The sequence below is a fragment of the Amphiura filiformis genome, chromosome 11 (assembly GCF_039555335.1).
Source record: "Amphiura filiformis chromosome 11, Afil_fr2py, whole genome shotgun sequence".
NCBI lineage: Eukaryota > Metazoa > Echinodermata > Ophiuroidea > Amphilepidida > Amphiuridae > Amphiura > Amphiura filiformis.
The window spans coordinates 57,219,823-57,351,871 of NC_092638.1; the positions used below are offsets into that span (position 1 = coordinate 57,219,823).

Consider the following 132,049-nt stretch of genomic DNA (forward strand, 5'->3'; position numbering starts at 1 on the left):
AGGTAAATCAAAAAATTGTACCAATTCCAGCTGTGTCTTCCATACAGCTTTTGCTGAGGGTGAAATCTGGCTGTCCATTTCACCCCTACTTTTGGATGTGTCTAAATTGAAATATCAAAATTCCAGCAGGTAAATTTGTAAATTGCACAAATTCCGGTTTTGTCTTCCATGGGGTTTTGCTGAGGGGTGAATTCCGGTTGTCAATTTGACCCCAAATTCCAGAAGTGTCTTCCATAGGGGGGGTGCGGAATTCATCTGGAATAGCCCAATGACTTAGGCACTTTGGTTATGAGGGATCGTTAGGGTGAACTTTTAAGTTGTGAATCATATATTTCCATCAAGCATTGTCGAATGTTTATTAAGATAAATTAGCCAATAGAATGTGGTTATATTATTGGTCATCTAATAATTTTCTTACTTGTCAAGTGTTTTTCATGTACTTACATACAGTGGGCAGCTGTTATTATCCAGTCGGGCGCCACCAAAGATGCACCACAGATTCGCCTTCCATTAAAGTAGAGGGCGGCCTGCCATGGATATTCGCCCTCTTCTGCCGGCTGACCTCCAACGATTTGAGTTCCTGGTTCTTTTTCTACGGGTTGTAGACCACATTGAGGATCTTCTGTAAAACGTTAAACAGACCGACAAGTTAAACGAACTGATATGTGATGCGATCAAGCAAAATCAGTCGGAACTCGAAAATATTAAATATTCAGTTTTTTATAGGATATCTGTTTAATATGTACAACAACATTCAAAATTTAGAGTTAAAAAGACAAAACAACCGACGCTTCGGGAGCACAAAAACATCCCTTTTACAAGGTCCTCCCTCATTGTTTTTCTTTAATCTTTTGTTTGTTGCAAAATCGGACCACCTTGGTATCTCTGGTACCCCGCTGTATGGTCTGGGAGGCGGAGCCGACGCGTGGAGACGTTGGTACGTCCTGGGTGTCCCACACAGCGTCATCATCCCTATATCTTCGTGTCAAAAATTGCCGTGATAGTACGGCGAATCCTCTCGTTTTTCAATAGCTACGCAGGGCGATTTTGTTCGAGATAGGCCGAGCGACTCAGGCTAAGCATAGTACGACTATCATATGAGATACCATCAAATTCTATTTTACACATTATTACGATTTGCGCATGCTCTAGTATCCCATCTCTCTCTCTAAGGTCACATTGCATACACGTATGCAGGTGTGGTTCTTATGAGAGTATGCCATCGAATGCGGTCAGCGGCAGCCCTGGTAGCCTCAGTGATGCTCAGGCCTGTGATAATTTTGATGTCGTCAAACCAGCTCGCTGCAGGTCTGCCTCTCTTGCGTTTTCCCTCAACCATTCCTTGGACAATTGTTTTCTGAAGACAATGATGTCTGGTGATGTGGACAAAGTATGATAACTTTCTAGAAATGATATCGGCTCGCAAGGTCTTCTGAACTCCAAGCTCTTGAACCCACTCATTTGTTTTCTTCGCAGTCCATGGAATCCTCAGGATTCGTCGATAGCACCACAGCTCAAAAGAATCCAGCCTCTTCCTGTCAGATAGTTTCATCGTCCAGGATTCAGATCCATATGATGCCACACTTTTCCACAGTTTGGTCAGGTTTGAGACTACACCTCGAGCTATTGCCAATCTTCGTTTTATCTCCTAGGTGCAGTCACTTTTGGTGTTAATGATGGAACCCAGAAATTCAAAACTTTCCACCTCTTCAATGAAATCACCCTCTAAGGAAAAGTTTGCATCTGTGTCATTTCGTCCTGCGTCTACAATCATGACTTTCGTCTTCTTTGTGTTCAAGATGAGTCTCCTCTGTTCACTTGCCGATTTTATTGCTTTCAATAGATCCATCAATTCCTCTTTGCTACTGCAAACCAGGGTTGTGTCGTCTGCATATCTGAGATTTGTGATCCGCTGACCACCTATGGTAACACCTCCTCGAAAGTCTTCCAAAACGTCTCTCATGATGCTCTCAGCATAGATGTTGAAAAGCTGAGGAGACAAAATGCACCCTTGTCTCACACCTCTGCCAATTTGGAACCACTCTGAGTCACCTCTACTCGTCCTGACTGAAGATTCCTGATCCTGGTATAGCGTACTGATGAGCTTCACCGCGTAACCGGGGAATCCCATATCCCGCATGATGTTCCATAGGTCTTGATGGTTGACACAGTCAAATGCCTTGCTGTAATCGATGAAACAAAGGTAGAGTGGAATGGAATGTCCTCTGCATTTTTCAATGATATTTCGCATATTGACAATTTGATCCCTGGTGCCTCTTCCTGCTCTAAACCCGGCCTGTTCGTCTACTATCTCCGTCTCGAGCCTTTGTCTCATTCTGTTGTTGATGATCTTCAGAAGAATCTTGCTGGCGTGACTGATTAGGCTGATGGTTCGATGGTTTGAGCACTCTTTGATATTTCCTTTCTTTGGTATCGGGATAAATACGGCTCTCTTCCAGTCCTTAGGCCATTCCGCATCTCTCCAGATTTTGTCACATAGCTTCCACATGATGATTACACCTTGCTTACCAGATGCCTTCCACAATTCACCTGGAATCTCATCACAGCCTGGTGATTTCCCATTTTTTATCTCCTTCATTGATTTACGAACTTCATCCAGTAGGGGTGGTGGTTCAGTGTCAATTTCAACTGAATCAATGATGGTGGGTTCCTCCTCTGCTTTCTGTTCATAAAGCTCAGTGCAGTATTCTGCCCATCGGGTCTTGATGTCTTCGCTCTCTGTAAGTGTGGTGCCATTTCTATCATTTATGACATCAGATCTTGCTGAAGTTTTTTGAGTCAGTTCCTTTACCAAAGCAAACACCTTCTTGGAGTCGTTTCCTGCTTTTTCCATATCCTCACATTTCCTCTCAACAAAGTCTCGTTGATCAGCTCTGACTGCTTTTGTTACTTCTCTGTGTTGTTTCCTCCATTCTGACATACCTCCTCTTTTTCTGGCTTCCTGTCTCTTATCAGCAAGCTCTATTGTCTTCTTAGATATCCAGGGTTGCTTCTTTTTCTTCTTCTTTGTGATGTTTTCCTCTGCTGCACTTAGCACTGCTTCCTTCATTTCTTCCCACAATTCGTTTGGAGAGAGTTCTTCCTCATCCGTTCAAAGAAGCGCCTCAAATCGGTTCCCCACACTAACTGTGTATTGCTCTGGGATTTTGTCCACATCAAATCTCACTGGTGGTGTCACTCGTTTCTTTGCTTTGAGTTTCAGCTTCATCCGTGCGACAAGTAGCTGGTGGTCACTGCCGCAGTCTGCTCCTGGTCTGGTTCTTACACTGAACAATGAAGAGCGCCATCTTCTTTTAAGCAAAATATAATCAATCTGATTTTTCACATTTCCGCCAGGGCTCCTCCAAGTCCACAGTCTGCGAGGGTGCTGCTGAAAGAGAGTGTTTCCAACAATCAGGTCGTTTGCCTGACAAAACTCTTCCAAACTGTCTCCACGATCGTTTCTTTCTCCCAATCCAAACTTTCCAATTGACCTTGATTTGATGTCACACTTGCCAACTTTTGCGTTCCAGTCTCCCAAGATGATAAGCATATCTTTGCTTGGAATCTTATCCAGGACATCTTGGAGCTGACCATAAAAGTTTTCCATCGCTTCATCAGATGCAGTGGATGTTGGTGCATAAACCTGGACAATTGATATGTTGAAAGGGTGACCATGCAGTCTGAGAGAGATGATTCTGTGGCTGATTGGGTTGAAGCCCTGGAAGGATCTAGCTGTATTCCTGTCCAAGATGAAACCAACTCCGAACTCCCGCTTTCCTTCATCTTTGCCTGAATATATCACTGTGTATCCGTTGTCTGTAGTAAAACGTCCTTGGTTGAGCCACCATGTTTCCGAGATGCCCAGTACACAAATGTGTTGCTCTCCCATTCTTTTTGTAACGATCTCTAGCTTCCCAGCAGTCATACCTTGAACATTCCATGTTCCTACTCCTACTCCTTTCATGCTCAGGATTGTCGGCAGTACATTACAGCTGTGCCTAGTCGGAACAACATGCTCTTCTTCCCCAGTAGCCATTGACGCATCGTCTGGCCTGCGGGTCCCACCATTGGATGCCGGGTTTCTACATTGATTACGACCTCTCATATAAACTATCTTGGCCAAAAGTAAATGCAGTGGGTGGCCGGGTCCTTCTGCATTAATGGATTTGCTGAATGGCCGCCGTTGGCTCTCCAGAGCCGACGCCCTTAAGATGAATCTTTTATTTCGTTTCAACCGGGTGTTCAGCCACCCTCCTCACCAGTATCCAAAGGAAACTGGTGGGGGAGCCGGTTCAGTCGCCGACAGCTCGACCCTGAGCAGGTTGTACTGAGCAGGTTGTACTGGATACAGGTTTCCAGTAGCAGGTTTCCAGACCTGACCTGACAAAATGGAGCACCCATTGGGAAAAAACACCCATGGGAAACCCAGCACCAAACGGTGCTGGTAAGGGTAACTTTCAGCTCCTCGGCAGTGCTAGGCACTGCCTCCCCTTCCCATATGGTGTTGTTATTATAAGGAAATTCGATTTGTTTTGAGTTAAAACCAAGGTTAAAAATACACTCACTTGAAATTAAATACACTAATTAGCGTCCATCACTGTTTTCTCTGGATACATTTTTACTGCATTTTTGGAGTAACGATTTTTAAATCGAAAGTTAAAATTGTGATATATTTAATTTTGAGAATTACAATTATATAAAGGAACACATTTATGACCCAGGTGCTTGTATAATAGAAAATTCGATCACAATGTATATCACAATGCATATGTAAACTTTCTTTAACTGTGTCAACAATAGAATATTGATCACCAACGGAGTATGGAGCTTTATGAAAAAAATATTTATAATATAGCGTGTTGACACTGTGTCCCACCTAGGCGGGCTGTACAGTTTCGGGTATCGGATGGTACCAACAGTGGTCCATTTATATTTGTTAGGCCTGTGGCTTTTCAAAATTTCCCTTCCCTTTTATATATTGCTGTTTGTTCATCTTTTGACTAGAATGGCTGACCATAGATTTGCTTTTTCCCTTTTTGACCTGGTTAGCTTTTATACTTGCACATGTCTGTTTTTCTCACCTAATTGATTTTTCCCTTGTATGTTTTTTATTATTATTCTAATTTCTTTTCATTTTGTGCTTGTCACTTTCTTTTGTTGTCTTTCTCATTTAATATCTGGCAGTGCTAGTTACTAGTGCTACTTGTTTTGACCTTGTAAAAGGGATGTTTTTATGCTCCCGAAACGTCGGTTGTTTTGTCTTTTTAACCCTAAATTTTGGATGTTGTTGTACATATTAAACAGTTTTAACATTTATTTTCCTAGGTTATGTACACTACTTGAATCTTTTTAAGATCCATTCAAAGTTTCCCTGCTGGTCAGTTGGTACTGTTTTAGTTTGCTTTTTTGCTCTTATAGGATAGTAACAAGCATTTACAAAGCTGGATTTTGCAGAAAACCCCATTCAAATTGAACAACCAGTTCCAAAGATATGAGCAATTAAAGAGTTTCCAAAACAAGTGGAAACAAAAGAAAATAATTTGTTTGGCTATATCTCAAAATCAATATTTCCGAGTTCCGACTGATATTGCTTGATCGCATCACATATATTGTCGTGAGTTATTCCTGATTCTGATTCACTTCATCCAACCTTATCCAAATACCTAAACAACGAATTGTAAGTTTATATTTCCTATATTTTTTTACCAAAATTAATATTTTACCGAAAATCATAAATTTCATATGTATCTTGAATGCAGTTAATTTTAGTTGTACTTTTAAAAAGTATTTTAGTTGTACTTTTAAAAAGTAATCATGATGTGACTATTACATAAATTTTTCAGGCCTCAAGCCTTTCTTTTTGTGATCAATTCCCGTTAGATTAGACAAGTTGCTGTGCTTCACAATTCGCCCGTCAAAATCACCCGCATTTTATATTATATATTTATTATAAAAAGTATTGCTCCTAAGTGTATGACCATGTTGGAGTTTTATCTTAACAACTGACATGTTATTACCGTGATACAGCTTGCCTGATTTGACTCTCATTAACACTGGGCTCCCATCATCATTTTTAGGTTTTACTCACCCTGCCAAGCAGCTGTCAATTTGAAGATTATCACCAATAGAAACACTGTCAGCTTCGTGATTCCCATGATGCCTGTACAGAATCAACATTGATAACATTAGTATAAACCTGTTCCTACAAAAGCAGTAACATGGCAGCAAATCTAGCTGTGAGCTTTTGATTACGCTTTTAATTAAAGCAATAATGTGCAATTTGATTAAATAAATAATTCTCTTAAAGAGGAAGCCCTGCTAGAGCAGTTCTTCTGGGGTGAACCAAACCTGCCTGGTTATCAAATTAATCAGTGACAAAGTTATCTCTTAATTTGACAGGTACTAATTGATGTTTTAATGTCATTGCATCAATTAGCACCTGACAAATTCAGAGAAACTTTTAAACTGATTTATTTGATAACCAGGCAGGTTTGGTTCACCCCAGAAGAACTGCTCTGGTGGGGCTTCCTCTTTAATGGTAATGCCAACCACTGAAGGATCTATTTCTGGTGCGTTCTCCTTCTGTAAGTCCCATAATGCTACTTTCTCGATCTGACCAAACTTACAGCAGGATCCGTTGGAGGTGACACAAATGCAACTCGGGGTCAAAGTTCATGGAAAATTTATTCTGTGAAAAATACGATTTTTCACATAAATGCTTCTCCTTCAAAAAATGTCGCAGCACAATAACACTTGCCCACATGCATCGGTTATGACTGTTTAAAAATTTACAACAAATTTGGGTTAAAGGTCATTAGCTAAATGTTATTTCGGTACGAAACCAAATACCTTCAAAATCTTGAAGCCGTTACTGTCATGACTGTGAGCAACTCGCAAACTATTTGTGTTTTAGTAAAATTCTTATATTTCAAGAACACAGTGGTCAATTGAATATATGAATACAAAAGCCACCTAAGTCCATACTTAAACCAAATTGAGTTAAGCATGGGAAAGTGTTCCTTTACATAGGCCTGTCATATGTATGAAAGAACAACTCAAATTCATTCTCTGTGTCTATTGAGCATGTGAAAAATAGCATGTATGAAAGAATCACCCAATTCCATGATTTGAGTCTTGTAACACATTGATTAAAATCCAGTATGTATAAAAGTCCACTTGTAACACATTCATTGCTAGAGAGTGACTTTTGAAAAAAAAATGGGTTTAATAAAGGAAAGTGTGTGGTTTATATTACATGGCAGAATGCTTATCAACATTATACATACCTGTGCGCTTTATTTTGTATTATCTTACTAGTGGTTATCTCATTCTAACATTGTTGTCTTTGTATATGATTCAAAAAAACCACCTACGTCCAAAATTTAAAATGAACCCCACGAAGTCCCTAAAATGCTAATCGTCATACCTAATACAGGTTAATCCACTCATTTGTACGTAAAACTTACCATATTGACCAGGTAAATCTAACTGAAGGAATTAAAATGATACACAGGTTTTTCTCTCAAAATCACTTCCCATGGACTTAGGTGGCTTTTGTATTCATGTATTCAATTGTCAAAATTCCAAAAGTATGTGATAACTGTTTTAATCCTTAACCACGTCAACTATTTAGTTTCGGTTGGTTCGAAAAATACCCAAAAATTAATGTTTCCGAAGATACAGTTCTTTCAGGGACACCCTGTATATATGCGTAGAATGTGTTATGATTTTACTACCTTTTAGACACAATCAGGGCACATTATTTGTGGAGGTAATAGAATGTAGTTTATTATTTACTAAGAGTGGTCTTGTTCATAGACACATAATATGATTTCGGGTGTCATCTTTCAGGCCGTAGACGACCCCACGAGTATTGGAAACGCGTAACACACGACTTTTAAGGTACGCGTATGTTGCACGTTGTATGGTAGACCAAGACGTGATGATGTGAAGTTGTAAACAGGTTTGGCTCATTTTAGAATGGGGAGGGTTTATGATGGTAACTTAATTTTTCCCCAGTAACATAATATTTGCTCGATAAAATAGTTTATGGTTGGAATAGTTTTAACATATTTAAATTGACTAAGAATGAAAATAAACGATATGAATGTTTGCTTTTGATATCTTCTCCCTGTGGTAGACGACAGACAGGTTCATTATTTTATCGTTATTGATACTGGCTGTGACGGCATCGTTTAAAGTGCCCTCGCGTAATGGGTTTGGACAAATCGCAATGCGCGAATTTTGGATTACGGTCTGTAGAGGTAGGGCCTATCAGAATAATGTTATTGTATTAAAGAACCCTTGAATTGTCAAACTTCAAAGGTTTGTACAAAAGCTTACAAAAAGATTTTTTTGTTAATAATTTAAAATTAGACTTAAACACTACTTAAGTTGTTAATTGTCTAATTTTCTACTTTCTAATTTTAAATCATTCTCAATTTATTATTACTGATCGTGCCATGTTGATAGTATTTTGTAACATAAAAGTATACACATATTGCAAAAACATATTTTTAATCATGAAGGAAATTATTATTATGGTCGTCATAATTATTGTTATCTGGGCGAAGTCTGATATTTCCCATTTATCAAAGAGTGATTATCGCCTTGAGTAAACAAAATATTGAGTGAATTGTACACTTCCTTTGCAATTCATATAAAAACATATTAAAAGCTGCGCAAATACAACACCTGTTATAATTTTAATGTTAACAGTCCTGTATTCCTTATTTATCAATACAAATTTAAAAATTCTTGACAGAGAGAACTGGAGGTTGCTATTAAGTATTGTGGCTGGGCGCAAGTATGTACTGGAGAGTTGTCCTCTTTGCACATTGGGTACTTTTCAATGGTAAGGCAGTTGACTTCAGCAATTTGTCACTCAAAATTTGGTGTGTTTTACCGATTAAAAACTATTATGAAATGAATGGTGCTCGACAACTTTTTTAACGCTTTTCGATAACTTTTCTCTAAAATTAGTTAAGTTACAGGATCCCCCAATCTTCATTGTACCGGAGTGAATGCTTACCTAGGTACAACATGTTGTGTAATGGCTGCGCCCATATACCTCAGTGTGAATTTATAAATAAAGAATACAGGACTGGGTATCAGGCAGCTTTTAATAAAAAGAGGGGAAAAAGTTCAATTAGAGCTCGTTTTCAAGTTCAATTTCTTGCACGCCATACAGGAGTTATTGAGTTATTTCGCTATTTTCCCTCTCCCAGGAAACATCATACACATGGGCGAAAATAAAACCCACTACAATGAGCCTTTGGATCTCAGGTATTATCCATACCTTTCCATGTTAGTGTGGGCTTTAAAATAAATGCACACGCGCACACATGTAATATTGCCATATTTAAGAAACAAATCCAGTGGAAATCGTATGTTAAGATTTTAAAGCAGAAAACACAATTTTGGTCTTAATTTTGTGTCTAATTTCCAGTTGCGCGAAGACGTACTCACATTATTTGTCATAGCGACATTATGTGGGTATGTTTGTACTTATTTTGGTATTACTAGACAGTCCTAAAGAGTCCTAAAGTTATGTATAGCAGTATAGGGTATTTGATATAGAAAATCCTGGGGTTCCTACACTGTAGACATACACTGAACTAAATCGACCTACAGTGTATCCCAAAAAAAAAGAGGCCCCTCATTGCGCCCTCTTTTTCGCCTATTTCTGAAAAGTTGATCAAATATATTTTGGTATGTAAAGAAACCTTTAATTGTTAGCTTTAATAAACCAAAACAATTATTTCAATCGGCTCACAACCTTTGAAGATATGCCCTTTTAAAGACAAGTACCCGTTTTCACTCTGTCCACGGATAGCAAACAGAATGGTTGGGATGGGTCATGCTGTGGAGTGGCCTGCAAGATCACCAGACCTCACAACACTGGATTTCTTCATTTGTGGCAAAATCCAAGATCTTTGCAAGCGTATTACTGCTATATTCGCAAGTATCCGGCGCAAAAGGTTGATACGCAACGCAATTGATGCAATGAGGACTAGGGCTGAAACCTGTATTCGTCAAGGAGGCAACCAGTTAGAGGGCAGAGCAGCACAGTAAACTCACTTCAAAAGAACCAAAGACAAACTAAACAGCCCTTTTCAGGGCTACCTTTTATTCCAAAAAGAGAAATGACTTATGTTGTCAATAAAAAGAAAGCAAGAAACAATAAAGTAAGAAAGTAAGAAACATTATAAAACAAAAAGGCATAAAATAACCGAGAAAAACATAAATAATTACAAGTATAGCAAAAGAAGTCCCATCCCACATCAATTTCGCCCAAATTAATGACACTTAACAAAATCCATAACCCATAAGCCCATTGGTAAAGCCCATTCCCTAAAATAAACTTGTTATTTTATAAAGTTATCATCGAGGAATGTTTTATATTCATGCATGGTATATGCACTTTTCAATCTTTGAAGTAGCCAAACCTCTTCTGTGGACAGAGTGAAAAACGGATACATTTCTTTAAAAGGGCATATCTTCAAAAGTTATGAGCCGATTGAAATAATTGTTTCAGTTTATTAAAGCTAACGGGTAAAGGCTTCTTTACAAACCAAAATAATTATACTTGATCAACTTTTCTGAAATAGGAGAAAAAGGGGCGCAATGAGGGGCCTCTTTTTTGGGACACCCTGTATTTTGTCCAGCTTAGTATAGGATTCGTCTCTTATTCATTAATGGCAGTTTTGTGCGATTCGTCCAACTGAAACGTCGATATCTACACCGCGCAATAATATTTTCCATCATTTTTGGCGGAAATGAAAGATCACCTAAAACACTATCAAAAGCATACATTAATTATATTTCCTCAATATTCTCGATTCGACACTCTGCCGAATTCATAACGAATTATGAAAAGGAGCTGAGATGCATTGGTTTATCCCACATACCAAAGAGAAGGTACCAGCTCACTTCAAAGGTTAAAATTTATTCTAAATTTGAAAAAAGGAATTCCTTACCTTGCTGTTACGTCTGTATGTTGTATAGGTCCAAACAGCTTCTGTTAAAGATACTTTCACTATAACGTTATCTACATTGTAATGGCTTCGAGCGTATATTGATAGGCTTTCTTTGCAATATAAATGATAAAATGACCAAAGTCCAATTTTTTTGTTTCGCCTATTACAAATGAATTATGTTTTTGCATTCGTTTTGAATTTTCGCTCTCAAGTTTATCGCTCGATATAATGCTATTTTTATCATTATAGGACGGCCGCCACACAACCAACAAAGAAAGTCCAATTTAATTTCATTTATTTTCCAATTAAAAAAGTGAATAAATACTGAAGTAGTATTTAGCTGTATTACTTGAGCTCAGAGATTTAACTCCCAGTTTAAAAAAAAAAAGAATTATTTTCTTTTGACAGCTCAAAGCTTTGACGTCACTGCCACATCAGGGTGGAAAATGCTTTAGTTTTGGTAAATAATAGTATTTATATGGAGTGTGAGGATCAAATTACATCCAGCGTAAATATAATTCTCGCTATTCGCAATAAGGGCGCCGCCAGCGGTTTGCGATGTAATCGTGATGTATCATGGGAAAAGGTCGACATCAAGTCCGCGCAATACGAATATTACCATGCTATTACATAGGAACACGTGACAATATTTTTTAGTTTGTCAAAATAAAGGTGTTACACGCGAATCGATACTCAATAATACTTAATAATGTGATTTGAAATGTGCACAATTAATTTTTCTCTATCGATTTGCGTGTAATACCGTTATATTGACAAACTAAAAAATATTGTCACGTGTTTTTATGTAATAGCATGGTAATATTTGTATTGCGCGGACTTGGATGTCGACCTTTTCCCATGATACATCACGATTTTCCCAAGATACATCACGATTACATCGCAAACCGCTGGCGGCGCCCTTATTGCGAATAGCGAGAATTGACACACCTGTCAATAAATCAGATCTGATAGATATACGAACAATTCTATTCACGCATGCCATGTTGGGACTGGTTTCTGGGTGGGTGTGTGTGTGTGGGGGGGGTGGGTTCTGGTGTTAGGCCCTAGTATTAACTAATTAATTATAGCTGTACGTTGTACGTATATTAGCATGAATAGGACCTGTAATCTGGGTGCAAAAATAGGGCGGGATTTGTCGAAGAACTTGTCAAATAGGAAGCGTTGTAAGGTAAAAATAGTTTATGGTCAAAGATATCGCACTCCTGTACATGGAACCATATTACCTCTCTTCGTTGGTATTCGTAGCTCTTTATAAACATGATGCAATTAAAATCAATGTAATTTTGAAAGTCACAAAGCAGGGGCACGAGAATTGGTTCTTGCGGGACCCCACTTTCTCTTAGCTTCGACGTTATGCTCACAAATAGGTACAATGCATTTATGACAGACTCTTAGTAAGATGAAAAAAACAACTTCTCAGTGGTCTATAAATACACAGATACACAGCTCAGCATCCATGACATTAAATAAACGACGGTAGTAGTCATAAGCACATATAGTCATTTTATTGAGTATCAAATACACAACATTAAAATACAAATTTTGTAAAAACATACTTTTTACTTTGAATTTGAATTTTGAATTAAGTTTTTGGATCATCGTGTCTTTATTTCTTGAACGGTTTTAACTAATGAAGTCATAAGTAAGCTAAAAGATGCACCGATTGGCTAATAGTTCTAATTATAACCTATCTGTCTTTGTTTAGAATATACAAGAGTAAACAATACCTGATACCTTAATTGGTTTGCTGTCTGTATCTAAACTATTTGTGAAGATGGGGGGGGGGGTGACAAAGTTTTGTGCAAAGGGGGGGGGGCAAAGTTTTTGGCAAGTTTAGACTAGGATGGGGAAAGCAATTGTTGACAGGCCGAAGGTGTGGGCAAGTAATTGTTGGTACACCATTTGGCTATTTTACCCCCTGAGTACTCATGATTATTGCACAGCTCATAGGGAACGAACAAAACGTTCGATGATGTCCTATAAACGAAAGTCCGGGGGATGAGGGGGAAGGGTCAAAGGTCAGATTATGTTTGTAAAAATACTAAATGAAAAATCGGTCAAAGTTGTTCCTTCAGGTTGGAATTGTCAACATTTCACACTTAAGTTACAGGGAGGGAGGAGGGAGGGATGGAGGGAAGGAGAGAGGAGGGGGATAGGGCAGCCTGCTGATGTAAGAACTTTCGTTTATAGGACGTCATGAAACTTTTGGTTTGTTCCCTTAGGCAAATATTATATTATATATTAGGCTCAATGTCCCTTTAAATGTATGTTTACATTTTCAATGCTGCAACAAAAACGTCACACAAAATAATGACGTCTTATTTGCCGTAGCGACCATTTGCTATAGTCGCTGGTGATACAGCTGGATCCTTTATCTCATTACCAAAACATTGACCAGACTAATGCCGTCGCAGTGATCAAGACGGATGGTGTTAACACAGATGAATCTGTGAAAGTAAGATTGATAAATGTCAGTTTATAAGTAATTTCAATCAATCAATCATTTATTCAATCAATCGATCGATAAATCAATCCATCAATCAATCGATAAATTAATCCATCAATCAATCGATAAATCAATCCATCTATCAATCAATGACGAAAATTTATCACGAAATCGAGAAAATGATAAGTAGGTGAATTGTATTGGACATAGATTATAAATAAACCTGCCATTTACGTTGGGCAATTCATTTCCAAACAATTAAAATGTTGTAAAATCGTACTTCTCACTTGTTTAATAGCTTGCCAAAGTTATACGTCACTATGTGATAAGGATAATATTTCTCAACATACGTCACTATCAGGATAATGGATCCACTCGAATTTTCACATACGTCCCGGCAAAAATTTAGGTATGAGTCATGCCCATGAACATGCCAAGATCTTGCCATGAACATGCCAAGAACATGCCCTATTTTTGCTAGCAACGAGCATGGATTTTCATGAATTTGGGAATTTTTGATGGATTGTTCATGCTCACACATGAATATTCATGCCCTTGCATGCTTTTTTTTTGTCATGCGTTTAGTCAGAGCCTTGACATGTTCAGGGCATGTTCATGGGTAACTCATGGCATGAATCATGGTCAATGTCAAATATTTTCTACTTCAATGCCCATTAATTCTTTATTCAAGGGCGTCAATTACAATTTTAATGGGTTCAAAATTAACCACCCAGGAATCCTCGATAGAGGATTTTCATGCCATATACAAAACAAAAGAATCAGAATGTCTTCCCATGTTCATGCCATGTTCATGGCATGATTTGCATAGCAACCAGTAGCGAATTTTGGGAATACCCATGAATTTTTTTTGCCTCCGTACACCATAATGTATGTGATAACACCCACGAATCAATCAAACATCCGATTAGATTTGTTTTGTTTTGTTAACTTAATTTTTGTTTTCTTGATATTTTAATGGTTTCCTTTTTTTAATCGAGCCCTCTTTGGAGCAATTTGCGTGCCATCAGTCGAATTATGCAACTTGATCTCATATATTTCATGAAGTGAGACTAATTTTTACAATCAACATATCCTATTGGAAAGTGTATTATTTTGTTTGAGATTTATCAAGCATGTATACAAAATTTTAACGCCGTATGCTATTATATATCTCCTATTTACAAAAGATTATTTATTTTTTAACTATTTTAATCTACAGTAAGCCAAAAAATTAAGGTACCAGTTATGTTTACCCCTGTATATCCTAAACAAAGACAGATTTGTCATAATTGGAACCAGCAGCCAATAGCTGTATCTTTTAGCTCGAATTTAAGACCTCATTCGTTGAAATTGTTCAAGAAATAAAGACACGATGATCCAAAAACCAAGGAAGGTGCCAGTTTAAAAGTTGCAGTTTCTTCCATTGCATGCGCTATTGATTTGTACACAAAGCGTTCGCGAACAAGGGAACTAGTGCCTGCTTCCATTGATAGCACGTTAAAACTAGCGTCATGCTTTCATTGATTAGAACACAACAGTGCAACTTTTGATTTCGCCTCCTTCAGTCGGTTTTAGATCACCGTTTCTTTAATTCTCAATCAATTTCAACAAATAAGGTCTTGAATCAGAGCTAAAGAGTTTTAATTTTGACATATTTGTCTTTATTTAGGTATACAGGGGTGAACACAACTGGTACCTTAATTTTTTGGCTTACTGTATAGAAGTATCTATTAACCTATCTGCGGTAATCTACCCACCTACCCATCAGTGGCGTAACCAGTGGGGTGGCCAGGGGGGGCAAGCTGCCCCCAGGCACAAAAAAAACTGGGAAGAAGAGCAAAAAATTGGGAAGGGAAAAGGGGAGAAGGAGAGAAAAGAGGGAAGAGAAAGGGAAAGAAGAGAAAAAGAGGGAAGAAAAGGGGGAAAGAAGAAAAGAAAAAGAGGGAAGAAAAAGAAGAAGAGAAAGGGAAGGGGGAAGAAAAGGGAAAGAAAGAGGAAGAAGATCTATAGGGTCCTACTACTTTCATTGTGAAATTTGTTTTCTGAAACACTGATTTTTTAGCTTCTTATATGCCAAAAAACCGGAGCTTCAGGGGGCGGACCCCCGCCGGGGCTTTGCCCCTGGACCCCACCAGGGGCCCTAAGGCGGGCCCCTGGACCCCACCAGTTTAATGCTTCGCGGCAAGCCGCTCGCACATAAATACTACGATTTTTTTTCAGAAATTGGGAAATTTTACAATCTTGCCCCCCCCCCGGAAGGTCAGGTCTGGTTACGCCCCTGCTACCCATCTTCACTTACCACCAGAGCCAGGATTCTGTCCATCAAAGATTGGTTGCATCCAGTCATATATAGCGGGTGCGTATGTATAGACAGCTGGGTAGCCATCCTTAGCGCACCCATAACCCCATGAAGGAACGCCTACCACGTACCATTTAGATCCCACTTGACTCACTAGTGGCCCATCACCCTAGAAAGGAGATTGTTCAGAAAGGACGGTAAATCGCAAATAGATATTGATGGGTTGACAATATTACCTGCAGCATGCTGGCCACTTCTAGAGGACATATGATTTATATAAACCCTGTCCCCATTACCAATGATCCTATTACCCCCACGACCCATTATTCAAAATCGCGCACTGTGATTTGTTGAAACGCGTCACGTTAAAGACCATTAATTAGCAATAAAGTCGCCAGGGCAACAAACTTTTCTACAAACATCTACTATAAATTCAATTCTACTCACATGACATATCCCCTTGCCAGCATCTCCTCCAGCACACACCATATTGTCCGTCACGTCATATGGATCATATATCTGTCGACAGTAGGATTTAGATGCTATCTCAACTTGTACTTCATACAAATTTGGATTGTAGTTTGGATCTAATATTCAAATAAATAAGAAAAAACCCAATGATAGCAACGACTTGCAGATTTAGCCATGTCGTATCGTAGGTACCAGTAAACAGTCATGCACTCGTTTTAGGTGGAAGCGGTGCAATCTAACTTTAAAACCCATCAAATGCCTACCCAGCAAACATAAAACGTTTTACAGAAAACGTTTAATGTCTGGAATGGTATAAAACGTTTAATTTTGACAACAATTTTTAAATTGTTGTTGTGTTTTTCATATAGAATGTTTTAAAAGTGTGTCATTGAACAGCAAGCAGTGAATTGTCTCCATCACAGTCTTTGATGAATGCGTAGCATCGTATGAACTGTGTAGCTTCTAGCTGGAAAATGGGCCTCTGTAATTTCTTTTTGTCAAAACCTCAAGTGTTCCCTTCATCCAATCAGAATTTTTTTTATATCAAACGAAAGCTAACACTTCCCCCTAAAAACTCCCCCCTTTTCGTCACTAGGTCAACAGATAACACATTCAATTCAATGTTATAGCAAGGCGAATGTGGTAAATCTGTTGAAACTACCTATCCAACCACATTTTTTGACCAAAATTTAGGTTTTAAAAGTCAAAACCTCAAGTGTTCCTTACAGTATTTGTCAAATTTTATGTTATTAAATGCAAAAGCACACTTATATTGTCCATACACTAGCGTCACTAGAATGAGCAATGGCCAATTCTCTTTAAATTGGAAATCTTGTGTAAAAAGTTACTATTTTCGCCTGTTTTGTCATATGGTTGTAAATTCAATGAACTATAACTTACAAATTGATATGCTATACAAGTGTATCTTATTCAGAATAATTTTGAAAACAACATCCAGTTTGCTTTACACTCAGACGTCTATTCGCGTAGATATTTTGCGAGCAGTCGATGACAACAATGAGGTTGTCCCGATGTTTTCTCGATTTGTCCACAGCCTTCGACACCATTGATCACGCTGTTTTTGGATCAGTTTGATCAGTCTATGGTCTCGAAGGTAATGTACCCAACTGGATGGATTGTAACCATTATGTTACCAGTATGTTGTTGAGCATGTTTGACTTTTTCACGATATTCGCCATGTCCAATACAATCTACATAACCACGTTCAAAGCCCAACCACCGGTCGACAAGCGAGAGGACCTGGTTTCGATTGTTCGAAACGATAGAACGTAGTTAAACCGCCGGTTCTGCCAGGATGCCGGCGGTCGAACGGTGGTTGGGGTTTGACATCCCTTAGCAACATTTTACAGCCATACCATTTTCGTTCCTTGTTCCCCATCCAGTTGCCACACACGATCTTCCCGCCGAAAATGACATCCCTGAACTCGGGACGCACACTGTACGAACATAGTTTGTGATCATAAATGGGGCGCTTAGCTTTAACAATGCAACATTGTATTGCAAGGCGCCGTCCAATTTGGGGTGCACGAAGCGCTGGTTGACGGTGCGATATTGATGATTGGATGATGGACTGTCCCAATTGTTGGATCCCATGTAGACTCTTGTTGTTGATGAACTGAAAAGAGGTCATAATAATAGTTTAACAAAGTTGCACAATATTCAGGGATTCCTCCCTTTTATTCTGCTGCGAAGTAATTTGGAACCTTCGAAACGATGGTGTAACGAACGACCTTTGTTCAAAATAATACGCAAATATTATGAAGAAAATCATAGACTTTCTCAATCTATGAGGCTGCTTTTTCCTTACTTTTTACCTATGACCAGCAACGGGCCATGCTAGAACCCAACTTATATAGACCAAATAGACCATGGTAAGAGACACTTACGTCCATGCTATGTATGATCAGGCTGGCATTTTAAAACCCATTGTGGATCGCTCGAATGTGGATGGGCCAGAATCCCACCATAGGCGGAATCACATTATGAATCAATGCTGACAACGGGCACTTTCCGTCGAGCAGGTATAGACCACATAAAACTTACCTCTTACTTAGATAGTTTGTCTATACGTCTTCCTATTGTTCACTAATGATCATATCAGCGGGCCATGTTAGAAACCCGTTGTGGATGGACCAGAATCCCACCGTAAGGGGAATCACCATTATGATTATGAATCAAGACTGGCAACAGGCACTCTCCAATAGACCATCCCCCTGGCAAAATATTGGGGGAGATCCCCCCACCACCCAAATCCGGATCTACGCCTATGGCTCCAAAAACACACATATTGTTAAAAATGTCTTCAAAAATAATATTATAAAAATACCCCTTGGGCAATGTTTTTGACTCCTTCAGAGGAAAAATTCACAATTGAAAGGGTCAAAAAAATTTGAAAATACCCCTTCAGCAAAATACTTAAAGAAAACCCTGCTCTCCATCAGCTTCCATCATGAGTTGGCTTTATATAGACCATATGTGACACGATCTGGTCCATGGGGGCCAAAGGAGGCATTTTTGAAAATTGAGTTACTGTAATGATTACATTATACATACAATAGGCTATCATTTGCTGAAAACACCAAAGGTCTAGCATACTTGGTTCTTAAGTTATGAAGGTTTTTGATGTCTATTTTCTTATGTATTTTATTGTTTTTTACTCCATATTTTTGCCTTTATCTCAGTTTCAAATTTGCCGCCTTTGGCCCCCATGGAAAACACCACAATGCCTGTTGTTGACTTACCTATGATCCGCGGGCCATGTCAGAACCCATTGTGGATGGACCAGAATCCCACCGTAGGCAGAATCACCATTATGAATCAAGACTTGCCACGGCCATTCTCCTTCCTGAGCAGGTTGACCACCAACGATCTTTGTCTCCGAGTTCAATGGTGCAGTTTGTACGCCACATGCTAATTCAAGCAAATGTGAAAAGGAATATTAAGAATTGAGCTAAATATATATTTCTTGTCCCTCAATCTGGTCCATGTTCTTTCACAGCTGGTATTTGCACAAGCATACCCTAATAGCATTTGCAACCTGTGGTGGCGTATCAGGGACTCGAGGTAAAAATCTTGGTGGCCATTATTTTGACCCGGTTATTCCGGGACACTTACTCGCGAATCGCGCGTCTAATGCCAATTTTAAACAATTTCAACCCAACATCACGCCAGGTGAATTTTGTGTTTACAAGAGGTACACTACAATTTGCCATATCTCGAAACGAAGATTCACATGTTCTCGTCGATTTCTGCCCCATACACCAGTATGACCTACCAGTATATTTCCATAAAGAAGAAACACTAACCCTATGGGAACTATCTGCCGATTGGTCGAAATGAATATTGTATCCAATTTTGAACCAATATAGGAGGGTATTAATAAGATCATCTGCAAATGCAAGTTTGACCATAAATAGTTTAAAGCCTAGTCATAATTGGTTATTGAAATGAGCATTTCAAGATATCAACCAATCAGAAATGCTGTTATATGACAAGTAGTGGTCCAACCTACCTGTAGACACTGGTGGAGCGGGTGTTGGTGGCAATGGTGGATCTTCTCCGCGGAATATAGGCTCAATCCAATCGTATAGAACTGGCGCATATTGGTAAATAGCCGGGTAACCTTCCCGGGCACACCCGTAGCTGGCTAAAGGTATTCCTACAACATACCATTTTGAGTCAACTTTGGTCACCAGCGGACTGTCACCCTGATGCATGAATATAAAAGTAAAATGAAACGAAAGTAAAATAAGATTCAAATTTGATTATGGAATGAAAATTTAATAAGCATACATGAATTAGCCGTGAGGATGTCTGTGCTTGGTCCTTTATTATTGGTGGAACCACAATAGAGGTTATCCGTGTTCTATAAGCTGCATATCCTATCAGCGTCAGCTATACCTTGTTTAGGATTTTCAAAAGAAGTACCTGCATGTGCAACCATGACTGTTTCAAAATTGTCCGCCTAAGTCATGCAAGGCACTCTGAGGTCGCATGCATTGAATTCTCGCTATTCGCAATAAAGGGCGCCGCCAGCGCACGCGATGTAATCGTGATGTATCATGGGAAAAGGTCGACATCCAAGTCCGCGCAATACGAATATTACCATGCTATTACATAGGAACACGTGACAATATTTTTTTAGTTTGTCAAAATAAAGGTGTTACACGCGAATCGATACTCAATAATACTTAATAATGTGATTTGAAAAGTGCACAATTAATTTTTCTCTATCGATTTGCGTGTAATACCGTTATATTGACAAACTAAAAATATTGTCACGTGTTCCTATGTAATAGCATGGTAATATTCGTATTGCGCGGACTTGATGTCGACCTTTTCCCATGATACATCACGATTTTCCCATGATACATCATGATTACATCGCAAACCGCTGGCGGCGCCCTTATTGCGAATAGCGAGAATTGGTTTGAATGAGGAATACTACGGGAACCAGCGCCTTTTGTTAGAAGTCACACATGAGTAACGTGGATAACCTCTATTGATTTCGCGCAGTACATGCCCCGAGTTCGAGTTCCGGCCGATCCATGCAGATGGCTTTACATGCGTTTGGTTTCCAGTCTACTCGCAGGTTTTCTTCGAGTTCACCGGTTTCCTCCTGTATCTAAAAACTGAGTGTATGTATCTGCCTCGTCTCCCGCACAGTGTCATCGCCCTAATATCTTCATGGCAGAAATCGCCATGGTAGATTGAATCCACATCCACGCATGGTCATTTTGTTCCGACCGTTGAGACGCATAATGAGCCGAGGGACATCCGACTAAGGCTACTGACAATAGCCTGGTAATTGACCTCTCTGTGTGTGAGTGAGCATGTGTACGCCATGAGGTCAATCTGCTTTTAGACTGCCTCCACGAGTGAGTGCAGCTAGCCTACGCTGCGCTATAGTTCGGCACATATAAAATCAGAATTTTTGTCAGTTTTTGAGTTCAAGACGTACGGTTCTTTCTCAAGACGCAAGCTAACGACTATCATCATATCCGTTCAACACATATATTCAAGTGCAAGGAACAAAATATGGCTTCATTATACTAAATAAATTACGGGAGATATTCATCATTTTCTACCCCGGTATCCAAAAGATTTATCGTCTGAATATCAAATCGTGCATAGCACATTCACGTGTATCGATCTCGTGTATTCATTTCAGTCTCTCTGCTGTATAATCAGTCCAAGAGAGTGCTAAATATGGATCAGGAGTATTACATAATAATACCCTCCTATGACAATAGCTGCACTAGGTTAATCGTATAATCTCCTTTATGTGGTTAGCATGGCTGGGCCAGGAAATCCACAAGGTCAGCCAATGTATGTACATGTATTCGGTACATGTGCCATATCTTTTACAATGGGTGATAAATTTCTGGTTTGTTTTATTTCAAAACGCAACAGTCGATATTCTAAAGCTTGGTCCAAATCCAAGAGAAGAACCAACTCTAGTAATTTATGTGGTTTCAAATTATATCGGCCGTTGCCTTTTTGATAGAAATGGTGTTTGTTGATGTGCACAGTTTCCCATTAGATCATAACATGCTGTTGTACATCCAAGGTCAAAGGTCTTTTAATCCATATTTGGCGTTCTTCTGGGACTGATAATGTAGGGCCTAATTATTAACCGGGCGATGTCGGTGTGTCCCGTATTGAAACGTATTTCGTCATAGCAACAATAGCATCAATACAGAAAACTGGTAGTTCTTGACACGTCTGCATGTAAGGCAACACACCCAAATTTGTTCAATATTTGGATGGACCGTCGATGCTGCTTTGATGCTTCTAATTAATGAACTATCAAGTATTTAATCAAAATTAATGGCAAATTTATAATTGGTTAATATCAAAACAGGCAAAGATTCATATGTTATCACAAACAACAATAGTTAAATGATTGATTTCATATATAATAATAATCGACCAAGCATCGACGGTCGATCGAAGTATGGAACTAATTTGTTTCTATTCCCTAAGTGGAATTTTATTGGACTAGTTGTAGAAATTTGCATTTAGCAATCTGCTATAAACAGTCCTAATGATTATCATCAAGAAGTTATGCATGTTTACATTGGAATCAACAGGCCAAATTTGGGTTGGTTACAGGGGCGTTGCCATCGCCAGGGGGGAGCCGCAGGAAAATTGCCCCCTCTCCCCGGTTTTTCCCCCTCACATTGAAATCCTGGCTACGGTACTGGTCGGTTGATTCCTATTATACGACCAGACAGTGTGACAGTAGGTGTGCCGTCATGGTATCCTAGATTGGTTCCTCACTTCACCTAAAAAAATTGCCCAATCACTACAAAAAACATCTTTCCCCTGGTTTGACAGATTGGTTCTTAGTTAATGTCAATTTGGCGGTGCTGATTCCAAATTTCTATATGAACTTTCATAGAAGTGGCCGAAAGTCCTCAAATTTGACACTAAAATGTAAAACAGGGGTCAAATTCAGAAGGATTCGGAAAAAGAATAGTAACCTACTTGCGACATACCGTTCTCAAGTTATATAAGCGAGAAGTATCATGAGTAAAATGTAAAATTATGGGTCTTAAAATGCTCCGATTTCAACCAAATAGTCTCATATTGTTCGTCGTGTAAAAATAAAGTTAAAAAAGCGAGCTGTTCGAAACTGCTTATACAAAAAAACATGTTAAGTAAATTTTAGGGGCCTAAGCTTTCGATCCTAGCAGGATCTTTATCAAAGGCAAAGGCTTTGAAGATCCTGCTAGGATCGAAAGATCAGGCCCATCTAAAAATAATACAGAAAAAGAATAGTTTGCACTATCTAAAATGCTTCATTTCTGGTTATGGCCTATTTTGTAATGTTTCATCTATTAGATAACGAAGAATTCTAGACATTGCAAGCTATTTATTTTCTCCCTTATGAAACAATTAGACCAGTTTAGTTGAAATCGGAACACCTTTCGAAAACACAATTTGTTCTTACGTGACAAATCCCTTCTCCACCGACGCCTCCGGCACACACCATGTTATCCGTAACAATTCCATCATATATAAGATCACATGTAGACCTAGATGTGATATCGACGTTTACTTCATATAGGATCGGATTCACATAAGGGTCTATAGAACGTGATAGAAATGACACAATATAATTGTTTACAAAGTAACAGGTGTTTTTTTTAAGCCTTTTAAAGCAGTATTTCGTGATCTTATTCTCCCGGCTTATTCTCTTTTCATGACATTTTTCAGTAGATCCACGAAAAAAGCTTATTCCCAAAATTCAGTTAATTTCGATTTTGCATTTGCGAGTTATGCATGATTATGTGTATTACACTGCTCCATAGACAATGTGTTGTAATTGCGTTCTGGTTTACCAGAACGAAATTCAAATTTCACGATATCTTTGCTAAACGAACTAATCTGCAAGATATTTTTTGTACATAAACATTATGTAGCCAGAGGTTTCCAGTGAAATAAAAATCTCAACTTTTTTTGAGAAAAGTGAGGGGGATGATGCTCTGGATCACGAAATGCCCTTTTAATTAACAATAAATAAATGTAAGACTAGAACATATTTTAAGAATTTCACCGTCTGTGAAGCATTCTTGAGTAGAAGTTGGGAACCGACGTATCGTATACGTAATTTTGATGTGCTAAATTGAATTTTCCTGTTCCCTGTTGATAATTTCACTTCCATGTTTGTATATAATTTCATTTAACAATATATCATTAATTATCATATGCATTCGTAAACACTAGCTTTAAGAGTCAAAGTCCACCACACCTGATTGTTCGACCGAAGTTGTAACCATCGTATTCTCGCCAAAGTGCAAAAGTGGGCGAAAATCAGTAATTTTATTCCATGATTTATAAATTCGAATTTATAAATTGGAGAGATCACTGGAGGATGCCATTATCTTTATTATGATTATGGCTTGAAGACAGTATGTCTGGAGTTGACCCCTATCGCAGTGGGTGGCCTTTTACTGTACTTTTATATATCTTGTTGAATGAAGGTAAATCTGTGATTAACTTACCATATTCATTGCGCGATCCCCATCCCGCCGCTGTGCACGTCTTCCCCACGGCGAAGTCCATTTGTGCATTAGGAACACACGCAGTACGCACATAGTTTGTAATGGTGAAGGGTGTGGATAATTTCAGCAATGCAGCTGCAAAGTTTAAGCCATTGTCGTAAGATGGATGAATGAATCGCTGAGACACCGTTCTGGTTTGTGCGTTTGATGATGGATAATCGATGTTGTTGGTTCCCATTTGTACGTTTGTAAATGAGGATCTTTAAAAAAGCACATCAGGCCCAAATGAAGCTATAAAGCTGAATTTATACTCCATTGCTGAGCGACTAGCGATTAGTTTCTAGCCAATGAGGTAGCGCGCTTTTTATTGCGTTTGGAAAAGCGAGTTAACTAATTTGGTCAATACCAATCGCTCAGCGATGGAGTATACATTCAGTTTTAATTTTACATATAAATGGATTGCCAGTGATTTGCTGAACCAGAACACCCTAAAATTCATCAAAAGCCGGATTTTAGTGCATTTTTTGGAACAAAAGAACCCAACAAATAACAAAGCTGAATGCAATCAAACAGACAAAAGCTGTCATTCAAAATGATACTTTTTCGCGCGGAAAATTAGTCGCGCTGCATAAAAATATCGTCAACATATTTCCAGTAGTGAAAACTGCAAACTTGAGCAGCATCGTTGATGACAGCCTGGAAAAAGATGGGACCAGGTTTGGTACCTTGCGGGACACCAGCACACAAGGGGGCATAATCAGACATGGTTTGGTTATATCTCACACACTAAGTGCGATTATTGAGGAAACTGCACACCCAAGGAACGATAGCCCTCGGACCCCCAAAGCAATCAACTTTTCAACAGCTATATTGTGATTTACCAGGTCAAATGCCACGGAGAAGTCCGTGAGGACTACCGTTCCTACATCGTTGCGTTTGTATGAACCTTGGAAAAGTGTGTGCACAAGATTGATTAGGTAATGAGATGTTGATATACTCGACCACTGACATTCCCAAATTGATTGATATCTATATATGGTTCAATATCATACACTATCCATTTTGCCACAAACCCTTCAGCAACCTTAGCAAAAATATCAGTAAGTGATATAGGCCTCATTTTATCAATGCTGGGTGGGTGTTGCTTTGGAATGCGGACAACAATAGCAGATTTCCACTGGTGTGGCACAATTCCCTTCATAAAAGAACAATTCAACACATCTGTTAAAGGGCCACTCGGTTCCTTTATGATTTTGGAATGAATTCCATCTGGGCCACTTGATTTTGGAGTTGTAACTCTCTATACACATCCCATGGATAAAGAACGGGAGCAGGTTTCACAGCGGGCAAAAAGGTTGGAAGCTCAGAATGATCCAAGGGATTAACATGGGAGGATACTCTCACAAACTTGGAATTAATGGCATTAGCCATTGCCTTGTGGTTAGCCCTATCCACTCCTGGGATGTGCATGTCAAGATCAGAATTGCTGGAATTAAACATACACTTGATTTGTTGATACCATTTACGTGGTTCACTTATGATTAGTAACTGAAACCCGGGAACAACTATTGTAATATTTAGTCCCAATTTAGGAGCTTGCAGAGCTATTATACTCTGTTTCCAGGGACTTATGAAGGCATCAGAATTTCTATGGTAAATGACATACGTCGTAGTAAACTGGTTTGATATTTAAATAACGGTCATGATTTGCTTCGGTGAACTCACTGATTTTTACCGTCGTTTTATCTTTTCTGTTTCTGTTTCGGTTTCAGTTTTCGGTTTCGGATCTCATTGTTATTTTGAAGTGTTAGCATGGTACGTGTGAACAATCCTTTTATTCTAGTCTTATGTTGCCTACTGAAAAGTTGAACGAAGATCGTTTCTGGTTTCGGTTTCGGGAGTGATGTTAATTTCTGACATGAAAATGTGAGATGAGAGGGTTGATGCTTATCTAGACAAAAGAAGTGTCTAAATTTGACGGTCGTAAATTCGCGATAAATTGTACGGCTTCAATTTACTTGCGTTGGGTGTATAGGTTCTTCCGCCTAGGCGGGAGTGGCTCGTGAAAATAGCCAGCGTAGAAATATACATTAATCACTAGTAATCAGTGTTGCCAAGAATTACGTATACTTGTTCGTGCAATCGCGCAAAAATCGGTCATATGGTCATCCACCTCTATTGAAATAAGCTGATTGGTACTTCAAAGTTAACAATGAATACAAGTAACAGATCAACTCACATAATCCCTTGCGTTTTCGTTTCTGAACATTGAGCTCCCGAAACAGAAAAGATAAAACGACAGTTACTGTTTATGAAAGTGGGCGGCCTTCGACTGTACAGGTTGAGTGAACATGAATAGCCAGCTACGTAGTAACCAAAACGATGTGACAGGAAAAGGCCTTGGCTATCGCACGACTATAACGTGCGGACATTATATCAGGATTGTAGATTTTGGGAATGTAATGTGTGAAAATTTGAATTTTGAATGTCATTTGCAAACTCAGATCTTCGCTTACTCGTGTTCCGCTGGCCAAGTGAGAACCCACTGTGGATGTATCAATACGCCGCCGTAGCCACCGCCGCCATTCGTAATATGTGCCTGCCATGGCCACTCCCCTTCTTGAGCAGGTTTGCCACCAACAATATCTATCTCTGGTTGGAGAGGTGCGGTCTGCGTGCCACAATCTGAAGCAGGGAAGAAAACAATAGAGCGAAATTCTGCCTAATATCCAAAACATTTGGCTTTTGGGTGGTCAAAATCCGGGGTCAAAATATTTTAATGTCCAAAAATGGTATCAAATTAATACAGGACACGTGATCGATGCAGGAAAATGATTTTAAAGCGAGATCTGCCTTATAAAAAATGCCTAAATTTTTTTTTGGGGTGGCAGTATCAAAATTTTGAATGTCCAAAAATGGTGCCAATTACTCCAAGACACGTGATCGATGCAAGAAATTAATAACGAAGATACAAAAATTTGAATTGTTGAATGTCTGAAAATCATGAAAATGGTCTCAAATAACTTTAGGCCTATTTCATGAAATTGATTTAGTAGTTTTTACAACGAAATTCAGCGGAATATCGTTTAAATTTTCAATCGCTATTCTCCTGCCAACTTCACAGTGTTATTCAATCGAGCTGCTGTACAGTTAGCATAGCCAGCGGAGGGAGGGAAGGGCAGAGTTTCCCTCTGACAAACAATGAAAGAGAAAGGTGTCCCTCTGACAAAATAATTATGAAAGAGAAAGTCGGGAAGGCAGATGAAAAGAAAGGGGTAATAAAGAGCCCGTTTTCCAGCAAAATTGCGTGCGCACATTGTCCCAATAAATCCTTTTACATTAATTATAGTCTCTCTAAAGAAAAACACCGGTACACACCGACACCGCCTGGCTAATAATTATTTGGTGCAGCAGAGACACTAAAATGAATACACGGGATCGATACACGTGAATTAATAATAATAATAATAATAAAGACAGATTTAATATAGCGCCTAATGCAAATGCCTCTAGGCGCTTTACACAACCAGAAACATATTAAAATATCTTAAGCTACAAACAAAGAAAATTTAAGGGCCTAACAAATACAATTTTTTTTTCATTTTAAATAATAAACAAAATTTTAAACACAACAATATAAACAAAAAGAAAAGTCATAATCCACGCCGCTTCCCATGAGCCAAAAAAAAAAAAAAAGCAAGGAGGCACGACAAAAAGGCACATATGAAGCGACGAGGAGAATGACTTTAGAACATATTTCATAATATCAATAAGCACATAATAAGCAAATACAAATGTAAATATACACAGAGTTTAAAATAGAATTGCACTACAACCCAAAAACAGCATTTCGAGCACACCACCTCATAAAAACAATCAAAAAGCTGTGACCGGCACAGACGAAAAAAAAACAAAACATGGTAAAAGCCCTGGAGAGGAGAGGTTGCCAGCACATCACTCTCAGCAATATTTCAAATGTCTTGCTCCCTAAATAGAAATAACAAATGGGCAGGGTTTGACTAAATATACACAGAGCAATTATTATCACAAAATACAACATAGCAATATAAATTAAATATACAGATAATTATAACAATCAGAATAATACAATCAATCAAACAGAATTGCTATGCTCGATTTTGATATCAGACGAAAATCTTCGGATACCGGTTAGAAAATGATGAATATCTCCCGTAAATGAATTTTTCTCAAGAAACCAGATGTGGTCTCATACACTTGAAAATACGTGTTGAACAGATATGATGGTCACTAGAATGCGCTTTGAAAATTGGCCGTGCGCTTTGAACTCAAAATCGGACCAAAACTCTAATTTTATATTGCGTTGGTCCTGTATGGACTACATCGTGTAGTACAGCTGCACTCACTACTAGGCAGTATAAAAGTCGATGACCATTGACCTCAATGGGGTATACAAGCTTATTCACGCACAACCAAGATCAATTACCCAGCTATTGTGAGTAGCCTTAGTCATGTCCCTCGACTAATTATTCGTCTCAAAGAGCTTCAAAGGTCTGAACCAAATGGCCAATCGTGGCTGTGGATTCAACCTACCATGGCGATTTCTGCCATGAAGATATAGGGTCGATGACACTGTGCGGTATAGGCCTATGTTTTACATTTTTTCGTCTTTGCCCCCGAAATTTGTATTGCCCTCCCCGGGGTCCGCCTGCTGTAGTCCGACGCGAAGTGTAGGACCTGGTTTTTTCTTACCAACTATACATGTACTCGGACTCAAGAAAGTCCATTACACAGCAAAACCCACCAGTACTGGACCAAATCGGCCAAGTCCCCTGTGTAACCCCGGGGTGTAACCGCCTTGGGCTGCGTGGTCACTGGACTTTCGCGATTCATCAGTCTGTAGTACGCCATGTGAGATAGCTATCTTTAATATGAGTCGAATATGCACTCCGCAGGTAAGGCCTATGTCCATGGCAAAAATGGGGAACCTACAAGAGATATACTGTCAAATCTTGAAAAAAATATGAAAGCTCGTTTCGTTAATTTTTGGCCTTTTGAACATATATGCCCTGACAAATTCCTTGAAGATACGCGCAAATTGCAGTCATGCCATTTTTGAAATCTTCAAGGGTTGTGCAATTATAATTATGTGTACCCGGGGTGGTGAATTCTCAAAGTGGTCTGCCAAAAGTCGTCCCCCCCCCCACCTCCTTTGGCCGTGCCAAAAATTCGTTGCCCCCCCCCCCCTTTGACGATTTTGAAGATTTGGGGAAGCCGAATTTAAGGGGTACTACACCTCTGGCCAATTTGTGCCTATTTTGCATTTTCTCAAAATTATAGCACATTGGTGACAAGTAAGATATGTATATTATAGGGCAAGGACTACAACTACTGGTCTGAAAATTCAGCAACTCAAAGCAAGCAGTTATTGATTTATTGATCAAGTATTGATTTTCCCTCATTTTTGACTGTAACTCCACAACTGTTGTCTGTCCTGGAATAAAATTTCCAGTGCAGTAGTTGTAGTCCTTGCCCCTATAATATACATATCTTACTTGTCTCCAATGCGCTATAATTTTTGAGAAAAATGCAAAAATAGGCACAAAATTGGGCAGGGGTGTAGTACCCCCTTAAAACCTTAAATTGTCTTATCATAATTATAATGCGAGCGTAGCGAACAGGCAATTTTGCATATTTGAACGTTTTCCTACACCTTTTTAGGGTGTATAGAAACGGTGCCCAAAATAATATCTGTGCCAAAAACCACTTGCCCCCCCTTTCGCCCTGCAAAAAATCGCTTGATCCCCCCCCTTCGACCTGCCAACAAATTCTTGCCCCCCCCTATAATTTACCACCCTGGGGGTACACATAATTATTGCACCACCCTTTAGCATCACCTTCAACCTTCAGCTATGATATTTAAAATCGTTACCTTGACTCGATGCCAGAGCCGCCAGGAGCAACCCGTTGAAAAGAATTGCGTGCAGATGTGACAATTTCATTATTGTGGTGGGTTGAAAAGCAGAAACAGTTAAGAATCTGTAGATTAAAACAACTGGGTTTCGCGGTCTCGCCAAGCCTGGTGCGTTTCTGAATCTGCTGAAAAGTGGGTGCGTTCCCTGAAAGAAGTTTCCTCGTTATGATAAGTCAATGTCTGAGTTGATCGACAGATAGGCCGAGAATAAACTCTCGGGGATAGGGGACAAACTAAAAGATCGATGATACCTCGGGTGATGCTTAAAACATGTAACTAGTTTCGTTACAAAGCTGACAGCCCCCCACCCCCGAAACAAAATCAAAAGTGTGGGCCAAAACAACATCGGTAGGTTTTGAGAGTCCAGTGTTGAGATTAAACAAGGAAATTGATCCACATCAACCTAATTGCATTCCGAGCATCAACAATCCTGATCAAATGTCCGCACGTTATATTCGTGCGAGAGCCAAGGCCTGTCACATCATTGGTTACTACGAAGCTGGCTTTTCATGTTCACTTAACCTGTACAGTTGAAGGCCGTCCACTTATAGGTCTGTCACACTACACCGGATAGGTCTTCCGTACAAGAAACGGATGGCATTTTAGTAAATCCGTTGTTGTTCGTCAATGATCGTTTTATGTTCTTTTTATGTCCTGCTATCATCCGCCAAATGCGTTTCGTGTTAGGTGATAGGTCTGTCACACTACGACGGACTGGATCAACGTACATCACCGAATACAAAAATATTTTATTCGGTGGAAAAATCACCAGTCCGGCAGAAGATTCGGTGGGATTTTGGGTCCGATTCCCGTTCGTCTCTCTATGCGTTGTGGCCGCTAATAATCCTGCAGGCGTCTTATATCCGATCGTTCAACGTCCGACAAATGACCGGATTTGGGGGTCCGATTCCCGTTCGTTTCTATATGCGTTGTGGCCGCTAATAATCCTGCAGGCGTCTTATATTCGATCGTTCAACGTCCGACAAATGACCGGCGAATCCGTCGCATGTGGCACCAACAGGGACGTCCACCCTATCAGAAAAGTGGGGGAGGAGTGGGTGTTTGAGAGGTATTGACCCCTTAGAGGCAGTGACGTAGCAAGCACTTTTTCAGAGGGTGAACAAAGTGGGGAAAGACAACTTTTAAGGGGGTAAATTTGGACGAAAATGGTCAAATATTGGCTAATAAGTACAAAAGGGCTACAAATCTGATATATCAGGGCAAACAGCGTCCGGGGCAATAGAGGTGAGAAACCTTTGGACAATGAAGGCCCAATTGAAGTCATTTGTCATTTTTGGATCAATTTCAGCACTATTATTGGGTACTATTTTAGTTTGAATTCGTGAAACGAAAGCCTAATTGAAGTCATTGAAAAGTTGTCACCATTATTGTATAATATAAACAATTGTTTTAAAAATAACACGTGGATGTCCATAGCAGAAGTAAAAAGGAAGACTTGTCCATTTCTCAAAATGAAGGTCCAATTGAAGACATTTGCATGGGGACTGTAGGGCCTATTTACATTATTAGGCCTGGGCCTATTGTGTAAAAATTTAGTTTTATAAATGGAAAATTTGGAAAATTGTTTTTGGTGCATCATTGTTACACTATTATCAGTAATAGATCTAAGTCCGTCTTAAATACTGATTTTGGTGACAAAATGTCACGGGCCCTACATATCGACGGGCCGGCAGTAATTTTCACAGGCTTTTGGGCCAAGGAACGACATTTAAACACTGCCTATAATAATCACATGCCTATACTTAGACTTACTATATATTATCCTGGGCCTACTCAATAAACAATTTAACCTTTTCCATGTTTTCTCTTCTTTTTTCTTTCTTGTCAATCACTATAAAACTGGCAGGAATTTGATATTGCGTCCTCTACCCTTCAGAAAGTGCCCTCCCTCAATACTACTTACATGCATAGGCCTACTAAATTACGTGCAATTTAACTTTTCTCTTCTCTTCTCTCTTCAATTTTTCTCACTTTCTTTTCTTTTTCTCTCCTTTCCCCTTTTTTCTACTTGTCAGTCACTAAAGTACTGGGGGTAATATGATATTGCGTCACACACCCTTCAGAAAATCCCCCCCCCCATGATTGATCCACATGTTCGCCATAGGCCTACATCCGGCACAAGCGCCTGCGAAACCTTGCAAACACCTGCGGTATATAAACGAAAGAATAACGAACAAGCCCAGGGTATATATACAGAACTGTACGAACACACCTCGGACAACTTCCGAACATGTGGATTCGGCGCACTCCGTTTCAAGTTTTGTGCATGCACAAAACTTGAAACGTATTGTCGACGGACTAAACAAACATCACCTAACACGAAACGCATTTGGCGGATAATAGCAGGACATATGAAGAACATAAAACGAACATTGACGAACACTAACGGATTTGCTAAAATGCCATCCGTTTCTTATACGGAAGACCGATCCGGTGTAGTGTGACACTAACACGGTCTGGGTCAACGTACATCACCGAATGCAAAAATATGCTATCCGGTGGTGAAGGCCGCACAGGAACGTATTTTCAACGAACACGGGCCGAGTGCAACGAATAAAGAACGAACATGAACGAAAGGAGAGCGAAAAAACTCCGGCAATACGCAGCACCATACGAACACACATCGGATAAATACCGAACATGTGTATTCGGTACACTCCGTTTCAAGTTTTGTGCATGCCGACGGACTTAACGAACATCACCTAACACGAAACGCATTTGGCGGATGATAGCAGGACATAAAAAGAACATAAAACGATCATTGACGAACAACAACGGATTTACTAAAATACCATCCGTTTCTTGTACGGAAGACCTATCATCCGGCGTAGTGTGACAGAAGTGATGTTCGTTAAGTCCGTCGGCAAGTTTGTGCATGCACAAAACTTGAAACGGAGTGTACCGAATACACATGTTCGGTATTTATCCGATGTGTGTTCGTATGGTGCTGCATATTGCCGGAGTTTGTTCGCTCTCCTTTCGTTCATGTTCGTTCTTTGTTCGTTGCACTCGGCCCGTGTTCGTTGCAAATACGTTCCTGTGAGGCCTTCACCACCGGATAGCATATTTTTGCATTCGGTGATGTACGTTGACCCAGACCGTCTTAGTGTCACACTACACCGGATCGGTCTTCCGTATAAGAAACGGATGGTATTTTAGCAAATCCGTTAGTGTTCGTCAATGTTCGTTTTATGTTCTTCATATGTCCTGTTATTATCCGCCAAATGCGTTTCGTGTTAGGTGATGTTTGTTTAGTCCGTCGATAATACGTTTCAAGTTTTGTGCATGCACAAAACTTGAACGGAGTGTGCCGAATACACATGTTCGGAAGTTGTCCGATGTGTGTTCGTACTGTTCTGTATATATACCCTGGGTTTGTTCGTTATTCTTTCGTTTATATACCGCGGGTGTTTGCAAGGTTTCGCAGGCGCTTGTGCCGGATGTAGGCCTATGGCGAACATGTGCATCGATCATGGGGGGGGGCTTTCTGAAGGATGTGTGACGCAATATCATATTTCCCCCAGTACTTTAGTGACTGACAAGTAGAAAAAAGGGGGAAAGGAGAGAAAAAAGAAAAGAAAGTGAGAAAAATTGAAGAGAGAAGAGAAGAGAAAAAGTTAAATTGCACGTAATTTAGTAGGCCTATGCATGTAAGTAGTATTGAGGGAGGGGCACTTTCTGAAGGGTAGAGGACGCAATATCAAATTCCTACCAGTTTTAGTGATTGACAAGAAGGAAAAAAGAAGAGAAAACATGGAAAAGGTTAAATTGTATACGTTATTGAGTAGGCCCAGGATAGTAGTACTAGTTTAGCCTAAGTATAGGCCTCTGATATATTATAGACAGTGCTTAAAAGTGGTTCCTTGGCCCAAAAGCCTGTACAAATTACTGCCGGCCAGTCCATATGCAGGGTGATATTTTGTCACCAAAGTCAGTATTTTTAAGACGGACTTATAGGTCTATTCCTGACTTTAACATATCAATCCATGCATGCTTTACCTGAAATTACGAGTCTGAAGTTTTATATCTAAGTGTCAGTGGATCAGTGTAACATTTTAAATTTTGCAAATTCAAATCGGGCCTTCTTTGTTTTTTGTTAAAGGCAATAATAGTGTAAAAATGATGCACTAAAAACAATTTTCCAAATCTTCCATTTTTAAAACTAAATTTATACACAATAGGCCTAGGCCTAATAATGTAAATAGGCCCTACAGTCCCCATGCAAATGGCTTCAATTGACCTTCATTTTCAAAATGGACAAGTCTTCCTTTTGCTTCTGCTATGGACATCCACGTGTTATTTTTAAAACAATTGTTTATATCATTACTCGTTGACTGCCGATAAACGTCCCAATAAATCGGACTTAGTCACCGGTCAGTTCTCATGATAGATTTCCATGGCTAACGATGGTTAACTATGAAAACATGTTAAAGGACATCAAGAAAATTTTCTAAGTTATTTATTTTGAGCTCTTTCGAGTATCGACGAGTAATGGATATATTCTGTAGATTTAGGTTTTGTCTGTGACTGCTAATGTGAGGCCGTCGTAGGTCGTACGGGGCTCAAACTCGGTGGGTGGGTGTAGCTCTGTCCTGGCAAGAAGAAGTTTATGTTCGTTAAGTCATCCGACCCCGGGGCCCCCCCTCCCAGGGGTCATTTGAGGTCAAATGACTAAAGACTGTCATATGGGCATGAAACTAGGTCGTACGAGGCTCAAACTCGGTGGGTGGGTGTGGTTCTGTCCTGGCAAGAAGAAGTTTATGTTCGTTAAGTCATCCGACCCCGGGGCCCCTCCCAGGGGTCATTTGAGGTCAAATGACTAAAAACTGTCATATGGGCATGAAACTAGGTCGTACGGGACTCAAACTCGGTGGGTGGGTGACGTTCTGTCCTGGCAAGAAGATGTTTATGTTCGTTAAGTCGTCCGACCCGGGGCTCCCTCCCAGGGGTCATTTGAGGTCAAATGACTAAAAACTGTCATATGGGCATGAAACTAGGTCCTACGGGGCTCAAACTCAGTGGGTGGGTGTAGTTCTGTGCTGGCAAGAAGATGTTTATGTTCGTTAAGTCATCTGACCACGGGGTCCCCTCCCAGGGGTCATCTAAGGTCAAATTACTAAAAAGTGTCGTATGGGCATGAAACTTGGTAGGTACAGTCAACATTTAAAGCAGCATTTTTGAAGGTCATTTTGGGGTCATCCAAGGTCACCACGGGTCATCTGAGGTCAAATTAGTAAAAGCTCATATATGGGCATGAAACTTGGTAGGTACAGTCAACATTTAGAGTTATAAGTTTAGGTCATTTTGGGGTCATCCAATGTCACCCTGGGGTCATTTGAGGTCAAATTAGTAAAAATTGTCATATGGGCATGTCACCATCAGCCTGGTAATCGCGCCCAGCCGAGAACCGCCAAATATGGGTAACCGCCTAGTCTATTTTAAAACTGATGCATCAATGACTATGTTCATCATGTCATATAGAGGCCTTGCATGCGACGTATCATCCCGTAAATATGGCGGACTACTCAAATGCATTCCACAAAAGCATGATTGCAATCTACCGTGACAGTTCGTCTCACACACATAATCCTGCACTACGATCAAATAGGTTGATGACAACATTTGATTGAATGGACTGCACTCCGCCATAACTACGGTGAAGGACACCGGTTGAAAACCTTTGTTTGGAGCCAATCAATAATTTCATGCAGGGCCTCTATTGTATCATCTCACATAGATATAGAAATACTAAATTCGTTCACTATCTATATTTTTACTTCTAGTAGAGCTCCAATCTAAGGGTTAAAGTTATGTTTTAGGTTAGGTTAGGATTTTTTTAAAGTACCCAGTACAGTGAACCTTATGGTACAAATGCGCGCGAAAATTTTAGCATAGGCCTATTGAAACTAAACTGGTGAAATATGGGACAAAAGTGGAATAAATTCTCGCAAAGCGCTAAAAATGGCATTTTGTGGCTATAAAATGGCCAAATATGAGGTTAATTTCGACACAAACCAATACACAGGCGTCAATATTGGGGGTGATTATATTGACCATCCCCCTGGCAAAATATTGTGGCATTTATCCCCCCCCATCTACGCCTATGTAATTTAGAGCCCTGTGACTCCATCGGTCTCCCTCTCCCTCTCCCTCCTCCCCCCCCCCCTCCTTCCTTTTTTCTTCCTCCCCTTGGCGGAAACTCTATAGGCACAAAGGACCAATATGCGATACGTAATCTATTTCCTCTTCTTTCTATATCTAACCTCCTTGGGCCTACATATTAGTACTGATATATCATACGCTGGCGAAATTACGTAATTAATCGGATTAATTAACATACTGAGCAATAGGTGAAAACAATTTTGACAAAAGGAGTTGTCCTTGTCAATTTGTAGACATGTACTTTTGATTATTTACATAGCTTCTTCTCCAATCACTGTGTAAAACATCCATCCAAAAATCTGATTGCTATTATTATATGGATGAATGGACATATCACAAAAGGATTGCTTATCTCAATAGGGCATGTACATGTACTTAAGCATTTTTTTAAACTGACCGGCGTTATTGGGCGTTTTATCGGAGGTCACCGAGTAATGCCGAAGATCAAAATCGATTTTATGTATTGTGTATGTATCATAGGACGCTCGTATTAATTGTCTCTATGCGCTTGAGAATTCAACAATATAAATAATGGTAGCTCTATTATAATACACAGTAATGTTTTAAGCAGATAAAATTCCAAAATATAATACGTTTTCTGCCTTTGCTTGTCACGTGGTAGGCCTATGTTGAAGTTGCGATTATATTTTTAAATAAGTTTCAGATGAATAACAAGAAGACAAGTGGCCTAGTGGTCTAAGGCGCTAGGCCCATAGAGTACTAAGCGTTGCGCCGTGAGTTCGAACCCCGCCTCTGCCAAACTTTAAAAGAAGTAAATTAAAATTTGACTTTTTTAAATTTCATATTTGGGAAATGTGACTGGGAGAATTTATGTATGGTGTGGAGTGGTGTGATAGGGCATGTACTTTAACTGGCCGGCGCGGTCCGGTGACTAAGTCTTTATTGGGCGTTTTATCGGCAGTCAACGAGTAATGTTATACAATAATGGTGAAAACTTTTTAATGGCTTCAATTAGGCTTTCGTTTCTACAATTTGCGGCTGTTTCAAACTAAAATAGTACCCAATAATAGTGCTAAAATTGATCAAAAAATGACAAATTGCTTCAATTGGGCCTTCATTGTCCAAAGGTTTCTCACCTCTATTGCCCCCGGACGCTGGTTGCCCTGATATATCAGCTTTGTAGCCCTTTTGTACTTATTAGCCAATATTTGACCATTTTCGTCAAAATTTACCCCCTTAAAAGTTGTCTTTCCCCACTTTGTTCACCCTCTGAAAAAGTGCTTGCTACGTCACTAAGGGGTCAAAACCCCTCTCAAACACCCTCTCCTCCCCCACTTTTCTGATAGGGTGGACGTCCCTGTTGGTGCCACATGCGACGGATTCGCCGGTCATTTGTCGGACGTTGAACGATTGAATATAAAACGCCTGCAGGATTATTAGCGGCCACAACGCATAGAGAGACGAACGGGAATCGGACCCCCAAATCCGGACATTTGTCGGACGTTGACCCCCAAATCCGGCCATTTGTCGGACGTTGAACGATCGAAAATAAGACGCCTGCAGGATTATTAGCGGCCACAACGCATAGAGAAACGAACGGGAATCGGACCCCCAAATCCGGTCATTTGTAGGACGTTGAACGATCGGATATAAGACGGCTGCAGGATTATTAGCGGCCACAACGCATAGAGCGACGAACGGGAATCGGACCCAAAATCCCACCGAATCTTCTGCCGGACTGGTGATTTTTCCACCGAATAAAATATTTTTGTATTCGGTGATGTACGTTGATCCAGTCCGTCGTAGTGTGACAGACCTATAACATAAATAGTAAGAATCAGTGAGTTCACCGAAGAAAATCATGACCATGGTGACCGTTGGGGTCCGCCCATCTATTTAAATATCAAACCAGTTGTGTCATTTACCATAGAAATTCTAATAAGTCCCTGGCAACACAGAGTAGGCCTACAATAGGTCTGCAAGCTCCTAAAGTAGGACTAAATATCATAATAGTTGTTCATGGGATTCTCACATGTATGAGGGCCTCGGATCAGGCAATGTAAATTTTAGCTTAGGGTTTCATCGATATTACGTTTGGTTCCCTAATACTCATGGACTTTTAAGTCCATTTCATTTCATTATCAACCGGATCTTGATTTTTTATATTTGCTTAGTCTATAGCTATGATAAATATAGATAGTACGTCAATCATATTGATAAGAAATGTTATATTTCACCAACATGTTCTCATGTAATAGACAGGTTGATCCCAGCAAACACAAAACGTTTTCGACATCATTCGCAAAAGGTTATAAAAGGTTGTCAGAAAACGTTTAAATGTCGGGTTATATAAAGGGTATATTAAGAGTATAAAACGTTTTCATAACCTTAAAAAACATATTTTGATAATCTACTGCTCAGCAAACAAAAATGTTTTACAGAAAACGTTTAAATATCGGGTTATATAAAGGGTATAAAAACGTTTTAATAGCATTCCAAAAACATTCTTGAAAACTTGATACAAAACATTCTAAACAAAATGTTATTTTGGGGCTGAAAAAATATTTTGCGAAAAATGTTTGCCCAAAATATTTTCAATAACGTTTTAAAAACGTTTACATGACCTTTATATAACTCGACATTTAAATGTTATTAAACTGGTTTTGAAAAAAACATTTTAAGAACATTTCTGTGGTTGTTGGGTTCAAATATTTTAACGTAATGTTATTTAAGTATTGACACAATATTTGGCAAAAATGTTTGCAAAAATAGTTTACAATAACATTTTTTGAAAACATTTAAAAATATTGTTGTAGTGTGTTTTCATACAAAACGTTTAAAACTTTATCATGACTTTTATATAACCCGACATTTTAATGTTATTAAAATGTTCTTGCCTAAACCAAAAGCCAAAATATAACTTATTTAAAACGTTTTTAAAACGTTTTTGTGTTTGCTGGGATGAAATGCGACGTTTTTAATGGTGGGTAACCGACTGACAGCCTCATCCCACTACTTTACTCCATCCAAATGCAGATTTTGGTATCGGGTGAAAGCTCATAATTATTTTTCTCATTAACCCAGCATAGCAAACACAAAACGTTTTCGACATCATTCGCAAAAGGTTAAAAAATGTTGCCAGAAAACGTTTAAACGTTAAATGTCGGGTTATAATTATATAAAGGACATATAAAGGGTATAAAATGTTTTCATAATATAACATTAAAAAACATTTGTTGATAGCCTACTGCAAATATAAGTGTTAACAAAATATTTAGCAAAAAATGTTTGCAAGAAATATTTTACAATAACATTTTTAATACATTTCAGACCTAAAAAGGGTTCTGGAAAAGTCAGAAAGAACCATTTTAGACCTGAAATGTGTTCTGGAAAACAAAGGCCAAAAAGTGTTCAGTTCAGAGGGGCATCCTCTGAGTGGGTCCCTGTTAAATCGGGGGTCCCACAAGGGTCTGTGCTGGGTCCTCTTTTGTTTAATCTTTTTGTTTTAGATCTTCCTAATTTTGTTCAGTCTCCTCTTCCACAATATGCAGATGACACGCTCCTTTATAGGCCTCTATACTCGGAAGATGACGTCAATATCATTCAAAATGATTTAAATGAAATTGTTAGCTGGTGCAACAATAATAAGATGGCTTTAAACCCAGACAATATAAGGTCATGAGGTTATCCAGGAGAAATGTTGCTGGTCGACAGGTCCCATGTCATTCTTAATACGCCCATTGATGTAGTCCAAAGTTATAAATACCTTGGTGTTTTAATTTCCTCTAATATGAAATGGGGTGATCATGTCAAGTATGTTACTTCAAGAGCTTCAAGACTCTTTGGTGGCTGGTCCGTTGTAACGATCCAGATATTCTCGTCAGATTATTTTCCACCTTATGTAGACCCATTTTAGAATGGGGTGGCTCCCTTACCAAATTGGTCATTTAAAATCACTTGAAAAAACTCAAAAACTTCTGGCTCGTATTTGTGTTCTTGCTCCCTGGGGGGAGCTTAGTTACAATTTCAGATTAGAAATGCTTGGTTTATCTTCTATGCGTAACAGATATATAATATATATATTTACCTTGCTTTGTCTTTTGTTTCAAAATGTTTGTATGGGAGGTATGATATCAATCCCTTTAAGTTTATCTCAGTGAATCCCCGCCACAACCAAGACAACGAGAATTTAAAATTTAGTCACACCTATGCTCGCACAGATGGTTTTAAATTCACTGTTTTCAACAGATTTCCTGCTTTATTTGATCAACTTCCTCAAGATCTCCGTAATCAACTTCTTTTCAGTTTAAATGGGTTTTTTAACAAAATGCCTTTTTTAAAGGCACTATAGACTCTATTCTTATAATTGGCACCCTAGGCCCTTCCCGCCGTTTACCCGGCTAACTCCAACGGAACGCGGAACTTAAAGCCATGCATATTATAACATTTCTGTAAAAATGGATTAGTATTTATTTTCCATAAAATGTTAGCTTTTACTGTCAGATATGTCCCCTTTTAATTTTGAGCCGAACAAGTGAGGCAAAGCATAGAAAATTGGAATTTACTACTAGCGCCCATGCATGTTACTCCCGCGGTTGTAATACGGTACGATCCTCGGGGTGTGTGTGTATGTGTATCCCCGGCACGCCGTGTACGTACTGTGCATACGGGAGTACCAGTCAGAATTAATAGGTAAATTTTCACGGGAAAATTTTCTGGACACGTGACACCCATGGGCGCAGACATATTAGCATTATGGAATGTGACCCCGAGCACAGCGGGTGTTCTTCCAATGTATTTGAATAGGAAGAATTCGTCCTTTGATGCAAAATAAGTTACTTGTCGCAAGTTAATAATGTTATGGTAAGAGTTTCCGTAGATAAATATTTGTTTCCGTAGATAGATATGTTTGAAATTACGTTTTGATGATATTGTGAAAAAATTAAGGTAACATAATATTCAATAAATTTGCAATGCACAATTTTCTATCAAAATTGCGGTCAAAAATACTATTCCAATTCAAAATTTCTAAGACTTGAATAGGTCACCGCCGGGGGTCAGAGATCAGGCTCGAGGTTAAACTCACATTGATACGCATTGGTCACGTGTCCAGAAAATTTTCCCGTGAAAATTTACTTATTAATGTTGACTGAGTACGGTGGCCGAGCGGAACGGGCTACGACTCATAATCGGAAGGTTGCGGGTTCGAGCCCCGGCGACGTCATCTGGTTGTGCCCTTGAGTAAGGCACTTTATCTCGATTACTCCTCTCCACCCAGGTGTGAAATGGGAGCTGTTATGAATACTGTCCACTGAGCGCCGCCCAAAGGAATGAGCATGCCTTGGGCATTGTATGGCAGCTGACATTTCTAACGACGGCGGAATAAATGTAAAGCGCTTTGGTACATGTTCACATATGTGAAAGGCGCTGTATAAATACCAACATTTTATACGTGTTCGACCAGAGAAGATGATAAAAGAGGAGGTCGCTCGCTGCTCACATCAAATAAATAATGTGTGCATCCGCCTATTGATGGAAACAATGATCTAATCCGATTGATCAACTAATACGATAAGTGGCTTTGCGAGTCAAGACTGTATAGCTCTAAACGGCGCATGCCCGGATATCAATTTGTTACGTCAGTTGACCGCGAAATATAATTTCTGTATTGTTTGGCATGACCGGCTGCTAAGTTTGACCCGAGATCCCTGTGAAAAAGACCCTCATTTTGGATCCAAATAGCATTTTTGGACACGTTTGGACACAAAACGGGAGTATATGGAGAAACTGACACGAGTTTGAATTACTGATTACACTAGTTTTAAGTTTCCTTTGACCTTATATTAATTTTACTGGAAAATTAATTATGCTTGATCTTCCATAACTTAATAAAACTTTTGATTTTTTTAATGGGAGTTGCGATATATATTATGCTTTTTCACTCGTTTAAAAATCATGGTCACCCTGGTTAGCATTATATTTTTTAAAGAAAAAAACATGATTTGACTGCGAAATTGGGAATTAAACGATGTACTTCCGTGTGTGGAATATTTTCTCCACTACGAGAACTACCGAATCAGTCGAGCGTGTGGCGGCGGATGAACAGATCACCACAAAGGAAGTTTCAAGTGGTGTTTTAATTGACCCCAAACAAAGAAAAGTGAATGGAGGTTAACTGTGGGTCAGTAATCGGATTATATGTTCGAGCGATCTCCTCTTTTCTCATCTTCTCTGGTTCGACTAATATTTCCATCGTAATAATAAAACGCCGGTTCCATCGTTTTATTCAAAATCGGATTTTGACAAAACTACAGCGCCTAAAGTCTTGATTTTTGCAGAGTATCTTTAATGACTAAAGTACATTACAATCGTGTAAAACCAGAATTTAAAATGTTATAATATGGCTTGGATGGCGAGGCAGAGTATGCTATGGGAGTCAAAATATAAACCGGATTTCCTGATGAACATCGGATTAAGAAACAAATGACAAGTTGAGCGGAATTTTCACCCTACGTAACCTCAAACTCATCTTTTTTTTTTTTATTTCTTCTTCTTCTGTTTTTTTTTTTTTTGCGCGTTTCCGTAGTTTTTATTCTATAAACTGTACATTTATATTGAGATCGCCATTTAGGCCTACATATATTTTATATTTAATTCATGAGTTATTCCTTTCTTTTCATGATACAACATTTTTATAAAATTTCCTTACTCATTTTTCTGGTGTTTTATGGCAGTATAAAGAGGATCCCTAATTGTAATGCCAGGACTTTGGCCTAGTAAATAATTGCAAATTGGTCCAGTAAACACCAAATATCACCTTTGATTTTGGGTTGAATTTCAGACAGCAGTGATCCAAAGCATTTATGAACAAACCCTAAAAGCCCCGCTAAAAGCTCCCTAAAATTGGAAACTTGTTTTAATTCAATTTGAGTGGTATGCGTCCTGAATCGCACTAAGTAGGGTTGGTCGGTACTAAGTACGTGAATGTAAAAAACATCGTTATCGCCCATGACTACTTGAAAAAATGGATCGAGAAGAAGATTTTATGGGAAAATATCGCAATATTTCCAGTAAATTAAAAAAGTAAGGCATGATTTCTGTATTAATTTGTATTTTATAATTATCTTACAGTTGTTATATCGGTATGAGGTTTACGTAGATGGCTGTAAATAGTAATATTTGTGTCGAAGGCAAAATGGATGGAGAGGAATTCGGCACCCGAGGGTCAATTACTCACATGCAAAGCTATAATAAGTTAAAGTCTTAACCTTGAAGTTGATATGATGTATTGATCATTCCTTATTGATCTAAGTCATTTTCTGAACAATGATTCAAAAGTGGTGTTCTGTATGGATCCGGGTTGTCAGGGCCCGCCTCGGCGGGGCCGGGGGAGGGCCGGGCCCGGGCCGGGGACAGCCAATCAATGGCATGCAGCCAACACATAATTAATTGTCCAGAGCAGAGGCAGAGCTAGTGGGTGTATCCCCTGTTACTCTCCTATTTGGCGAGGATTACAATTTTGTCATTCTTGTCTGTCTGTTAACTGTTTATTGCTTGGGAAGTCTAGCCACGAATTTCCTTGAGCACCGAATTTGCTTCACATTCGATTCGAGGCTAGTAGTGTACTAGTAGAGACCATTGCATTTAAAATCTAATTGGATTTATTGATGCAAAACACTGTGTAAAGCAACAAAAGTTCAGAAGTCAACACAGCCGAACACGACGGGCGATCGGCGACATATTAAATCAAAAATGTTGCTACTTTGCATTTCAACAAAATTTTAGACTGTTCCAAATTGGCAAATTTTACTCAAAAGATACAGTTGATTGGTTCATCCAAATAACTTTCATCCAAATTTCAACATTAACAGAATAAATAACATCTATTGCAAAAAATGTCAATGCTGTCCGAGTGTCCGACCGAAAAACGATAGCAACATACTCTAGCATCCATTGGGATCATGTGCAAATTTGAAGCCAGAGTTCTCGAGAAAGTAGACAAAAGACCTGTCAAAACTGTTCCGGTTGTACAAACATTAAAATAGAGTGATTCACACAGCAAGGGGATTAAAAAGCTGTGAAGTGGCAGTCAAGTGGGACCACACATCGTCATCATCCCTATATCTTCGTGTTAAAAATTGCCGTGGTAGTACGATAAATCCTCACGTTTTTCAACAACTACGCATGGTGATTTTGTTCGAGATAGGCCGTGCGACTCAGGCTATGCATACAATTTGAGATTTTGAGAGCCGGCCACACTGTTTCTATTCTATGTTTTACGATTTTCGCATGATCAGTATATGGCTGGCCGTAACCGCCTAGCGTGGAGCTGCTACGCGTAGCTTACTTTTTCGCCAGCGGAGCTAAATTGACCAATCATGTTAGATCTTTTCATTACGCGGAGCCAGTTGATGCATCATCGTTCCAGAGAGAGAAAACTCTTGCCAAAATTAATGTTTACTATGTGGATTTTAAATGAATCGAATGTAAATAAACCACCAACAGTTGTACAGGATCAATACCATTGTTTGATTAGTGTAGGCCCTATAGTCAATGTTACCTTGCATGCATGTGCCATGCCCATGTGTGTGGCGTGTTTGTTTGTTTGTCTACTTTGTCAGGCCAGGATCACTGACACCCACGGTACTGATACTGTCATACTATCACGGTGATCATATTGTTGAATGTTGTTGACTTTAAAATAATCATGATGCAGTCATGTCTACAGTAGAATTCACCACGACCTTTGAAGGACTTAAACCACATTAAAAGCTATTAAACCAAGATAACACTCAATGAAAACAGCTCAACTATGTTACATCAGATCTTCTCTGGTTAAATACACACTGCACTTGTGTCTGTTTTACCTGTGCAATGAACAATGAGCTGGTATTATAGTTTCAGTTGGGTGAATGATTATAAAGCTGAACATAAGGTAACAATACTGTCTGGGCTTTTGTTTACGAAATGAGACAATAGTCTGCTTATTGTTAACCAGCGTTCTTGAAAATGAGAAGCATAATGGTTTGCAGACTTAACACGGTTTAGAAATAATTTGTTCATATTTTTTGGTGTTATCTGTCGTTTACATATCCTTCCTAAAACACAAAAGTACCAATATTTCCAAACACCTAAATTAGCTAAAAATTTAGGAAATGTTACAAAACTATATTTTCTAGAATTTCAGAGAATACTTTAAATATTGACTGGTTATTTTTTACACAGTGACGTCATATAGGCAATGGCATAATACTTCTAACATACACTAGGTCACGCGTCAATGGTGAGCGCACTGAGTATTGTGTATAGGAAAACGGGCAGTACCGTAACTACAGTATGTACATGTATGGCCTACTACTAGTAGGGATGCCCACTCTCAATACAGTTTCCACTAGAACGATTTTTCATTTACTGTGTGCGTGCACTCACACACGTATTGTCTATGGAGAAACTGATCGATACAAGAAATCCCAGGCCTGTTAAATGGCGTACATACTTGTTTTGATCCAAATGTAGGCCTATATCAGGGTGTTTCAAGAAATTCCTGATTCCACCAGAAAACATTAACCAAACTTTTTCCTGTTTGGTCAGTAAATAGAGAGGACCTTCCTGCATGAAGAGATCAACTTTTTTAATGAAAAATTTAATGAGATGAGAACTACAACAGGTTGAAGTGACACCATTCCGTGCATCATGTGTTCAAACGCAATTATCTCCGAATTTGGAGTGAATCAGACAAGCAAACTTACATACTCATAAAATTTAACTATTTATGAAGACAAAATGTGTAGGATGTTAAGAAATTTAAGAATGTTTAAGCCTACATGCCCATCTCAAATCATGCACTTCCCGTGCACTTCTCACTACCATGTCCATTTCATAGGGAGTATAAAACCGGGGACCATCATGGCTTCCATGCACACACAGTGTATTGCTCAATGTAGTAAAGATAACCTTTGAGTTGGAGCAAATTTCTCAAAATTGGTAGTGATTAATGTTACCAAACTTATGCCATGATGAAATATAATAATTTTTGAAGATAAAATGTGCTGACCTTAAAAGATTGAACAATGTTTAAGACTACGCTTTTCATTTGAAATAATGCACTTATTGTTCATCTCCTCTATGGAGATATTTTCCATAATGCCATCTATGATTATGCTTGAGGTTTCACCAAACAAACCATGGGTTTTGAGGTCTTATATTTTTTGTTGTATGTCAACAAAATCGATTAAATTTTCAGGATGATCTTATTTTCATGTTGTTATAAGCAAATATAATGTTCCAGATAAGATAGTTAATAAATACATTAAGAAAAAGTACCTTAAAGTTGCACTTTCTGTTAGTATTCCTTTTGGACTTTAACTTTTTAACATGTTCTAGCAGCCCTATATAAAACCGTGACACTCGAAAGGCCATATCTCTGGAATGAAACGTCCGATTAAGATTATTTAACGCCAAAATGTTTCTTTCATCAATTCCCATCCAATAAGTTAGGTCTGAATCAATTTAAAAATACTTCAATTTTTAGTGGACATGCCTACTACTAGTATATAAAGTAAATCCGAACTGGTTTGCTGAAGGTCGAATTCATGAGGCCACGCCGGCAAGATGTACAAATCAGCTCGGCGATACACTGCAGATCGCAGAATTGTGTGCATGGTTTACTGGCACCACTCTGCCTAGCTATATAGTTGTGTACAATACTGTATGAGTTTCTTGTGAGTGCATGTCCATCTTAATAATAAGTCGGTTCGTACTTTTCATAAATTACTTTTTGAATCATAACTATCGTGACCGAGGATATCTTGCAACTACGTGAAGCTCGTCTGGCAAATTCTTAATGACTAAATTCGCTTCACGTAATGAGTAAGTTGTACTTGATTGGTCAGTTTTACCTCCGAGTAATGAAAAACTCTAACATGATTGGTCAATTTGGCTCCACGGAACAAAAAGTCAGCTACGCGTAGCAGCTCCACGTTGTGGCGGTTGCGGCCTACCATATCAGTATCCCATATGATATTTCTATTGTAAGAAAATTTTATTTGTTGTCACGTAAATCACAGGTTTCGTTTAAATGTACTAACTGGAAATTAAATGTACTAATTAGTGAGGACCGGTATTTTGCTGTGGATATGTTTAACTGCAATTTTGATGTAAAACATTTGAAATCCGCTGTAAAATTTTGATAATATTTAACTCTTTGAGAAAATTATTTTATAAAGGAATGCTGGTAAAACCAGGTGCAATACAATGTACATTATTGACACACTATCACGCTCTTTATCTTCGTCAATAATAGAATAATCGATTTCAATCGAATTGAATGCATGAGTTTGTAGTTGACTACTGAGCGACCTAAGCGATCGATTGCTAGCCAATCAGATAGAACTCCTTTTCATGCGTTCAGAGAAATACCACTCGCCTGTCGCTCACTACCACTCGCCCGTCGCTCACCAACGGAGTATTAAATTTATATTTATCGTATAGGACGTCGACGGTGTGGACCATACATATTTTTTTGTCCAATTTGTTCTTCCTGGTTGAAGATAATTAATAATGAATATTAAATCTGTTCATCTGGACTTACTATTTTTGATAGCGACAGTATCACGTCTCATCCAAGACGCATCATCAGGCTGACTGATCAGGTGATGAACTCTGACTGTGAGGACTCATATATCTTTATAGGGGAGACTAAAGAACCCTTGCACAAACGCATATATATCAGCACCGTAGACCTAGTTCTACAGATTTGAATGATTCTGCAGTTTACACGCCCTCAAATTTGCCAATCATTCATTTGAGGATAAGGATGTGCTAGTGCTCAACAGAGAACATTTAAGTGGTTTGAAAGAGGAGTCAAGTAGGCAATACATGTCCGACGGGAGGAACCTTCGCTCAACAGAGGAGGGGGACTTTGCCACCTGTCAAGGACCTACGACTCATCAATCAGGAATCTACCCCGGCGACTCTCCTGTCACGTCATACCATCAAGTGTGTCACAGGTCAATGGTTCATCACCCGATCACATCATCAGTCAGCCTGATGATGCGTCTTGGATACTGTCGCTATCAAAAACAGTAAGTCCAGATGAACAGATTTAATATTCATTTTATTATGTTTATCTACCTGGATATATGACAGAATATTCACAAATTGCCTTGTTGAAGGTGTACGCGGATGTGCCATTGTATGGTATTGCTGATACATGTACATGTAGTAATTGATCTATGGAGATGCAAAAATGATGCATGTAGCTGGGAATGAAAAGGGCTCAAATTTACCATTGCGGATGATGAATTTGATAGCTTTTGAGCCCTTTTCATTCCAAGCATGCATCATGTTTGCCTAACAGTTGCTATCAGCAAAATATACCTTATTTTGGTATATATCGATGGGTGGGTTTTCAGTTAATCAGAAATCTATAATTTAGGTCACTCCATGGCCATGCCAAATCAACCAATCTGCTGGAAATCTTGGCAGGATAGCACCTCAGATTGTGCTGAAAATGATTTCTAGCATATACCTCTATAGGAATAATGAACACGAGAGAAACCGGCGGCATCGATGTACCGTCTGTATTATAAATACTGAATTTGGATGCAATTTTGCAATAATATTTCATTTTCCAAAATTTTATTTTCTGCATTTGTATTTTGTAATATAGGAGATTTCTTAGAAAGCCTAATGTAGCAGAAGCCAGCGATCAATTTGGTGAGTATTGTATTCTATAATTAGGGGGCGATCATTTTCTTCAGAAGGGTGGTCCCAAATTTACAAAAGGTCGGTGTCGATAAAATTGCGACCCCCCCTATTTCGGCAACAAACAAATTATGACCCCCCCCCCCACCACCACCGATACACCTTAACAGGCTAAAATTGTATTGAAATCAGTCTTTTTGAATAAAATAAACACACTATCTGTGGTCATCTTGTGACTCCCTACATTTTGGTCATCAAAAATGTTATGACCCCCTATTTTTCTTTCCAAAAATGTATGACCCCCCACTGGGCCCCCAGTATATTTGGGACACCCACTTCCAAAGAAAATGATTGCCCCTTACATTGAGATCGCAATTTCCCAGGAATAATAGTAAATTGAAAAAAGAAGGAAATACCAGTCATATAACCCTGTGCCCAAAACCAAGCAGAGTAAAGTATACAGTGCAAAAGGTCGTTAGTTCAAATCTGCCTCCAGAAGACATGATGTGTGCATTATAAAGCACTAGAATCCCCAGTTGAAGATATTGATTGATTCATTTGCTTTGTACTTGTTCCATGCATCATACCTTCTGGAGGCAGATTTGAACTAATGACCTTTCATGAAATTGCCCTACATGTATAGCAATTGAAATGGTGTCCATGATAAAGAACAGTTCCAAGATGACACCTGTTTAATTGTAAATCATGAGACAAATTTCACCATGGAAGCCTCCTTGAGAACAAAATTTGTTTAAATGAGGATGACTCTTGTCAAGTGATGTGGAATTGCATACCACATCAGTTGCTCACGCGCAGGGGTAATATAATATACCGTATTGTTTGTAATAACGCCTGGGCGTTGCATTTTTCCAAAAGGGAGCGTTTATTGGAAGTGAATTGTCAGTGAAAAATGCTTAAAAATTAGGTTCAATTTCCCGATGGTGCTCCTGTTAAAAGAAGGGATTTACGACTATACATGATGGCGGCGCCCACGGAAAATAATATTTTCATGGGAAATACAACAAAATTACACCTGTAAGTGCATGGAATTAGTGAAATTCTACCATAGGCAATGAAATGGATGGGAGTTGAGTCATAATAGGTTTTGTCCATGCAATTTAGTGATCGTGACTGACATGACTGATTCAAGTTTTAAGCTTATACCTACACGATATGGCATGGAAATGTTTAAAATTGTAATTGTTATTTAAGAGTGGCAAAGTTAATTTGATCGATGATTTACAAATTTATGGTTACATTCTTTCCCGCATTAAATTGACAGGTTCCTTAGCAAAAACACTTCAGAATCAGGAATGTGCACCATATGCTGCCCTGTGCTGCCTAGCAAAAGCAAGGTAAGAAGTATTTATACACCGCAACAAAGATTTGTATTGAAAAATGATTTAATTTGTGTACATCATGGAACATACTCTTTGCGTGGCTGTGCGTAGTAAGCTGTTGTATGCAGATAACCTCGCTAATATGGACGCGTAGAGTAGCGTTGTACGCTTGTGTATTAGCATGATTAGTCGCAGAGTAACAAGCGTAGTTCATAAGTTGAATGTTCCACGATGTACTCAAATTAAGTAATTTTTCTATAACTAGGGTACGTTTTTTTTGCAAACTTGTCCAAACACTAAAATTCTCTGTATAAACTTACCTTTTAAATGTAAGGTAGGGTCGAACTTGGGAAGTTTTCAAGTCGTACTCTTTTTCAGCATCTAAACACGTCCATGGTCTAGGAGTTCTAAGCATTAAAAATGGCACCATGTGTTGCTGAGTCCTTTTCAGCAATAGTCCTTGTGTAAGCATGTGACATCAAGTGCGTGCATAGGACTTTGTGCAAAATAATATGTGGTGGAAGGTTACTGTAGACAAAATATCTAATTCTCAATCATGAGAGCCAACAGATATTTGCATCAAGCGTATGGTGCAAGCACATCTTTTGAGAATTGACCAGTCACTGTCTTTTGTTGCCTGATCATGTTGTTCCATTAAAAGTACTCTGACGCAACGGTACGCAGAAGGTACATCCTCTCACGATCAAGAATTAGATATTTTGCATATATATTACACATAATTTCTAGGAATTTTTTCTCATCTTTCCTGCTACAGTATAGTAGTCTCAAAGACAAATTTACACCCTGGTGTTAACAGGGAGAGAGATTTTGCAAGTCATGATGAACTCTTAATATTATTTTAGTGAACATTTTGGGCTAAAAACCACAAAGATTGCTGTAATGCAAGCATGTACACATATGTAATTATTTAAACATGCACGCTGTCATGTACTTTTCTAGTGAAGACGCGTACGCTTTCAACGCTGTGAATTTATTTGTTTTGTTTTGGAGTTACAGTTCAGTGTTCAGCTATTTATCTGATGATCGCCGTTTTAGGCGTGAAACTCCGAGTAATAAATCATGCTGTTATAACATAATTGCGCTGTTTTATGTATTTTATGTAATTATTTATGTAGGTGTGAGCATACTCTAGCCAATTCTCCTGCGGAAGCACACGCTTTGACAGAAGCAGCACAATTATTCCTTGAAGCTGAGTGGAAGGATGCCAGTTTACAATGTCCAAGTTTTGAAGAACACCTCACAGCATCAATTAATTGTTATAATCATGCAGTCAAGGTATGTTTTGTTTAAATTCTTCTTGGGGACATGAGATATACATTGTTGGAACTACACGCTTTTCAAAGCATGCCCCTTTGAAATTTGAATAATCATGAAAAGGGTGTGGTTAAACTTTGTCAGTAAAACAGTTGGATTGATATAAAGTGTGGGAATAAAATAAAAAGTGTGATGGTTGTTTCAAGATAAAATTCCTTGTGATGCGTGTTTACCAGGGTTATAGCTAGGCAAATTTGAGTGCCGGGTGAAATTTATATGAAATGGTAAAAAAAATTGAAATTTTGATAAGAATTGCTATTTTTTATACTGATTGTTCATTGATTTTGAAACATTTGAGACTGGAGTGCCGGGTATTTTAGGCTCAAAATTAACTTGAGTGCCAGGTGGAAATTAAGAGTGCCGGGCGGGTCCGCCCGCCACCGCCCAGCGTAGCTACAACCCTGGTGTTTACACATTTCCAGCTCTTGATATTTCTGGGAAAATATCTCAAAACTTTTTATGTTGAAGCCTATGGCTAGCACGCAGAGCATTAAAGCTTGTATTAAATGCACATATTGAGTTAAGCTGAAACCCTTAAACAACAGCTTATAAATCGTGGTTACCAGGAAGACAACATTTCTAACCAAATCACAAAAGCTGCTTCAACCACGCGCGAGAATTCCCACAAAATCAAATCAAAATCCAAACGTGTCCCCCTCGTGGTTACATATCACCCCAGACTCCCACATTTGTCAGAGATCATCAGGAAACACTGGCACATGATCGAGACTAACCTCGCTTACACAAAGCCCTTCCGAAGTTCCCTCATTTCATACAAGAGACCACCCAACCTGAGAAAACATCTTGTTAAGGCCAAAGTTCACAAAAATTCCAATATACATGTAGATCCCAAGACTGATAATGGCTGCAAACCTTGTCAGAAACCACGATGCAAAAACTGCACCTTTATGCAAGTCACCAGCACTTTCAGTAACAAAAATCGGAGCAAATGCTACACCAAGACAAGAAGTCACTTGCAGTACCAATAATGTTGTTTATCTCATTGAATGCGCCAAATGCAACATTCAGTATGTGGGTGAAACTGGTAATAATATAAGAGAAAGAATGCGTAACCACAGATGTACCATCAAGCACCATGCCAAACACGTAGACAAGCCAGTTGCCGTGCACTTTTCCCTTCCAGATCATAGCATCGATGATGTCAAAGTCACGATCATGGAATCACTTGGTCGCCAATCCAAATTTAGACGTCAGCAGCGTGAGAAATTCTGGATCAACAAACTTCATTCCCTTCAACCCGAAGGCCTTAATCTTATTGAATAGGTCCCCCCCTCCCTTTTTTTTTCGCGCGTTTTATAGATGCGCCTTCACACTGCGTTGTTTTTAAGTCGCGATCTTTTCATACTTGTTTTTTTACGCGTTACGCATTAATTTTCTTGCTTGTTTTTAGATTGTTTTCTTGTGTCATTTCATATGTAATAAAGCCTGAAGAAGGTACGCCCAGTACCGAAAATTTGCTGTACAACTGTTTCCCGTCTTCGTTTGTTTTATTTTATTGAGTTATTTGTAATGGTACCTATGTGTTTGTTTAAATGTTCATATAACCCTCCTCGTATGTTCCGTTCTAGTGACAAATCGCTTCTCTGCGAACCCCGTTCAAAACATTCATGGGAGGATAGGGCTTTTTCAATTGCTTCACCATGTCTCTGGAATACTCTGCCAACCCACATTAAACTAAGTACATCTTTAACACAGTTTAAAAGTTCTTTAAAAACTCACTTAATGAAAGAAGCATTTTACTGATGTGCATCACCATATTTTGTTCACCTATTGATTGTTGTTCATGTGTAGATTAAGTTGTAATGAAAATTAATTTTTATTTTGTAGTTTAAGTTAATCTTTGTATCGCGCCTTGAGCGCCATTGATTTTGGTGGAGATGTGCGCATTAGAAATTCACATTATTATTTATTATTATTTTATTATTTTTCACAGGTTTACATTGACCAAAAGCAGCCTGCATTGGCAGCGACACTTTGCTTGCAACTTGCCAATGCATTAAAGGTGAGAGCTCAGTAGTAATTTGTTAAATTGTGACATGATCTGGTCCACGGAGGCCAAATGCGGCAGATTTGAAATTGAGATAAGGGCAAAAATATGGAGTAAAAAAACAATAAAATACAAACTCAATTATCAAAAATGCCTTCTTTGGCCTCCATGGACCAGATTGTGTCACAATTTTACTTTAAAAACTCCAGGGGGATACTTATATTGAAGTTTACAGGGATGTGCCGCCCCAAATGAGTCTTGTTTTTCACAGAAAAGCCTTAGACATGGGTCTATGTTTTGAAAAGTTGCCCTAAAAGAGCAACACTTAGTCCATTGTGAGCAGAAACTACCTTTAGAAATGGGGTGGGGTTTGATTTGATTTGTTCGAAAAGTCCGCATATTGTTTTTCTCATCCCAAAAGCCTCTTATTTGAAAGTGTCAGCCTTACACCTGTATCAGTTTCATATTGAAGTACCCCCATGCTTGGTCCATCATGATATGAGTCAATATAGTCATTAATTTCTGTAAATCAACATTGCTTAATGCTTGCCTGACATACAAATATTATATCAATTGAAAAAAGACATTGCTAACTGAACTACATTGATCACCATACATTTTGTACCTTCAATTATAATTTGTATTGTTAACAGAAGCTGCAGAAACCAGGTGAAGCCATGGGCCATTACCAGAGGGCTGCAGAGCTACAATATCAGGTAAGAAAACTCTATGGGCTATTCCAGTTGAAATCCATACACCCCCATATGGAATACATGACCCTAATCTTCCACACAGGGGGTATGAATTTCTAATAGAGTTACCTGAATGGGGTGACTCCATTTGAAATCTACACACCTCGTGGGGGATATTAAAGTCATGTTTAAGGGGGTGTATGGATTTCAACTGGAATAGCCCTCTGTGTCATCGTCAACATAATTTATATGTGCACAAATATTGGGACATGTCGATTAGATTGAGTAATGATGTTAAAAATAAAGTCCATGCCTTGTCATGCAAAAGATGCAAAGCAAAGTTCAACAAAACATGTATCAAAACAGATCTCATTGATGCAGTCTTTATATAGTGTAGGTACGCAATCTTTCTCATTCGCCATTGCTTGCCTAATTTGGTTTATTTTGTCTAATTTCTTCTTTTGCCTGGATTAATCTGTTGGTGAATCTTTTATCTGTGATGGCCCAGGGGTAATTTACAGCTGATTCTTGATATGTATGTTAAAGGCTTGATTGATATCAGTTTGTGATTTTGCACAATCTGTCTTTTACCAAGTTTTTCTTCTCTTCATTACAGAGTCCATTGGATTGTTTACATTCCCTTGGTCAAGTGGCTTCCTGTAAAATACAGATAGGTAAGTCGAAAGTGGATCTCATGAAAACAACAACAGAAAAAATATAATTCTGTTATAATATCTTGCTGTAAACTTTTGATGAATGCATACTATACCGTGATGTTGAAAAGTCAGAGCTAACAACACGCACGGCGTAAAGTTCATAAATTTCCACTCAGCAACAGCAGATCACGGTGTAATTCTGGTATACTCTGCGTCTGAGCACCCTGTGTTTTAGTGTTAGTGTTAGGTTAGGGTTATAATTAGGGTTAGGATTATGATTAGGGTGGGTTAGGATTAGGGTTATACTTATGCAGAGGGTATTCCAGAATTATTCCCACATCGATTTAAACCATAAGTTTTCTTTTGTTGCAGGTGACTATGATGGTGCTTTAACAATATTTACAGAGATGGCATACTTAGCACAGGAGAGGGGTACTACAACTCACGGGGGGAGACCAATAGGAGCTTTCTGTGATATCTTAGGCAATTGTGAAATCAACAGAGTATTACTTCTCATGTTATTACAGGTACGTCAAAATTCGCAAGAGAATTTCGTCATTGGGCAAGAAACAGGATGTTAGCCAGGATTCAGAAACTATTCATTGGGTCCAATATCGATCCTGTGTCAAGATCAATCACATGCAATTTGATTCAAAGTATACCGAATTCAGCAGAGCAGGTCTTAATTCCAATATTCCATTTGATGTATAACTATACACCACTATTGCTTTAAAAAGGAAAAAAAACACATTTTAATTTATCTTAGTACAAAAAACTAAAATCTCTTGCAAGCTGCTATCGCACATATTGTGTTAAGTGCTGATCTGGAAAACTAATTCCCCTGCATTGACCCCTTGACCTTGTTGACTATATAATGTCCCCAATTCTTACAATCCAGGGGTTTATAATTATTGAACAAGTCATTGCACTTCAACACAATTTATTTGGGTCAAGCAGTCATCAAGCAGCCACCGACCCTAGAAAGACTCAAGTATTTTAAATGTTAGAGTATTTTCATAGACATATAATATTATCATTATCAAAATGATATGAATAAAGGTGAAAATAATTGAACCTAAATTTTCCTGCCCGTCTTCTGGACAAGTTGATGATATTTCCACCCGTTTACTTTTGACTTCGCCCAAAGACGGGTGGACGGCTCACTGGCTAACACCATGGCAGGAAAACCTCCTATGTGTTTGTGGCCCTGAAAATGTATAAAACAAAACTGCCAATTGGTTACATGGGAGGTTTTGCTTTAAACATGTTCAGGGGCCAATGACACATAGAAGGTTTTTCCTGCCCAACGACGATTTGCGAATCAAAAAAAAGGTTTATGCTGATTTGAGCTGTTATTCAGAATGATATTGTTTGAGTTAGTACATAATTTTTTTTCTTCCTTTCGTTCATCCATCCATCCTTCCTTCCTCTTTTCTCTCGTCTCCTCTTCCCTCCTCTCCCTTCTCTCCCCCCTTCTCTCCCCCCTCCCTCCCCTCCCCTCCCTCCCTCCTCTCCTCTCCTCTCCTCTCCTCTCCTCCTCTCCTCTCCTCTCCTCTTTCCTCCTCTCCTCTTTCCTCCTCTCTCCTCTTTCCTCCTCTCTCCTCTTTCCTCCTCTCCTCTCCTCTCCTCTCCTCTCCTTTCTCCTGTTGCTTTCCTTCCTCCATTCCTTCTTGGCTTCCTTCTTGCTTCCCTGCTTCTGTAGAGCTTATATAACATTTTAAGTGATGCTAAATCATTTGTATGCCCGTTTAATTACAGCCAACACCTCAGAGAATAAGACCTGAGCATGCCCAGACATTAGAGAGGTATTCATGGGAATCAACGGAAGAAACAAACACAGGTAAAGTGATGAGGGTTGCATAAGTCATGAAAGCTTTACATGAAGGTTAATAACTGCACATCAGTTTGATGGGTATTGTGAAAAATCTTTAAAATGTTGCCTTTGGAACCGAGGAATATCCGGAGAGGCGTGCATACAATTTGATTGGGATACACATATGGCGTGATACAGGGTGTTATAGCTAGGATTTGACAAGTGCCCATCATTTTGATCAAAACTGTCTGTCCAAATTTTGACCCAGAAAACATAAACCAGACCTCTGCACCTTCTGGGGGTTCAGTAAATAGCTATTTACCTTGATTTATAAGTCTGGTTTTGTTTTGCAATTCACAGGACTTATTCAAACATTATTTTTAGAATTTATCATAATTATGTGGGCGAGAAGGCCGAGCGGTTAAGGCGTTGCGCTGCCGGCCGGGAGATACGATCGGCGAGGGTTCAAGCCTTGGGCTTGCCTTAGGTGAAAATTCTCTTCCCTCCCAAAAAGTTCCTATATGGTCAGGAATCCTTCAATTAAGTTAAGTTACATCACAGTATTTAATTGTAGAATTTCTTCTCACCCCCCTACACTGCTTAGCATGTGCAGATATAGGTAGTGTATGTGGGACGTCCGTGATTCGGAAGTCACCTAAAGCAGTTGGTCCCGTGTTCAGGAGGATTCATCCCTGTGCACATTAAAGTGTCAGCTATTTGAAATGAGAAGGGGCCATCCCCGGTTCTGATATCTGCACTGAACCCTCTAGGTTCAAGAGATCAAGATGGGCACGATACAACGTACAAGTTGTCTACCCATAAATCCAGTAGAACTTGAACTATGTCACAGGCATGATCTTGCCTATCCCAGGAGCAAACTGCCTGTCCAAAATGACAGGTGGACGGGTGGTTAGCTAACACCCTGGCATGATATGCACCAAAGGTTATGATTGCGATTTTAAAACCTGATAAGTAATCTAACAAAGACTTGTTTAGCCAATGATAATGAAATATACAGAAATTATGGACAAATATGTTGAGAGTCAAATATATATCTTAGGTGGATGATGGATGGATTTGCATGGATTTCCAAGTTTCTGGATGGTTTTATAATGAAAAATTCAAAGCTATATTGACAGTGTCTGCATTTGGCAATAGCTGTAACCAGCCCTCGAATTAAGGATCTGAAGGGGCATTGCAACTTTTTTAGTTTTTAGGGCAAGTTGGAAATTGCCTTGGATTTTCACTGAAAAGGCAATTGGCAGTTTGTAATATTTCAAGAGGGCATCGTGGCAACTGTTAAATATTTGAGAAGGGCACCAAGGCAATTTCTCAAAAGTGAAGAAAACACACACAAACATAGATAGATGATTTTATAAATGAAGGGGCAGGGCTGGGGCACCGACGGCAACTTCATTTAGAGGGCATGGCAAGTGACTGCCTTGGGTAAAGGACATATTTTGAGGGTATTACGGCAGTGGGGATGGGCACCCACGGCAAAATGCCATGGATGCCATGGGGTAATTCGAGGGCTGGCTGTAACATTGGAGGAAATACTAAATTGTTAAAGATTTTCAGAAACCGACACACTTGTATTTATTTATATTTCTCATTGCAATTAATACCACCAATTCATACACTCTTAGGTTGCGAGAACCAAAAATGTAAAACATGCATTGATTGTGTATACATGCATGGGCTCGCACTATAGTGCACTGCTTTCGGACTCGTTCATTTTTTCTTGTGGGTTGATGCATTTACATTTGCTTATATTTTCCAACATTTTTAGTTTCAATTTTGATATAAAGATAGCAAAAATCATGTATTTTTTATCATAGATTAATAAATGCGTATCACTTGTTGCTCGAGAAATTGTACAAAATAATGCACTTGTACTGAGATGTTGATACGTATAATGCACTCCATTTTCAGGGCTCGTGCATTAGATGCATCAACATCTCAGTACGTGTGCATTATTTGTACAATTTCACTCCCAACAAGTGATACACATTTAATAACCTATAATTCAGAGTCATACACAAACTCAATTGAATGTAGAGAGTGGAGAGCACGAAGCAAAGTACAAATACATGTAGCTTTGTTGTCAGCCACTTTCACACACAGACACTCTCTATAACTTGAGTAAAAAGCTGTGATAAATGATTTATTAAAACTCTTACGAATAAGTACATTAGTAAATAGTATAATTTATAGTTATTTATTTATATTATTATTATTATTTCTTGTTTGTCTCCAGTTGTTGAATGCCTAAGTGAAGAAGTATTCCTTCTTATGCAGTCATTAGTGGTAAGTTTTGTTCTGGACTTTTGCCCTCTATTCAGTGGCGTAACTAGGGGGCAGGGGGGCAACGTGCCCCGGGCGCCAAATTGACCAATTCAGCATCGATTCTGCGCCCCTCCAAGCGATGAAAGTCAATTTCGTGCGCTTCACACGCATTTCAGCACAAAGTCAATTGAAAGAACATTTTAAGACCAATATTCAACTTATAGTAATCAAGATTAATTAGTGGTAGGCCTTATTTGTCCAACATTTTGCGCGCAATTGTTTCAAGAATTGGGGGGCATTATGTATCCTTAGCCCTGGGCGCCACAACCCCTAGCTATGCGACTGCCTACATCTATAATATCCTCGGGTGGGGGTAGGGGTGTAAATTTTGTTTCTTGCCCGGGGCGCTACCAACCCTAGTTACGCCACTGCCTCTATTGCAAAAGATTGCTTATGCCATTGAGTTGGGCATATTTTGATCGGAAGAGAAAACAAAACATTCTTTATCATCATTTAGGGTTGAATAATAATTGAATACCTGAGCGGAAGGGCCCAACTCCATAAAAACCATTTTTGAGATATTAAGAAAAAACTCAATATTTGGAAAAGTTTTATAGACAGATTGTTTTCATCTTCAGGGGACCTTTAATACCTGAACATACAGTATTACATGCATTTGAAAATAAATATTATGTGCCCATGGCACAGGTCTTAATACGAACTGGAGTTGGGCCCTTCTGCAACTAATATACTGTTGTAAATAGCTACAGAAATTTAGTAATCACCATTAATTGCACAAGTAGAAGCATGTAATATGTTAGCAAGAATGTTTATTGTAGTGAAAAGCAGATTTCATGGATGAACAAAATTCCTCTTCAACCCAATATTTGTGGAAGAAAACCATGAAAACCATGATTAAGTGTAAGTGGAAGACTATTTTGAGAGTAGATTTTGGCTCAACTTTCACACAACAGTCTGCTGGCAATAAAATGCTGTGTCTAACTCATTTTTGTAAAAAAACGGAGTTGGGCCCTTCTTCCACTCAGGTATTCAATTATCTACTTTTAATTAGGACATAACTGCCTAAGGACTTCTTGGCAACCGGAAGGGAAAGAAGGAAGGAATAAAGAGAGAAAACAAAGAAGAGAAGAAGTTGTTTGCTCTGGGTGGGATTCAAACCCGAGACCCTCGCATGCCATGCACTGGGTCGGCGACACTTTGCCACGGGTGTTGGGCTTCGCTGGCCAGCAAATCCGTGCCTATATATCACCTAGAGCGATTGCATCATCACACCACGTGGGATGCACGAACGAACAGCGCATATATCAAGTAGTATTTTGTAGTACCCCCTCTTGTTAGGGTTAAGAATATCATTTTCGTCGCTTGTGAGTGAATTTTTCATGGAAAAATTTATTTTTGAATTTCCTAGTGTATCCAGATAATGCAATAATTCATTGATTTATCCTAGCTTGTGTATGATCATTCTTGTTTTTCCCCAGATGGCATGTCAGTCCAGAGATACTGAATCCTTAACAGCTCTTCAAGTAGATTTATGGTAAGTAGACATATAGCCACCACTCGCACATATGAGACACCCCCAGGATACACAAAACCTTTTTGGTAACATTTTCAAAGGGCCCCATAAAGGTTGCCATAAAAAAATAATTGTTGAGGTATACAAAGGACAAGGGTATAATATAGGGCTGGATTTACCTTTTTAAGGGCCCTGGGCCAGGCCAAAATTTGGAGCCCCCAAAGGCATGTGCACTCAAGTGGCCAAGTTTTGGTTTACAAATAGGGGGCCTACTATAAGATCGACAGTGGTGGCATAAGCATTACAATTTAGAGGTAGACAAGCATATCAGTTTTCTGACAATTCTGACATTTTTAGACAATTCTAGCCCCAAATGAAGGGGAATTTTGCTCTTTAAAGGGCCAATGCACACAAAGCAAAACAAAATTTTGCAATTTTACTACAAAACATTGTGTTTTCTGGCTAGAAAGGAACATGCAGAGGGCAGTTTTGTAATCCCCACAGGGAAATTTTGAGGGCCAATGGTAAATCTGGCCTTTAAAGTGTTTCAATAACATTTTTACAACATTTTAAATGTTGTCACATAACACTTTCAACTAATGTTATTAGAATGTTGACAATACAAACATATTTGCAAATATATTTGACAGTTAACATTTTGGTAGAAACTTTTGAAACAAAATGTTCAAAATGGTTTATTATATTTATATACATTTTTAGTATGTTCTAGCATCTTCTCTGGTTCTAGTCATTAAAACATTTTTGGATTGATTTTCTGGGAAAACGTTAATTGAAATGTTTTTAAAACACACTTGTGTTTGCCGGATCAGTATAGGAATATTTTGTTGCTGTCTTCGTCAGTGATGTGGTTAGGCCTGTCACATGTATATGAAAGATTATGGCTATGAAGGATCCTACGTTCCGGTAGTTATCATATGCAAGAAAATTGTAAAACTTTCAACAGAAACCAGAGGATGATTTAAGGAAGCCCCATCATGCACTGTGAAAGTGTTATCACTAGAGTTTCAACTGTCACTTTACTTTTCAAATCCCACTGAACTCTGTGCAAAAGATGTTGTTTTAAAATTGTGCGTGTGTCATTAGTACTTGGTCGATTTCAGAACAAAAGTGATGTGTGTTTAAAGGATAATTCAATTCACACCTTCTGTAGATAACATAAAATGTGAAATCGACCAGCATCTTCACAGTGTTTTTTATGTAAATATAACTGTACAAATTCAAATTTAACCATGCACTTCTATGCAGCATAGCAAAGCAGTGGTGTCATGTTACTCACACTGCTCGCCTGCTGCACAGTAAACCCAGTGGGGTGGTGGGTAGTACATATAATTAAATCATCCTCTGAACAGAAACTGAAGGCAAATGAATAAATATTTACCTGCTAATAATTTTGGTAACCTATCAAATAATGACTCGGATATAATGTCTGCCGATCATTCCAATTTAATTTATGTCCATTTTATTTGTTCATTTTTACTTCTTTGCAGGAAACATTTCTCATCAGAACAGAACCACTTGTTGCATTTAGTCATCAATCAATTATCACAGACTGGATTGGAGACTACATTCCACTGATTCAAGTAGACTTTAGCCAAAGCTTATGACATTCGAGTCTTAGGTAGACACCCATCCAGCTGTCATTATATACACAAGACTTAACTTATGACTACATTCAATTAGACTTTAGTCAAAGCTTATGCCACTCAAGTCTACGGTAGACACCCATCCAGCTGTCATTATTATATACAGAAGACTGAACTGAAGACTACGTTCAATTAGATTTTAGCCAAACTTATCCCGCTCAAGTCTTGTGTAGGCACCCATCTAGCTGTCAAGATCTACACAAGACTAGACTGGAGACTACATTCTATTTATTAGACTTTAGTCAAATCTTCTGTGACACATACATCTAATGGGCAAAATCAGAGAATGTTTTTAACAGGTGCTATTGTTATAATGCATGTAGTAGTCTCTGAAAAGATATGTGAACTTGGATCAGGTTACAGAAGTAAAGCTGTATTTGAAATCATGGAAATGTAGGTAATGGTTTCATGATCAAATTGAAGACGGATCATGTTACTTAAATGACGACCCTGGACAGTCGTTAATTGATCCTAAACTGGACTTGGCACTCCATTCTGCAGATGGTTAGTCTTTCAACTAAGCTTCACCATTACTTACAACTAGTACTTTATATAATCGTACTTTTATTACATTCTTTACAAATGAAGAGCTTGTTTCCAAACCATGTTAAGTCCACAACCACATGTTTCTCATTTACTTGTTAAGTTTAACATTAGCAACAATGAATTGTACGATCAACAAGCCATTATTTACCACTACGATGCTGCTTAACAAAATGCAGACTATTGTTCTCATTTGGGAACCAAAGGCCTAACACAGTATCGTTACTGTGCATCCATCCACTGTTTGCTTTGTAATGGTGCAGCCAACTGAAATTACTATACCTATAGCATCACAACCCATTGCAATATCGCACAGGTAAATCAGAAACATGTGTGGACTTAACATGGTTTGAAACCAAGCTCTTCAAAATACACATAACAGTCCTAGTGTACTTCAACAATTGCCAGTGAATTTGTACTTTCACATCAAAATTAAAATTTGTTCTTACCTGTATTGCACTATAATTTGGTTCACCTCAAGTCCGGTAGTGTATGTATGTGCGTATTTTGCTGGCCGCAATATTTTGAATCACACGCATAAAGATAATAGTTAATTAATTGGTTGGGTTCACATTAAAGTTGTTAAATTTTGTGATATCATCTAGTGAATAATACCTTATTTAGTAATAACCATCATACGGTATAGGAGAACTATTTAACCATGATGCAAAATGGTAACGGGGAAAAGAAACCTTAGTTTAGTTAGTTGGGAATTTTGCTTTTCTTTCTTTCTTTCTTTCTTTCTTTCTTTCTTTCTTTCTTTCTTTCTTTCTTTCTTTCTTTCTTTCTTTCTTTCTTTCTTTCTTTCTTTCTTTCTTTCTTTCTTTCTTTCTTTCTTTCTTTCTTTCTTTCCCAAATGACCCTAATAAATCACAAAATTCTGTTAAAAGTGGCTATTTTTGCCAAAAAACGGCTGATTTTACATGCATACACCAAAAGGGCAGGTCTCGGTTGGTTAGAACGTGGAGGTTTAGTTGTTTTTTGGTCGCCACATGCAAAATTCAGGCTTGATGCAAAAAATAGAGTCAAAAAGAAATAGATACAAGTGGGTTTGTTGTTATAGTGAAATATGGTATATTTTATTGTGCAAGTAATATATTATAAATGTGAAATAAATAAAATGTTATAGAAACCTTAATTATTATGTTCAAAATGTTTTTTTCTTTTTTGGCTCACTTCGCTTACCGTTAATGGTAATCATATGATTTTTCCAGCTCTCCCTCTGGGTGCATCCCCCCAAACTTGCAAGCAAAAGTGTCCACACAGGACTTACAATGTACTTGTAAGCCAACTCACAAGTATTAAAGCGTGACCTAAACTGGTAAATTATGCCATGATTTATATGCACAATCACAATAGGATTGGATCATCAAGGTCATACTTACAATCATGTGAGTTACTTGCAAGTCTTGCTCACACTAGCACTGGCCTTACATTCGAAAGTAGCTCACTACATGTAAGATATCATAATCTTACATGTCATTGAAATTAACTTGCATGTATAGCTACATGTGAGTGTGTTTAGACGGGTGTAAGAGCCCAATACGTAACAAAATCCCAGTACGTATCAATTTGATACGTATTGGGCTCAACCTCTTCTACCTAGAACAAAAAGTGGCAAAAATAATTCATCCCGCCCCATACGTAACAAAACTAAAATTTGATTAAAATTACTTTATTCATACTCCCTCCTCTGTAGTGGTTTTTGTTACGTATTGGGCTCTATACATTTTTTGTTACGTATTGGGCTCAGTTGATTTTCAAGCAAATTATGGATATTATGTGCATGTGTTTTTATAGAAGTACTTTATATTGACCCAGTAACTCATTTTGAGTATTTCTAGAACAAAATATTTGACAGTGTTTTATCTCTAGACTTGGAATTTATTTGTTACGTATTGGCCTCTGGTTATTTTAAAAGGACATTATCATGATTAGGTGCATGTTTTTGTTATAGAATTACTTTATATTGACTCAGTAAATCCTTTTGAGTCATTTTGAGTCTTTCTAGAAAAACAATTTTGACAGTGTTTGTTCTCTAGACTTAGAATTTTTGTTACGTATTGGGCTCTGGTTATTTTTAAAGCAAATTATAGGTTTTAGGTGCATGCTTTTGTTATAGAATTACTTTATATTGACTCAGTAAATCCTTTTGAGTCATTTTGAGTCTTTCTAGAAAAAAATTTTTACAGTGTTTTTTCTCTAGACTTTTTTGTTACGTATTGGTCTCTGGTTACTGTGGTGATTAGTTGCATTTTTTGTCGGAAAAGCTCTTTTATCCGGATTTTTTCGCATATATGGAAATGACTTGACCTCCGGTTAATATTTATCGAAGAAAGAAAACAATTCGAGTGGGTCTAATTTTTTGTTACGTATTGGGCTCTATACATTTTTTATGTGTTTTGCAGGTTACACTGTCGGTAAAGCTGTTTTATCCGGATTTTTTCGCATATATGGACATGAGCTGACCTCCAGTTAATATTTATCGAAGAAAGAAAACATATTTTTGTTACGTATTGGGCTCTTTACATTTTTTATGCGTTTTGGAGGTTACACGGTCGCAAAAGCTCTTCTATCCGGATTTTTTTGCATATATGGACATGACCTGACCTCCATTTAATATTTATCGAACAAAGAAAACAATTCGAGTGGGTCTAATTTTTTGTTACGTATTGGGCTCTATACATTCTTTATGCGTTACACTGTCGGTAAAGCTCCTTTATCCGGATTTTTTCGCATATATGGACATGACCTGACCTCCAGTTAATATTTATCGAAGAAAGAAAAAAAAATTGAGTGGGTTTAATTTTTTGTTACGTATTGGGCTCTTTGCATTTTTAGGCGTTTTGGAGGTTACACTGTCGGAAAACCTCTTTTATCCGGATTTTTACGCATAATGGACATGACTTGACCTCCGGTTAATATTTATCGAAGAAAGAAAACAATTCGAGTGGGTCTAATTTTTTGTTACGTATTGGGCTCTATACATTTTTATGTGTTTTGCAGGTTACACTGTCGGTAAAGCTGTTTTATCCAGATTTTTTCGCATATATGGACATGACCTGACCTCCAGTTAATATTTATCAAGAAAGAAAACATATTTTTTGTTACGTATTGGGCTCTTTACATTTTTTATGCGTTTTGGAGGTTACACTGTCGGAAAAGCTCTTTTATCCGGATTTTTTTTGCATATATGGACATGACCTGACCTCCATTTAATATTTATAGAAGAAAGAAAAAAATTCGAGTGAGTCTAATTTTTTGTTACGTATTGGGCTCTATACATTCTTTATGCCTTACACGGTCGGTAAAGCTCTTTTATCCGGATTTTTTCGCATATATGGACATGACCTGACCTCCAGTTAATATTTATCGAACAAAGAAAACAATTCGAGTGGGTCTAATTTTTTTTGTTACGTATTGGGCTCTATACATTCTTTATGTGTTACACTGTCGGTAAAGCTCCTTTATCCGGATTTTTTTCGCATATATGGACATGACCTGACCTCCAGTTAATATTTATCGAAGAAAAAAAAAAATTCGAGTGGGTTTAATTTTTTGTTACGTATTGGGCTCTTTGCATTTTTAGGCGTTTTGGAGGTTACACTGTTGGAAAACCTCTTTTATCCGGATTTTTACGCATAATGGACATGACTTGACCTCCGGTTAATATTTATCGAAGAAAGAAAACAATTCCAGTAGGTCTAATTTTTTGTTACGTATTGGGCTCTATACATTTTTTATGTGTTTTGGAGGTTACACTGTCGGTAAAGCTCTTTTATCCGGATTTTTTCGCATATATGGACATGAGCTGACCTCCAGTTAATATTTATCGAAGAAAGAAAAAAAAATCGAGTGGGTCTAATTTTTTGTTACGTATTGGGCTCTATACATTCTTTATGCGTTACACGGCGGTAAAGCTCTTTTATCCGGATGTTTTCGCATATATGGACATGACCTGACCTCCAGTTAATATTTATCGAACAAAGAAAAAAAATTCGAGTGGGTCTAATTTTTTGTTACGTATTTGGATCTTTACATTTTGTATGCGTTTTGGAGGTTACACTGTCGGAAAAGCTCTTTTATCCGGATTTTTTTGCATATATGGACATGACCTGACCTCCATTTAATATTTATCGAAGAAAAAAAAATTCGAGTGAGTCTAATTTTTTGTTACGTATTGGGCTCTATACATTCTTTATGCGTTACACGGTCGGTAAAGCTCTTTTATCCGGATTTTTTCGCATATATGGACATGACCTGACCTCCAGTTAATATTTATCGAACAAAGAAAACAATTCGAGTGGGTCTAATTTTTTGTTACGTATTGGGCTCTATACATTCTTTATGCGTTACACTGTCGGTAAAGCTCTTTTATCCGGATTTTTTCGCATATATGGAAATGACTTGACCTCCGGTTAATATTTATCGAAGAAAGAAAACAATTCGAGTGGGTCTAATTTTTTGTTACGTATTGGGCTCTATACATTTTTATGTGTTTTGGAGGTTACACTGTCGGTAAAGCTCTTTTATCCGGATTTTTTCGCATACATGGACATGAGCTGACCTCCAGTTAATATATATTTATCGAAGAAAGAAAAAAATTCGAGTGGGTCTAATTTTTTGTTACGTATTGGGCTCTTTACATTTTTTATGCGTTTTGGAGGTTACACTGTCGGAAAAGCTCTTTTATCCGGATTTTTTGCATATATGGACATGACTTGACCTCCATTTAATATTTATCGAAGAAAGAAAAAAATTCGAGTGAGTAATTTTTTGTTACGTATTGGGCTCTATACATTCTTTATGCGTTACACGGTCGGTAAAGCTCTTTTATCCGGATTTTTTCGCATATATGGACATGACCTGACCTCCAGTTAATATTTATCGAACAAAGAAAACAATTCGAGTGGGTCTAATTTTTTGTTACGCATTGGGCTCTATACATTCTTTATGCGTTAAACTGTCGGTAAAGCTCCTTTATCCGGATTTTTTCGCATATATGGACATGACCTGACCTCCAGTTAATATTTATCGAAGAAAGAAAAAAAATTCGAGTGGGTCTAATTTTTTGTTACGTATTGGGCTCTTTACATTTTTTATGCGTTTTGGAGGTTACACTGTCGGAAAAGCTCTTTTATCTGGATTTTTTTGCATATATGGACATGACTTGACCTCCATTTAATATTTATCGAAGAAAGAAAAAAATTCGAGTGAGTGTAATTTTTTGTTACGTATTGGGCTCTATACATTCTTTATGCGTTACACGGTCGGTAAAGCTCTTTTATCCGGATTTGTTCGCATATATGGACATGACCTGACCTCCGGTTAATATTTATCGAAGAAAGAAAAAAATTCGAGTGGGTCTAATTTTTTGTTACGTATTGGGCTCTATACATTCTTTATGGGTTACACTGTCGGTAAAGCTCCTTTATCCGGATTTTTTCGCATATATGGACATGACCTGACCTCCAGTTAATATTTATCGAAGAAAGAAAAAAATTCGAGAGGGTCTAATTTTTTGTTACGTATTGGGCTCTTTGCATTTTTTATGCGTTTTGGAGGTTACACTGTCGGAAAACCTCTTTTATCCGGATTTTTACGCATATATGGACATGACTTGACCTCCGGTTAATATTTATCGAAGAAAGAAAACAATTCCAGTAGGTCTAATTTTTTGTTACGTATTGGGCTCTATACATTCTTTATGCGTTACACGGCGGTAAAGCTCTTTTATCCGGATGTTTTCGCATATATGGACATGACCTGACCTCCAGTTAATATTTATCGAACAAAGAAAAAAAATTCGAGTGGGTCTAATTTTTTGTTACGTATTTGGATCTTTACATTTTGTATGCGTTTTGGAGGTTACACTGTCGGAAAAGCTCTTTTATCCGGATTTTTTTGCATATATGGACATGACCTGACCTCCATTTAATATTTATCGAAGAAAAAAAAATTCGAGTGAGTCTAATTTTTTGTTACGTATTGGGCTCTATACATTCTTTATGCGTTACACGGTCGGTACTGCTCTTTTATCTGGTTTTTTCGCATATATGGACATGACCTGACATCCAGTTAATATTTATCGAACAAAGAAAACAATTCGAGTGGGTCTAATTTTTTGTTACGTATTGGGCTCTATACATTCTTTATGCGTTACACTGTCGGTAAAGCTCTTTTATCCGGATTTTTTCGCATATATGGAAATGACTTGACCTCCGGTTAATATTTATCGAAGAAAGAAAACAATTCGAGTGGGTCTAATTTTTTGTTACGTATTGGGCTCTATACATTTTTTATGTGTTTTGGAGGTTACACTGTCGGTAAAGCTCTTTTATCCGGATTTTTTCGCATACATGGACATGAGCTGACCTCCAGTTAATATTTATCGAAGAAAGAAAAAATTCGAGTGGGTCTAATTTTTTGTTACGTATTGGGCTCTTTACATTTTTTATGCGTTTTGGAGGTTACACTGTCGGAAAAGCTCTTTTATCCGGATTTTTTTGCATATATGGACATGACTTGACCTCCATTTAATATTTATCGAAGAAAGAAAAAAATTCGAGTGAGTCTAATTTTTTGTTACGTATTGGGCTCTATACATTCTTTATGCGTTACACGGTCGGTAAAGCTCTTTTATTCGGATTTTTTCGCATATATGGACATGACCTGACCTCCAGTTAATATTTATCGAACAAAGAAAACAATTCGAGTGGGTCTAATTTTTTGTTACGTATTGGGCTCTATACATTCTTTATGCGTTACACTGTCGGTAAAGCTCCTTTATCCGGATTTTTTCGCATATATGGACATGACCTGACCTCCAGTTAATATTTATCGAAGAAAGAAAAAAAATTCGAGTGGGTCTAATTTTTTGTTACGTATTGGGCTCTTTACATTTTTTATGTGTTTTGGAGGTTACACTGTCGGAAAAGCTCTTTTATCCGGATTTTTTTGCATATATGGACATGACTTGACCTCCATTTAATATTTATCGAAGAAAGAAAAAAAATCGAGTGAGTCTAATTTTTTGTTACGTATTGGGCTCTATACATTCTTTATGCGTTACACGGTCGGTAAAGCTCTTTTATCCGGATTTTTTCGCATATATGGACAGGACCTGACCTCCAGTTAATATTTATCGAAGAAAGAAAAAAAATCGAGTTGGTCCAATTTTTTTTACGTTATGCGACTTGGAGGTTACACTGTCGGAAAAGCTCTTTTATCCGGATTTTTTCGCATATACCGTAAACGTTCGCCTAATGGCGCTATAGAGTTCATGGAAATGAGAGAGCGCCATCCCTGTAAAAGCCGACTATTATCACTGATCGTTAAGGGTACGTGTAGTTAAAGGGTGAAACCTATCGACACATACAATTATGAACAAGATCGAACAAACTTGTTCATGATAATGCGGTAATCATTCACCTGATGCGTTGTGGCCCAGTGAGCAGAGCATTAGACTATAGTGCGAGAATAAAGAGAACTTGTGGAGAAGATTGATGGTTCGAATCTCATGCAGTAATTTCTGACAGATTATGATGTCTGTCAATGTTTTTTTTCTGATATGAGGAAATTTTATTCGCTATTTTCTCGATTTTATCTTTAACCTTGTTTACATAATTTTATCTTGTATGTGTCTTTTTTCATGATTCTTTGTTTTTATCGTTTCATTTTAGAGTAACTTAATCCATTCAATCAAATGTTGTAATGAACCTATTTGATTGTATAGGCATTTGTTATGTGTGTGAGACGAACTGTCGCGTGCCTATGCATCAGTGGTCATAAGAGGTATATCATTTTATTCGAAGGGGGGGTCCCAAATATACGGGGGTCATAAAGTCTCGGAAAGAATAATAGGGGGTCATAAAATGTTTTATGACCAAACTGTAGGGAGTCACACGATGACCACAGAAAGTGTGTTATTTTATTCAAAATGACTGATTTCAATACAATTTTGGGGTTTGGGATCATAAAATTTTGTTGCCGAAATTAGGGGTGCGCAATTTTATTGACGCAGACTTTTTGTAAATTTGGGACAAAAAAAAAAAAAAAAATGATAGCCCTCTAAGAGGATTCAAAAGATAACCTCTGCCCCAATAATCCCTAGCTATGTTTGTTTGAAACTGTTCCACAGAGGATGTATCATAATAGGCTCAGTCTTCAAATGATATAAATAAAATTTGAATGAGTGAACGAACAAAATCATACAACGACCAACTGAATAGAGGCTGTGCATATGACGTATCATCCCGTAAATATGGAGGACTACTCAAATGCATTCAACAAAAGCATGATTGCATCTACCGCGACAGTTCGTCTCACACACATAACAAAATGCACTACGATCAAAGAGGTTGATGACAACATTTGATTGAATGGACTGCACTGCGCCATGATTACGGCGAAGAAACCGGTTCAAATCCTTTGTTTGGAGCCAATCGATAAACGCAAGGCCTCTATAGCTATCATTGAATACTGGCTAGGATTCCACAACACAATGAGAACATGTTATAAGGCGCTTTGGAAGGCACACAATACCCCAATATGGCTTTCCATATTATATGCACTCAACAACTATTCAGTATCGAAGCCCGGTATCGAAGTTACGTAATGTTACTATGTCAACGGGATCACGCGCTTAAGTAATGAACCACGATCGAAACAATCAGTACACAAAAAAGGCATGCCAAAATAGCGTGATCGTAATGATCGCCATACAAACAGTGCTTGGTTCCGATACCATCACGCGGAGTTACGTAACTACTTCGGGGTCTGATAGTTATATGATCAATGGTCTGATCTACTTGGGCTCCTTTTAAAAAAAAAAAAATAGCTGATCATTTATAATGCATAAATGAATAAAGTAGTGTAATTACACAATTTGAAACATTGAGGCCGTTCTATTTTTCAAAGGTCATTTAATTACTGTTAAATGTAGTGGAATATATCACGCATTGATAGGTAGCAGGTGGAGCAAATTTTGTCAGCGGTTTTTGTTGCCGTTTGTTCGCAGTGCCTATTTATCTTTAAAAAAAAGAAAATTAAAATTAAATCTAAAAAAAATTCACAATATTCGTTCGTAAAATGGGGACATAATCCAAAAACATTTCTTGACCCTTCTTCACAAAAAAGTGGGGGAAGAAATCAAGATTCGAACCAGTAACATTCACCATTCAAGGCGCACCCTCTACCGACTGAGCTAATGGGTCAGACAATAGAAGGGTGTAATTTTGAACTGAAGAATATTAAAAAAATATGAAGAAGTTACAATGTTATAAAAAGATTTACCAATATGAGTTAGGTATAACGTATGAATCGATTTACAAATTAAGTCCAATGGCACTTTGAGAAAGAATACCTGAAGAAACCCCAAAACATTTGCTGCTCTAGCAACTAAACTAGTGACCTAAAGTATTGGGTCATGTCACGATATTTTTTCTGAGGCATTATGTCCAGGTTGCTCAATTTAACATACACGTATCCTTAATGCTGTTGAGATTTTACAAGGATGGCGCTCTCACATTTCTAAGAATCCAAAAGCGCCATTAGGCGAACGTTTACGGTATGGACATGACTTGACCTCCGGTTAATATTTATCGAAGAGTTACCACAGTTACAAACTTCAAACTATTCTCTACCTTCACAAGAAATCAGAGGAACCCCAGATACCTCTATCGAATTGTATTAAAAAAACAGACATTTATTATGGTTCTTCCACACATGACACTTTAGTTTAGTGGTGCTTTGGTCAACTTCAAAGGACCTTTCTAGAGGGCGCAAACATGATTCAACATCGACAGATTCGGAAAAATGAACCCTTTTTATAATTCGGAATAGAGATCACGATGACTCATTTCGGATTAAAGAACCCTATTTAGATTTCGGAATGAAGATTTTTTTTTCGTATTCCGAATAGAGATTTTTTTTTCATATTCGGAGTAGAGAACACGGTGACTTGTTCGAAACAAAGAACCTTTATTCGATTTCGGAATAGAGAACCCATTTTTTTTTTTTTTTTTTAGAGAACTTATTTCATATTCGGAATAGAGAACGTTTTTGTTTTCGGAATAGAGAGCCTGTTTGTGTTTTGAGAATTTTCGGAATAGATAACCTTCGGAATAGAGAACCGTTTTTCCCGGAATAGCGAACCTTTCGTAACATTGTACACCCTTTGTCAGTACACCCGATCTACTTTCGCCCCCAAGCACCCTGACCCAAGCACCCTGACCCTGACCCAATTGTGAATTGTAGATCCCGATTTTATTTTTTCGCCAGGGCGCTCATGAATCTAAAAAGGGGTGTGTGTGTGTGTGTGGGGGGGGGGTAATTATCCAAATTTTTCCTCGATATTTTTTTTTTCATTATTAACTACTTTTACAATAACAATATTGTATAACAACAACTTCCGCACATTGTCTTTTGTAATCTGCCGACAATCCTATATGTTTTGCCGACAACCGTCACTTTTGCCGACAACATTAAGAATTGGTGGAGGGTGTCTCACCCCATACCACCCCACCCCATGCTAGCGGCAGCCCGCAAAGTTACGTTACCGCAATCAAAAAGGAATGACTCGGCACCATACTAGCATATATTCCTTCCTTCCTATAGTTTCATGTTTTTGTCCTTTTGGGGCGTCCTCTTTCATGATAGGCCTATATCTTTTAATTTTCTCTGTTTAATGATGAACGTAACATTTATATTAAAAACAATATACAGTTTATTGGTAAATGACCGATTTTGTTTGGAACAGAAATCGCATGTGCTCAAAATGGTTTGTGGCCGAATTGGCGTGGGACCGAATTGTTTTGGGTGCGAATCGACCTGGCCCTCAGGACGGGTATGGTCGAGGACTCATGGAAGGTAATATGGATTCTGCTTAAGGGGGTATAATACCATGATTTTGATCAGTATCCCTCTTTTTTTGTTTGTTGCAAATTTATGAAGTACATGTTTCATAACAAACCATAATTTATTTTCTTTAAGTAGAGTACATGAATAGAATACATTAAATCCTTTGTTATAGGCCTACTATCTATAGAAAACTTATTCAGCAATGTATGCTAAATAACACTGAATAAATTAAATAAACTTTTCCACAATGGATGCATAGTCAGTTTAATACTATGTACCTTCTATAATGTGTTGTTACGAAAAGAAATTTAAAAAGGCTATATGTCATCATAGGTCAGGTTATAGGTCACTTGGTTCAGGTCAAATTTAGGCATCCATTTTGAAAACTTGTGATAGTCTGTGATATCATAATGAGGCATCAATTTTGATATTTTGTCTTTTACTGGATGTAATATTGAAAATGTGTGAGGTGGATATACTAAAATACCTTGGGATGTAAATGGTGAGTATAATTTAGATTGCCTAGTTGAGATGGATTGGACACATAAATATAAAATAGTTACCAAAATCACAAAAGTGAAGCTTACGAAAAACTACCTAATATGGTGGTATAGGTGACAAGAAATACAATTTTACAATGTTACCTATGGCTTAATTAAGTTTCAGTGAAATAATGTAGCAAGTTAAAAAAATATAGCTGAAAATTGAAAATAGAAGCATTTTAACCAGTTTGTTTTTTGATAGGTGTGGAGCACCAAGTTCATGAAGTCATAAAAGAAATCAGGAACCGCTTATTCCCATTTTACATATCAACATTATTTCATTAATGTGTTAGCAACACATATCCAAAATTTTAACGAAATCCGTTGATAGTAAGCTTTCCAAAATGAAGTGAATTTAAAACACCAGTGATGTACCACCTTTTGGCGTCTACCTTTAAAAACATGTAAGTTACATTGATACCGATGCCACCAATAGAACGAGAAGATTTGCCCCTTCATTTTGCATACCACTTTGTCCAATTGTTTTTCTCATTTCTTCACAGTGCAAAAGTGCAAAAAAAATGCAATGGGTGTAGTACCCCCTTAAAAACACAATTAATGCACGATTTTTTTACAGATTTTTTTAAAACCTTTTTTGCAAATTTGTTGTATGTTTACACATGTGCCAAACTTACACTAAACTCATGTTAGACAAATTTGGTGTGATTGCAGGACAACATAATAGAAAATCTATGATTTTCACACATTTCATATTTTTGCAGTATTTAGGGAGCGGTCATTATTTACGCCAGCAAGGGGGGGGGTGGAGGATTACCATATTTTTTCTTGATTTTTTACGTTCCCCCTTTCAGGTTCCCCCACCAATCAGGTAAAAAAAAGCATTAAAATAACACCTGTTCTGGCCCACCAGGATAATAATTTATAATTTTTTCATAATTTCTCCATTTTTATAACGTGCGTCACCCAATAGGATTTGCACACACGTTTAAATAGCTTGTCAATATCAAATTATATCAGTGACATTAACAAATATCGTATATTGGGCATATTTTTCGTATAATTACTCACGATATTCGCCCATTGGCTTACTGAACAGAGCTAGATAATTATTATCTTGTGTAATAAAAATCGATGATCTAATATAACTTTTTCGCAAGGTACCGATACCAATATGAATATCCGATTCATAATAAATTGTAAGTATGGGATAATACTGGACACTTCACCCCGCACACTTTCACCACGCTTTCCACGCGGCCCGCACACTTTCATCCCAGCACACTCTCATCCCGTACGCATTCGCCTTCTAAATAACAAGCTATTCTATGTTCAAAATGGGAAGAATGGGCCGGTCGGTCCAGTCGATTTTTTTTTAAACCTTCAGCTTTTAAAAATCCTAACAAGTATTAAATACTGGTTCATCCATTAGGGACATTCTCAATTTTTACTACTGGATAGGCCTACTTGTTAGATAATCAATTAAGTCTAGTCTTTCAAAAAAAAAAAATTTTAAAAAGACATTTAGTTTCTATATCTGTACAAATTTTTTTCTTTCTTCGATAAATGTTGGAGGTCAAGACAAAATGCGAAAAAATCCGGATAAAAGAACTTTTCGGACAGTGTCGGAGCCAGAACGCTTAACGTAACAAAAAATTAGACCCTCTCGGTTTTGTTTCTTTCTTCGATAAATATTAACCATAGTCAAGTCAAGTGCATTTATGGGAAAAATCCGGAAAAAAGAACTTTTTCGACAGTATCGGAGCCAAAACTCCATTTATGCAAACAAATCCGGATTGAAGAACTTTTCTGAGAGTGTCGGAGTCAAAACGTATAACGTAACAAAACTTTTTAGAACCCCTTGATTTTTTTTTCTTTCTTCGATAAATATTAACCGGAGGTGAGGTCAAGTTCATACATGCGAAAAATTCCGCATAAAAGAACTTTTCCGACAGTGTAACTTCCAAAACGCATAACGTAACAAAAAATTAGATCCACTCGATTTTTTGTTCTTTCTTCGATATATATTAACCGGAGGTCAAGTCATCTCCATAAATTATGCGGATAAAAGAGGTTTTCCGACAGTGTAACCTCCAAAACGCATAAAAAATGTAAAAAGCCCAATACATAACAAAAAATTAGAACCACTCGAATGTTTTCTTTCTTCGATAAATATTAACCGGAGGTCAGGTCATGTCCATGTATGCGAAAATATCCGGATAAAATAGCTTTTCTGACAGTGTAAACTCCAAAACGCATAAAAATATATAGCGCCCAATACGTAACAAAACATTAGACCCACTCGAATTTTTTCTTTCTTCGATAAATATTAACTGGAGGTCAAGTCATGTCCATATATGCGAAAAAATCCGAATAAAAGAGCTTTTCCTTCAGTGTAACATCCAAAACGCATAACGTAACAAAAAATTAGACCCACTCGAATTTTTTTTTTTTCTTTCTTCGATAAATATTAACTGGAGGTCAGGTCATGTCCATATATGCGAACAAATCCCGATAAAAGAGCTTTTCCGACAGTGTAACCTCAAAAACGCATAAAACATATATAGAGCCCAATACGTAACAAAAAATTAGACCCACTCGAATTTTGTTCTTTCTTCGATAAATATTAACCGGAGGTCAAGTCATGTCCATATATGCGAAAAATTCCGGATAAAAGAGCTTTTCCGACAGTGTAACCTCCAAGTCGCATAACGTAACAAAAAATTGGACCCACTCGATTTTTTTTTTCTTTCTTTTATAAATATTAACCGGAGGTTAGGTCCTGTCCATATATGCGAAAAAATCCGGATAAAAGAGCTTTTCCGACAGTGTTACCTCAAAAACGCATAAAACATAATTATATAGAGCCCAATACGTAACAAAAAATTAGAACCACTCGAATTTTTTTCTTTCTTCGATAAATATTAACTGGAGGTGAGGTTATGTCCATATATTATGCGAAAAAAATTCGGATAAAAGAGCTCTTCCGACAGTGTAACCTCCAAAACGCATAAAAAATGTAAAGAGCCCAAAACGTAACAAAAAAATTAGACCCACTCGAATTTTTTTTTTTCTTCGATAAATATTAACCGGAGGTCAAGTCATGTCCATATATGCGAAAAAAATCCGGATAAAAGAGCTTTACCGACAGTGTAACCTCCAAAACGCATAAAAAATGTAAAGAGCCCAATACGTAACAAAAATTAGACCCACTCGAATATTTTTTCTTTCTTCGATAAATATTAACTGGAGTGACCATGTCCATATATGCGAAAAATTCCGGATAAAGGAGCTTTACCGACAGTGTAACGCATAAACAATGTATAGAGCCCAATACGTAACAAAAAATTAGACCCACTCGAATTTTAATCTTTCTTCGATAAATATTAACCGGAGATCAAGTCATGTCCATATAGGCGTAAAAATCCGGATTAAAGAGCTTTTCCGACAGTGTAACCTCCAAAACACATAAAAAATGTAAAGAGCCCAATACGTAACAAAAAATTAGACCCACTCGAATTTTTTTTCTTTCTTCGATAAAAAATAACTGGAGGTCAGGTCATGTCCATATATGCGAAAAATCCGGATAAAGGAGCTTTACCGACAGTGTAACGCATAAAGAATGTATAGAGCGAAAAAAAAACAAAAAAATTAGACCCACTCGAATTGTTTTCTTTGTTCGATAAATATTAAATGGAGGTCAGGTCATGTCCATATATGCGAAAAAATCCGAATAAAAGAGCTTTACCGACCGTGTAACGCATAAAGAATGTATAGAGCCCAATACGTAACAAAAAAAATTAGACTCACTCGAATTTTTTTCTTTCTTCGATAAATATTAAATGGAGGTCAAGTCATGTCCATATATGCAAAAAATCCGGATAAAAGAGCTTTTCCGACAGTGTAACCTCCAAAACGCATAAAAAATGTAAAGAGCCCAATACGTAACAAAAAATTAGACCCACTCGAATTTTTTCTTTCTTCGATAAATATTAACTGGAGGTCAGCTCATGTCCATGTATGCGAAAAAAATCCGGATAAAAGAGCTTTACCGACAGTGTAACCTCCAAAACACATAAAAAATGTATAGAGCCCAATACGTAACAAAAAATTAGACCCACTCGAATTGTTTTCTTTCTTCGATAAATATTAACCGGAGGTCAAGTCATTTCCATATATGCGAAAAATCCGGATAAAAGAGCTTTACCGACAGTGTAACGCATAAAGAATGTATAGAGCCCAATACGTAACAAAAAATTAGACCCACTCGAATTGTTTTCTTTGTTCGATAAATATTAACTGGATGTCAGGTCATGTCCATATATGCGAAAAAATCCGGATAAAAGAGCTTTACCGACCGTGTAACGCATAAAGAATGTATAGAGCCCAATACGTAACAAAAAATTAGACTCACTCGAATTTTTTTTTCTTCGAAAAATATTAAATGGAGGTCAGGTCATGTCCATATATGCAAAAAAATCCGGATAAAAGAGCTTTTCCGACAGTGTAACCTCCAATACGCATACAAAATGTAAAGATCCAAATACGTAACAAAAAATTAGACCCAGTCGAATTTTTTTCTTTGTTCGATAAATATTAACTGGAGGTCAGGTCATGTCCATATATGCGAAAACATCCGGATAAAAGAGCTTTACCGCCGTGTAACGCATAAAGAATGTATAGAGCCCAATACGTAACAAAAAATTAGACCCACTCGAATTTTTTTTCTTTCTTCGATAAATATTAACTGGAGGTCAGCTCATGTCCATGTATGCGAAAAAAATCCGGATAAAAGAGCTTTACCGACAGAGTAACCTCCAAAACACATAAAAAATGTATAGAGCCCAATACGTAACAAAAAATTAGACCCACTCGAATTGTTTTCTTTCTTCGATAAATATTAACCGGAGGTCAAGTCATTTCCATATATGCGAAAAAATCCGGATAAAAAGGCTTTACCGACAGTGTAACGCATAAAGAATGTATAGAGCCCAATACGTAACAAAAAATTAGACCCACTCGAATTGTTTTCTTTGTTCGATAAATATTAACTGGATGTCAGGTCATGTCCATATATGCGAAAAAATCCGGATAAAAGAGCTTTACCGACCGTGTAACGCATAAAGAATGTATAGAGCCCAATACGTAACAAAAAATTAGACTCACTCGAATTTTTTTCTTTCTTCGATAAATATTAAATGGAGGTCAGGTCATGTCCATATATGCGAAAAAATCCGGATAAAAGAGCTTTTCCGACAGTGTAACCTCCAAACGCATAAAGAATGTATAGAGCCAAATACGTAACAAAAAAATTAGACCCACTCGAATTTTTTTTCTTTCTTCGATAAATATTAACTGGAGGTCAGGTCATGTCCATATATGCGAAAACATCCGGATAAAAGAGCTTTACCGCCGTGTAACGCATAAAGAATGTATAGAGCCCAATACGTAACAAAAAATTAGACCCACTCGATTTTTTTTTTTTCTTTCTTCGATAAATATTAACTGGAGGTCAGCTCATGTCCATATATGCGAAAAAATCCGGATAAAAGAGCTTTACCGACAGTGTAACCTCCAAAACACATAAAAAATGTATAGAGCCCAATACGTAACAAAAAATTAGACCTACTGGAATTGTTTTCTTTCTTCGATAAATATTAACCGGAGGTCAAGTCATGTCCATATATGCGTAAAAATCCGGATAAAAGAGGTTTTCCAACAGTGTAACCTCCAAAACGCATAAAAAATAACGTAACAAAAAGTTAGACCCACTCGAATCTTTTTTCTTTCTTCGATAAATATTAACTGGAGGTCAGGTCATGTCCATATATGCGAAAAAATCCGGATAAAGGAGCTTTACCGACAGTGTAACGCATAAAGAATGTATAGAGCCCAATACGTAACAAAAAATTAGACCCACTCGAATTGTTTTCTTTGTTCGATAAATATTAACTGGAGGTCAGGTCATGTCCATATATGCGAAAAAATCCGGATAAAAGAGCTTTACCGACCGTGTAACGCATAAAGAATGTATAGAGCCCAATACGTAACAAAAAATTAGACTCACTCGATTTTTTTTCTTTCTTCGATAAATATTAAATGGAGGTCAAGTCATGTCCATGCAAAAAATCCGGATAAAAGAGCTTTTCCGACAGTGTAACCTCCAAAACGCATAAAAATGTAAAGAGCCCAATACGTAACAAAAAATTAGACCCACTCGAATTTGTTTCTTTCTTCGATAAATATTAACTGGAGGTCAGCTCATGTCCATGTATGCGAAAAAAAATCCGGATAAAAGAGCTTTACCGACAGTGTAACCTCCAAAACACATAAAAAATGTATAGAGCCCAATACGTAACAAAAAAATTAGACCCACTCGAATTGTTTTCTTTCTTCGATAAATATTAACCGGAGGTCAAGTCATTTCCATATATGCGAAAAAATCCGGATAAAAGAGCTTTACCGACAGTGTAACGCATAAAGAATGTATAGAGCCCAATACGTAACAAAAAATTAGACCCACTCGAATTGTTTTCTTTGTTCGATAAATATTAACTGGATGTCAGGTCATGTCCATATATGCGAAAAAATCCGGATAAAAGAGCTTTACCGACCGTGTAACGCATAAAGAATGTATAGAGCCCAATACGTAACAAAAAATTAGACTCACTCGAATTTTTTTCTTTCTTCGATAAATGTTAAATGGAGGTCAGGTCATGTCCATATATGCAAAAAAATCCGGATAAAAGAGCTTTTCCGACAGTGTAACCTCCAATACGCATACAAAATGTAAAGATCCAAATACGTAACAAAAAATTAGACCCACTCGAATTTTTTTTTCTTTGTTCGATAAATATTAACTGGAGGTCAGGTCATGTCCATATATGCGAAAACATCCGGATAAAAGAGCTTTACCGCCGTGTAACGCATAAAAAGAATGTATAGAGCCCAATACGTAACAAAAAAATTAGACCCACTCGATTTTTTTTTTTCTTTCTTCGATAAATATTAACTGGAGGTCAGCTCATGTCCATATATGCGAAAAAATCCGGATAAAAGAGCTTTACCGACAGTGTAACCTCCAAAACGAATAAAAATGAATAGAGCCCAATACGAACAAAAAATTAGACCTACTGGAATTGTTTTCTTTCTTCGATAAATATTAACCGGAGGTCAAGTCATGTCCATATATGCGTAAAAATCCGGATAAAAGAGGTTTTCCGACAGTGTAACCTCCAAAACGCATAAAAAATGCAAAGAGCCCAATACGTAACAAAAAATTAGACCCACTCGAATTTTTTTTTTCTTTCTTCGATAAATATTAACTGGAGGTCAGGTCATGTCCATATATGCGAAAAAATCCGGATAAAGGAGCTTTACCGACAGTGTAACGCATAAAGAATGTATAGAGCCCAATACGTAACAAAAAATTAGACCCACTCGAATTGTTTTCTTTGTTCGATAAATATTAACTGGAGGTCAGGTCATGTCCATATATGCGAAAAAATCCGGATAAAAGAGCTTTACCGACCGTGTAACGCATAAAGAATGTATAGAGCCCAATACGTAACAAAAAAATTAGACTCACTCGAATTTTTTTCTTTCTTCGATAAATATTAAATGGAGGTCAAGTCATGTCCATATATGCAAAAAATCCGGATAAAAGAGCTTTTCCGACAGTGTAACCTCCAAAACGCATAAAAAATGTAAAGAGCCCAATACGTAACAAAAAATTAGACCCACTCGAATTTTTTTTTCTTTCTTCGATAAATATTAACTGGAGGTCAGCTCATGTCCATGTATGCGAAAAAAAATCCGGATAAAAGAGCTTTACCGACAGTGTAACCTCCAAAACACATAAAAATGTATAGAGCCCAATACGTAACAAAAAATTAGACCCACTCGAATTGTTTTCTTTCTTCGATAAATATTAACCGGAGGTCAAGTCATTTCCATATATGCGAAAAAATCCGGATAAAAGAGCTTTACCGACAATGTAACGCATAAAGAATGTATAGAGCCCAATACGTAACAAAAAATTAGACCCACTCGAATTGTTTTCTTTGTTCGATAAATATTAACTGGATGTCAGGTCATGTCCATATATGCGAAAAAATCCGGATAAAAGAGCTTTACCGACCGTGTAACGCATAAACAAATGTATAGAGCCCAATACGTAACAAAAAATTAGACTCACTCGAATTTTTTTCTTTCTTCGATAAATATTAAATGGAGGTCAGGTCATGTCCATATATGCAAAAAAAATCCGGATAAAAGAGCTTTTCCGACAGTGTAACCTCCAAAACGCATAAAAAATGTAAAGAGCCCAATACGTAACAAAAAATTAGACCCACTCGAATGTTTTTCTTTGTTCGATAAATATTAACTGGAGGTCATGTCATGTCCATATATGCGAAAACATCCGGATAAAAGAGCTTTACCGCCGTGTAACGCATAAAGAATGTATAGAGCCCAATACGTAACAAAAAATTAGACCCACTCGATTTTTTTTTCTTTCTTCGATAAATATTAACTGGAGGTCAGTTCATGTCCATATATGCGAAAAAATCCGGATAAAAGAGCTTTACCGACAGTGTAACCTCCAAAACACATAAAAAATGTATAGAGCCCAATACGTAACAAAAAATTAGACCTACTGGAATTGTTTTCTTTCTTCGATAAATATTAACCGGAGGTCAAGTCATGTCCATATATGCGTAAAAATCCGGATAAAAGAGGTTTTCCGACAGTGTAACCTCCAAAACGCATAAAAAATGCAAAGAGCCCAATACGTAACAAAAAATTAGACCCACTCGAATTTTTTTTCTTTCTTCGATAAATATTAACTGGAGGTCAGGTCATGTCCATATATGCGAAAAAATCCGGATAAAGGAGCTTTACCGACAGTTTAACGCATAAAGAATGTATAGAGCCCAATACGTAACAAAAAATTAGACCCACTCGAATTGTTTTCTTTGTTCGATAAATATTAACTGGAGGTCAGGTCATGTCCATATATGCGAAAAAATCCGGATAAAAGAGCTTTACCGACCGTGTAACGCATAAAGAATGTATAGAGCCCAATACGTAACAAAAAATTAGACTCACTCGAATTTTTTTCTTTCCTCGCTAAATATTAAATGGAGGTCAAGTCATGTCCATATATGCAAAAAATCCGGATAAAAGAGCTTTTCCGACAGTGTAACCTCCAAAACGCAAAAAATGTAAAGAGCCCAATACGTAACAAAAAATTAGACCCACTCGAATTTTTTTTCTTTCTTCGATAAATATTAACTGGAGGTCAGCTCATGTCCATGTATGCGAAAAAATCCGGATAAAAGAGCTTTACCGACAGTGTAACCTCCAAAACACATAAAAAATGTATAGAGCCCAATACGTAACAAAAAATTAGACCCACTCGAATTGTTTTCTTTCTTCGATAAATATTAACCGGAGGTCAGGTCATGTCCATATATGCAAAAAAAATCCGGATAAAAGAGCTTTTCCGACAGTGTAACCTCCAATACGCATACAAAATGTAAAGATCCAAATACGTAACAAAAAATTAGACCCACTCGAATGTTTTTCTTTGTTCGATAAATATTAACTGGAGGTCAGGTCATGTCCATATATGCGAAAACATCCGGATAAAAGAGCTTTACCGCCGTGTAACGCATAAAGAATGTATAGAGCCCAATACGTAACAAAAAATTAGACCCACTCGATTTTTTTTTCTTTCTTCGATAAATATTAACTGGAGGTCAGTTCATGTCCATATATGCGAAAAAAATCCGGATAAAAGAGCTTTACCGACAGTGTAACCTCCAAAACACATAAAAAATGTATAGAGCCCAATACGTAACAAAAAATTAGACCTACTGGAATTGTTTTCTTTCTTCGATAAATATTAACCGGAGGTCAAGTCATGTCCATATATGCGTAAAAATCCGGATAAAGAGGTTTTCCGACAGTGTAACCTCCAAAACGCATAAAAAATGCAAAGAGCCCAATACGTAACAAAAAATTAGACCCACTCGAATTTTTTTTTTCTTTCTTCGATAAATATTAACTGGAGGTCAGGTCATGTCCATATATGCGAAAAAATCCGGATAAAGGAGCTTTACCGACAGTTTAACGCATAAAGAATGTATAGAGCCCAATACGTAACAAAAAACTAGACCCACTCGAATTGTTTTCTTTGTTCGATAAAAATTAACTGGAGGTCAGCCAATGTCCATATATGCGAAAAAATCCGGATAAAAGAGCTTTACCGACCGTGTAACGCATAAAGAATGTATAGAGCCCAATACGTAACAAAAAATTAGACTCACTCGAATTTTTTTTCTTTCTTCGATAAATATTAAATGGAGGTCAAGTCATGTCCATATATGCAAAAAAATCCGGATAAAAGAGCTTTTCCGACAGTGTAACCTCCAAAACGCATAAAAATGTAAAGAGCCCAATACGTAACAAAAAATTAGACCCACTCGAATTTTTTTCTTTCTTCGATAAATATTAACTGGAGGTCAGCTCATGTCCATGTATGCGAAAAAATCCGGATAAAAGAGCTTTACCGACAGTGTAACCTCCAAAACACATAAAAAATGTATAGAGCCCAATACGTAACAAAAAATTAGACCCACTCGAATTGTTTTCTTTCTTCGATAAATATTAACCGGAGGTCAAGTCATTTCCATATATGCGAAAAAATCCGGATAAAAGAGCTTTACCGACAATGTAACGCATAAAGAATGTATAGAGCCCAATACGTAACAAAAAATTAGACCCACTCGAATTGTTTTCTTTGTTCGATAAATATTAACTGGATGTCAGGTCATGTCCATATATGCGAAAAAATCCGGATAAAAGAGCTTTACCGACCGTGTAACGCATAAACAAATGTATAGAGCCCAATACGTAACAAAAAATTAGACTCACTCGAATTTTTTTCTTTCTTCGATAAATATTAAATGGAGGTCAGGTCATGTCCATATATGCAAAAAATCCGGATAAAAGAGCTTTTCCGACAGTGTAACCTCCAAAACGCATAAAAAATGTAAAGATCCAAATACGTAACAAAAAATTAGACCCACTCGAAATTTTTTCTTTGTTCGATAAATATTAACTGGAGGTCAGGTCATGTCCATATATGCGAAAACATCCGGATAAAAGAGCTTTACCGCCGTGTAACGCATAAAGAATGTATAGAGCCCAATACGTAACAAAAAATTAGACCCACTCGATTTTTTTTTCTTTCTTCGATAAATATTAACTGGAGGTCAGTTCATGTCCATATATGCGAAAAAATCCGGATAAAAGAGCTTTACCGACAGTGTAACCTCCAAAACACATAAAAAATGTATAGAGCCCAATACGTAACAAAAAATTAGACCTACTGGAATTGTTTTTCTTTCTTCGATAAATATTAACTGGAGGTCAGCTCATGTCCATATATGCGTAAAAATCCGGATAAAAGAGGTTTTCCGACAGTGTAACCTCCAAAACGCATAAAAATGCAAAGAGCCCAATACGTAACAAAAAATTAGACCCACTCGAATTTTTTTTTCTTTCTTCGATAAATATTAACTGGAGGTCAGGTCATGTCCATATATGCGAAAAAATCCGGATAAAGGAGCTTTACCGACAGTTTAACGCATAAAGAATGTATAGAGCCCAATACGTAACAAAAAATTAGACCCACTCGAATTGTTTTCTTTGTTCGATAAATATTAACTGGAGGTCAGGTCATGTCCATATATGCGAAAAAATCCGGATAAAAGAGCTTTACCGACCGTGTAACGCATAAAGAATGTATAGAGCCCAATACGTAACAAAAAATTAGACTCACTCGAATTTTTTTCTTTCTTCGATAAATATTAAATGGAGGTCAAGTCATGTCCATATATGCAAAACAATCCGGATAAAAGAGCTTTTCCGACAGTGTAACCTCCAAAACGCATAAAAAATGTAAAGAGCCCAATACGTAACAAAAAATTAGACCCACTCGAATTTTTTTCTTTCTTCGATAAATATTAACTGGAGGTCAGCTCATGTCCATGTATGCGAAAAAAAATCCGGATAAAAGAGCTTTACCGACACTGTAACCTCCAAAACACATAAAAATGTAAAGAGCCCAATACGTAACAAAAAATTAGACCCACTCGAATTGTTTTCTTTCTTCGATAAATATTAACCGGAGGTCAAGTCATTTCCATATATGCGAAAAATTCGGATAAAAGAGCTTTACCGACAGTGTAACGCATAAAGAATGTATAGAGCCCAATACGTAACAAAAAATTAGACCCACTCGAATTGCTTTCTTTGTTCGATAAATATTAACTGGAGGTCAGGTCATGTCCATATATGCGAAAAATCCGGATAAAAGAGCTTTACCGACCGTGTAACGCATAAAGAATGTATAGAGCCCAATACGTAACAAAAAAATTAGACCTACTGGAATTGTTTTCTTTCTTCGATAAATATTAACCGGAGGTCAGGTCATGTCCATATATGCGAAAAAATCCGGATAAAGGAGCTTTACCGACAGTGTAACGCATAAAGAATGTATAGAGCCCAATACGTAACAAAAAATTAGACCCACTCGAATTGTTTTCTTTGTTCGATAAATATTAACTGCAGGTCAGGTCATGTCCATATATGCGAAAAAATCCGGATAAAAGAGCTTTACCGACCGTGTAAGGCATAAAGAATGTATAGAGCCCAATACGTAACAAAAAATTAGACTCACTCGAATTTTTTTCTTTCTTCTATAAATATTAAATGGAGGTCAGGTCATGTCCATATATGCAAAAAAATCCGGATAAAAGAGCTTTTCCGACCGTGTAACCTCCAAAACGCATAAAAAATGTAAAGAGCCCAATACGTAACAAAAATATGTTTTCTTTCTTCGATAAATATTAACTGGAGGTCAGCTCATGTCCATATATGCGAAAAAATCCGGATAAAACAGCTTTACCGACAGTGTAACCTGCAAAACACATAAAAATGTATAGAGCCCAAATACGTAACAAAAAATTAGACCCACTCGAATTGTTTTCTTTCTTCGATAAATATTAACCGGAGTTCAAGTCATGTCCATTATGCGTAAAAATCCGGATAAAAGAGGTTTTCCGACAGTGTAACCTCCAAAACGCCTAAAAAATGCAAAGAGCCCAATACGTAACAAAAAATTAAACCCACTCGAATTTTTTCTTTCTTCGATAAATATTAACTGGAGGTCAGGTCATGTCCATATATGCGAAAAAATCCGGATAAAGGAGCTTTACCGACAGTGTAACGCATAAAGAATGTATAGAGCCAAATACTTAACAAAAAATTAGACCCACTCGAATTGTTTTCTTTGTTCGATAAATATTAAATGGAGGTCAGGTCATGTCCATATATGCAAAACAATCCGGATAAAAGAGCTTTTGCGACCGTGTAACCTCCAAAACGCATAAAAAATGTAAAGAGCCCAATACGTAACAAAAAATATGTTTTCTTTCTTCGATAAATATTAACTGGAGGTCAGCTCATGTCCATATATGCGAAAAAATCCGGATAAAACAGCTTTTGCGACCGTGTAACCTCCAAAACGCATAAAAAATGTAAAGAGCCCAATACGTAACAAAAAATATGTTTTCTTTCTTCGATAAATATTAACTGGAGGTCAGCTCATGTCCATATATGCGAAAAAATCCGGATAAAACAGCTTTACCGACAGTGTAACCTGCAAAACACATAAAAAATGTATAGAGCCCAATACGTAACAAAAAATTAGACCCACTCGAATTGTTTTCTTTCTTCGATAAATATTAACCGGAGGTCAAGTCATGTCCATATATGCGAAAAAATCCGGATAAAAGAGCTTTTCCGACAGTGTAACCTCCAAAACACATAAAAAATGTATAGAGCCCAATACGTAACAAAAATCTAGACCCACTCGAATTGTTTTTCTTTCTTCGATAAATATTAACCGGAGGTCAAGTCATTTCCATATATGCGAAAAAATCCGGATAAAAGAGCTTTTCCGACAGTGTAACCTCCAAAACGCATAAAAAATGTATAGAGCCCAATACGTAACAAAAAAAATCCAGCCGAAAAACACTGACAAATATTTTGTTCTAAAAATACTCAAAATGACTCTAGAAAGAGTCACTCAAAATGAGTTACTGGGTCAATATAAAGTAATTCTATAACAAAAACACGCACTAATAACCATAATTTGCTTTAAAAATAACCAGAGCCCAATACGTAACACTGAGAAAAATTCTATCTAAAGAAAAAAAACACTGTCAATTTTTTTTTCTAGAAGACTCAAAATGACTCAAAATGAGTTACTGAGTCAATATAAAGTAATTCTATAACAAAAACATGCACCTAATAACCATAATCAGCTTTGTTCTAGAATTATTCAAAATGACTCAAAATGAGTTACCGGGTCAATATAAAGTAAGTTTATAGCAAACAAAAAATGCAACTAATCACCACAATAACCAGAGACCAATACGTAACAAAAAAGTCTAGAGAAAAAACACTGTAAAAAATTTTTTCTAGAAAGACTCAAAATGACTCAAAAGGATTTACTGAGTCAATATAAAGTAATTCTATAACAAAAGCATGCACCTAAAACCTATAATTTGCTTTAAAAATAACCAGAGCCCAATACGTAACAAAAAATTCTAAGTCTAGAGAAAAAACACTGTCAAAAATTTTTTTCTAGAAAGACTCAAAATGACTCAAAAGGATTAACTGAGTCAATATAAAGTAATTCTATAACAAAAACATGCACCTAATCATGATAATGTCCTTTTAAAATAACCAGAGGCCAATACGTAACAAATAAATTCCAAGTCTAGAGATAAAACACTGTCAAATATTTTGTTCTAGAAAGACTCAAAATGAGTTACTGGGTCAATATAAAGTACTTCTATAAAAACACATGCACATAATATCCATAATTTGCTTGAAAATCAACCGGAGCCCAATACGTAACAAAAAAATGTATAGAGCCCAATACGTAACAAAAACCACTACAGAGGGAGGGAGTATGAATAAAGTAATTTTAATCAAATTTTAGTTTTGTTACGTATTGGGCGGATGAATTATTTTTGCCACTTTTTGTTCTAGGTAGAAGAGGTTGAGCCCAATACGTATCAAATTGATACGTACTTGGATTTTGTTACGTATTGGGCTCTTACAGACGGGCACTAAAGTAATATTCAGATTTCCTTTGACAGCATATAACCATCGCGTATACGCACGCGACGTCAAGCGCGTGCATTGGACCTTGTGCAAAATAATACGCGCTGGACGGCTAGCAGTACGCTTAATTTGTAAAAGGAAATCTGAATATTACTTTACTTGTAAGTTTACAAAGTACTAATGCAATAAAAACAAATTAGTTTGATCTTTCGATTGACCATTGATGCTTAGTCGATCCTTATTATTTATGTAATCAATTAATTTACTATTATTAATTGTGATAAAATAGTAATTTGTGCCTGTAGGGATATTGACCAATATAAATTTAACGTTATCTCTGATTAATTAGTTGATAGTTCATTAATAACAAGCATTGAAGCAGCATCAACGGTCGATCCAAAGATCGAACATATTTGTTTCTGGTGCCTATATAACAAGCAACTTTACAAGCAGTCGTGTGTTCCGTCAACAGAAAGTCGAGATAAATTGAGATTTAGCTCACTCAGACTTGACCCAGACTCTTGTGTCTGCACGATAAGTAACACCTGCTTAATGCTCTGCATGCTAGCCATAAGCTTCAACACAAAAAGTCCACTGCAAGTTTTGTGATATTTTGTCGAAATATCAAGAGCTATCTTAAGAACCACTGAACCAATACTATGCTTCTTTGTACTCATTTTAATGCATTTTTCATGCTGATTCTAAATATGGTCATGAAAATTTACAATTCTGAAATTTTTGAATTTTGAATATTTTTTGGAAACTTGTCGTCTGCAGTCGCCCATGTGGAAAGAGTTAACACTATTGTTATCTTGTTAAACAATTCCTGGTCATGAAATGGTCATAAAATTCCTGGCCTCTGTAGCTGTAATACCCCTGGCAGGGCAATACACTTAATTTATATTCATTTTTTGTTGGGGAATACTAGTATATGAAATTGTCAAAATAATATAGTAAAGGACACTTTCATTCATGCATGGAAGAATTTTGTAAAGGAAAAGACAGGATTTTTTTCTTTTATTATTATTTATTTTTGTAATGCAGTCTTCTCAAGTGCAACAAGTTACTATCATGGAGGTATATAAATAAATTTATTTATTTATATACCTCCATGATTACATGTAGTCTTAGTTTAGAACTGAATGCCCAAATTCACATAAGGATATCTGGCAACTCTGATAAAATGATCACAAGCTTGGCAAATTATTTCTATCTGATAATATCATGTACTATAGTGAAGAAAAGTGAAGGCAAATCAGTGCATAGACTTGAAAGTAAATTTGCTTATTAAATTTTTTGGAAACACTGCATTTGACATTTGCAATCCTGAGCTTATTGTTGAATGCGATAAGGCCTGCTACATCAATATACAGGAGTATAAGCCAAGTGATAATATCATTTAGTTTTGGACCATTAAAAAGTAGTCATGGATTCTGGCAACACTTTAAATATCAAAAGAGAAACTGAATTTATTTGATTGTTTAATATCTGGTAAATCATGCACAAACTAAAAGATATGTATAGTACTACGAAATCATAGAGAAAAGCAATTATGTTAAATCATGGATCCCCTTCCAGCTTTGTCCAGGGTTCATGGTCAAATATTGTGCTTTTTCAAGAAATCTGTTATTTTCTAGCAACACTATCGTGACATTTTTGCTGATATTAATCCTCAAGCCATTTTTATCAATTTTGAATGGGGCATGGTCTGTTTTGTTAAGGGATGGGGTATGAGCGTTTGGACAGTATTTATTGTGGGTCATTAGAGCACATCAGGCATATCATTAAATTGCATTCTGAATACGAAGAATTTACTTCTGATATCAAATAATTTAGATTTTTTGAAATTCGCAATGTAATACACATTTTATGGCAAATGATTAAAAATTGACATTTTTGATATTTAACAGTACTCGAAGAAAACTTTATGAATCTGATGATATGTACTTAAAGTGTATGTAGGTGTGATAAAAAGCCGACGATCAATTGAAAATTTCGACCTTTCTTATTGAAGATATGGATTTTTTTCCCCAAAACACAAAAAAATTAGGTCTTTTGGAAAAAAATCCATATCTTCAATATGAAAGGTCAAAATTGTCAATTGATTGTCGGCTTTTCCTCCCAGCTACATACACTTTAAGAATATATCATTAGATTTATAAAATTAACTTCGAGGACTGTTATATATCAACAATGTGAAAAATATCAAATTTTAATAATTTGTCATAAAATTTGTATTGTATCGTGAATTTCAAAAATGAAAATTATTTGATATCAGAAAGACATTCTTCATATTCAGAATGCAATTCAATATGTCTGATGTGCTCCCATGTCCCACAAAAATCCCTTAACAACCAACAGACCAGTGAAACAGCCTTATATACAAAGGCCTGTGAAGGCAGAATTCTCAAAATTGCCAAAATGGATGCGCTGAATCCTCGAAAAATATGCAATTGTGAAGGACCAGATATATCTCCCGTCAAATGGTTCAGTCGGGAATAAGTTCAACTTCTGACACGGTCCTTTCAAATTGAATATTTGAGCTGCCTTTCCGTTGACCACGACACTGAAAGAAGAAAACGTATGATAAATAATTTGTTTTTAGTTTTCAAGAATTATTGTAAAATTTAACCAATTGTTACAATGTTCAAAGAGCTTTGAAAATGATAAACATGTTATCAGAGCTTTGATAATTAATTTCTTTACCCTGTGCGTCTGTACAATAATGTTACAACATTTGTATTGGTCCTGTCAAAATGACCAGTCAAACTTTGCATAAAAACAGTTACAACATTAAGTTAGAAACCCATTTTGTTGATGATAATTAACAGAGTATTAATCTCAAAACGTATAGCAATGGTATATTTACACTTCATGTCTACATTGTATATGGTCCTGCGTCATATACTGGGGGACCCAAAAAGGTGGGTTTGTTACATTTTGATATGCATTATGCATTTCAAAACACTGTCTCTTGAGTATTCCTTCACTTAGAAGATTCAATTTTATAGTCTTAAATTGAGGCTAATTTATTCTATATTACTCATGTTTTTATCCTGTTTAACAATAACTTTTATTCATTTTTTATGACGGTTGTCGTGAAATGTGCCAAGGGTGGTTGTGGATTAGGGGGGGGGGGAGGCGGATTAAGGTGAGTGACTCATATCTTAAATTAGATCTAAAACCCCATTAAAACTTTGAATCTAGTGTCAAAAATGTCTAAATGAACTCCCAGAAATCTAAACCAAGTAAATAAATACAAAAGGTCATTTAGAGTAAAAAGACTAATACTTGCTCATAATGATTGTAAATGTGGAAAAAAGAGGGAGTTAAATACCCCCTACTTTGTGATTGTTTTTGTCCGTACTCTCTCATTTTTAACCGATTTTCATAAGAAAGGTGTCAAAATGCTCAGGAGAATAAACCACTTAAAACGAGAGGTGTAGGTAAAATGTTTGAAACACTTCACTTTTTTACTATGTAACACAAAGGTACCCCAGGTTATGACACAGGACCATATATGTCATGTAATAGTTCTACTATGTTACAAATGTACCATGATTACCTGTAGTAATAATTTTCCAGTAGCTGACGATGGATGAGTATAGGCGTACCACAAGACACATCCTAGGACCACCAATACAAGTACAATACTTACAACGATGCCTATAATAGGACCTGATCCTATTCTGCGCAATGAATGAGGTATTGGTCCACCTGTCGTGTCTATTACAAAATAAAATTGTGTTAATTCATGACTTGTTATTGGCATTTTAAGGGGAAAAGGAAGTTTTGTTTTTTTCAACAAAGACAGAATAATGCATAATGTCAAATTGAATAATAATTAACAACAAATAGATTTAGAAACAGCCAAAAACTATACTTGCCTTTTGTAGTTGTGATAGATGGAGGTTTACCAGTACTCGTATTAGGCTGGGAAGAAGTTGTATTTTTGACTTTGGTAGTACTTGCAATAGTAGTAGTAGTAGTAAAAGTAGTAGGTATTTCTATAGCCACGGTAGTTGGAACTATTTATTCAAATAGAATACAAGGAATTAAAAAGACCGAAGTCTATATTTTGAAATTTTAGCACCAATTTTATGCAATACATATTCAAAATACATAGATACCGAAATACATGTTAATACCGCTATACGGTTTTAAAACAATGTCACTGGCATCGGAGATATCCTAATACACTTGGAAATGAGATGCTAAATATATTGGATGTATGGTACGTTGTATAAGGTCAAAGGGGTAGTAGGAAAAATTAGTTGCCACGTACATTGCCTATTGATTGACCGATTGTGCAAGAAATCTTATCCAGAACATGTTTCCAACCCAATAGAGGTTATCCACTTTACTCATGTGTGACTTCTAACAAAAGGCGCTGGTTCCCGTAGTATTCCTCATTCAAACTAATTCAATGCATGACCTCGGAGTTACCTGCATGACTTTGGCGGGCTATTTTGAAACAGTCATGGTTGCACATGCAGGTACTTCTTTTGAAAGTCCTAAACAAGGTATAGTAGTCGCTGATAGGATATGCAGCTTATAGAACACGGATAACCTCTATTAACCAAGCTACTTTCATCCGCGCCGTGGATGTACAATTTTTTTTCTAAGCGATATAGTCTCGGAACCATGTCATGCATGTGAAGACACGGGTAGCAGTCAACCACAGCAAGGGATGGAATCAAAACTCGACCGCCGGTTGACCGTCGGTTGAACCGTGTTCCATTGTTTAGAACAATAAAAACCGGCCATAAACTGGACGAAACCGGTGGTCGAGTTTTGATTTCAGTTATATAGCGAGTCAGATTGTAAATGTTAATTAAGCCTAAATTTCAGATAGAGTATCTTTTGTGTGACAATTTTAGTGATAATATTAAATGGTAATCTATCAAGGGAGTCGGAAGTTTAATTTAGCACAAAGGTTTGGGACAAAGGATTCTGATGGGGATATTCATCCCAATTTGTCAAGGTGATGGTGAGTGGGTCATAGTGGACTCGATCCTCCAGTCCTCGAATACTCACGCACGGCCGCTCCACTGTGCTGTATTGAAGGCAACGTGAAGGATTGTGGGTAAAAAAAGGCGCCGCCATTAGAGGCCAGAAGGATTCAGGCTAGGGTCATAGTGGTGATACAATGAGTAACACGTACCATATTTGACTGCATCATGAACACAAGCTAATAAGACATCATGACTTTCATCATCACATAATACTGCCTTGTAGTAGCCATCACTATCCATTAGAATACACTGTAGGCTGGTGTTATAACTTGGTTCACCTGATAGCCAATCTGATAATAAAAACTATAACGGTTACGGGTGGATCGTCCGAAGGGTCATTAGTCCAAAAACACAAGAACTTAGTTTTATACCCTAATCTTTACCCTAACCCTTTAACCTAAGGCAAAGCGTCCAAACAAATCGCTTTTGCATAAGGGAAATCCGTTAGTCAAACCCCTTTTGCGTAACAGACATGGGAAAGTTTCAGGGATTTGAAATGAAGATTTTGCTGTACGACTTGATACAAATCCTTAAAACAAATCCTTAGCCTTCCAGCCACCCACCATCCATACCCGTATCAACCAACACAAATTTTCTTCCAAAAATATTAAGGATTTCTCTCCCGATTTCTCTTTAAGTATTTTCTAAGGGATTTCCCTTACGCAAAAGGGATTTATTTGGACGCGTCGCGTCTCCTAACACTAAACCTAATGCTAACCCTAACCTTATCCTAATCTAACATGAAATGCCCTGAACCATAACTGCACCCCTCTTCGTTATAATGACCTTGTAAACGACACACTCCCACACATCCAACCCATTCCGCACACATATAGCACTAGTATGATGTGTGTCATATAGGTTGGGGTTAGATGTTGACAATGATGCAAGAAGGGACACAACTGCTAACCAAACATAACGTGCTTTTAAATCCTATGTATATATATATACCCACACACCTGACTTCCCAATTCAATTTAATATTTATACAAAACTCACTCCAATATCCCTTATTATCAGTGCCACTCTTCCAGTATACAGTTCTTGATGGTTTGCCAATACATGTCCAAACGTCATGTGGTGGACTCATCCTGTGACACCCCACATATGTAAATTGATCTTTTCTTGACTGTCTCTGCAACTGCAACAGGTTACACCACATTACATTATATACATTAAATTATTATTAGGATTAATATCAGTTTATTCCATTTGAAACCCACAGTGGAGAAGATTTTGGAAATACAAAAAAGTTTCAGCCATTAGGCCTACAGATCCTTGGTCCAGATCCAAAAATGTTCATATCCAAAAACAGTGGAAAAGATCTCGAAGATTTCTGCATTCCAAACAAGTTCTCCTAAACGGAATAAAATTTACATTCAGCTGAATTTAAACATAAAATGCGATAAAACATCCACTTGGATCATGGATGTACGGTACCATGTACAGTTTAAATGAATAGTATGCAATGTTATCTCTTCCACATACAAGAAGATGGGATGGATTTGAAATTAACGTATTTATATTACTCATTCTCTTCCTTTTTATTTGCCGTTTCATTCTTTCTTTCTCTTTCAATGACTCATTATATCGTACCCTGGCCTGGAGGTGTCATACGTATAGCGTATAGGCCCCTACTGCTCTCTCACATACTGCAGTTACTGTCCGTTTTCCTATACACAATACACAGTGCTCTCACCATTGACGCGCGACCTTTACAAATAGTGTATGTTAGAAGTATATTGCATTTGCCTAGTTAACATCACTGTGTGAAAAATAACCGGCCAATATTTAAACTATTCTCCAAACTTCTAGCAAATATATTTCTCTAACATGACCTAAAATTACAGGTTAGATGTTCAGAAATAGTCGCACTTTCGTAGAATATGAGTGAGGGCAAAGCATAGCTAGCTCATAGCTAGCCAACTCCCCGTGTTAATTGAATGGAGATTTGACCGAAAGTATTGAGCTATATTGGTAACGGACCGCTCCGTTCTGAAGGATGCCACAAAAAAACGGTACAAGCTACATTTAAACTATTCTATGAAATTCTAGAAAATATAGTTTTGTAACATGTCCTAAATTTTTAGCTAATTTAGGCGTTTGGAAATAGTCGCACTTTTGTGTTTTAGGAAGGATATGTAAACGACAGATAACACCAAAAATATGAAGAAATTATTTCCAAACCGTGTTAAGTCAACAATCATTATGTTGCTCATTTTCAAGAATGCTGGTTAACAAAAAGCAGGCCATTGTCTCATTTCGTGAACAAAGGTCCACATACCATTGTTTCCTTGCGTTTCCTTTATAATCAGTTACCCAACTGAAGCTGTATTATAGTACATCATAGCGATACCGCACATATAAAACAGACACATGTGCACAACCAGAGAAGATACGATTTAATCAGTTGAGCTGTTTCAATGAGTGTTATCTTGGTTTAATAGCTTTTAATGGGGTTTAAGTCCTGCAAAGGTCGAGATGAATTCTACTGTAGACATGACTGCATCATGTCCAGTAGATACTAGATAGCATGTTAGACATCACACATAGTTTGGTCCTATAGTGCTATCGGTGCCCCTATAGGTAGCGATGACTCTATCGTACTCTGAACACTTTCGTTTTATGTCATTTAAAATTTTTTTAAAGCGCAGTGATTTATAGTGCGTTACGCACAGGCACAACGCCTAGACGTTGATCCACAAGCCTCAGCACACTTTACAGAGAGCACAATGCAAATGTTCATTGTTATACTCGATGTAATTTATTACATCTCCAGAGAACGATAGTATACAAATATTAACTGTCTATGAGTGTGATGGTCGAAATATAATCACGAGGTGAAAGATGGATTGTTCCATTCCACGAGCCGGAACGGCGAGTGGAATGGAACAATACATCTTTCACCGAGTGATTATATTTCGACCATTACACAAATTTAAGACAGTTAATATTTGTTTTATATCACTCATACATAAATTCTATTACTAAAATACTATTTAAGGTAGGAAATACATTTTTTCATCAACATAACACCATGTTTTGCCGTGATATACTTCACATTTTGGGATCCACCCGATAACTAAATCGGCGAGTCTAAGAGTCCGCGAACGGCTTGGCGCAGGCGCACTACGGCAGGCACTGTGACGGTAAACTAAAGACTATCACACGGAGAGGGTGATAGTAAAAATGATAAATGGTAAGCAACCAATGAACTGTCTAGAATTTATGTATGAGTGATATAAAAGAGACTATCGATACTTATCGGTGCCCCGATATCGCTATAGGACAAAACTGATCGTGGTGCCTTTAGACGTCTTATACTCGTATATAGATAATATTGTTTGAATTCACAACGTAACATTTTAATTGTTACAACTAGTACTAACCAGCTCCAGTTTTGATACACTGTAAAAAATATTTTACTCAACACTGAGTAAAAAGGTCACAGCTCAACAGTTGAGTAAAAAAATTACTCAACATTGAGTTCATTATAGGTCACAACTCAACTGTTGAGTAAAAATTACTCAACATTGAGTATTTTTTTACTCATTTGATGAGTTGTGACCTATATGAGCTCAATTTTGAGTAATTTTTTACTCAACTGTTTGTTTACCCAGGTTGGTCCGTGAGGAACACATGCTAATCCATGGAAAACCATGGACCGTTCCAAGCTCATACAAATACACAAGCCTGGATAGCCAGTGTAGGCTAATATATGCATGCTGGCCTAGATAGCTTTGATAAACAAAGCAAGAAATGGAAGAAAATAGCTAGGAAAAAGAGAAAAGAGAGAAGTGAGCTGTGACCTTTTTTCTCGGTGTTGAGTAAACTTTTTACAGTGTAGTAAAATCTGGTCACGATTTAAGCTTTCTTTATACTTGCATGCAATTGTAGGAATATATTTTGCCCGTCCGTTTCCACCACTACAAGATGTCCTTCATCGTGATCGTCACATTTATGATTTGCAGCTTGAACTGTTCCATTGAATGATGCCAAATGGAGACATTTATTGTTAACCCATGGTTGGTAATCAGTTGGGCATCCTATGTATTCTATCATCATGGTACATTGTAGTGAAAAGGAATATAATTAATATTCAATTGTCTAAAAATGTTTAGGTCTTTTGGAAAAAATGTGTATCTTCAATACGAAAGGTCAAATTTTCAAATGATGGTCGGCTTTTCCTCCCAGCTACATACACTTTACGTACATATCATTAGATTTATAAAGTTTACTTCGAGGACAGTTAAATTTCGAAAATATCAGTTTTAATAATTTGCAATAAAACTTATGATATATCGTGAATTTAAAAAAAATCAAAATTATTTGATATTAGAAGGACATTCCTCAGAATTACTCAGAATGCAATTTGATATGTCTAATGTGCTCTCAGGTCCCGCAAATACTGTGCAACGATTCAAAATTTTGACCTTTCGTATTGAAGATATGGATTTTCCCACCCAAAACATACATAAAATCACCAAAACAAATTGGTTTTTTTTGGGGAAAAATCCATGTCTTCAGTACGAAAGGACGAAATTTTCAATTGATTGTCGGCTTTTCATCCCAGCAACATACACTTTAAGTACATATCATTAGATTTATAAAGTTAACTTCGAGGAATAAATATCAATAATATCAATAATAAATAAAATGTGTATATCGCGAATTTCAAGAAATCAAACTTTTTTGATATCATAAGGATTTTCTTCGTATTTGATGCGCTCTCATGTCCCACAAAAAATACTGTCCAAACGTTCATACCCCAGTCCTTAAACTGCAAGATATTTTTTGCACATAAAGATTATGCAACCAGAGGTTTCCAGTGGTATAAAAATGGTGGACGGATGTAACGAGGCTGTGAATCACGTAATTACCCCTTTAATGATAATGAAACTGGGTGATATTGTGAGTTGTGATTATTTTTACACACGAACCTGGAAGGGGAGTACGTTCACATGCCACTATAGTTTGGACCTGATCATCCAATTCCCCCGTTTTCCATGTTCCGTTTGAATTCAGATACAAGTAATGTCCATTGGTGGCAGGTTGTCCTTCCTTCCAGTCTATGAAGAATAAATAATTAAATTTTAAATTTAGGTTACAAAAATTATGAAATTGTATAATGCTATTTTTTAGCACTTGTTTAGCTATGTTAGGTATAGCAAACAAAATTTGTCTTGATTGTTTTTTTTTTAAATATGTACAGGAAGAATAATTTTTGAACACCGTTATATGATTCGTACTGTATACCAATATATAGTTTGGCCGGTGTCCACCCCTTCTCTTATATATGTAACTTCCCGTAGTTGGAAACTGCGTTGTAACGTAAGTTGTAACTTTCTATAGACGAATCCAACGAGCCAAGTCATAGTCAGGATTTGGTCGGCCATTATTGGGTCCCCGCAGCACCAAACTGGTGTTGTGACTGCCCAATTGGGTGGATTAAAGCCGCTTAAAATTCAATGTTAGATTCTTTTGTGTTGTAAACTGTCATCATTCTTTTGTCTACGTGTAACACGGGTGATAGAATGCAGTTTAATATACCCTCCAAGGCCGCATCATTTCATATTTTAGGCGTGATGGAGCCGACGCGTCACGACGGGGACCCAGCTTTGGCTGCCATTGAGGTGTAAGAATGCGTGAAATTGGATTCGTCTATAAGCATGATAAGGCCCCATTTTTTTATATCGAAAGACAGCGCAATCATGAACAAGAACTGTCTTTAAAAGAGTATAAGTTATACAACCATGATGTTTCAAATGCCTTAGGCTCCAGCTTATTTGATTCAGGATGATCTCCTGAGCATTTTGACACCTTTTTGTTTTGTTTTGAAATCGGCCCAAACATGAGTATAGGTGCCAGCCAAAAAACTTATTCGGAGGGGGGGGGTGTCTGAAAATTGTCATTTTGCATCAAAATATATTATCCTATGCCTTATTCTATTGATGTTGGTGCTGTTTGATATTTTATTGCTGCAAAAGGCATCCGTAGGGCATCAGTATTCTTGGAAATTACCGTTGCTGTCCACATTAGGGTATGGTGGATTGGGCTTTTCCATACTCCCTGGAAGACATGACCTTAATCTTCCACACGGTTTGTGCCGTTAAAAAACACGGTGATTTAAAGAGTGAGGGTATGTAGATTTCAAATGGAGTCACCCATTCAGGTAAGCCCGTTTGAATTGAACTCACAGTACCTGTGTAGGGGATTAAGGTCATGTTCGATACGGGGTGTGCGGATTTCAACTGGAATATCCCATTCTGAATTTGATTGACAGGTCCTTATGATGAGCCAGAATTAGCTTTATATCGCTATATTGTAAACACGAAATCGATAATTTATTACGAAACGCTTTGTTATTAAATAAGCTGAGTTACCAAACAGCTCTAAACATTTGTATACCGCACTTACTCCAAAAGCCACTTTCCGTTCCATTTCTCCAATACTTGAAATATGGACTTCTTCCAGTACACTCCCAAGAGTCATCTGTGACGTGACAGTCCACCAGAATTGATGCATTTTTTGTTTTATGCAATATTTCTGTCAAATATCGGTTTTGTTCTTGTGTATCAATAACGATTGGTTCCCCGTTTTGACTTTTACATATGTCAGCGGCTTCTGTGGGTGTTGTCAGATAGTCTGGAAACGTCATCACACATTTGTTGTCCAGAGGCTCCCATGAATGCGGACATAGAACTGCAGAAACGGGGAGAATATAATTATAATACTACTTTTCGGTTGCGAAAGCCTTTACGATTGACACCCATAATAAACACCTCAACAAAAGTTTGGAAAGTTTTTTCAAGCATCTATATCCCAGATTATTTGTGATATGTTCATATCGTGTTGAATATCAATGGATAGCTACTTTATTCCCCTTTATATCGACACCAAATTTGAAACAATCACCCTTTACACGACTGAGTCCGGGCTGAGTAGTGAGTCTCGAACAGAATGTGCCAAATTGACCGTTGTGCTCAAACAACACTAGTCACCAACCTCAATAGCGGGTAGAAAAACATACGCGCGCAGCCACGACAGCCAGGCACCCCCTCCTCCAGTAGTTACAAGCCTTATCACACGTTGCTGTGGGATGGCATTCCATTCTTCAACCAGGATTCGTCACAGGTCATTCAATGTGGTTGCATTGGCTACTCTGGCATGCACCAAGCTGGTCCCGCAAGTCAAGTGCTCAATCGGGTTGAGGTCTGGGCTGATGACAGACCATTCCATTCTCTCTACTCCCATATTCTGTAGGTAGTCGTTGCCGGGAGTCGTTGACTACCCTGACTCTGTGGGGCCAGCGTTCTCATCATGATTGGGAAGATATGGGATTGCAGCTTGCTGCACAGAATAATGGTCAATTTGGCCAGGAGGTTTCTAGGGTCTGTGATTTGGCATATTCTGTTTGAGACCTCATTACATTCACAAGACGTGTACTCAGGCGTGAAAAAGGTGATTGTTTCAAATTTGGTGTCATAATTTTATGAACATGTCTCAAAGAAGTTAATAATATAGAAGCTTGAAAAAACTTTCTAAACTTTCGTTGAAGAGTTTATGTCACGTTGTTGCCAGTGGCGTGCCTGAACTTTCTATTTTGGGTGGATCAAAAAAAAACATGATTAACATGATTAATGAGTTGTTGTTTACTTATCATGAACTTCCCAGATGCCGACACTCTAACATAAAAAGATTGTGTTCAGCCATTGAACACATTCTTGCCGTCACTTTGTAAATATGCCATTATGCTAAACATTACGTATCAAATTCCTAAACATCATATCAATGTTCTATAATGAACATTATTCATCAATATTCAAATCATCACGTGAATGTGTTTAGAAAAGTCGTTAAATGTAAAACACCGTTTTTACCCGGGCGTTTTTGCGGTATTTATTTCAACTGCAACTATAATAGAAATTATGGTCCTTAATACATGATGAACACAAGAAAAGGAATGATGATCTAATATCAAATAATTACTTGGTGATGATGTGGCCTCTTGTACGCATGTCACAACCATATCTTGAGGTTGGGAGCAGTCTTGTGAAATCCACCTGCCGTCAGTATTAAGATAAAGACAACTTGATTCTTCACCGTCATTGTTTGGTTCTTCATCTGCCCAATCTAAGAAAAACAAAAAGCAATAATTCTAATTGTAAAATATTGTTCAGGTCAGTCCAGGAGTGTCAAATATGGAACATATAATATTGTGAGCCAGATTATCCGGTATTTTAAGTAAATATTATATGGTATTGGTCGCCATTATAAAGAGACCAATACCAGTTTTTACCGCACAAATTATACGGAATTGATATCCTTCGAAATCGACGCGATGGATATCTTTCCGTAACAGACAGGGTGCCGCGATACCGTTATTCAAGGAAGTGGAGTTACGTAACTCACCGAGCTCAAATTTGTAATATAATAACACATCACCTACAAAGTTGATACGGTACTGTAGTAATAATGTTTTCCATTCAGCCATTTCTAACTTGCACAACCTATTTTAACTATAATTCATAACCTCATTAATATACGCAGTAAGTGCGATCCAATTACATTAAGTTATTTGTGAAAACGCGAACGCAAATCGAGGTCATTAATATCTCACAATTGACCGCAAAATGCGTAATTGTTCTAATGTCGCACACAATTGACCGGCGTTTGCGTGTTGTTGTGCGTCGAACAAACTGCGCGCGCGCTGGCTGCCGTATTTGGATTGCGCGGTACCATATTTGCACAGATTGTGATACGCACTTTTGTTATTGGTCATCCTGTTTTAGCCTGATCGATTTTTGGAAAGGGAAGATGTAAAACTCATCTATTTTTATAAACTTTTGAGCAATATTTTGTGTTATTTTGTAAGGTGAAGAGATTAAAGTGACGGTTATGAATGAGGTTAATAACTTTGCATCGGTAATATGTCGGGCATTGTGAAAAATCTAAACATTTTGCTTTGGACCTCGGAATATCCCTCGGGGCTGCGCCCTCGGGATATTCCTCGGTTCCAAAGGCAAAATGTTTAGATTTTTCACAATGCCTCCAAATAACCGATGCGCAGTTATTAACCTCTAACTATATGCATGTTTCATAATCTGTTATAGGCCCACTTACTCCAGTAACCAGCATTTGATGTTGCGTTCCTCCAATTACTTTCGCTTTCTGCACATTTCCATTCGTCACCATCTCGACGACGGCATCCCAATACCATTAATTTTTGGTTTCCTATTTGTAACTTCTTAGTAAAGAAATCATTCTGATCATGATCTTCTATTACCAAAAGGGTTCCACCACGGGAAAAACATTTGCGACGAACTTGGGCGGGAAGATCTCCTTCACGATTTAGCATGTGTATACACTTATCATTCCATAGTTCGGTCGATGGGACAGGGCAATATTCCGTCAAAACTGTGGAAACTAAAAGAGAGAAAGAACAAACTTGACCAAATTATTTTGAGGCTCAGGCTGCATAAAACATTTGACAATGCACCACATAACAATAATACGAAACCCTGAAAGGAAACAATTGAATACATGAATACAAAACCCACCCAAGTCCATACTTTGGCCAAAATGGGAAATATCATGCCTATCATGTGTATAAAAGTTGAACCAAAATCCAACCTCTACTCTACGAACGTGTATTGAGCATGTGAAATCCAGCATGGCCTATAGTTTCTTAGTTTTCTCAAAATCACTTTCCGTGGACTTTGGTGGGTTTTGTATTCATGTATGCAGTTGTAGAAAATAATACGTATTATCGTATATCGTTACTCGTCCGTATCTGAACATATCTTACGAGACAGTCTGTATTATGCAGCCAAGTTAGCTCAATCGATAGGGCGTTCGACTATGGTGCGAGAAGTTGCGGGTTCGAACCCTGGTGGTGCCTAGTATGCTCTCGTGAAAAAAATTGAGTTGGCTTGAAATTCCCCTGGACAAGGAACTCACTGCTAATTTGTCTCGTTGTAACCCGTACGAAACTCAGGGAGCTGATCCTGGTTGCGATGGTTATTTGTCATGTCTAGGGTGTGCGCTCTTGAAGCAGCAAAGTCCCTGAATTGTTGTTTAATGGTTTATGGAATGATGTGGGCAATAGTGGTCAGCGACAACATGTAAAGTGTGCTGAGGCTTGTGGATCAACGTCTAGGCGTTGTGCCTGTGCGTAGCGCACTATAAAAATCACTGCGCTTGTTTTTTTTTAAATTATTATTAAAGAAGCTATAAAATCTACTTACTATTAACAGCTATAACATTTTCGACGAGCACCAGGTCTAAAACCATTATCCAGAACTGCAACCACATCATTGAGAAATTAAGTAAAGTGGAAGGACGACGACACTGACTAAATTATTTATTTACATAAAATACTGATATGTATGGGTCAGCCATTGCGGTGTTCGCGTGAAAAATATCTAGAAAGTGCACAAATCGTATTGAATTTTGTTTTTTTCATGCCCGGATGAGCTTGACTGAAGATATCAGTAGATATAATTATACCTTTGGTTAAAAACTACTGAACCGTCCACATTTTGATCCAAATTGAGAACAAAATGAAATTGAACTTAAAAATTTAAGTTCAGCACATAAAGATTCCTTTAAAAGGAACGGGCAGAGATTCATTAGATTTTGTTGAAGATTTTTGGACTGTCACATAATATGCTAGTAGGCATTTGCATTTTGAGGTGGATATTATGCCCCCCCCCCCATTTTCTATTACAAATGTCATATACCATATATATACCGGTGTATAAAACAAATATTGACTGCTTTATTCGGGACATGGTTAAGATCACCTTGGGCCTATAATCTTAAGGGGGCGCAACACTAAATAAGCGTCCCATAGGATAACGTGTGATTTCGGCCTACTTCGAGCGCCATTCCTGGCGTCCCTGCAATAGGCCTACTTGGTAAAATAAATTTGGTATCAAATTAAAGCTCTGTTTCTGTAGATTCCAAAACTTTTGTCGGCATATATATCGATGACCGTTGACTTTTTTCGCTATTTCGCGGTGCAAAAAATATGGCCTAAAATTATACTAAATTCACCACTCACATTTCAAAATCGGAAGTTGTCTTCATCCGCCACAGAGAATTGCTTTTGAGATAAAATGTCCGTTTTTTCTGCATGTTATCATTAAAGACACTTGTCGAATTCATATGAGCTGATATTGAGTGATTTAAAGTGAACATGTCGGTAGATATGGTCGCTACAATCTCATATTCACTATGGACTATATTAGCCGAATTTCGTTCTTACATAAAAGGCGTAGTGATTTAGTGTTGCGCCCCCTTATAAGGATTTAAAAGTTTTCAAAATCCACATTTGACACTTATTAATAAAACTAGAGAAAATTTGTAGATCAACACCGAAGATTTCATGTCTCTGCGACATTTCGTTCAAGAGAAATGTTGTTTTAAAGATCAGTGCCGAAAAGCGGAAAATCGCATATTTCGACTTTTCCCCCAATATGCGAGAGTTTGTACAAAACTCACTAAACTAGTGACAGACAACAATTTAAGCACGTCTTTGAACCAAGTTTAATTTCTTTTCTAGATTATCTGTCTTGCCATTTTGTTTTGGAAAACACTTGTTAATGAGTGTGAAGTATAAACACCCCACCCCCTGTTTCAGTAGTAACAATTGTTATCTTTTTGCATAGGCCTACTGAATATGCAGCAAAACGGCTTCATGCAGATTAACAATGTCTATTAACTTTAAAACCCATTTTTGAGCCTTTTTGAAGATTTTTGGATACAATTTTTAGACTTTGCAGGCGCCTGCTCGGCCAATAAAGCGTTTTTCCCAATAATAATACATCAGGGTGACTTTTTGCAATCCTTGTTTATCATCATGATTGAAATGGAACACATTTCATGAAACGCATTTCTTATTTTGCGCGACGAATGTAAAAAGACGCGTTCATAACGACGGCCCTTATAAGGGGGCGCAACACTAAATAAGCGTCCCATAGGATAACGTGTGATTTCGGCCTACTTCGAGCGCCATTCCTGGCGTCCCTGCAATACTTGGTAAAATAAATTTGGTATCAAATTAAAGCTCTGTTTCTGTAGATTCCAAAACGTTTGTCGGCATATATCGATGACCGTTGACTTTTTTCACTATTTCGCGGTGCAAAAAATATGGCCTAAAAATATACTAAATTCACCACTCACATTTCAAAATCGGAAGTTGTCTTCATCCGCCACAGAGAATTGCTTTTGAGATAAAATGTCCGTTTGTTTCTGCATGTTATCATTGAAGACACTTGTCTTTGAGATATTGAGTGATTTAAAGTGAATATGTCGGTACATATGGTCGCTACAATCTCATGTTCACTATGGACTATATTAGCCGAATTTCGTTCTTACATAAAATGCGTAGTGATTTAGTGTTGCGCCCCCTTAACCATGCTCCTCATAGCAGTCAATATTTGTATAATATGTTCCTTTAGTAAAAATTTCTATTGTCTCTACCCTTAACTCCATCCTCCATTCACGTTTTACTAAGAATTGTGTTTGCAAAATGAAGTTTGAAATTATTTACTTCAACATCCACGGCAACTTCACATCAATTGGGTTTCTCACTCAAATTTACTTCAACGCGAACGCCTGATTAGAGTCACGCGGTAGCTTGACCAGCAAGTTTTAAAAAAACGACTGATAAAGAAGAATAAACAGATGCACCGCGGGACTATATTTACACGAAACAAAACGCTATTGTTCTATGATATTTTTCGCTGGGTACAAAATATATCTAAAACCATGCTAAATCTTATTTACTGTCCAAAGTGTAATATTTTAATAACTCGTTAATTCAAAATGTTACACCAATCTTACAGTCAATCCGATTGTTTGATAATAAACAAACATTCTTGCTTCATTTCACCCGGTATTTTATAGCCAAAATTAGTGGCAAATCATAGCTAATCATACTGATATCCAGAATCTTTCGACACTGCTACAGCCATACATGGCTGTCACTGTCGCACTACCTTTTGAGATTCACCATCAAATATACCCTAGCATTTTCCTGGATACCCTCCATACAAATTCTGGATCCCATTCGCCAAAAAATCAAGTTTTTCACAATTCTTTTATTCTTTCCGGACCACAGCATACATTCATATTAATAAATACTCCACTTTTACACCTCGTTATATCGAGAGGTCCCCGTGGTGAAGCGGTTAAGGCCATGGACTTCTAATCCATTTATGACTTTTTGCTCAAGTTCGAAACTTCCCACCACCTTTTTTTTCAATGTTTTATTAACCAATTTATTGTCATAAATCAAGAATAACACCATTTTGAACACCCATTGGTATGGTGATATTATATTTTTTCATCAAACAAACAATTTATCAGTGGGTCTGTTCACAGCTCAGACTGAAATTATATTTGGAATAAATATTATAAATTGTCACAAATTAAAATCACAAACCGCGAAAGATCACCAACAACTGCCGCTAGATATTGATATCCAACTAGATTTCCCCACAGGACTATAAAGAACCACAAACCGCGAATTTGGATATCCAACTACTTTGCCCCGCAGGGCTACAAAGAATCACACACCACGAAATATGGATATATCCAACAAGTTTACATTATAAATTAGCTCCCGATAGAGGGCTGGGCTTGTTAAGAAAAATTCAAATCACAAACCGCGAAAGATCGCCCACAACCGCCTTTTAATAGGGATATCCAACTAGATTGCCCCGCAGGGCTACAAAGAACCACAAACCGCGAAATTTGGATATCCAACCAGATTGCCCGTAGGCCTATCGATTATAAAGAACCACAAACCGCGAAATATGGATATCCAACAAATTGAGACCACAAACCGCGAAAGATCGCCAACAACTGCCGCTCAATATTGATATCCAACTAGATTGCCCCGCAGGGCTATAAAGAACCACAAACCGCGAAATTTGGATATCCAACCAGATTGCCCGTAGGCCTATCGATTATAAAGAACCACAAACCGCGAAATATGGATATCCAACAAATTGAGACCACAAACCGCGAAAGATCGCCAACAACTGCCGCTCAATATTGATATCCAACTAGATTGCCCCGCAGGGCTATAAAGAACCACAAACCGCGAAATTTGGATATGCAACTATTGCCCCACAGGGCTTCAAAGAACCACAAACCACGAAATATGGATATCCAACAAGCTTAAACTATAAATTAGCTCCCGATAGAGGGCAGGGCTTGATGAGGTAAATTCAAACCACAAACCACAAAAGATCGCCGATAACAGCCGCTTAATAGGGATATCCAACTAGATTGCCCCGTAGGGCTACAAAGAACTACAAACCGCGAAATTTGGATATCCAACTAGATTGCCCGCAGGCCTATCGATTATAAAGAACCACAAGCCATGAAATATGGATATCCAACAAATTAAGACCACAAACCGCGAAAGATCAGCAACAACTGCCGCTCAATATTGATATCCAACTAGATTGCCCGCAGGGCTATAAAGAACCACAAACCGCGAAAGTTGGATATGCAACTAGATTGCCCCGCAGGGCTACAAAGAACCACAAACCGCGAAATTTGGATATCCTACAAGCTTAAACTATAAATTAGCTCCCGATAGAGGGCAGGGCTTGCTGAAAACAACAAACCACGAAAGATCGCCGACAACCGCCGCTTAATAGGAATATCCAACTAGGTTGCCCCGAAGGTCTATACAAAGAACCACAAACCGCGAAATTCGGATAGCTAAGTAAATTGCCCCGCAGGGCTAGCAAAGAACCACAAACATTAAAACACGATTATCTTGCCTAGTCGGGGCATTTAGACGCTTCCGTAGTAGAGGCTTAAATATATGCGCATTAACCAGTTCCGACTTGAAGTAGGCCTAAATCGGACTTACTCTCTGTGTCTCTCTGGCATTGTTAACATTGGGTGTGTGTTGTTCATATTTACATTTTCTTTACATATTTACGTGTATTTAAATGTATATTAACATTACAGCGTGACGAGCAAGTTTTAAAAATAAACGACTGATAAAGTTTTGTTTAATTTATTTTTCATTGTCATGAATCAAGAATAGCAATCTCAAACATCTATTTTTCGTTTTATTCGTTTTATGGAGCACTTCGTAACTTGATGACTTTCCAAGCTTGGAGCTGATTGGCTACATTCATAAAAAGAAAAGAAATCTACCAAAAAACGTTGACAACGTAAAGAAATCAGCAAGTTTAAAAAACCCACCTCGGCTCACTTTTTGAAACTTGGTCCCATTTTGAACACCAACACCAAATCACTGTTTTTATTTTATTTCAACAGAATACAGCGTTTCCAACAAGATTACAAGCCTGTCTTGTTATTCGTTTAATTTAATCATTAATCATGATTATTATAAAACAAAACACAATAGGATATTGGTTTACCATGCAAGAACAAGATAATAACCTTTCAAGCCGTTTCAGAAATTCAAATCGCATTTGCACATTAAAGATACATATAACACTACTGGAAATGTTTTAAATTTATATAAATATGATAAAGTTTAAATCAGTATCTTTTACAAATGGGACCAAGTTTCAAAAAGTGAGCCGAGGTGGGTTTTTTTAAACTTGCTGATTTCTTTACGTTGTCAACGTTTTTTTGGTAGATTGTTTACTGCACCCAACTTGTCGCTTAAACTCGGGACATGTGTATCAATGAGCGATCAAAAGAAGGGCATGTGTAAGCGCTTGTAAGCGACTGCTGCAAAGTTTCTCACTTTTGTTTGGTCAAGTGGGTTGTTGGTCACACCTCAAGACAAAAGACTCTATACTTCGGTTAAATAAACATGAATGGACTAGCGAGACGATGTCCTTCTCAGCAGGGATTATGTCGGGAGCCAGCGCTAATCTCCTTATCATATTATTTTTAAAATCGGTATATGTTTCAATTAAATGTGACGTGTCATGTGAAAAGGAGACACTTTTGGGCAGGATCGTAAATGGAGAAATAATATTTTTAAAGGCCGATATCTCAATTTCCAATTTTATAATACCATAATTTACGAACTCAATATCTTCGCTTAGGAATGTCACATTTTGTCCCTCCCCCTTGACTACCGCCACTGCACCTCCCTGTCCACTTCCAATGCCCTTCCTCTCCTCCTCTCTATCCCCTTTCTTCGAGATACAACATAATTATGGTATAAAATTCTATGCACATGAAATTTCCTACACTGCTAGCTCCAATAAAAATAAGTCAATTTTACATGAACTAAATCCCCTTGCCGTTGATGTTTTCACAGAACGCCATTTCGCAAACTGTTTTAAGTTACGTCATGATCACATACAAAAGTATATACCAAGCTTGACGTTTGGAACAAAGAAATAACACTAATAATGTTCAACAATATGTGTATTTTACCCAAATCAAAAGAGGTTTCTAACGTGTAAGTTTGTACCGGGTACTGCATGAGGAAATATAGAACCCTGTGTTCTTAAATTGACGTATTTTCGTTCATAATTTACTGCTCACTATAAATTTTCACGTTCGACTTCTAGAGGCTTTAATGGCCCCCCTTTCCAGGTCAAATTTGGTATGGGGAATTTGTTAAAACTGGAGCCAAAGAAAATTGAAATGGTGTAAACATTTCGAGAATTGTGTTAAATTTTGCCTCTGGTATAAAAAATAGTAATTACTTTCTTGGAAAATAAATTGGGCCCGGGGGTCTGTTCAAAAAATTGTGTACGTGGATGTGCCACGCAGACTTTCAGATGCTGACTTTCTCTATACCTACTTTCTGCTGTTTTTACTACCCATCAGTAGTACCAAATTTCAACAAAAAGCACCCCAAAATCACCCAAATTTACCCTTATTGGGCATTTTTAAGGGCGCTTTTGCCAAATTGGTCGCATTGGTCTTCACTGAGTGAAAACCCACCCATTGATATACCAAAATCGCTGAAAAGGTACCCCAAATCCGTGGCACGTCCCCGTATACTCCCCCCCCCGGAATATGGGTCCACTTTCAAATTTTGACGCACATCTACCCAAACCAAACTGTAGGCCTACCCTTGGAGCTCCTTGGAGAGTTGAACAACCAAAACCAAACCATAAAAGACGTTCATCGCTACTTTTACGGTACCTCCTAAAAATTTGGCACATTAAAAGTTTCGTATGCATACAACATTATAAAAGGAAAAAAAAAAATTGATATGTTTGTGTACATGTGGTACTGGGCTGCTCTGAACACAGAAAGTCTGCCCTCAATAAGATGTTAGAACATTTTAGGTAGTTTAACAAATCTTTAGACCATAATGCAATTGGCCATTTTTCATTTCAATTCAGTGAATTGAATCGAAATGTTTGTTTCTTATCATTTCAATTCAATGCACTGAATCGAAGTGTTTTTATTATTTTGCTTCAATTCAATTCATTGAATCGAACTGTGTTTTTTGTTCATTTCAATTCAATTCATTGAATCGAAAATGCACCTACAACATGTATTTTGATTCTGCCATTTCACCTGTATTGTCAGCTTATCAGTTACAATAAACTTTCTCCCTGAACTGCTTTTACTAAAAGTTTTAGCCAAATGCCCGGTAACATACTAGTATATCAGTGTTGGTAATAAGAATTGAATTTGAATATGAATTGGATTCAAATGCTATGAATTGGAATTGAAATTGGTTAGCAGTTCATTTCAATGCATTGAATTGGAATTGAATCAACATGATTTAAACCAGAGAAGAATTGAATTGAATTGAAATTGCATCAAAATGATTTTATGAAATAAGAATTGAATCTGAATTGAATTGAAATTCATTTTCTGAATCGAAATAAGACCATTCAATACTATAGGCCTAAATCTATCAGAAATTGTTTTCTTCCCGAGCAAAATTCTTTCTTTTTTAGGAGGCTGAAAATCTATTTCTAATATCTAGGCCTAAAGTTGAATAAAAGTAACCCACAAAATGCTGTCAAAATTCCCCTGGAAGGTCAAAACAAACGGGAAAGAATATTGGCGCACGATTTTAGGGGACATTAATTAATAATTATTAATTATAGCATAATGATTATTGATTATAGCAGTACAACAGTGCTGAAAACAATGATTCAAAATCAATGGCAAACCACATTTAAAATACACGACAGTGCTGTCAATTTTTATTATTCTTATTATTTATTTATTTATTGCCCTATGATCTGCTATCTACGGAAGAGAGCTCATGTACCAGAATTAAGCTACCATAGTTTGTCTACAATTCATAAAATGTTATTATAATCTCTGTAAAATGATAATCACAAAAGAAAACGTTGATTGTGTTTATTTAAAAGGGTAGGCTTTTCTTTAAAATATTAATGCATTTGAATTGAATTGTCATTTGTTAACTTAGCTGCAGCTCGACGAAAGTACACAACGCATAATGCCCGGGGAAGGAGCGGCCACGATATGCCACTGAATACTGTGCAAACGTTGCTATCCGATTCCTTAATTTAGCCATTTTATACTTGGTTAGGATGTTCTTTGCACACATTATGTTTAAAAATAGTATATATTATTACAAATTAAATGCTGTATTTTACAGCTGATTTAAAAAAAAATTATTACCATTTTTGTATGCATGTACCAAAAATAAACTCCTGTAAAATATCCGTGAAAAATTCAAATTAAAAAAACGTTGAGTTGCTGTAAAAAAAAGCAAAAAAAAAAAAAAATTAAACCACAAACTAAAAAGAACGGACATTTTTTGACATCGACAGCGAAAATGCATGAAGCCAAGAATGCAGAACCTTTTTCACTGACATTCAATATAATACTAAAAGTATTCTATTGCATTTCAGCGACTTTATTTGATTTAAAGGACCAAATAAATAAGGGTCTGGATATGTTTGACCACAATATCTGATAGAATTCGAGAGTATTTCATGCAATACCCCGGCCCTTTACCCCATTTCTACTTTTTATACTTTGTTTGAATACACGGCCAATATTGTGTTGGCTAAACGCTACCAGGGATTTGATGTGTAAATAATATACAAGTTGAAAATGTCCCAAAGGCTGTTTGTTTGAGAAAACGTTTATTTTGTTGGGTAACACGATATCCCCCAGAAATCCCTATTATTTGACATGTTGAAGCTTTAATATTATTCGACACTGAACAGCCCATGGGTAAGAAGGTTCGGTTTTATCGATGAAAAAAATCTGATTCATTCATGATAATTTCAGAAGTTGGTGTGAAGAAAAGGCATAAGACCGTTTTAGGACGAATTGATAAAAGTGGTTGGGTTTTTTCCCTTCTCTATATTCTTTCCTTGTTTATTATTGTTTGCCTTTTAGTAGGTCTACTTGTTCCCATTTCGACACGAGGGCTTATCTTCTGCAAGGGAAGTGATAAAATGTGGAAAGAGCAAAGAAGTGAGAGAGGGGAGAGAGGATGGTGGATGAGGGGATATAGCATGTAGACTGTAGAGTGAGGGCTTCAATTTGGCCCACGGTCCATTAAAACTTGATGATGAGCAGTGTGTCTTATACACTAGATTAGCTTTATGGCGGGATTACTGACTCGGAATGATTCTAAATTTGTAATAGTTTTTTTGTTGAAATTTTATTCCAACATATTTCAAATGAAAAAGTATTATCATACATACTTTTCAGCAATATTTGGTTAGTGAAGGCCCCTAGAATACTACATTCACATACTGGGTATGCATGCAAATACACAACTATTTATCTTGAGGTTTGTATATATATGTATTATAGCCGACAGAAATAGAATTCACATCATAAAATAACAACCTCAAGAAACGAATTTATTGGAACTTACAAGTACAGTGCAAGCACATTATTGTTACACTGGCTTCGAGGTGGTCAGAATAGTGATGTTATTGAATGCATCATATGCGGTAGGCTACTAGTATAAAATGGTCATATCCGAGTAACAAAATTGCATATATAGCCTCCCAGTAAACACAAAACGTTACCAAAACGTTACACGAAAACGTTACATTTTAAAATTGCAACTAACGTTATTTTCAATAGCCAGGGTGAGCCTCCGCCACGAAGAACAACATTCAACGTGGAGGGGGAGGGGCGGGGGCAAGATGATCATGGGTGCTTCCCTCATTCCGACGTTACTGAGTTCTATGCATTAATGGTTTGCATATTGATAGATTTTGTTATGTGTTTCTTTATAAGATCATATCAATTTGGTCACAAAACCTTTATTTGGCCAACCCAATATTTTCAAACTTTATAACGCCCGGTCCTGTCACGCATCGCGCTTAGTGCAGTAACATTGCTAGTAGGGCCCTATAGGCGTACTATTCGAAAGATCTTCACTTTAATTAATATGGATTTTATAACAAAATACACTAGTAACAACACACCGATCATGAAAGTAAGAGGCATGTTACTTCCATGCACTGACAAATGAAAAAAACATCATTATGAAATTTTAAGTGTCGAAAATTCTCAATGCTTTTAATAAATAATGAATGCTCAAAAATTGTGTCTTCAGATCCAATAAACGTCTGCACCTGAGAACAGAAAAAGTATGTCAGGTTTAAATCTATAAAATCTTGAAAGCTTGTGAGATATGTCACATAAACGATGTTAACATAGTTGTTTCACTTTAAAACAAAAAACCGGGTCGAAATCCAATAGGCTAATGGCAATACGTCAAATGTTCTGTTGAACAAATATCATATTACTCCACATTATTAAAATTAATGTGAATCTACATCACGAATGGCACTAATGATATGACATTAAAGTTGTTTACAACTTCAGTAATATCATTCTTTGTCATTCGCTGTAGAAATTATACCTATTGGGGGATTGGTTACATCGAGGTGACGTCACACGTCCCCACGTACTCTGTCCACGAATAAAAACAAAATGGTCCACAAAATGATCCGAGGATAAAATAAAGGGGCCACCTTTTCATGTTGAATTGTTCAAAATAGATTTCTAAGAAATTAAAGCCATAATGTGTGATTTGCATAAAGAATAGATTCCTATTTAAATGTTAATTTTCTACTGATCATATTGTCCCCTTTTAATTTCGAGTCAAACAAATGAGATAAAACAAAGAAAATTGCTATTTCATTTTAGCGGCTACACAATGCGTGTATTAGCTCGCCGATCAGTATTCTCATGATTATAGGCGGAACTTCACGCAGTTGGGGTACAAACAAGACGTAACACCAATAGCGGTATGCACACAGTTTATACGTCACTGATTCAATGATTCGATGATACACCTGTACGCGATGTGTTTAGCCACCACTCGATCGGTGAACTCGGAATAAAACCGGAGATCCAAATTTTACTGTAATTAAAGAATTTCAGGGCTAGTCTTTCACGTGCTATTTCATCACTGGGCATTATAATCATGCAAAAAGTAGAAATTTGAGAAAAATTGAGGGCTTCGCTGTGAAGCAAATCGCTCACTATGACTTTAAGTCCACTTTTTGCATATGTAAAGCATGGGTGGGGATATCCACGTTTGGAAAATTTTGCACAACCCGGAAAATAATCCTGGCTGTGGGCTTATAGATTGAGTGAATGACAGTGATTGTCAATGACCATTTACACAACAATTCTATCACCATATTAACAACTGTTACGGCAAATTCTGGCGATGAAACATTTGGAACATGACGGAATTTTGATCATACTTAACCCCACATTTGGGTCGTGCTCTACATTCAAATTTTGTAGGCCTATTGTTGCTTGGAGATATCGAGTTGGACATTTATTGGAGAGAAATTTGTATATCTCCTCCCCCCCCCTCACCCTCTACCCCTCCCTTTCAGCAACGGAGGCGTGTTTCTTGGAGTGGCAGGAAAGGAGACTTCCAGGGGGTCACAAATTCAGGGGAGTCAAAAAAAATGGCCTAAATATCTGTCACAGCGACCTGCATCCCATAATGTTCACAGGGGGTTGCCACTTGCTACTGTTGACCCCATTTACTCCATCTATCTACATCTCCATCTACATGTATCTATCTCTCCCTACCCAGCAAACACAAAACTTTTTCGACATCATTCGCAAAAGGTTAGAAAAGGTTGCCAGAAAATGTTGAAATGTCGGCTTATATAAAAGGTATAAAAAACGTTATATAAAAGGGTAAAAACGTTTTCATAAAATTCAAAAACATTTTTGATCACTTACAGCAAACTATTCTAACATAACGTTATTTAAGTGTTGACGAAATATTTGACAAAACTGTTTGCAAAAAATATTTTACAACATTTTTTAAATGCTGTTGTTTACAAAACGTTTTAAAAACGTTTTCTCCCAAATGTATTGTGTTTGATAAGTTGTAAGCATATCGATGAAAAGGATCACATGGCTCGGCATCGATACGAACATTTTACGTTTTGGCATTTCTATTGCTGGGTCTGGGAGAAAACAGAAAGGCAGTGTCAACCACTTGTTAAAATACCTTGCATCGTGTATGTAATTCAAGCACCCGCGTCTTGAAATACATACGGCAATGAAACAAAATTGTATATCAAAATATAACTATATATGTCTCATATTTCTCCAGGTATTTCCTATGATGGCTATGTTTATAACATTTCGTTGTCAAAACTAATTCAATCAAATTAAATCATTTTTGACCACTGCACTGATCTGAAATAATTATGTGCAATTTATATCTTCAAATGTTTGAGAATCGCCGGGGGTCTGGTCACTATACTTCTCCATGACGTATAGAAAAAACTAATAATGCAGTGTAGCCGTGATCCCAGCAAACACAAAACGTTTTCGACATTATTCGCAAAAGGTAATAGAAAAGTTTGCCAGAAAACGTTTAAATGTCGGGTTATATAAAGGGTATACAAAGGGTATAAAACGTTTTCATAACAGTCAAAAACATTTTTAGATAACTTACTGCAAACATTCTTACATATCGTTATTTAAGTGTTTACAAAATATTTGGCCAAAAATGTTTGCAGAAAATATTTTTCAATAACATTCAAAATCAAGGGTCTTATAGTTTTCTGTTTGAAAATCGCCTAAAAGCAGAAATATGAAGAATGAGCAATTTAGGGGTCTTTTAGAGCTAAAATGATCAAAATCAAGGTCTTTCGAAGCTTTATTTTCTTCAAATTTAGGGGTCTTTCGGACGGAGCATACTGCAGTTACTGTCCGTTTTCCTATACACAATACACAGTGCTCTCACCATTGACGCGCGACCTTTACAAATAGTGTATGTTAGAAGTATATTGCATTTGCCTAGTTAACATCACTGTGTGAAAAATAACCGGCCAATATTTAAACTATTTTCCAAACTTCTAGCAAATATATTTCTCTAACATGACCTAAAATTACAGCTAGGTTAGATGTTCAGAAATAGTCGCACTTTCGTAGAATATGAGTGAGGGCAAAGCATAGCTAGCTCATAGCTAGCCAACTCCCCGTGTTAAGGGACCTGGAATGAGCGTTTTTGAGCGTTTCGACAGTATTTTTTGTGGGACATAAAAGCACATCAGACATATCGAATTGCATTCTGAATACGAAGAATGTCTTTCTGATATCAAATAATTTTCATTTTTGAAATTCACGATATAATACAAATTTTATGACAAATTATTAAAATTTGATATTTTTCACATTTTTGATATATAACAATCCTCGAAGTAAATTTTATAAATCTAATGATATATTCTTAAAGTGTATGTAGCTGGGAGGAAAAGCCGACGATCAATTGAAAATTTTGAACTTTCATATTGAAGATATAGATTTTTTTAAAAAAACCTAATTTTTTTTTTTTGGTGTTTTGGGAAAAAAATTCATATCTTCAATACGAAAGGTCAAAATTTTCAATTGATCGTCGGCTTTTCATCCCACCTACATAAATATGTCTGATGTGCTCTAATGTCCCACAATAAATACTGTCCAAACGTTCATACCCCAGCCCATAATTGAATGGAGACTTGACCGAAAATATTGAGCTATATTGGTAATGGAACGTTCCGTTATGAAAGATGCCACAAAAAAAAAACTGTACAAGCTACATTTAAACTATTCTATGAAATTCTAGAAAATATAGTTTTGTAACATGTCCTAAATTTTTAGCTAATTTAGGTGTTTGGAAATAGTCGCACTTTTGTGTTTTAGGAAGGATATGTAAACGACAGATAACACCAAAAATATGAAGAAATTATTTCCAAACCGTGTTAAGTCAACAATCATTATGTTGCTCATTTTCAAGAATGCTGGTTAACAAAAAGCAGGCCATTGTCTCATTTCGTGAACAAAGGTCCACATACCATTGTTTCCTTGCGTTTCCTTTATAATCAGTTACCCAACTGAAGCTGTATTATAGCACCTTATAGCGATACCGCACATATAAAACAGACACATGTGCACAACCAGAGAAGATCCGATTTAATCAGTTGAGCTGTTTCAATGAGTGTTATCTTGGTTTAATAGCTTTTAATGGGGTTTAAGTCCTGCAAAGGTCGAGATGAATTCTACTGTAGACATGAATGCATCATGGCTGCGAAATCCGAGAGCTAGGAGGTTCTTTCCGGGGTAACATATACCCGTATATGTATGTTAAGTACCCCCTCTCCCTAGCCCCCCGAAGACATGTACATGATAAAAAATTTAAAAACCAATCACAACTTTGTACTGTTGATACAATCGGGTATTTTAATAAGTTCGAGAAAACCCTGATAACACACATCATTGGACACTGGCGGAAGAAAGGTCATGACGATTTGATTTGTAAATTATATATTGACTATACCTTTAATCAACTATCTTGATTCACGATATGCCTATGAGGATTAAACTCCAAACTGGTCACGTTTCAATTTTTTTTTTAAACTTCTATGCGCGGCCCCGTACTCCGTGCATCTGCGGGTAATCTTGCTTGTTGAAAAAATGGCGAAATAAGGGGTGTTTTCAGATGAAGAAACGCGATTCGTGAAACTCACACAAAAAAAAGGGGGTTAGTTTTTTTTCAAACCACGTGTTCGCAATATTGAAAAAAGGGTATTTTCATCGAGCAGCCTAGCGTTTCTGGAATAAAAGAGTATAATTATTAGAAACATCGTTCGCGTTTTAGCGAAAACAAAAGTCTTGTCGAAGGGTAAAAAAATGGTGTTTTCCCCCTAAAAACTTCCCGAAATGAGATGCAAAAGGGGGTGTTTTTAAAGTTCACAGACAAGCATGAATACCCACGGATGCACAAAGTGCGGGGGCCGGGCTTTTACGCTCACGTGATGGATACAGGCCCTACCGTCCCAAAGCTGCCGCGTGGGTTCTTTTGATCGTTGAGAAATTTACCAATGGTTCTTTATCAAACATATCGGTAAAAAATGTTGAAAGAATTATTTGAAGTGTGATTACCGCTTAAATTAGTGAAAATATAAATGTGTATAAGAATATACGTTTTGAAACTATAGGGGTTATATACGTACGAGTATAATAGTCGTGACGGAATGTGGTCTATTGCAGTCCTTAATCTACTGTATCTATAGATGATATGATTAAATTTGAATGAAATAATTACCGTATGTACTTTCACAATGCCGACCCAAATCTGGTAAAATTCCAGCTTTTGTGATCAAAATTGTTATTTGTCTCATAAGAAATTGGTTTAATGCATGCGATATTACTAAAAATAAATGGGCCAGACCCCGATATTTATTAAAACTTAGCCCTACTATAAGGCCCTTTGACCGTGGCAATGCCAAAAAACCTGCGTTATATCCAGAAAACTGTAGCCAACCTGAAATTTACAGTTTAGTATCCGGCGGTTAATCATGATAATATCATTTTTATTTTTAATTGGCCAATATAATTATGTATTGTTTTCACAACTTGAGCTGCTGACACGAATTTAAAGCCATATTGTAACATTTCTATAAAAATAGATTAGTATTTCTTGGTTGGCGACTCCCCCCCCCCCCTAAGATGACTCTTGCTATGCGCCACTTACCTTATGGGTTGTGCATTAAAGTATGAGCCCTGGGAGGAGGGTAAAATGGGGGGGGGGGAATGTTTTGGCCAACCGAAAGGGGGGAAAGCAATTTTGGTAAGCCGAGAGCTGAGATGGGAGGGCAAATGACCTTTGGCACACATGGGGCTCCTGTTAAAAAAAAAACGCTTTAAAAAGGCTTTGGAACAGTACGGAAACGCTTAAATGCAAATTTCCCTGCTCTCAGCGTTTGAGACCATTATTTGCAAATTGGGGTTCCAAAAATTGAGCATGTGCAGGGCGGGCAAAGATTTTTTTGGCATGTCAAAAGGGGTGGTTAAAGAAGGCCCGAATGCGCGTGTTTTGAATATTTCATTTCATTTCATTTCATTTCATTTCATTTCATATTTATTTAGTCTTATCAACAACAACAATTGACATTTTAAAAGGCACATATAGAAAATACTTAAATACATTTTATAAAAACAGAATAAGAATATAAACAGCACATATTTATAGAGAGCACGTTGATAAGACCAAGGATAGCCCAAAAAGCCATGGAGGCTTATTTCCATTGGGGTCCTTTAAAGGGGACAACATCAATGACAAAAGAAGGAAACAAACGAAACAGTCAAGTACTAGAACTACCCCTTCTTGTGATCTTGCTTTTGTAGCAAGATGAGCTTTTACTTCTTTTTGAAGTTGGCATAGCCATTGATGGATTTAATATTGCTTGGGAGACAGTTCCAGGCCTTGACTGTAGTGTATTGGAAGGTGGTACTACCAATTTGCCCATGAAACTTTGGAACAACAAAATTGAGGTGGCTATCCCTGGTATTATACCGGTGTCTTTCAGTTACTTTTATAAAATGGTCACTCAGATAATCTGGAGACATGTTATTAAAAAATTTTAAAGCATGGTTAAGCTTCAATTGTTTAACTCTATCAACAGTATTTAAAAACTCAAGCCTATCAAGTTCAGTTTGGCCAACATGTGTCCGTGAGTCCAGGCCAAGAATGAACCTAACAATTCTATTTTGCATAACTTGAAGTTTATTTTGGAGTTTTTTAGAAAGACCAGAGAACCAAGAAGAACAAGAATAATCAAAATAGCACTGAATCAAAGCAGACACTAAAGTTTTGCGAGTTTTTGATCAAGAAACTGAGCTTGTCTGAATAAAAAATTGAGTCTTGCACCAGCCTTTTTTAGAACCATATTAGCAATTGATTCACCTGATAAGTACTGATCTAATGTGATACCCAAATATTTAACAGATTGGGTAGATTGGATAGGTTAATTATTGCACATGACGTTAAAATCACATTGTTTCTTCAATTTCCTGTGTGAACCAAACAGAATGGCCTCGGTCTTACCCAAGTGAAGAGACAGCTTATTGTCAATAAGCCACTGTTGACAAGACTCCAATTCCTTGCTGAGCTTGGAAGAAATTTCCTTTGGATCTTTGCCGTCAATAAGCAATGCACTATCGTCTGCATAAAGTAAAAGCTTACAGTCAACACTAATCGGCATGTCGTTGACGTAGCAGAGAAATAAAAGTGGCCCCAGGACACTGCCTTGGGGCACACCGCATGTAATTGCCATAGGTTTGGAGTTGGATTTATTAACACAGACTATCTGCTGTCTCTCACTTAGGTAAGACCTAAACCAATCTACTGATTCAATCCCCATTGCACGGAGCTTATTGCACAAAATATCGTGGTTGACCGTGTCAAAGGCTTTCTGTAGGTCCAACATCACCATACCAGTGTAATTGCCTTGAGAAATCTGTGTACGCACGTGATCAGTGAGGTGAATAAGGCAAGTGTCGGTAGAGTAAGTACCTCTAAAACCAGATTGATGGGAATAAAGAAGATGATGGTCAGTTAAATACTGGTAAAGTTGATTGTGCACAGACTTCTCAAGAATCTTTGAAATTACACTTAGTATGCTGATGGGCCTATAGTTACCACACTGCAAAAAAAAGTGTTCTGAATTAGAACACTAAAAATTGTAACACTTATTGAACATATAAAAGTGTACTGATTGTGAACACCAAGTGTTCCAGACTTTAACACAACAGTATAATTTTTGAACACGTGTGTTCACCTTTTGAACACTTGATGTTAACATATTGTCGTCATTTTGTGAACATGGTGTGTTCATGTTTTGAACACCTAATGTTAAAACTTTGAACACAAAGTGTTCCAAATCCTAACACATTTACATGTTCAATGCCATGTAACACTTTAAGAACACATTTATATGTTCAAAATCAAATGTGTTCAGCTTTAGAACACTTGTGTTCTAATCATTTAGAACACTTGTGTTCTAATCTTTGAACACCGAGATGTGTTCACAAATGTCATACACTTAGTGTTCTAGTCTGGAACATATGACACTTAGGCCTACATATGTTCAATAAGTGTTACAAAAAGGGATGCAATACGGTTACGCAAAGCAAGGTACAATGGGTCAATGTATAAATGTACACCTTTGTCTGAAATTTAATTGTAACAACAGACTCAGTAGTAAATTACAGCAAATCTAGGCCTATGCATGTTTGACGAGTGCAACATCGCAATTAGGCCTACATCCATCAGGCATGCCATGGCATGAAATCGACCCGCCTACTGACCAGTTGTAAGACACACTCGTCAGAGGTTTAGGCCTACAGTATAATTCACATTATATCAAATTGCAGATTTGCACACTGTCATGACTGTCTGACCATGTGACTGTGTTGCATGGTCATGATTGATAAGCTTACTACGCATTCATTAAAATGCACTAAAACCACGCAATACAAAAACGATGAAAATACATTTTTAGTCTCATTGTTCTATGATATGTGGAGAACACGTTCGATATATTTGTTTTTAAATAGAATGGTATTTTGTGGGTAAAATCTCACCTCCAAATCTCCGCCCAAATCGCGGTTTCTCACTCCGATGACATCGTCTGTTCTATTATACGGTGCAACGACGCATGCGTGGCCCAGCACGTGGTAAATATATAGCCTACATACATACAGTGTTCAAAACGAACACATTACATGTTCATTTAGTATAAAAGTTGTGAACACCTGTAGGCCTACAACACGATTTTATGGGCGTGCACCCAGAGTTATTTGGATTGTAGGCCTACGGTATAGGCCTAAATTTCAATCTTCGACGCAAGTCTACCCCTATAATAGGCCTATTGTCAGGTATTTTTCTATAAACCGCAAAATGTTCAACATGTTCAATGTTCTTTCATTCCGTGCAAGCTGCAGGCCTGTGTAAAATAAAATGAGAACAACTGATGATCTCCATAAAATGGTTTTACAATCAGGCGAGCATTTTATGCTATATGCCTATATTGTATAGATTAAACATACAGTGTTCATTTTATGAACATTTAGTGAATGATCAAACACTATGTGTTTAAAAGTTTCCTCTGGCATTATGTTACGAACACTAAGCATTACAAAATTGAATGCAGTATGTCAAATAGGCCTATATGTCGAATTTGAACAGGTGGTGTTCTAATGCTGAACATTTCAAACGCTATGTGTTAAAAGTATCCTCTGACATTATGTTACGAACACTAAGCATTCTGAAATTGAATACAGTATGTCAAAATTTGAACAGGTGGTGTTCTAATGCTGAACACTTCAAACACTATGTGTTTAAAAGTTTCCTCTGACATTATGTTATGAACACTAAGCATTATGGTTACGAACACCAAGCATTAAGAAATTGAATACAGTGTGTCAAATTTTGCACAGGTGGTGTTCTAATGTTGAACACTTTTTTTTGCAGTGCAACCATTGATCTACTACCTTTTTTAAATAGTGGGGTGACACGTGCACACTTCAATTCAACAGGAACTGAATTGGTTAAAATAGACAAATTAATAATAGAAGTAATAGGATCTTTCAGGACAGAAGCCCCATCCCTTAGAAATTTAGCAGGAATGTTGTCCAATCCAGTACTTTTATTAGGATGTAATTTGCACAATTCAGAAAAGACAAAATCAGTGGTAACAGGAGAGAGTTTAAAACTACATTCAGTGATACCTTTATCAGAATAAAACTTCTGGAATTTTTGCGAGTCAGTGCTGAATTCATTTTTAGTGAGAGGAAGCTTCTTGACAAGGTTACTAGCCACAGTGGTATAAAAAGTGTTGATGTGATCAGCAACTTTAGTAGAATCAAAACAAGTTTCACCGTCAATTTCCAAAACAACTTTGCACTGCTCTTTAGTTTTAGTACTGTAGCCAAGGGCTTTCAACTGCTGCCAAAGTTTTTTGGGGTTATTTTTATGCTCATCAATTTTACTACTAAAATACTCAGCTTTTGCTCTTTTAATATCCCTTTGAATTTTGTTTCTAACTTTACAGTACTGTTTGTAAAGATCAGCATTTGAGCGGTCTTCCTTGAAATCATAAAGAAGTTGGTCCCTTGTCCGAATACTTTCAAGAATTGTATCATCCATCCAAGGTTCTGTTCTTGACTTCAACCGGATTTGTTTCATCGGTGCAATATCATCAATAATTTTCAGAAGTATGGTACTAAACAGGTCCCATGCATGGTTAACATCAGTACATTTGTACACAGAAGACCAATTTATGGAGGACAGTTTGGACAAGAAAATGTCTTTACTGTAGTTCTTAGTAGACCTGATATTAATAACTCTATGCTGACCTACCTGACCTCTGACAGCTTTTCGAGTACAAAATATTAGGAGATGATCGCTGAGACCAATACTGATCGTACCAGATTGACACATCTTCTCAGGATTGTTAGTGAGAATATGATCAATACAAGTTGATGTTGTATCAGTAATACGAGTGGCTGTGGTGATTAGCTGTCGGAGATCAAATAGGTTCAAGATATGCAAATAGTCTTTAAAAAGTGAAACTTCTTTTTAAAACAATCAATATTGATATCACCCATGATGATCATTTCACAGTCGGACCTTATTTTTGAAATAGAATCTTCAAAGTAAGTAAGAAACTTTGTATCGTCTGGAGGGCGATAGAACACGCCAAAGAAAATTGGTTTTGTTTTTGGTAAGAGGATCTCAAGCCAAAGATTTTCTAAACAATCACTTTGTAAATCGAGCCGGTTATTAAAAGCAATATCATTGTGGACATAAACACACACTCCGCCACCTTCCCGATCTCTATCATGGCGAAGTACCGCATACCCTTGAATGTTGATCTCATTATCAGGAACGGATTCGTCAAGCCATGTCTCGGAAATAGCAACAGCAGCTGGCTTGGCATCAGAAATTAAACAGCGTAATTCAGAAATCTTTGGCAAGAGAGATCTTGTATTAAAATGCATAAAATGAAGGCCTTTACCTTTGGTAACAGAAACAGATTTCTGTAGACCCATCTTTGAAATCTTATATTTGGGGTCTTTATGAATAGGATCTTTACATTCATTAACATAATGGAATGGCAAACTTTGAATTAAGCATTTGTTACAAATAAAAGAAAAGTTGGTATTCTCAGCAACCAGATGGTCATAAAGTTCATTGGATATTGAACCAGAACAACGTACATGAGTCCACTTATCGCATCCATCACAGCTAATTGCGCGGGAGCGTGATACAACACCGCGTTCACAAGCTACACATGGGTTTTTAGGAGTCCTTTTAGTAATTTTCGTAGACGCCGAGTCTTGTTCATTTCGCATTCTACGCCGACCTCCTTTTATTCCTCGATGCGTGCGCCTAGGCGATGTATAGGCCTACTGAAGTAGAGAACTTTGATATATAGGTCGAATCAAAAAAGGTCTTGAGCACTTTTGACTTTTCTGTTTACCTACCAATACTGCCACTCAACACATGCTCGAAAAAGTCGAAATACTGTGTATATAAATACCAGAAACTAGACCCGATAATTATTTGCAATGGGATCAAAATCGTGTCAATGATCTCATATTTGGGTGGCTAGTAGCTTGACGAGTGTTCTAATGAATTTGCCTATGGGATTGTTGTGTATAGAATTGCCGCTACACATTTATTTGGCAACAATAACACGCACAGAGCAATGGTAGAAAATGAAACTAGCACACGTTTTTGATATACATCATTAGGCGGAGGCGCAGTATTTAGCGTTAGCTTTGGATATAAATCACCCGAATTTTTAATTATTTTCTTTATTTTCCACATACGGGTGAAAAATAAATAAAATAATTAAATATCCAAAGCTAACGCTAAATACGGCGCCTCCGCCTAATGATGTACATAGTTTTTCATTTCGTAAGCATGGTAAGCAATTTCTTGTATACCGTCCGTTTATTTTTTGTAACTTTTTCATTAATGTTGGATGCACCGTCAGATGTCAGAGTGCCACTGTAATGAAAGTGTTATCCAATCAAATTTGATTTGATTTTTTATGTATCATGTGTATTTTTCTGGTCCAAACATTTTTTTAGTTGCTCTGTGTGCTAGCCATAAGGTCCAAGTATTGAGATATTTTCTCAAAATGTCAATAGCTATCTCAAGAGCTTCTGAGCCATTACCATGATTATGCATGTTTGTACCCCCGGGTTTGTACTCATTTTAATGCATTTTTCACACTGATTCCATGGTCATGAAAATGTACAATTCTGAAAATTTACTAAATGACAAATATTAATGTTTAAAAGGGATAAAAAAAAGTACCCATATTTGCAGTGACCATCCCTTTGACTTATTCATTAGGAAATAATGTTAGTCGATTCAAAATCCAAGATGGCCGCCATTTTTAAGAAGGCCGCCCCTAATTTACATTATCAAACTTAAGGGATAAAAAAAATCATACAAGCACCAAAATGTGCAGTTCACCACCTTTAAATCAAGATTAGGATATTAGCCACTTAAAAATATAAGATGGCCGCCATTATTAATCATTTATTAGCGGGCCATATTAAAGTTGGCGGCCATCGTAGAACATGTAGAATTTCAAGTTCTAAGAATAAAAATAATAAGTCTTTTGTTTTTAGATCTCATTATTTGGTTTTAACTGTCATTGCAATGCATGCCTGAGGAAAAACAGAAGAGCACCCGTTTAAAAGTTCGTCTAAGGAATGTGGCACCTTTCTCCTAACGTGTTCTTCCATTTACACTTTTCATGCTTATTTACAGAGTCGACTAAAAGTACTTTTAGCTGCAATCAAAATACGACTAATAGTCTATTCTACTGGAAAACCACACTCCCCTTGAAAAAGATTTGTGGGATTGCATCCGTACATCAGTCAGTTTTAGCCACTGCAATTTGTAGATCCAACAAATTTAATCAAAAAACAGAAGAAAGCAAAAATATGCTGAAGGTTTTTAATGTCAAACAAAATCCCCAACAAATGTTTTCTTGAAATTTGTATAGCAGAGGCAGCTATCAGAATTGGTAGACGGCAGATTGGTCACAGTTGTGTAAAATCCAACAAAATGAAAATCTAGAAAGAACCATTTTTCCGACAAATGGTTCTAATAGGAGGAACCAAGAAAGTTCTATCAGCTTTTTTGGGTCTGCAAAGAACCAATTTTATGGCTTTGCGAACCATTTTAGGTTCTATATTCATGATCGAGAACCCTTTTGACAAACAACCAGTTTAAAGGTTCTGTAAAGAACCAAAAGGTTCTTAAACCCATAAAAATCGTTCTTTGTAGATCCAACAAAGCTGTTAGAAGTTTTTTGGTTCATTTTAGAACCATTTGTCGGGGAAATGGTTCTTACTAGAACCATTTTGGGAGAGGGTTCCGTACATAGGACAAAATAGTTTAAAAGCCGAACTTTTTTCTGAGTGTGTGTATCTAAATTGTCCAGTTTTCAGCTGGCTTTTAACTAAAACGCGCGAATTCCACGTGAATTGACCAAATAGGGCCAAATAGTGGAATTTTAGAATAGCCATCTTGCGCAGGGGTGGTGTATTTGAAATTGAACAGCCCTATACATACAGCAGTGTGGTGTATCCAATGAAACAAAGTAATTTATCTGACCGGCTGGTTCATCACTCTTTATTTTTTCACACGTGCACTGGGGCAAATTGACCCCGTTGAACCCCTTTTTATTCACCCTTTTAATGGCTTAGAGGGGTCCCTTGAGCTAGGCGACTTAATAGCTACAATTTAAGGCAAGTACATTGTGAGACTGATCTCACTTTATCGCATTTTCTTCTATTTTATCTATTCAGTTGTTACACTGTTAAAAATAAGTTGTCAGCATTTTTTCTTGGGTGTTTTATCATAATTTTTCTGGTTTTTAAAACAAAATTTATCTGTTTTAACATAATATTTCTGGTTTTATTTTTAACATAATTGTAAGGTGTTTACATATTTTTAATGTTTTTTAAAACGAAAAAGGGCAGTTTGTCTCAGGTTTAAAGAAACGCTTATGTCCATAAAACCTGTAAAACGAACAAATGCTGGCATCTCTTCTCTTGCCGTTGTTAACAGATTTGAATAGGTCTTTACAGACATTAATAATTTAATATTACTTTTATTTTAACATTGCAACTGCATGCATTCATATTTTTATTTCGATAAATATGTAGTTTTTACGACTGCTTACATAGGCATATTCAAATAGACAATTCCAATAAAAACGGTAAGTTACTGCCAAATAATATCATCATACAAAACCTGTAAAAAAAGACAGTTTTAACAGTGTATCAATCCAATCGCTATTTGGTGCCGTTTACGCATTCTGACCACGATGACCTCATCTTTTTGACCAGAAGTACTTTAATCGTCTCCCCTTATAATATTAAGTGCTAGTTTCACACAAAACCTTTCTAATAATGTTTTCTTGTGAGTGCTTCTTGCGAGAAGAATAATTTGAACATTTAAGCGCTTTTTATTTGAGTTGCAGAATGAAGGAAACTGTAAATGTTTATATCTTTGTTTGTTTGTTTGTTTGAATGTGTATTTGTTTTTTGTTTATCCCATAATTTCTTTTTGAAAGCTGTAAGTGTCCATGGCATATGTAGTGTGGAATTAAAGAATAACATATGGCATTGGAATAAGAAAGGATAAATAAATTCAGAACCTTTTAGTTAAAACGAGCACTAATTCTCAGTTTAAGCATATATTTTAAATATATGGTTTAAGGGATCTGGAATGAGCGTTTTGAGCGTTCCGACAGTATTTTAGTGGGACATCAGACATATCGAATTGCATTCTGAATACGAAGAATGTCTTTCTGATATCAAATATTTTTCATTTTTTGAAATTCACGATATAATACAAATTTTATGACAAATAATTAAAATTTGATATTTTCACATTTTTGATATATATGGCCTAACAGTCCTCGAAGTAAATTTTATAAATCTAATGACATATTCTTAAAGTGTATGTAGCTGGGAGGAAAAGCCGACGATCAATTAAAAATTTTGACCTTTCATATTGAAGATATGGATTTTTTCCCAAAAGACCTATTTTTTTGGGTGTTTTGGGGAAAAATCCATATCTTCAATACAAAAGGTCAACATTTTCAATTGATCGTCGGCTTTTCATTCCCCTACATACACTTTAAGCATAAATCATCAGATTTATAAAGTTTACTTCGAGTACTGTTTAAAAATATCAAAAATATCAATTTTTAATCCGTTTGCCATAAAATGTGTATTACATTGCGAATTTCAAAAAAATCAAAATTGGGCTATTCCAGATGTATTCCGCACCCCCCCCCCTATGGAAGACACTTCTGGAATTCGGGGCTAAATTGACAGCCGGAATTCACATGTCAGGAAAACCCCATGGAAGACACTGCCGGAATTGTGGTAATATGTCTAATATGGCCAGCCGGAATTCACATAAAAATGTAAATGTCTTCCATAGGGTTCCAGCTGGAATTAGAACATTTTTTGTTTCCAGCCAGAATTCAAGTAAATGTGTTTCATAGGTTAATCGAGATGGTGCTCATAAGTGAAGATTCTGCTGGAATTGGAGCATTTTTGACCATTTTCCAGCCAGAATATTAAGAAATGTGAATGTCTTCCATAGGCACATCATGGCCTTTCACAATCCCCACTCTTGTTTTTTCGTTTATTTTAGCAGCCGGAATTTCACCTAATCTCAATGTCTTCCATACCCTCCAGCCGGAATCTTTGCTAAAAATGACTGCTGGAATTCTAGACACATCTCAATTCCAGCTGGATTTTTTACATTTTTTTTAATGTCTTCCATGGGGGGTGCGGAATACATATGGAATAGCCCATTATTTGATTTGATTTCAGAAGGACATTCTTCGTATTCAGAATGCAATTCGATATGTCTGATGTGCTCTAATGTCCCACAATAAATACTGTCCAAACGTTCATACCCCATCCCTTAAGCAAAGATAAATCTGATTTTAGACCATCAATTACCATTGATGCCATGCCTTAACTTGTGTAATTCATCATCTTCATAATGTTGGATTCACATTTTTTTTAAATTTTATTTCAAAGAACTTATAAAGCGCATTTCCATGGATCAATGCGCTGTACAAAAAAAAAATAAAAAATACATCAAAAATACACAGTATGGCATTAAGAACAACAATATATCACAGCATGGTAAAATATACTCCTAATTACATCAAAAATTTGAATAAAACAGATATGCGCAGCAATCTGAACCACAATTAAAATAATTAAAAATACACTTGAACCCAAATAGGGACATATATCATTATAAAATACATATTATTATCAAATAGCAATGTTTAAAAACTACACATGGGAGTGAATACCTGCAAACAGGTCTATGAAAATACATAAAAAGACCTAATATTTTGGAAACAGATAGGTTTTTAAAAGTTTCTTAAAGGATTGCACATTAGGAGCCTCGCGCAAATTGGAAGGCAAATTGTTCCATAACCTAGGGAATGCTTTTAATGATTGAAGAGAAACATTGTAAGGGGGTACGCAAGTTTATTTTGGTAGGGATGCACCCCGAGAATCTCAGTGTAAATGGACCCAAGGCATATTTATATGAAAAATCCCGAGAAAAATCAATTTGAGGTCCAGATTTTGGCCAAATTTAACATAATTCCACTAAAGTATGTATACAAAAATTTACAAAAATTAAATTTTTGCCTCTAGTTAGGTGAATTTTTTATCGAAAAATACCGCTTTTGTACCAAAATTGACTAAAAAAGGGTAATTGTTATTATACTAGATGCCCACAAATGAGATCCATATTTGCAGTACATCCCCAGAAAATACAAGGGTTTTCGACATTTGTCGAATAAGGATAGAAAATGATGTCAGAAAACCTTTAAATATCGGGTTATATATAAAGGGTTAAAGGGTGCATAAAGGGTATAAAGCGTTTTCATAATATTCAGCACAATCCTGCAAAATATTGTAACATATTATGTTATTTAAGTGTTTGTGAAATATTTGACAAAATTTGTTGGAAAAAATATTTTACATTTAAAAACACTGTTTTGTGTGTTTTCATTCAAAAAGTTTTAAAATGTTTTCATGACCTTGATCAAACTCGACATTTAATGTTAATAAAACGCTTTTATCAAACACAAAAACCCAAAATATGACATGTTATTTAATCTATTGCCATTCTATTTCCAGTAATGTTTAAGTTCTAACGAATGTTTGATGACGAAAAATCGATAATATGTTACATACAATATCTAGCAGAAATATATTATCGAT

The 132,049-nt window shown here is 37.2% G+C and overlaps 4 protein-coding genes across 4 annotated transcripts; 1 reads left to right on the plus strand and 3 right to left on the minus strand.

Annotated features, from left to right (window-relative positions):
- Positions 1-3,112: 3,112 nt before the first annotated feature.
- Positions 3,113-4,108, minus strand: LOC140163802 (craniofacial development protein 2-like). The gene has a single exon (XM_072187117.1). The coding sequence runs from the start codon at positions 4,106-4,108 to the stop codon at positions 3,113-3,115; it is 996 nt and encodes a 331-aa protein (XP_072043218.1).
- A 15,104-nt stretch (positions 4,109-19,212) lies between these two features.
- LOC140163803 (prostasin-like) lies at positions 19,213-24,487 on the minus strand. The gene is made up of 4 exons (XM_072187119.1): positions 24,250-24,487; positions 23,196-23,332; positions 19,752-19,947; positions 19,213-19,238 (listed from the first exon to the last, which is right to left on the minus strand). The coding sequence occupies exons 1-4, from the start codon at positions 24,485-24,487 to the stop codon at positions 19,213-19,215; spliced, it is 597 nt and encodes a 198-aa protein (XP_072043220.1).
- Positions 24,488-43,337: 18,850 nt separating this feature from the next.
- Positions 43,338-64,061, plus strand: LOC140165056 (40-kDa huntingtin-associated protein-like). The gene is made up of 12 exons (XM_072188473.1): positions 43,338-43,429; positions 49,017-49,063; positions 50,334-50,406; positions 51,528-51,687; positions 53,681-53,749; positions 54,388-54,450; positions 55,043-55,100; positions 55,455-55,609; positions 56,841-56,922; positions 59,153-59,202; positions 60,681-60,736; positions 62,224-64,061. The coding sequence occupies exons 1-12, from the start codon at positions 43,371-43,373 to the stop codon at positions 62,309-62,311; spliced, it is 960 nt and encodes a 319-aa protein (XP_072044574.1). The 5' UTR covers positions 43,338-43,370; the 3' UTR covers positions 62,312-64,061.
- Positions 64,062-93,314: 29,253 nt separating this feature from the next.
- Positions 93,315-125,797, minus strand: LOC140163804 (uncharacterized). The gene is made up of 11 exons (XM_072187120.1): positions 125,564-125,797; positions 125,106-125,264; positions 121,791-122,202; positions 103,625-103,927; positions 102,491-102,634; positions 100,919-101,203; positions 99,442-99,570; positions 98,387-98,556; positions 95,501-95,642; positions 94,651-94,791; positions 93,315-93,514 (listed from the first exon to the last, which is right to left on the minus strand). The coding sequence occupies exons 1-11, from the start codon at positions 125,795-125,797 to the stop codon at positions 93,315-93,317; spliced, it is 2,319 nt and encodes a 772-aa protein (XP_072043221.1).
- Positions 125,798-132,049: the final 6,252 nt, after the last annotated feature.

Excerpts from the sequence above, each read along its gene's own strand:
- LOC140163804 (XM_072187120.1), bottom strand. The coding sequence starts at position 125,797 with ATGGGTCTACAGAAATCTGTTTCTGTTACCAAAGGTAAAGGCCTTCAT. Across the intron at positions 99,571-100,918 it reads AACGGAAAGTGGCTTTTGGA|ACTGGAAGGAAGGACAACCT; the intron begins GTAAGTGCGGTA and ends TATTCTTCATAG. Across the intron at positions 93,515-94,650 it reads TCATGATGCAGTCAAATATG|TTCCAACTACCGTGGCTATA; the intron begins GTACGTGTTACT and ends TTGAATAAATAG.
- LOC140165056 (XM_072188473.1), top strand. The coding sequence starts at position 43,371 with ATGGATCGAGAAGAAGATTTTATGGGAAAATATCGCAATATTTCCAGT. Across the intron at positions 53,750-54,387 it reads AACTTGCCAATGCATTAAAG|AAGCTGCAGAAACCAGGTGA; the intron begins GTGAGAGCTCAG and ends TATTGTTAACAG. Across the intron at positions 55,610-56,840 it reads TACTTCTCATGTTATTACAG|CCAACACCTCAGAGAATAAG; the intron begins GTACGTCAAAAT and ends GTTTAATTACAG.
- LOC140163803 (XM_072187119.1), bottom strand. The coding sequence starts at position 24,487 with ATGGGAACCAACAACATCGATTATCCATCATCAAACGCACAAACCAGA. Across the intron at positions 19,948-23,195 it reads GTGGAGAAGGGATTTGTCAC|GGTGACAGTCCGCTGGTGAC; the intron begins GTAAGAACAAAT and ends TTCATGCATCAG. Across the intron at positions 19,239-19,751 it reads CGCTCCACCAGTGTCTACAG|CTGTGAAAGAACATGGACCA; the intron begins GTAGGTTGGACC and ends TGCAAATACCAG.
- LOC140163802 (XM_072187117.1), bottom strand. The coding sequence starts at position 4,108 with ATGAGAGGTCGTAATCAATGTAGAAACCCGGCATCCAATGGTGGGACC.